Source organism: Momordica charantia (genome assembly GCF_013281855.1).
Source record: "Momordica charantia cultivar OHB3-1 chromosome 1 unlocalized genomic scaffold, Mcharantia_2.0 BLBB01000001.1, whole genome shotgun sequence".
Classification (NCBI taxonomy): Eukaryota; Viridiplantae; Streptophyta; class Magnoliopsida; order Cucurbitales; family Cucurbitaceae; genus Momordica; species Momordica charantia.
Window position 1 is genome coordinate 727,793 of NW_028275157.1, and position 144,179 is coordinate 871,971.

Below are 144,179 nucleotides of genomic sequence, written 5' to 3' on the forward strand. Positions count from 1 at the left end.
TTATGAAGTTTTATGAGAAAGTTTATTAATTCAGTTTCATAATGTTCGTAAATATTGAGAATTTCAATTGTTTATTAAAGAAGGTTTACGAAATTATTCTGCCTCTCACTGAGTTTCCTAACTCAGTGTTTATCATTGTTTTCTCCACCAGGCTGTACCTGAATTTAAAAGAGATAGCCGACCAGTTTCTGCCTCTCAGCGTCTCAGAACTTGCATATCATTTTGTACGTACATTTAGAATGACTTATAATAGATTAGTTGCACCTTTTGTAATTGTTCAGCATGTTTAGAAGTCGTGGAAGAATAGCTATTTCTGAATTAAATTATGTTATACTTTGTGTTGTATATATTAGAGAATAATCTTAATTAGTTTTAGAAATTTAGAAAGAAGTTTGACTACGGACTATGTAGTTAGTTGGGGTATGTGGTTGGCGCGACTTGTTCTAGAACTAGTATGTCTTTTGAGGCGGGTCGTGTCAGTTTGATATCAAAGCGAAACCTCTCCCAGTACGACGTCGTTCGTGGATGAACCAAGGCAGAAACTAGTGGGCATGTGACGCCCGTGTAGGGAGGAATGGTACATGAATGAACCGATACCACATCCGAAATCATAGAAGAATGGTCAAAAAAGGCTTAAAATAATTGATAGTCACTACCTATACTAATAAGGTGCACCTTTCTTTTCGGTAACTCAATTGTAAGAACTCCAAAGTTAAGCGTGCTTGATGAGGGAATAACTTGTGTTGGTCGTCTCGTTCCGAGGTCGGTCATTTCCTCTTATAGTCAAAGCCCGATATTTCTGGGTTCGTCCCAGTGGCCTTCATTTTTCCTCTTCTGGGGTCACACTCTCGAGACTTCGAGCTTTGGGAGTCTGCCCGGGTTTTAGGTTTCCAACCTATCGGCAGCTTGGACACGCCGGTCAAGTCTTCAGATCTTTTGGCTCTCGGTTGCTTGATGTTTGGGAACCATCCATCATGGCTAGCGGTTGAGCGATCTGACAGACTTCGCGATGATAGCTGTAATTCCCACCAACGACGCCAACTGTTGACTCGAAAATCTACCAAGGCACGGGACGACCTGGGAGATTGGTCAGCACTAGAATTTGTCTTCTGGGGGTACCTGCAAAACGGGTAGGTCACTCCGACGCCCAAGTCAGTTTGAATCCGAGTTTAACATATCAGCTTCAGATAGATTTTGTACCTTGACTCGTTGAGTGGTGGAGTATTTGTAAGGCCATTGGGGTAGATAGCTGTCCCATCTGGGTATTTCCATGCTCGTGTCTGGCTTCTCTAAGCGACCTCGGGTCCACACGTTCGACCGGTCCTTACTCCGTCTTTAGCAAACGAGTCCCGACGTCTGGCTTATTTTCTAAGTATATGATGCCGACCTATTAGGTCGGCCTTCTCGAAATTATCAGAATAGGTCGGCCATGCATAGTAAGACCCCAAATTATTTCGTCAAACAGTCATACCTCTCGATCAATCACATCCATATTTTCATGTAACCACGACATTTCCACGAAACAAATCAACCTTTACAATCGTGCCCATAGTTATTTTGAACTTAGTTCAATTGTTAAAACTTCTATTAACAAATGAAAAGTCGTGAGTTCACGCCCAAAACCAAAACCGTGTACATGACAGTTCAAAAAGGGGAAACTCAAACAAGAGGTGCCTGAAGTTCACTGTGAAGATCCACGAAAACTTCACTCAGCCGTTCTTGGATCAATCCAGAAATCTGAGATTCTTTCATCCCACGCTGCCTGAGCTCTTCTGGAAACCAGCGATTAGGGTTTTTGTATCTTCAATTTTGATACATCTTCTTCTTCTTCTTCATGGTCGTATTAGCAGATTTATGACTCCCAAAGAATCAGTCTCACGAACCACTGCCGAACCCAGGTACCCAGTGGCTGAATTAACTCCTCCCCTTTTTTGTTTCTGCATTGCGATTATGATCGACCCCTGTTGATCCTGCAAACCAAATTAAAAGCTGCATCTGAATAATTAATTTTATAGAATTCATCACTTGGGGTTGCAATTGCACTCTAGGGCTGTCTAATCGCTCGATTTCAATCTCAATTTTGTTCTGCGGAAGCTCGTGGCTTAACAATGGGTGATTACCACTTCGTTTACAAGGACGTTGAAGGAGCCTCCACTCAGTGGGATGACATTCAGGCAAAGCTTGGAAACCTGCCTCCGAAGCCTGCTCCGTTCAAGCCCGCACCCTTCACCCCCGCCCAAGACGAGGCCTCCCTCCCCAAAGACAAGTCCTGGATCGACCAAAAGTCCCAGGAGGAGCTCGAACATCTCGAGGACGATCTCGATCTCGATGATGACAACTTTCTCCAAGAGTACAGGTTGCTTTTCTCTTCCTTCATTACTCTGTATGTTGGCTTGTTGCTCAATTTCATTGAGGGAAAGTAATTAAGTTAGTAAAATTTATTTTACTTGATGCCTAATTGGGTAGTTTGGTGGCTACAAGGAGATCGGATGACATTGACTACTTTGTTAATTGAAGGAGATCTTAATTTTTCTTTTCTATTTGTCAATTCTGCAAAATTTTATTTTCAATTAGCTTTTCACCATCTTGTTTAATACCTAATTTTTGTTCTTTATCCAATTTCTTACTGTAAGCTATATCCTTTGAACATCTGTAACAAAGAAAAAATCTACAACAAAATCTCTAAATTTGGTGCAACCTCATTCTCTGGATAGGAAAAGAAGGTTGGCGGAGATGAGAGAAGCAGTTAAAATCTCCAAATTTGGGTCAATAAATCCAATATCCGGCTCGGATTTTGTGCGAGAGGTTTCACAGGCTCCATCGGATGTTTGGGTTATAGTCATTCTTTACAAAGAAGGGTACCATCATCAAACACTCTGAACGCTTTTATTATTGTTCTTGCTTACTTTCTTGTGTTAATAATATTTTCTATGTTCATGTTATGCTATGATTTTGTCATAGAATTCAAGAATGCGATGTGCTGATGAATTGTTTGCAAGAACTGGCGACCAGATATCCAGCAACAAAATTTGTTAAAATAATATCCACAGATTGCATTCCCAACTACCCAGATTGTAATCTTCCTACTCTGTTGGTGTACAACAATGGTGCAGTGAAAGCAAATTACGTGGGACTGCGAAGTTTCGGAAGAAGATGCACGCCAGAAGGTATGTATAACTAAGCACGCCTCGTTTGCTTTATTTGTGCAAAAAAAGAAATTCTCTGCAACTTTTTTTGGAGTTGGTGAGTAAATAACATTGCAGTGATGTACAACAGATCTTTCACTGAGATGTGGTAGTACAAATTACAACACTTCTCATAATGGTTGCATTTGAAACCTGTGTTATATTGTTAAGTTATAAGAATTTATCGATTCAATCTATCTGAGTAATTCATCAATTCTAGTACGCTTTCTTGGTTGCTTTTGTGATTTGTAAAACACGTGTTATAAAGGAAGCTTTATGAATCATGATGGGATTGTCTAGGGATCAATAAGGGCTAATGTAAATAGTAAAGGGTTTAGAGGGAATGGGTTCAAACCATAATGGCCACCTACATAAGATCTAATATCCTATGAATTTCCTTGTCAACCAAATGTAGTAGGGTCAGGCGGTTGACCCGTAGTTAGTCGAAGTGCGTGCAACTAGCCCGGATACACGGATATCAAAAAAAAGAAAAAAAAAAACTTTACGAAGCTTGGTTGTAGAGAAATCAAAGGTTTTCTAACTCAACAATAATGACTTCTCTTCTGGTTGGAACTGAATGTCTCCAACTTCTAGCCTCTAAAATTACACCTTCAAATTGACGCATTATGTTCCCATGGTATATAAATATTTAACCGAGCGACGTTTTTATTAGAGATCTCTACCTGCAAGTGTTAGGCAGCCTTGACCGGTATGTGTTAACAGGGAAGCCTGAATGCTGTTCCAACAGGGAAGCCCGAAGGCTGTTCCGACGCTGTCAGGGGAGAGTCCAACCATCTCTCCTTTAATCAAACACCCCACTAATGTTTTTATTGCATAGTGTTCTATTTGATACTTTTAATAGAATATTTAGAGATGAAAAAATTTCTGAAACTACTCATCCAAGATGTTAAGCTTCTGGGATCTCGATATGCTGAAAATGATGATGTAAAATAATGTAAATATTGTTTAATCAACAAGTAAATCTATGTTTATGGTTTTCAGGCGTTGCATTAGTTCTTTGTCAAGCAGATCCGGTGCTTAACGATGGTAAGTCTGGAAATGATGGATCCCGAAAATCTGTGCTCGAAGGAGTATGCAGAAAGCTAATTGAGAAAGTGGTGACGGAGCATGAAGATGAGAACGACGATGGGGATTCTGAGTGATTAGATTTTCAAACCCTTGCTTTCTTCCTTGCTTTTCCTCTGCTTTAGTTGGAGCTTGAAAATCTTTGGTTGCCATAGTTTGCGGTTTTATCCATCAAATGTTTCATTATCTAGTGATGCTTATTTATGTTTGATCAAAAAAGGAAAAAAAAAAAAAAAGAAAGATGCTTATGTGATGTGTGATGCTAATGCTGACATTCTCAGAGTCTTGAATTTATTTGAACTTCAATTATTTTTGTATCTAAGAAGGCTCGAAGGAAATTTTAATCTCCATTTCTTCTAAAACTTCTCCAGAAAAGGGGAAAAAATCCACCCTAAATATATTGTTTCCCATTTTCAAAATGGTTTTTTTAGATATTAATACTATTTTATTTTTATTTTTGGGATAAATGAGTCAATGACTAGTCTGAGTTTGGAACCTTCGCAAATGGTGGAATATATAAATCATATACGTGATTAATCGGGCTTGTTACTAGCTTTTAATCTAAATTTATTCATTAAAAATTAAAATATAACAATAAGGTTAAATAAGTAATTTATTCTGAAATTCTGTAAAATTCAGCAAAATTGGATCATTTTGGAAAAAACGTGAGAGTGTCGGGAGGATTAAGCCTAAGATCTCGAAATTGGAGTGACGAAGTGACTAAATTATGTTTAAGAGACGACATAAGAGATTTTTATTTTAAGCAACATGACTGCATGTCGTCTCTTCGTCTCTTGAAGAGATACATATAATGTGACTTATGGCGACCACTACAATGTGACGGAACAGTCTTTGCGCTTCCCTCTTCGTCTCTGGTAAAGGGTATAGTGTATGCCCTAGTTTATTGTATTTCTATTTGATTGTACAACCAACTGTTGCTTTTTGCTTTTGTACACCCCACTAGAATTTAGTTCAAGTGGGAGTTTGTTGAGTTTTATATCCTAAACTTGTGGTTTGTAAACATAAAACAATATTCATTCAATAAAGTTATAATTGATGTTTCTCTTAGAATTGTATTAACCCAAATTCAATACCAAGGTGAATGGAGAAAGTATTTTTAGTAAGTGGGAGATAACAACACATCCTACGGTCTCCTCCATTGGTTTGCAACGTGAGGTTTCATACACGACTTATGTGTTGTCTTGGAGCGACCACCCCTACGGAAGATCTGTTGTATGGAATCAAAATCAACGCGAACTCAAGAAACGGATAAGGTCTCTTAGGTTTTGCATCAATATTTGTCATTCCCTGCGACAGGCTTATTGGAGCGGGTCTTTGGGGTCTAAAAATGGCAGGTCTCACTTACGAGAAATTGTTAAGTTAGTTAATAACTTCTTGACCAAACAAACGGTGACTAACTATTATAGGAATAAGAGCTATTCTGGTGTAATATTTAGTTGAGAATGTCTCAATTTAGTGAAGGAGTAGCTGCAAATCACTGAAGCATTGTCGCAAAAATAATCTTCATTAATAGGGTGCATTATTAATTTTTGCTAAAATTGATTGGATTTTAATGGGTAGTGCAAGTATCTAATATAGACTTGTTTCTATTTCAGCATGTCTACTTCTATTATTGCCATGCTTGCCGTCGAAAAACTTAACGGCGAAAATTACACACAATGGAAAACGAACCTTAACACGATACTCGTGGTAGATGATCTTAGGTTCGTCTTAACTGAGGAGTGTCCTCAGGCTCCCATGCCTAATGCAGTCCGAGCCAGTCGGGATGCCTATGACAGATGGATCAAGGCCAATGACAAGGCCAACGTCTACATCTTGGCAAGCATATCTGATGTGCTGGCCAAGAAGCATGAGAGGATAGTCACCGCAAGGGAGATCATGGACTCATTGCAGGACATGTTTGGACAACCGTCCATTCAAGCCCGGTACGATACCCTAAAGTTCATTTACAATTCTCGTATGAAAGGGGGAACATCAGTGCGAGAACATGTTCTCAATTTGATGGTCCACTTTAATTTGGCTTAAGTGAACGGTGCTGTCATAGATGGAGGGAGCCAGGTCAGCTTTATCTTGGAATCTCTTCCGAAGAGTTTCCTACAATTTTGTAGCAATGCTGTGATGAACAAGATGGAGTACAACCTTACCACACTTTTAAATGAGCTACATATTTTTCAATCCCTTATGAAAAATAAGGGACAAGAAGGGGAGACAAACGTTATCACCTCAAAACAATTCCATCGAGGTTCGACCTCAGGAAACCAAATTTGTACTTTCTTCTTCTGGAAGTAAGACTTTTAAAAATAAGAAGAATAGTGGTAAGGGGGTGAAAGCTAATCCTACTGCTGCTGCTGCTACCAAAAAGGGCAAGACCAAAGTTGTAGACAAAGGAAAATGTTTCCACTACAACGTGGATGGGCATTGTAAAAGAAACTGCCCGAAATACTTGGCCGAAAAGAAGAAAGCCAAAGAAGGTAAATATGATTTACTTGTTCTTGAAACTTGGTTAGTGGAGAATGATGGTTCTGCCTAGATACTGGATTCAGGGGCCACTAACCATGTTTGTTATTCTTTTCAGGGAATTAGTTCTTGGAGGCAGCTTGATGCTGGGGATATGACTCTCAAAGTCGGAATGGGAGATGTCGTCTCAGCAGTCGCAGTGGGAAACCTAAAGTTGTTTTTAGACAAGAATACATATATATTATTAGATAATGTGTATGTAGTCCCCAAAATAAAAGAGGAACGTAATTTCAATTTCTTGTCGACTCGAACAATGTTATGCTATTTTCTTTTCATTAAATGAAATGTTCATTTCACGAAATGGTGTTAACATTTCAGCAAAACTCGAAAACAACTTATATGTGTTAATACCAACCATAACTACAACAATTTTAGATACATAGTTGTTTAAAAATGCTAAAACTCAACACAAAAGGCAAAGAACTTCTCCAAAAGAAAATAACTATCTTTGGCACTTAAGATTAGGTCACATAAATCTCAATAGGATTGAGAGATTGATTAAGAGTGGACTTCTAAACGAGCTAGAAGATGACTCCTTACCTTTATGTGAATCTTGTCTTGAAGGCAATATGACTAAAAGACCTTTTTACTGGAAAAGGTTACAGAGTCAAAGAACCTTTAGAGCTCGTACATTCAGACCTTTGTGGTCTGATGAATGTTTAAGCCATGGGAGAGAATGAGTATTTCATCTCTTTCATAGATGATTATTCAAGGTATGGATATCTCTACCTAATGCAACATAAGTCTGAAGCATTTGAAAATTTTAAAGAGTACAAGACTGAAGTTGATGATCAATTAGGTAAGACGATAAAGACACTTCGATCTGATCGGGGTGGAGAGTATATGGACTTAAGATTCCAAGACTATATGATAGAACATGGAATTACATCCCAACTCTCAGCACTTGGTACGCCTCAACATAATGGTGTATTAGAAAGGAGAAATAGAACCCTGTTAGACATGATTCGACCTATAATGAGCTATGCTAAATTGCTTGCCTCGTTTTGGGGTTATGCAATAGAGACTGTAGTATACATTTTGAACACAGTTTCATCAAAAAGTGTTTCTGAAACACTTTTTGAACTATGGAGAGGACGTAAATCTAGTTTACGTCACTTTAGAATTTGAGGATGACTAGCACATGTATTAGTGACAAACCCGAAGAAACTGGAATCTCATTCAAAAGTGTGCCTATTCGTAGGTTACCCCAAGGAAACGAGAGGTGGACTCTTCTTCGATCCACAAGAAAACAAAATGTTTATATTGACAAACGCTACATTCTTGGAAGAAGACCACATTAGAGATCATAAACCACGAAGTAAGGTTGTGTTAAATGAGATTTTCGATGAAGCTACAAATACATCAACAAGAGTTGTTGATTGCGCTAGTACATCACGTTAGTCACATCCATCTCAAGAGTTGAGAGTGCCTCCACGTAGTGGGAGGGTTGTGTCACAACCGGATCGTTACGTGGGTTTAACAGAAACCCAGGTCATACCTGATGATGGCGTTGAGGATCCATTGACATACAAGAAGGCAATGGAAGATGTTAATAAGGACAAATGGGTCAAAGCTATAAACCTTGAAATGGAGTCTATGTACTTCAATTTTGTCTGGGACCTTGTAGATCAACCTGATGGGGTCAAACCTATAGGTTGTAAGTGGATCTACATGAGAAAACGAGACGTCGAAGGAAAGGTACAGACCTTTAAGGCTAGACTCGTGGCAAAGGGTTACACCCAAAGGGAAGGGTGGACTACGAGGAAACCTTCTCCCCGGTTGCTATGCTAAAGTCTATAAGAATACTCTTGTCCATTGCTAGGGGTGAGCATCGATCGGTCGGGGTCGGTTTTTGGCCGACCTCGACGCCGGAAACCGATGTAGTCGGTCTCCGCTGGTCGAATTTTTTTAAAAATCTTTCTGTACAAACCGACCACTTAACAGACTGATCGATCGGTCGATTTGGTTGGTTTGGTCGGTTTCCAATAGATATTAAACTCGAAAGAGGAGCAGTTCTGAATAAGCGTTGGTGTGATTGAAATGTAGAGATCATAGAGGCAAGAAAGAGAAGAAATGGGAGAGGGGAAGATGATGGAGGAAGGAGGAAAAGAGAATGATGAAAGAAAGAAAGAAATGTGGAGACTGGAGAGAGAAACAGAAAGGAGAAGAAGATGAACGGAGGGAGAGAGAAATAGAAATTGGGGTAAAAAGAAAGAGCTATTAAATGGCCACGTAGGTGGGGAAAGAGATGGATAAAAATGAAGTAATAATAATTAATGACAAATAAATAAAAGAAAAATAATAAAAATAAATAAAAAGAAAATAGTAACAATAAATTATTATTGTTATTATTAATAAAAACAATTCACGTGAATCACGTGGCAACTTATTACCCATTCCTTATTACCCCCATAACTCACGTGGTAACTTATTATTATTATTATTTTTACACTTCCCCATAACTCACATCACAACTTATTACCCATTCATTTTTTTTTCACCTCAGAATCCTCCTTTATCCCTCTCTTTTTTCCCTTTTTTTTTTTCACTTCATTTCTCTCGTATTTCTTCTTTTACTCTTACCACCTTTCTTTTATTCATCCAATCTTCTCTCAGTTGCCATTTCTTCTCAAAGAAATGCTCTCTCTCTCGTGGAATATTGGTATAAAATTTTAAATTTTTTTTATTATTTATAAGTCGGTCGGTCGGTCGGTTCCTTTGACATCAGAAGAGTCGACCGACCGACTAGTCGATTTTTCACGGAAGAAACTCGATCGACCGACGTCGGTTCGGTCGATTTTTGTCGGTCGGATCAATTTTTCGGTCTCGTTTGATCACCTCTATTCGTTGCGACATTTTATGACTATGAAATTTGGCAAATGGATATCAAGATTGCTTTTCTGAGTGGCAATCTAGAAGAGAGTATTTATATATCTCAACTAGAAGGGTTCATTAAGCAAGATCAAGAGCAAAAGGTTTGTAAGCTTAAACGATCCATTTATGGATTAAAACAAGCATCTCGATCTTGGAATATAAGATTTGATACTGCAATCAAGTCTTATGGTTTTGACCAGAATGTTGATGAGCTTTGTGTATACAAGAAGATCATCAACAACATTGTAGCTTTCATGGTGTTGTATGTGGATGATATCATACTCATTGAGAATATGTAGGTTTCCTAACTGACATTAAGAAGTGGCTAGCAACTGAATTCCAAATGAAAGATTTAGGACACGCTCAATTTGTTATGGGGATTCAAATCATAAGGAATAGAAAGAACAAAACGCTAGCCCTGTCTCAAGCAACTTATATCGACAAAATGCTTGTCACATATTCGATGTAGAATTCCAAGAAAGGTTTACTACCGTTCAGACATGGAATCCCTCCATCTAAGGAACAATGTCCTAGGACACCTCAAGAAGTTGAGGATATGAGACGCATTCACTATGCTTCAGTAGTGGACAGCCTGATGTATGCCATGTTGTGTACTAGGCCTGACATTTGCTATGCAGTAGGGATTGTCAGTAGGTATCAATGCAATCCAGAATATGATCACTGGGCTGTCGTCAAGGAAATCCTCAAGTATCTTAGGAGAACGAGGAACTATATGATTGTGTATGGCGCTAAGGCTTTGATCCTTATAGGATACACTGACTCTGATTTCCAAAGTGATAAGGATTCTAGGAAATCCAGTTCGGGATCAGTGTTCACTCTTAATGGAGGAGTTGTAGTATTGCGGAGCATCAAACAAGGATGCATCACAGACTCCACAATGGAGGCCGGATATGTTGTCGCTTGTGAAGCAGCAAAAGAGGCGGTGTGGTTTAGAAAGGTCTCAACTGATTTGGAAGTTGTTCCAAACATGACTTTGCTCATCACACTTTATTGTGATAACAGTGGTGCTGTGGCAAATTCTAAAGAATCCGAAGTCACAAAAGAAGCAAGCACATCGAAAGGAAGTATCACTTGATACGAGAAATAGTGCAACGAGGGGATGTGATCGTCACGAAGATCGCTTCGGAGCATAACATTGCTGATCCATTTACAAAGGCTCTTACGGCTAAAGTCTTCGAGGGCCATCTAGATAGTCTAGGCCTACGAGATATGTACAATATAGTCTAGGGCAAGTGGAAGACTTGTACAGGGTATAGTGTATGCCCTAGTTTATTGTATTTCTACTTTATTGTACAACCCATTGTTATTTTTAGCTTTTGTAAACCCCACTAGAGTTTAGTTCAAGTGGGGGTTTGTTGGGTTTTATGCCCTAAACTCGTGGTTTATAAACATAAAACAATTATTCATTCAATAAAGTTGTAATTGATGTTTCTCTTAGAATTGTATTAACTAAAATCCAATAAACTAACATCCGAGATTATGTCATGTACTGGAACATTATCTAACAGATATACAGTATATATTTAATATACAACATATATATTTGATATATAGTGTATATATACAGTATATATTCGATATACAGGTGGATAATGTTATAGTAGTAACCTAATGGGTCTATAGTACAAATGACTTGATCCAGATCGTTTGTGTGGAAACATGCGAGTGGGGGTATCCTATACAATGAGTTTGTATGAGACCGGATCGCGAAATAATTAATCTTTAGCTGTAACACTGTTAGCTAATAGATTAATATTTAAATAGGATAACCACGTAACTTGATCTTCTTGGATGTGTTGCCCTAAACTCGTAATTTGTATTTATGTAAAAACAAATGTATATTCTATTACGTATTCTGTCCTAAAACTCGTAGTTTGTAAACAGTGAACATTAATGTGAGGTTATTCAGACAAGTGTTGTTAAATGAAAGTGAATTTATTTTGTTTTTAATAAATCCAATAAACTACAAACCTTGGCTATTATAATGAGTACTTGGACTTTATGTGGAGACATAAACTGGATCAAGTTCAAGTAAATAGCCTAAACAGTCTATAGTACATGGATCAAGTTGGGTACCTTTTCCTGGAGACACTATTGAATACGACCCGCTTTATGATTGTTACAAATGTTGTAAGGTGTCATAAACGAAGTGATCCTAATTTGTTCGTGTAGAAACATGTGAGCGGGGGTGTTCTACACAATGAGATTGTGTAAGACTAATCCTGAAATAATCACTGTTACATATTCACACCGTTTACGGATAACACTGATTAATTTCGTTTATCGATGACCTAAATAACTTGATCTAAATCCTGAGCCATCTATGAACTCGTATTTATTCAGGATTCTCCCTTGATTTGCATAGGTGAGAGTAAGTTCATCAGCGCTGCTCAATATGCCTCCCATTTCAGGGATAAGACTAGGTAGATAGTTGGGGACATAGAACTAACAAGACGAAATTCGTTCCTACCCGATTTAGGGATAGTAGAGAGGTTGTTCCCTTAAGGGCTGATCCCAGGTCTTGAACAAGGGGCCCCATCCTCTCACTGGCCCAAGAAGAATTGGATTTAGTGATTTGATCCTAAATCAATTGTTCATTAGAGGGATAGTGGTACTTAAGGAGAAAAGATGTAACTCAGGGGTAAAACAGTTTTTTTTTACCTAGCTGAGGTTACGAACGGCCTGTGAAGGATCAACTTACCGATGACAGTTATATCGAATGGACACAAATATATCTACAGTGAGGGGAGTGCATCTACAGGCTATAATGGACAGTGCTGTTAGTTAATGAATGTTGATTAACTGAGTTAAAGAGTTTGACCGATTAGTCTCGAATCGTTGGAGCCCATGATCTGTAGGTCCAACGGGTCTCCATGCTAGCTCATAAAGGATAAAATCGATGAACTAGGTGAAGCAAGAATTTGAAGTGTTCAAATTCGGTTTTTAAGGGAATATTGTATATTATATGAGAAATAATATATAATCTAATTGACATTTAATATTTATGGAGAGTATGACTTATTTAAATTAGTTTTAAATAAGTTCAAAGCATGAAAAAGAGTTGTAATTTGATTAATGTGATTAATCAAGCTTAGGTGTCAAAGACCAATAAATATGAGATATTGATTTGGCTTGGTTTTTGTTTTAATAGAAAATTGATATTTCAATTTTTGTTTTTATAAAAATTAGTTTTATCAAAGTTTTATTTAAAAAATCAAGAGTTGGATTTTTCCACTAACTAGTGGTTTTTGAAGTGTTTCTTCATGTGGAGACATGCGAGTGGGGGTATCCTATACAATGAGTTTGTATAAGACCGGACCACGAAATAGCCAATCTTTAGATGTAACACCGTTAACTAATAGATTGTTGTTTCTTAGGATGACCAGGTAACTCATTCTCAATCCTGAGTGAGTTATGGACTCCTGCCCGTGAGGGCTCGTCCTTTGATCTATATGGGTGAGAGTGACCCAAGTTGCTAATTCAACATTCCTACCATTTTGGGGATGAGACCAAATGAGGAGCTGGGAACATAACTTCACAAGATGGAATTCACTTATCTCCGACTTTAGGGGAGTAGATGAGTGTTCCTTAAATGCTGACTCCGGGACTTGAACAAGGGGCCCCACCCTCTCATTGGCCCGAGAGGGACTTTCGGTTAATGGTCGGACCATAATTGAGTTGTTCATTAGAGGAGCAGTGGTATTTAAGGAGTAAGATGTAACTCAGGGGTAAAACGGTAATTTGACCCAACTTGAGTTATGAGCACTCGTGAAGGATTGACTTGTCATTAATGATCGTATATCCATGGACAGGAAAACATTCTGCAGTGAGAATAGTGCAACTGCGGGTCTTTAGTGGAATGACTTGTAGTTAACGAATCTTGATTAACTCGGTCAATGAGTTTGACCGATTAACTTGCATCGTTGGAGCTTCTGATCTCTAAGTCCATTAGGTCCCCTTGCTAGCTCATAACGGGTAAAACGAGGATCAAATTTTTGGAAGAATTTGAACTGTTCAAATTTCATAAGGAATTATATGTATATTGAGACATTATAATATATAGTTAATTTTAAATTAAAACTATATATTATGAGAGAAATTATATGAATGTGATTCAAATAAAATTAATATGAATATGATTCATATTAAAACTATAGGTTAAAAATAATGTGCATAAGATGTACATTACAACTATAGGTTATGCGAGAGAAATGTTTTAGAATATGATTCTAATTTTATAATAAATAATTAAGTGTTAATTATTTATTTGATTTATATATATATATTCATTAATTGGATTAATAATTAATTATATTTATTAATTAATATGATTAATTAATAAATTATATATATATATTAATTATTACTAATTAATAATATTAATATATAAATTAATAATTAACTCCCCTGCAAAATTGCAGGGGAGTAGACAGTTAAGTGACGTGGGGTACTGTTTTTGTTTTCTTCGTTTTGCAGTTCTGCAAAAATATAGAAGAACAAAACAAAAACACAGAACTCCCAAAAAGAATCTCTCTCAAGCTCTCTCTCAATACTCTCTCACATTCCAAACGAGGTGCTCCCACAAGCACGGTCTCGAGACCCAAGAGGATAGCGAGGAAGACTCGGTGGTGGTGTACGAGGGGAATTCGTTGAAGAAAAGTTCTTCAAATGTATGGTTTTCCCCTTTGTTTTTCTTCTTTGAACTTAGATTTTGTTTTCCCAAAAATCATCAACGAAGATCCGCTTCCGCTCCGGGATTCACATCCCTTTAGATCTCAATCCTGAGTGAGTTATGGACTCCTTCCTATTAGGGCTCGTCCTTTGATTTGTATGGGTGAGAGTGGTCCGAGTCGCCGACTCAATATTGCTACCATTTTGGGGACGAGACCGAGTGGGGAGCTGGGAACATAACTACACAAGATGGAATTCACACATTCCTGACTTTAGGGTAAGTAGATGAGTGTTCTCTTAAGTGCTGACTCCGAGACTTGAACAGGGGATCCCACCCTCTTACTGGCCCATAGGGAAAGTGGTGAGTGGGGAAGTTGTGACTCCCTCACCACTCTTTCTCCCTTATAAAAAGGGAGGTTCTCCCCTTTCATTGATTCTCTCTCGATCGCCGGTTGAACGAGTTTTGGAAACTCTAGCTCTCTCAATCCCACTCTCTCACTGGCCCGATAGGAAAGTGGTGAGTGGGGAAGTTGTGACTTCCCCACCACTCTTCCTCCCTTATAGAAAGGGAGGTTATCCCCTTTCATTGATTCTCTCTCGATCGCCGGTTGAACGAGTTTTGGAAACTCTAGCTTGAAAATCGCTCTCTCAATCTCTCAATTTCCGTTTCAATTATAAGACGATTCCCACAAATCGAGTTTTTATCTTCCAGAGGATAGCAAGGAAGACTTTGTGGTGGCGTTGGTGTCTACATTGAAGAGGTGTGTTCAAAGGTATGTATCACTAACTTCCTTTTACTCATGCTTATATTTTTTCTTTGTTGTAATTCTAAAACAATTACGAAGCACACACGTTCGCGCGCTTCCGCTGCGGGATCCGATTCCTTCAGACATGGTATTCCTTTGGCAAGTTGTTTAAGGAACTTGACCTGTCGAATAATGACAGACATACTGAACAAAGATCTTTGATATAATCTCCGATAATACATTCCATCTTGTCTGTTTCCTTTTTAGTAGGTGCTCCAGGAAGAGGGAACTCAATGACCTCTTCTGGTGGATGAGTTGAATGGATGGTTACTCCTATTGAGCATATTTCTCCCCTGAATATATTTTGCTGAAGATGAGATTTGAGGTCCGCAATTCAATCAACAGTAGAATACTCTTTCATGTATTTACCCCATCTAAAAAATGGTAAGTCAATTTGTAAGCGTAGCATACAAATCACCCATCTATCTTTGAGGGTTTGTTGAGTATTTTAATCTAGAGTAAATATGTCTTCTTTGGCCTTCTTGTTTTCGGGGAATTTATTTCCTTTCTAAGGTGCTCCCAGTTTATCTTGAAATCTTGAGTTCTGACATTGATTTGGAATTCCCTGTTTGTTCGGGTTTTCATATATGTTTGATTTGGGGATAGAGATCCTTCGGACCCCTCGTAATGAATATCTAAGATTGATTTGTCAAATCTACTTATTTGCATCTTAAAGAGGCAGATCGAACAATACTTTGGTTAGTTGATTTTATAAGCCTTGTTGATACAATGGGCTGCTATGTATGAATCTTTGACTTTTGACCGTGGTTGTTCTTCTTCGAAGTAACATCAACCGATCCATTAAGATATTCTTCGATTCTAGCCTCATCTGGTTGTCTTTCGAAGGGTTTAGAAACTCCTTCTAGGTTCCAAATTGGATTTTTGGTGACTTGATTCCATTCTAGTAGCTTAAGAATAGTAACCGAAGATCTCTCAAGGTTAACTTCCACCAGCATAGTTTGTCCTAGAGGAGATACTTCGAGAGCTCCTGGAGATATGTTTATATCAAGTAATTTGTAATATCTGAATATAATGGAGTATGACATGACTCCATCTTCAAGACGTAATCCATTAGAGTAAATATCTAAAGTAAGAGTCGAGGATATGAGGGTCTTCAAGTTCAACACAATATCCTTGTCTACACTCAAATAATACTGGTCCTTTTTCAAGGTTTGATTTCATTATTTCCAATAGGGAAGGAGAGAAATCTAAGTGCTCGTGTCTCTCAAGGCAATGTAGACTGGATTGTCTAGGCCTTTACGAAACAAGGGCTTGATAGCCACTTGAATGCAACCAATATAAAGTTACCTAAATCTCTTTCGGTATTCTATAATTGAATTTTTGTGTTAAGAGATTTAGGGTCGTGAATTCTTACCTAATGAGGAGATTTCTTTTGCCAATCTCAATGACATCTAATTGAAGTTTAAAGCGTTAATGTGATAGATCCTATTTTTGGGAATATGAGGGACGAACCATCTAGAGAGAGCTTCCTCAATTTTGACGGTCTCTCTATTGGTAACTTATGATTTACACTATCACCTTTGTCTTCGTGTTCATGAATTATTTTTTAACTTGATGTAGAGGTAGAGCGAGAAGAAGAAACCAAAGCTTTAGATGAGGAAGAAGGAAGCTTAGAGACGGTATTTATAGGAGAAGAAAGAGGAGAGAATGAGATAACCGGAATGATGACGAACCTAAAACCTGACTACACAAGTATAATGAATTTCTATTATTCTATTAAGATTCTTATCTACTATTTTTATTTATAATCTTCAAAAAAATTAGCTGCAAAATCTACAAACGAGTGACCAGGCCTTCGAACAAACAATCATACTTGCCAAAATTTCCACCAGGACACTGTTATTCAGAATACTTTCTTACAAATCTCTTCAAACATTAAGTATAATATGAGTATGTAAAACTCAAACAGAATAATAAAGACATATTATACCTGAGATTCAAAGTTAGAAGCCATCATTAAACGGTTATGTGTTCCCCCAATAAAGAAGAAATTGCCATTGAAAGCTTTGATACTGTTATACATAGAAATCAGTCGACTACAGATCAGAAGGGATTGAGGAAGCAACTGACAGAGAACCGAACTAGACCGAACAGGGCTCGGTCCCGACCCCTGGAGATCGTTTGCCTTTAATCGACATTTCCTTTTGGGCCTTATCACCACGAGCTAGGGCTCCACTATAGAAGGTTCTGGAACCATTCCCCAATTTATAAAGTAAGCGATGCAGTCTAACCCTAGGGGGCAGGTAACACACTGGAAATTCACCATTTCTCAACTCCCCTTTGCTAACTTAGGCATCGGAGCCCGTGTGACTAAGGTCACACCGGTTTAGGTTGATTCGGTTTTGCAGGTTCCAATTCCCTGATCAACAAGTTAGGTGTGAGCGAGAGGGTGAACTGGAAGGTCGAAATCCTCACATCAATATTTGGCGCCGTCTGTGGGGACAAAAGAAAAACAAGCCAAACAACATGACACCTGAGAGGAGTCCGTGGGGTTCTGACGATGATTGCCACGCGAGGAGGAGGTTAAACTTGGATGACCTCCTGATAAGAGGACCTGAGGGCGAAACAGGATTGAGTCGACAAAACCCCGAGCACCAAGAAGGACTGCTCGAGGTGCCAACGACAATAGCCTCGGAACAGCTCCAAAGTCAGTTTGCGGCCTTAGAGAGAAAGGTGGAGGCGATGCTTCAACGCATGACCCAATTACTTCAACAACTAGAGCCACAAGAGGCCAGCGAGGAACCCCTCATCCAAGACCCCCGAAAGGGAAAAGGTCCGGTAGAGAGTGAGATTGAGGAGTCAACGAACAGTGTAGGGAGAAAATTGAGGCTAGGAGGCAATAGCAAACGACGAACTCGGATTTTCGACTCCCAAGGCCATTAAAAAGACAAAAAGAGACAAAGGTCTCCGGTACCAGATGGGAGTAAAAGCAACAATGATAGACAGAATGCAGGGCCCGTAGACTCGACAAAGACAAGCCGGTGGATCGACCTGAGTTGTTTGAGAAACAACAAAGTCAAAAGGAAAAAGGGTTCGATCTAGAAGAACTACTGGATCAGGCCGATTCACCATTTACAGAAGAAATCATGGGGGGGAAGGTCCCTCTAAAATTCAAGCTACCAACTGTTAAGTAGTTTGATGGGTCAACTGACCCAGTAGATCACCTGGATGCCTACCGAGAATGGATGGACATCTATGGAGTATCAGAGGAGATTAGATGCTGGGTATTCTCGACGACTTTGAGTGGGTCGGCCAGGGTATGGTTTCGACAGCTGAAACGAGGGTCGATCTCGAGTTTCAAAAACCTAGCCAGGGAGTTTGTGACCCAGTTCGTGGGAGGACAGAGTCGAAGTCTGAAGGGATGAGAATCCCGGAGCAGAGCAGACCTTCGTTGCTGATTTCGAGATACAATCGAAATTGAAAGAAGAAAATACAGGGGAAAAATCAAACCTTTGAAGAACGTTTCTTCAGTGAGTTCCCCTCAAACACCACCACCGGATCTTCCTCGCTATCCTCTTGGGTCTCAGGATCGTGCTTGTGGTAGCACCTTGATAGAAGAGAGGGAGAGATTGAGAGAATTTTGAGAGAGAATTGATGAGTTTCTTCTTGGTTGTGTTCTGTAACCTCCTCATCTCTTCTCCAACACACTTGAAGAAGAAGAAGAGGGATGACGTGGGGTAACTCCCCACGTCACAAAACCTCCCACTCCCTTGCAATTTTGCAGGGGAGTTAATATTAATATATATATATAATATAATAATTAAAATATATATAATAATTAATATATATATAAATAATTAATTAATAAATATTAGTTAATTATTAATCCAATTAATAATTAATATATATATATCAAATAAATAATTAACCCTTAATTATTTATCACATGAATAGAATCATATTCTATAGCATTTCTCTCGTATAACCTATAGTTCTAATGTACATCTTTAGCACATTATTTTTAACCTATAGTTTTAATATGAATCTTATTCATATTAATTTTATTTGAATCTCATTCAAATAATTTCTCTCATAATATATAGTTTTAATTTATTATTAACTATATATTATAATGTATCAATATACATATAATCCCTTAAGAAATTTGAACAATTCAAATTCTTCCAAAAATTTGATTCTCGTTTTACCCGTTATGAGCTAGCAAGGGGACCTAATAGACCTACAGATCAGAAGTTCCAACGATGAGAGATTAATCGGTCAAACTCATTGACTGAGTTAATCAAGATTCGTTAACTACGGGTCATTCCACTAAAGACCCGCAGTTGCACTCTTCTCACTTCAGAACGTTTTCGTGTCCACGGATATACAACTATTAATGACGAGTCAATCCTTCACGAGTGCTCGTAACTCAAGTTGGATCAAATTACCGTTTTACCCCTGAGTTACATCTTACTCCTTAAACACCACTGCTCCTCTAATGAACAACTCGGTTATGGTCCAACCAATAACCGGAAGTCCCTCTTGGCCAATGAGAGGGTGGGGCCCCTCGTTGAAGTCTTGGTAGAGAGAGAATCAGGCAGAAAGAGGAAGACGAGCGTGCGGGAGACTCGAACGCCCCTCAGACGACATGAGGTTTGTCATGCATTTGTAGTAGAACCATAGGCAAGAATTGAGTACTCCGAGGATGAGGTGACTCATCTCCTTCACCCAGACAACGATGCACTGGTCATCACTCTAAAAATAACTAATGCGAAGGTGCACCGGATCTTGGTAGATGGAGGCAACTCAGCAGATATCATCTCCCTCATGGCCTACAAAGCCATTGGTCTAGGAGACAAAGGTCTTAAGAGTAGCCCGGCACCGCTTGTAGGGTTTCGAGGAGAGCGAGTCATTCCTGAAGGAAGGATAGAATTGCTAGTGATATTCGGGAGTAGGCCAAAGAGCATCACTAAAAGGGTAGATTTCTTGGTCGTCGAGTACGCATCCTCCTATAATGCGATATTAGGTAGGCCGACAATGCACATGCTCAGGACGATGCCATCTACATATCACCAGTCTATGAAATTCTCAACAACCAGTGGAATTGGTGAAATCAAAGGAAAGTAGCGAGTATCTCGCGAGTGCTACTACACTTCGATGAGGGGCAACGACAAGGCTTTTACTGTGGGGAGCCATTGATTTCTTTTCCTTTCTTTACTCTTTCTCTTCAACTATCAAGTATGATGGATATGAGATTGTTCTCTCTTCTTTGGTTTTCTGGAAATTTTAGATTATTGATTTCGTATGTTCAATAAAGTATCCGTTATTTGGGTTCCCTGTCAACTCTATCTTCATAAAAGTACCCTGTCTTATCTACAAACATACTCTCAAAGAGCAAAAATCGACAATATGCTACCTTGAGAGTAGGGGGCATCACAACTATAAGATAAGAGCGACATGTCATAATCAGAAGACTCGAGGAGGTAGACAGCCTAAGCCGAGCCCTGCTCGAATCAAACCCCTACTCGGCACCGACCAAGGCTCGGGTCATTCGACTCTGCATCGAAAGACTACTTAAAGATATAACCAGACTACAGGCACGAATCTGCATCGCCAAAATTGGAAAGAACGATTGAACAATCTCAACACGGTCAAACCAAAAGCAGGTCAATTGACCTAGCACGGTTAAAACGTAAAGATGGAGTAAAGTCAAAAGCCAAACGGCGATAGGTGTAAAACCATTGGCCATAGCCAAAAGGTTAGAAATCTATGTAAGTAAAGGTAGCAAAATCAACTCCATCAAGGTTAGAGTCGTAAGCCAATATTTGTTGGTAACAAAGGCTTAATTGGTAATTCTAAAACGAAAAGTCGAACGCCATAAAATTTGTAAAAGCACTAAACACAGGCAAAGCAACTCACTACCCTCTCAGGCAACCCTACTATTCATCATCATCTTCGTCCATGTCGACAGGAGCATCACGTTCAGCTTTAAAACGCTCCGGAAGGAAGGAGTAATCAATCTCGGGGTGTGTATTAGAAACTTGGCGAAGGGACCAGGAAACGCCGCACTCCATGACAGAATTTTGCAAGTCGACGTACTCTTGAGTTTTCTTGAATTCCCCAGCCAAAAATTCAGAATCAGTGAGCCGAGCGTTGGCTTCATCGAGCCTCCTCTGTAGGTTGGCCAGCTCGTCTCGAGATTTTCTCTTCTCTGTTTCCAACTCACGTTGAGTGTTCTCCAGAAGGCTGTTGGCTTGGTCAAAGGAAGATAGAGCTTGATTCAACTCTTCCCGAGAAGCATAGTGGTGGCGGAGGTGGTTAAGTTCATCGGCAACCCGACCTGAAAACACCACTAGACGATTGAAAACCTGCCAAGGTCAAAGACTGACATTAGGGGAGACACTATGACAAGTATCTCAAGCTACGAAGTACTTACTGCATGGAGGTCTCTGAGGCATGTGCCAATACTGTGCTGAGGGTTGGATAAGCCAAAATCTGACCCGCCTGATGATTCACCGAGCCCTTGCTAAAGGCTAAATGCCCTATCCAGGTAGGCCGCCCCATCGACATCAGCACTATACGGGCCAGAGAATGGAAAGATTGAAGCTTGAGAAGAGCTCTCTGGATGACCACGAGAGGCGGACGGGACAGACGTCCATTGGAGTCGAGCAGAATTCCTCGGGGCTGTAGGGGGCATGGAGGATCGAGCTTGCTGAGAAAAGGGTTCCTCCTCGATCAAATCAGTCACTTCGATATCTGAAGCACGACTAGAGTCGGGGTCAGTATTCACTCTTAACGTCGGGGTTAGAAAGTTCTTGACAGATTTGGATGTCGTTCCAAATATATTTGATATACCCCTGATATATGAATGGATGATGTCCCGTGAATAATCTAAAGGGTCTATAGTATATGGATAAGGTTGGGTACCTTATCCTGGCAACACTATGGATACGGCCCGCTCTGTAAATGTTATAGACGACTCGATCCAGGTCGTTCGTGTGGAGACATGCGAGTGGGGGTATCCTATACAATGAGTTTGTATAAGACCGGACCGCGAAATAGGCAATCTTTAGATGTAACACCGTTAACTAATAGATTGCCATTTCTTAGGATGACCAGACAACTCATTCTCAATCCTGACTGAGTTATGGACTCCTGCCCGTGAGGGCTCGTCCTTTGATCTGTATGGATGAGAGTGACCCAAGTAGCCGACTCAACATTCCTACCATTTTGGGGACGAGACCGAGTGGGGAGCTGGGAACATAACTTCACAAGATGGAATTCACTCCTCCCCGACTTTAGGGGAGTAGATGAGTGTTCCCTTAAATGCTGACTCCGAGACTTGAACAAGGGGCCCCACCCTCTCATTAGCCGAGAGGGACTTCCGGTTATTGGTTGGACCATAATCGGGTTGTTCATTAGAGGAGCAGTGATGTTTAAGGAGTAAGATGTAACTCAGGGGTAAAACGGTAATTTGACCCAACTTGAGTTACGAACACTCGTGAAGGATTGACTCGTCATTAATGGTCATATATCCATGGACACGAAAACATTCTGCAGTGAGAAGAGTGCAACTGCGGGTCTTTAGTGGAATGACCCGTAGTTAACGAATCTAGATTAACTCGGTCAATGAGTTTGACCGATTAATCTCTCATCGTTGGAGCTTCGGATATGTAGGTCCATTAGGTCCCCTTGCTAGCTCATAACGGGTAAAACGAGGATCAAATTTTTTGGAAGAATTTGAATTGTTCAAATTACTTAAGGGATTATATGTATATTGATACATTATAATATATAGTTAATTGTAAATTAAAACTATATATTATGAGAGATATTATTTGAATGAGATTCAAATAAAATTAATATGAATGAGATTCATATTAAAACTATAGGTTAAAAATAATGTGCATAAGATGTACATTAAAACTATAGGTTATACGAGAGAAATGTTTTAGAATATGATTCTAATTTTATAATAAATAATTAAGTGTTAATTATTTATTTATATATATATTTATTAATTATTAATTGGATTAATAATTATTTATATTAATTAATTTGATTAATTAATTTTATATATATTAATTATTATATATATATATTATAATAATTATTATATATATATATTATAATAATTATTATATATTATAATAATTATTATATATTATATAAATATATAAATATATATATATATATTATTAATATTATTAATATTAATAATATTAAACTCCCCTGCAAAATTGTAGGGGAGTGGGAGGTTAGTGTGACGTGGGGAGTTACCCCACGTCACTGCTTTTGTTTTGTTTTTGCAGTTCTGCAAAACACAGAACAGAAGAAGAAGAACCACGCCCAACCATTTTTCTCTCAATCAAGAAGATCTCTCTCAAGCTCTCCCTCTCGTTCCAAAAGATTGCTCCCACCAGCACGATCCCGAGACCCAAGAGGATAGCGAGGAAGACACATTGGTGGTGTTCGAGGGAAACTCGTTGAAGAAACGTTCTTCAAGGTTCGTATTTCCCCTGTATTTTCCCTCTTTCAATTTTGATTTTGTATCCCTAAAATCAGCAACGAAAGTCCGCTTCTGCTCCGGGATTCACATCCCTTCAGCGACAGCCACATTGGCCGCCTTGGATCTTGTGAAGGAGGGAAAAGCCAACATGTGACTTTCTCGTGTCCCATGAGGATGTGACAATTCGACTGTCCTCTTGGGTCCCACAATGGCAGAACGACACAATTGACCAACGATCTTGGACCGAGAGAACCGAGGCGTGCTCGGCACGGCCACTGAGGAACTCGTGACCTCCTTGATCACGGGTCTGACTTTGGAAGGCGAATCACGACAAAAATGTTGCATAGTCCCAAGGGGATGGAAACAGATTTGGAAGCATCACCTTGGGAGTAGGGGCAATTGTTATACACATAAATCAGTCGACTACAGATTAGAAGGGATTGAGGAAGCAACTGACGGATTACCGAACCAGACCGATCCCGACCCCTGCTCGGCGCCGAGCCAGGCTCGACCCACGGCCAAGCCCGGAGATCGTTTGCCTTTAATCGACATTTCCTTTTGGGCCTTGTCACCACGAGCTTGGGCTCCACTGTAGAAGGTTCTGGAATCATTCCCGCATCTATAAAGTAAGCGATGCAGTCTAACCCTATGAGGCAGGTAACACACTGTAAATTCACCATTTCTCAACTCCCCTTGCTAACTTTGGCATCGGAGCCCGTGTGACTAAGGTCACACAGGTTTAGGTTGATTTGGTCTTGCAGGTTCCAGTTTCCTGATCAACGAGTTAGGTGTGAGCGAGAGGGTGAACCGGAAGGTCGAAATCCTCACATCAACAGATACCATTAAAGGTCGAGGCTCTTATACATATAGGGGTTCAGTGACTCCCCAATAAGTCTTTAGCCAAGATCACAATAATTGAATACAAGAAAGCAGATGATGATAAGATTATGGTCGACAGGACAAGATCCTTAAAAAACTTCCTTATCTCTTTGGAATCTAATTTTTTTGAAAAGTAAAGACGTGACAGACAAAATAGGATAGGATCCCTATCATTAGCAAATCTTATTTATAAATTCATAAAACATGTAGAAATATAGAATTATTACAAACGAACAGACTACTTTACAAAGGCAAATAAGTAGAGATCTCTATTATCTTCAAGCATTTTCTGTTTTGTCATCCGAAAAACAGCTCGATGACGTCACCCAATCTCTTCTAGTAATTCTCACACTCGCCTTTCAAAATAATTTCTTTTGAATACACATTTAGATTAGAGATCAAGAACTATACGGACTTACAAACGGCTGTCCATCACCTAAGATTTCTGCCATAAATTTCACTGTCGAAGCATCCTTTAGTGTATTTAAAACTTTTCTTGACCGATTGCTTACGCAACAGAAGTGACTATTATGTGAAACTTCACTGCGAAATCTGGGCGTTGGTCAATTCGCTCTGTTAGAAACTATCTCCATCATGCCTCATCCAAGATTCCCTTAGGAATCAGCAATCAATGCAGAATATAACTAAATTTAAAAATATTTTACAAATACTTTTTTTTTTCTTTACTGTAAGACAGTCCCTTGAAAGGGTTGCGTATGCTCTTTTCTTTGCATATCCTGGAGCTGAATATTATAATTGAACCAAGTCTTGATATTTTCTTCTGGGTGCGTTTGGTTCGTAATAAAAAACAGAAATTAGAAAACAAAGGATTCAATGAAAATCAGAGTTGTATTCTTGTTTGTTTTAAGTGTTTTCAGATATGTGTTTGATAGCAAATTTGGTAATTGAATCCCAGTCAATGCGTGTTTAATAGTATATTTATAAACTAGAGGTAGTTCAATCTAAAGTTATATAAATTAATTTATTAATATTTTTTTATAAATTTTGTATAATTATTATTTTACAACATTATATAATTTTGAATACATCATATTTTACATGTTTTAATTTAACGAACATAAAATGAGTTTATAATATGAAGTAATATATTTATCAAAGTTTATATCATTTTTAATGTAATTCTGCATTTTAAAAATTTCAAATTTTGAAAATAAGAAAAGTTTTTTTTTTAATACACTGTTTTGGCTGTTCTTAAAATTTGTCTAAGATTTTGAAAATAAATTACAGAACAAGAATTTAAGAGGAAAACTAGAACAGAATGGTTATGGAGCAAAACCTGAAAACTTTGAGAATAGAAAGGAAAATCATGGATATTAAAGTCTTGTTGTACGACAAATGGCAAATGAGAATTAAAAAATATGTAAATATGTTAATCTCAGTATAAGTATAACTCAATAGATAAGATATCTAAATTTGAAGGTTCAATTTATCACCGGTGTTGAATTGGGTTGGTTACAAAATAAATATTTATTTATATATTTTCTAATATTGAATCAAGATCCGAATGTTTAATTTATTTATATGTTAAAAAAGTACACTATGAACACATAATAAATTGTTTTTACAAGCCGAAACAAATAATCCATAAAAAATTATGAAAAGAAATAAAATTAAAATAAATTTAACTATATATAATTTTTATGGTGGATAAACGAATTTTTAAAATTAATAATAAATTCGGATTGGTTCGATTCAACCCAAAGTTATTATACATAAACCCTCAAACCAATCCAACCTATAAAATTTTCATTTACTTGAACCCGACCCAATCCAAAAGTTTGGGTGGATTGGTTTTTCAGAGTCATGAAATTTTTTTTTAACACCCTTACCCACCTCTGTAATTATTGAGCTAAAAAATAGAATTAATTGGTTAAAATTATTGAACACAATGACATGTGACAAATAACAAAATATGGAAAACAATTTTTCATTTTATAGCAAAACTTTAATACAGTAATAAACTGCCATTGAGCATCATACGATCTTCACAAAAACTAGTCGTATTCAACAATTAAAATATTAATGCGAATGTCGATATTAATATTGGGATTTCAATTTTACAGATATAAGAATAAAAGATCAATACCATCAAATATTTCTAAACAAATTATTTTAATTAAAAATGAAGTTAGTTTCATTTCCTCACTATGTTACAGATTTTGTTATTGGTAATTATATTCGGCAACTAAGGAATAGTAACGTTCTCGTTCCCTATTTCTCATTTTTTGAAAAACAGACATATTTGGTAACCAATCCCATTTCTCATTTTTAAATTTTGAGAAACGTTTCTCAAAAAATGGACCAATTTTTGGAAACTATGAAAAGTAGTTACGTTTTTTTTTTGTTTCTTTTTCTTTGTTTTGTGCTCGACGTTATCTCAGGTTAAATAAGATATTTGTCACTTCTTTCTATAAAGTCACTAATGTCTTGGTGGTGTAGTTAGCTTAAATTGAATAGAAGGTTGGAGGTTTGAATCTCATCGCATGCAAAATACTATTTTGTTTCAAAATTTTATTTTGATTTAGAACTATTGTATTTTCTTAAACAAAAAAAATTGGGTTATTGCATTGGGTGGCAAATAAGTTTTAGGTATTTAACAATATAGCACCCACCTATCAAAATTTCAAATATAGCAATTTTTATAGGATTCTGATTTTGAATTTTTTAGTATTCCCAAATTGCCCTCATCATATTTATCACGCTTTTTCGTTCTCTCTCGCTCAGATCATCGTCTTCTTCGTTCGTCTCTTCTTCGTGCTTCTTCATTCTCTCTCGGATCATCTTCTTCTTCGCGCATTTTCGTTCTCTCTCGGATCATCGTCTTCTTCGTTCGTCTCTTCTTCGCATGTCTTCGTTCGTTCATCAGGTATCAATTTTAGCTTCTTCATTCGTATTCATTCGTTCATCAGGTATCGATTTTAGCTTCTTACTTCGTCTTCGTTCGTTCATCAGGTTTCCATTTTAGCTCTTTCGATTTTATTTCTTCTTTTTCTTCGATTTTGTTCGTGAAGAACTTTCAACCTTTGAGGAACTTCTGTCCGTTTTAATAAGGCAGATTTCTAAAAGAAGAATTTGGACTTCTTCAGGGACTATTATAATTATTTTTAGTTTTTGTTCTTCTTCTTCTTCGATTTTGTTCGTTTCTGAGGTCTTGATTTTAGTTTTTCTTCTTCTTCTTTCGAATTTAAGCTTGATTTTAGTTTTTGGTGTCTGATTTTGGGTGAAGGATCACCTTTAAGATCGTGGAGAACCTGCCTGAATTTTAGGTGAGTTATATCACCTAAATCAGTGAGGTATATCATACCGATATACTTCCATTGAATATGAAGTATATCAGTGAGGTATATCATAAATATTTTACGTATATCTATAACTGATATACTCAATATAGATATTAAATATAGGGTATGTCTGCGGCTTATTTTATGTTATTTGTTGATTGATATACTAATATCATCGATATTTTATATTTTGCAGTGTTTGTAGTTATGGGCAAGTTTGCAATAATTGTTTTTCACAGTGGTGAATGAGATGATAGTCATTGCTATATGAATTACAAAACTATTGGGATTTTGGTTGACGAAGATATGAATTTTCAAAATTTTAGGAATTTGATATTGAATGAAGTGAAGTTAGATCCATCAATTTGTTTTGTCTAATTTTCAGTTTTATTAAAGTTTGGTAGTAATGGAGTTCAAACTGTTGTTGAGATTAATGAAGATAAAGATGTTGCTTGATTTTTTACTTTGGTTAAGGATGACAGCACAAGATATCCTTTAGTTGCTCATGTAAATGCTATGTCTTTGGATGAGTCTAGTGTTATTAATTCTGGAAGTGAGAATTTAGGTCTGGTTGTTGCTTCTTCTGCTATAATTGAAAGAGATTTTCAAGTTTATAACGATGTTGATATTACTAGTATGTCTTCTGCATTTTATCTGAAGGAGAAGGATCTATTTGCAAATAAGGAAGTTTTGTCAAAAGCTTTTCACTTTATGGCTATAAAGAATAGCTTTCAGTTCAAGACTTTGAGATCAAATTTCAAATCAGTTGAGTTTGAATGTGTTCAGAATGGCTGCCAATGGTATGTTAGAGCATCTCATTATAGAGGTAGTGAACTATGGATGATTAGAAAGTATGTTAGTGATCATAATTGTCGTATGACGATAGTTCAACCTTCTCATAGACAAGCTTCATCATCTTTTATTGGTGAATATATAGTTGAGAAATTTAGATTTAGTTCTTCTGATCGTTCGACTCCGAAAGATATCATTCATCATATGCACACAAACTATGAAGTTGGTGTTAGTTATTATAAAGCTTGGAGGGCAAAAACAGCTGTTAATAAATTGTTGACAGGAAATGCTGATGATTCTTATGCATTGATTCCGAAGTTTTTTGTGAAGTTGAAAGAAATGAATCCAGGTTTGTTTTCTTTAATGATATGCCAATAATATATGCTTCTGATATATGTATAATATGTATGGGATGATATATCTTCTTGATTTTAATATGATGTAGGTGTTCTGATATACTGTTGATATACTACTGATATATATTTGATTATACTACTGATAATCATATCTGATTTTGATATCTTGACATGTTGCTGTCATATATTACTGATATATTTGACGTGTTGATGTGATATATTATTGATATATTTGATGTGTAATGATATTTTACGCTGATGCAATAGTTCTATTTATATTATTTTTGTAGGTACATACACTGCATATGAAATTGATAAGACTAGACATTTTAAGTATTGTTTCATGGCTCTAGGTGCATCTATTGAAGGTTGGAGGTATTGTAGACCTAATATATCTGTTGATGGGACATTTTTGATGAGCAAATATGGTGGTACATTATTGACTGCCTCAACGTGCAATGGTAACAATCAGATTTTCCCTCTTGTTTTTGGTATAGTAGATTCAGAAAATGATGCATCATGGAGATGGTTTTTTCAAAATTTAAAGAACAGTTTTGGAGATCGAGAAGGGTTAGTTATCATTTCTGATCGTCATTTAAGCATTGGAAAAAGTGTTCTAAAGGTTTTTCCATATGCTCAATATTGTGTTTGTAAGCGACATCTGTTGAAGAATTTGAAGTTGTCATACAAGGAATCCTTGATTGATAGACTTTTTGAAAACTGTGCCAAATCCTACACAACTAATGATTTTGAGTTAAATATGAGGTTGATGGAGTCAATATATCCTACTATACGAGAATATCTTAGTAATGTTGGATTTGAGAAATGGGCTCGTGCACACACTAAAGAAAGAAGATATCAAATGTTGACAACTAATATTTCTGAGAGCCTAAATGCAACTTTGAAAGAGTCCAGAGATTTACCTATTGCATCACTACTTGATTCAGTTAGACAATTACTTCAAAGGTGGTTTTATGATAGAAGTAAATCAGCATCTTCTCCGAATAGTTTTTTGAGTCCTTGGGCTGATACTGAGATACATAAACAATTTAATGAATCCAAAAGTTTGATGGTAAGTGTTTTTACTTTTTATTATTTAATAATTTTTATTTTTCTTTCACAACCTATTTTTATTATTACTTTTTTTTTCTTTTTTTTCAGGTTGATCCTATCAACAACGTTGAATTTCAAGTAATTCATAAAGCGGATAATTTTTTGGTAAATTTGGGTTCTAAAAGTTGCAGTTGTCGTGTTTGGGATTTGGAAGAAATTCCTTGTGCCCATGCACTTGCAGTTATTTGTAGAATTGATTTGAATCCTTATTCATATGTGTCTGAGTATTATCTGTCTAGTAGATTGTTATTTACTTATAATGGTTCAATTCGTCCTGTCGGTAACCATTTGGATTGGGGATCTGTAGCAATTGATGTTAATGTATTACCTCCTATCATTAAACGTCCAGCAGGAAGGCCTCGAAAACAAAGGATTCCTTGTGAGAAAGCACACAAAATGCGGACGTTGTCAACGTGTTGGACACAATCGTAGAACTTGTAAATTTGCACCTATTGAACAATGATGTATATCAAGGATGTATACCAAAACATTGCTTTTATGATTTGAATTTACAATGAAGTAGTTTCTTTGTTACAATACAATGTGTATACCCAATAGAGTTTGCTTATATGGTTTTGCTTCTGTAAGTTATAGTTGATGACATACTTTAGAGCATTACATTAGTCTGTATATCAGAATTATATCAGTTGTAAATCTATATATCAATAATATATCAGTAATATATCAAGTATAAATCATACATATATCAGTAGTACAAGGAGAAGTAATATCAATATGAACTCAAAAAGTTTAAAGGTTTAAACATCAAAATGAACTCAAAGGTATTCATATCAAAAGAACATTGCCCAAAAAAATGGCATATCATTTAAAACTTTTAAGATATTGTCTTGTAATCTAAACATGAGTAGATTGTCACATTCATAAACACAAAGTAGATTAACAATGTCACAATAAAAGTAGAAGTATGAGTTCCAAAAGTCTAGAAAAGTAGAAGTATGAGTTCCAAAAGTCTAGAAAAGTAGAAGCAAGGTCCAGAAGCACAAGTTCCAAGTTCTTCATCATTGAGTAATCTTCAAGTCAAAGCTTGGGCAATCATGATCAATCTTTGTTCTCAGTGATTGTCGCGTCTTAGGAGATGATATTTTTGCAGCTTTTCGTTTTTCCATAGACAACACCTTTGGAGTTGGTTTATGCTGTCTTTTGGGACGCACAACATCAACCTTTTCTTCAATGACTTTAGTTTTCATTTTTCTTGTTTGGACCATTGTTTTCATATGAAAAAAAAATTATTTGATATATTAGTAGTATTTAAGAAACATATTAGAGGTAATATATTTGAAATAATTTGTAGATATCATACTTATAGCAGAAGTAAATCAGTTCTATATCATATGTCTATCAAATATATATCACATATATATCAGGAATATATCTGTCAATCATTAGTATATCAAAAGTAAATCAATAGTATAGTAGAAGTCAATCAGTTATATATCAGCTATAGTATTAGATATCATAGTTATATCAAACGTAAATCAGTTATATATCATATGTATATCAAACATATATCACATACATATTAGGAGTATATCTGTCAATCATTAGTACATCAGAAGTAAATCAATAGTATATCAGAAGTCAATTAGTTACATATGATATATATATATATATCAAGAGTATATGTGCAAATTAGTAGTATATTAGAAGTAAATCTGTAGTATATCAGAAGCCAATAATCAATAGTATATCAGAAGTCAATCAGTTATATATCTGTTATATATCAGTTATATAACAGTAATCAATTGTATATCAGAAGTCCATAAGTTATATATCAGTATATATCAGCTGTATAACAGTAAATCACTATTTTACCTGCTCTTTGTCGTGGATTTTTTTTTATCGTTTCTCTGTAATTTTCTGTAAATAAAAATCATCGATGAGTTTCAATAAGTGAATAACACGAGTAAATGATTAATAAAACTAACTATTGTCTCACTATACTTACAATTTCATCTTCATTAGCTTTTTCCTCTTCTTTGTCTTCTGCTCCTTGTTCTTCTTCCTCACTTGATTCTTTTTCTTCATTCTCATCGTTTTGTTCATTCTTCTAAAAAGCATTCCAAAGATAAGAAAAGTAAATCAATGTAAGAAAAGTAAAGCAATTTAGATTTACCTCTTTTTCCTTTTCTTTCCCTTTCCCATCCTTATCTGCATCATCTTTCTCATGATTGATTGCATATTCCACAATTTTATCAATATCTACTTCTTCGTCAAGAAGCTCAAGACTTATCGATGGAGGTACGTTCTTCTGAAGTGATTCTTGGGATTATTTTTCAATGTTTGATTTTGGTGGAAATCTATCATTGATTACTTCTAATATAGAAGTCAACATCCCCAACATTTGTTTCTGGACACTTCTAATTTCTTGTATTTCCTCCTTCAAAGTCAAGCTTTTACTTGAACCATGTGTTTCTGTTCCTTCTTCCTCCTCAATATTTCTTCCTTCGGTCATATCATCCATATTGTTGGGATCATCATCTTGCACAATGTCTTCTTGCATCATCAAATTTGTGAAGATATCAATAGATAATTCATCTTTCGTAGGAAGAATTGTAATTATTGAGAACTGCATAATAAGTCAACAAATGTAGTAAATCAATAGAAACAAGAACAAAAAAAAAGAGAGAGAGAGAGAGATAAGTGAAGTAAGAAACTTACATCACTTGCAGAGAAAATATTTTCTTGTAGATGGTGTCAATCCGGCTGTGATAGAATATCCCATTTCAACATTCTTGGGATTTGATGTCCATCCTTTTTTGTTGCAATTCCAATCCTCGGATCAGAAAGTTTGGGAATTACTTCACACGCCCAAAAAATCAGTGCAAGTGGGAAGCCTTGCAAGGTATAATTTGATGATCTATCTTGTGAAGCTTTTTTGATGTATTCAATTGTTAGATCATATACCAACCTACCCCATGGATATTTCGAAAATAACTTTTCACTATCGACAATGTCAACATGCTTCCATTCTACCTTAGTGTGAAGTTGTTTGGCAAACAATAAGCATTCTAAGATGTACAAGTTAGCAATTTTCACCATTAAATTATCATTTTGAGACCCAATGTGAAAAGCTGGTACATCTCTTCTATCTATTGTCTCTCTAAGCTTAAAAAAGGTGTTCCTAAGCTCATGAGTATTTGTTTCTCCATCTATAATGATCTCGTCAAGAGTGGGGTATTCATCACAACAATTCAAACTTGTCATCAAACTGAACTCTTTAAATCCAAATCTTGTAAACTTTCCACCAAAGTTGAATACTAATGCATCTTTTGGACTTTTGTCAGATATTCTCTTAATTAGATGCACTAGTAATTGTAGTGGACATCTGCCAATCCTAAATGACAAGAAGTGTCCAAAGGGTCCTTTTTCAAATATTTCTTTCTGAGTTGGTGAAAGCATTTTTAAGATGTTGTCAATTGTTTCTAGTTTAGAGTACTGTTGTACTTTAACCCCAGAATACCACATTTCAATATCATGTTAAGGTAAAATATAATATATCAAATATGTTATAAGTATGTCATAAGTATTTCAATACTATATCAGACTCATATCAAACATATATTGCATAGAAACTCACATCAAGTCTGTCAGAATATCATATGAAAAGTAATAATTATCATATCAATAATATATTGAACATATATCAAACATATCATTATCATATCAATAATATATCAAACGTATATCATATATATATTGTATAGAAAATCACATAAGGAATATTATATCATAAATTCTTAAAATCAGTAGTATATCACATACCTCACTCTTTTCTTCTTTTTTCTTCCTTTGTTTCTTTGCCTTGGAAGATTCACCCTTCAATACTACTCGTTCTCTTTTTTGAACCATTTTACTTTCTTCCTTGTCCATATAGGTGTAACTTGCACTAAAACATATAAACAAATGAAAAAACAAAACCAAACTAAAAAAATATAAAGTTTAAACAAAAATTAAGGTAGTTACTACTATAGTCACTGTTATATGAACCATCATAACTGATATATTCAATATAGTCACTGCTATAGTAAATTGAAATCGAAATGGAAGCAAACATATATATCTCTACTTATCCCAAAAATCGAAATGTAAGCATTGTGTGTCAGGAGTTCAGCAAAAATCGAAATGGAAACATATACCTCTACTTAAAGAAATCAAACGGAAATCGAACGATATCAGAACAAACGAACGAACGGCAATCAGACGGAGATTGAAATTTGGTAAACATTGTCGCTCCTTGCTAGTTGGATGAGAATCGAACGAACGAAAATGGTAGTTGGGGATGACATTCTTGATGGAAATCAAACGGAAATCAGATGATATTTGGGCTGGAAATCCGAAGCTCGAAGGTTAGATGAGAATCGAACGAACGAAAATGATTTGGGGATAATTTCTTGACGGAAATCGAACGGAAATCGAATGGAAATCAGAGTGAAAATTGAAAAGTTAGGTTTTGTTTCGATGCTTTGAATGAAAAAGTTGTGGTGAAGGATTGACGTCAGACGAAAATGATGGAATTTGAAAAATGAAGTTTTCTTTTGGTTTGGGCTACCAGTTTTAGGCTTTTGCATGTTAATAATGGGCTTGCAGGGTAATTAGGACTTTTAACAATGTGGGCCTCCGTGAGTGGGTAAAAAATTGCGAATGTGAGTGCTATTTTATTAAGTTTATGTAATCTTTTTGCCATATTTGCAAGCAACCCAAAAAAATTCCTATTTTTTATATTAAAAGTATTTAAAAAATTTATTCTTTATAATATTATATATTTTTTTAACCTAAAGTGTTTTCAAAATTTATTTTGATTTAAAACTATTGTATTTTTCTTAAACAAAAAAATTCCTATTTTTTAAATTAAAAATATTTAAAAATTTTATTTTTTATTTAAACTAATAATTTATACTTCTATTCAGTTTATATGGTAAATTATATTTTTTAATAAACTATAAATTTGTTTTTTATTTTTGTATTATATTTTTGAACTTAACATATTTTGATAATTTATTCTTAATTAAAAGTTATTATATTTTATTAAATAAAAAAACTTCTATTTTTTAAATTAAAAATATTTTGAAACTTTATTCTTTATTTAAGCTAATAACGTTTATATCAAATAAATTTATATTTTAAATTATATTTTCTTTAATAAATATTATTCTTCAAGTCTATATTATATCTTTTTATATTATATTTTCTAAATTTTATTTAACTAAAAATAAAAACTAACTAAATTCTCGGTCAATAGATTGTAGTAGATTCGAATTCCACCCCTACAAGTTGTTGTTAAAAAAATAGAAACAAGAAACAAGAAATAATTATCAAACATATTTTTGTTTCTATTTTTTTTTCAAGAAACAAGAAATAAAAGTAATTACCAAACATATTCCTGTTTCTAATTTAAAAAAAAAAATAGAAACAAGAAACATTAAACAAGAAACGAGAAACAGGAAACGAGACCATTACCAAACGAGCTCTAAATTATACTTTTATGTTGAAGGGATACATATACAGAATATCAAAAATATTGATTGAATGTCAAACTCTTTGATTTATGAATAATCGACATCTCGAAAAATATTTTAACCCTTGATCTTATTAAGTCGTATTTGTTAGCAAGAGCGTCAAATGCAGTCTTGTGATTGCAAATTTATTTTTACAAATCATAAAATACATAAATGACTAACTCATATGCACTAAAAGACCCTTCTTTCAGTATTGTAAAATACCTCCATCTTCTTAAGAATCAATCGAAATTGTTGGAGTTCAGATAAATCCGATTTGCACCAAATGGAGAAGGCAAGAATCTACTCATCGACCAAAAGATCAGAGGTTCAAATTCCAACTAAAAAAACAATAAGTTCTTAAGCTGAAATTTTCTGTGATAATAGTATTGAATAATGTGGTTTCTAAGCTCTACTAATATCTAAAAACTATACAGCAAAACACAATTTAGTTGCAAAGAGTAGACAAACAAAATGAGCAAATTGAGATCAATTACTAATTCTTTTCAAGCTTCTTCCACAAGTAGAGTACTCTTCTGATGATTGGATCAGCTGAGAATCCTTCTGCATATGCACCAATAGCAGTCATGAGGCTCGTGAATTTCTCCCCATTGTCCTGCACCATTAAAAAAAATTCGGTCTGTTCCTCAAATATATTCCTAAAATCAATCAAATTTCAAACATTTTCAAGGCAAAAAGATATGTACACGTATTAAGAAATTCAGAGGAAATATTCAAGTTCCATTCAATAAAGAGAACATGGCTTATATCTTCTTTATGTGCACAAAAGTTGGAAATAGAACATAGGTTGACTAAGAGGGTTATTGCTAAGCATTTGGACTTTGATGATTCTATGTCTTTTTTTTTTCTTTGTTAATAAAAGTTCAAAGACTCTTCCATTTGTCTAGTTTATGTTTTGAAATGGTAGAATAACAATTTGAATCTCAAGAAGCATAAATAGTATTTGAAAGGGGAGAAAAAAAGAAAAAGAAAAAGAAAAACCAGGTATATAAAGCCTCCCCAAATAATAGAAAGATCAAAGAAAGAGAAATCCATGAACTTGGCTAAGACAAACCGCTCTCCCCTACATCAAAGCTATGCCCAAAATTTCTATGATTGGGATTAAACCATAACTCCAGAAAGAGAATCCTTGGGAACGAAACAAACCCAAATAAAAATTTTAAAGCTTCTTTGGAAAAAAATGAGCAATGAGAGAGCCACTTCATAGATATGACACAAAAGAAAGTGAAACAATTTCCTTCCCAGACCCGGGACAACCTTCGAAAATCTTCTCAATTTTCGTACTTAAAAAGGAGGAACAAGATATTTGACTATTAAGGATGAATAAACCACCACTCAATCCAAAAGCTTAAGCGTTTAAGAATGTAGGGGTTTGAACATGGGACCTCCACTCTGATACCATATTAAGGATGAATAAACCGCCACTCAACCCAAAAGCTTAAGCCGATGGATTGGGTAAATTTAATTCATTTATGAGTATCTCAACACGAACAAGATATTTGACCACTTGGACTTTTTTTTCTTTAAATTTCAATCTTACATATAAGTAGGGTCATCCCATCCTCTCTTTCTATGGGTTGGTGCTATATGTATAGGTTAACAACTAAAAACAATGTTGTAAAAAGAAAAGACATATGTAACAAGTGTTCTAGTAAAATTAAGATTTTTTTTTTAATAATTCGGACCCACACCTACGACCCTGACCCGAACTCGGGAGACATCAAAAGTTTTTCATATTATGCTCACCGGAAGGTTTAAACTTGAGATTTCTAAACCAGATCAAGAGACCCAAGTCCTTGTCAATCTTACTAGTAAAATTAAGATTCTTATAACACTAAAAGTCATGCTGATTCAACAAAAATATATCCTAATTAACAAACAACAAATTGGTGGGCCAAATTAAGTCCCACCCTAAAGTTTTAACTAATTTCGAATAATATGCATCACAAAATTGACAGTAGAAATCGAATAAATAGTGACATGTCCTAGTAATATAGCACAAACCTCTGGTTTCTTGAACAAAAGATCTCTGGTGGTAAATGGTACCATATAGAGCGGAAGATCGGATCGCAAGATTGCCTGCAGCATACATGACTTGGATGAAGCAACAAGTTGAAATAACTTGGTGGATGCCAATATTTACACTATGTCAAAGTGTAAAAAGGGTCAATGAAAAACCAACTAAGAATTGCATTCCCCTGCTTAACCACTCGACACCATACCAAGAGATAAAATGAATATACGTTTAGAGAAATAAGAGTTTATGGAACTTACTTCGAATTTGTATATAAAAAGAGTAAAAAAATTATAAAAACAGTTGAGGGCCATGACGAGCATCTCAATGAAGGCCCTTTTCTGGAGGCATGCTTTTCAAAATACTGATTAAGACCATAAAAAGTACTAGGAGAAAGAGATTATTATCCCACAATATCAACCAAATGAACTAAGCTAACAATATAATTTTATGCATTCACAATAATTTTCCAAGAACGCGAGTGCCCAAATAAAACTGAAAGAAAATTACCAAGTTCTTGCTCAAGATAGCTTGTCCAGCATTTGTTACCAACATCTACAAGAATAAGGAACGGATGTAAAGACACATGATTCATAGTAATAAAACAGCACAAGTATTTGTTGTACTTGCAAAAACTGATCAACCAGTTCTTAGAGTACTGTATATAAAACAATTTCACCTTGTATATTTGTACGTATATATATAGACTTGAATAATGAGAATACATAACACTGGATTCTCTCAAACTCTAATGTTTACATGATATTAGAGTCCTAGGTTCTCCAAAACCTCCTGAATCTTAGGGTTTTTTTGTGCCCATTAGGGTTTTGTGCTCATTAGGGTTCTTTTGTGCCCATTAGAGTTTTGTGCCCATTAGGGTTTGAAGTTTAGAACACTTTCTTGCAAGTGTTCATTAGTACCCAGCCCGCTACCGCCGCCACCGTAGCTCGCTGCGGTCGTCGCCTTCTACCATCGTCACAGTCACAAGCTTCCACCGTCGCCAACATCCCCGATGCTGCTTTGTTCGTAGGTCACTACGCTTTGTCCGCCACTGCAGTTTTCATCGTCGTCGCACTTGTCCACCGCCACCACCATCATTAACCGCCGCCGCTGTTCGCTGTTTCCCTAAGTTCGCCGACGCACCGATTCGTCGTTGGGATTTACTAATTCGTGGTATCGTTTTCCATTGAAGGTGTGGCTGCTAAGGTTTTTGGTTTCAGAAAACACCTGAAGCGGTTTCGGTTCAGTTCGTGTGACCCGGTTCAGTCGGTCTAGTTCATCTGTTTTGTTTAGTTCTGTTCGGTTGGTTTGGTCTGGTTTTGTCGTTTTGTTCAAATAAGTTCGTTTGTTTGTTATGGCTGAGAAGAAATTAATCGTAACATCTAAGATGATCCTAATGATATAAAAAATCACAGAACATGAGTTTAATGGATCAAACTATTCTTCATGGAAAATCAATGTTCGTCTTTTTTTGCGAAGTATTGATATGGACGATCACATAACTGAAGATCCTTCTAAGGATGAGAGCAAGAAAGCTTGGTTGCGGGATGATGCTTGACTGGTTCTACAGATCAAGAATTCGATCGAGGGTGACATTATTGGCATGATCAACGAGTGTGAGTCTGTTAAAGAGTTGCTTAAATACTTAGAATTCCTTTATCCTAGAAAAGGAAATGTTAGTTGAATATTTGAAATCTGCAAGCGCTTCTACCAACCTGAGTTTGGTGACCAATCGCTTACAGATTACTTCATGGAACACAAAAGGATTTATGTAGAGTTTAATGCATTACTCCCAGATAGTAGTGATGCAAAAGTTTGGCTTGCCCAACGCGAACAACTAGAAGGTTTCTTCTTGGTATTCCACCTAGATTTAATGTAGCCAAAACCAATTACTCTCTGGTTCGGAAATTCCAACTTTAGAGGAGGCATACACTCAAGTACTTCGCGTTGAGAAGTCACAACCCGTCCTATCATCTCAGTCTAACAGTGCTTTGGTTGGACGTAGTACAAATGTATACCGAGGTAATACCTACCAAGGGAATTTCACAACTTCGAATGCTCAATGATGGAATTCTAATGCTCCAAAATCAAATTCAGGAGATATCATTATATGCAATTATTGTCATAAGCCTAGTCATACAAAGCTAGAATGTAGAAAGCTGTTGAATAAAGATCAGAAAACACAGTCTGCACATGTTGCATCTACTCCTGATGATGCTAGCAAGTTAGTTATAATTCCTGCGAAAGAGTTTGCTAAGTTCCAACAATATCAAGAGTCATTAACTAATCTGATTACCGCCATCGCTGAGTCAAGTAACACCAGTAAATATCTTATTTCCTCCGCGTCAAAATGGGTCGTTGACTCTAGTGCGACAAATCATATGTCAGGTAACCTTAACTTATTTGCTATTTCTCCTTATCTACATCTTTGCCTGATGTTACCATAGCAGATGGCACCACTTCTCCTGTTCTTGGTTCTGACACAGTTCATCTTTCCAAATCTCTTTCATTGACCTCTGTCTTAAATTTACCACAATTTTCTCTTAATTTGATCTCTGTTAGTTAACTCACTCATGATCTCAATTGTTGTCTTATTCTTCCCTGGTTATTGCTTATTTCAGGATTTTACGACGAAGAAGACTATTGGTAATTGGCGTGAATCCAATGGTCTCTACACATTTGTTACAAAAATACCTACAGCTACTATTCACACTCGAGTACCATCTCCTTTCGAAGAACATTGTCGTTTGGGTCATCCATCTTTCCGTGTTAAAGAGTCTTTGTCCTCAATTTCATATTGTGAGTCATGTCAATTTGCTAAGTTTCATCGTCGCAGTTCGTATCCTAGAGTCAATAAACGAGCTACTACTCTTTTTGAATTAGTTCATTCTAATGTTTGGGGTCCTTGTCCTATTGAGTCCAAAGTTGAGTTTCGGTATTTTGTTACATTTGTCTATGATTTTTTCCGTGTAATTTGGTTATATTTAATGAAAGATCGTTCTGAGTTACTTTCTCATTTTTGTAACTTTCATGCTGAAGTTCGAACTCAATTTGGTGGCTCTCTTAAAGTTCTACGAAGTGATAATGCTAAAGAACATTTTTCTGGTGCTCTTGGCTCCTATTTGAGTGAATATGGTATTCTTCACCAATCCTCTTGTGTCGATAATCTGTCTCAAAATGGAGTTGCAGAAAGGAAAAATAGACATCTTCTCGAAACAGCAAGGTCTTTAATGTTTCAAATGCATGTTCCAAAATACATTTGGGTCAATGCTGTTTCGACGACTCGCTTCTTGATTAATCGCATGCCTTCATCAGTTCTTAAGGGTGAGATACCTTATCAACCTTTATTTCCTATTAAACCTAAAATATTTGGTTGTACTTGTTTTGTTTGAAATGTTCGCCCTCAACTCACCAAATTGGACCCCAAGCCATTGAAATGCATTTTCCTTGGTTATTCTCGTGTTCAAAAAGGGTATTGATATTGTTATCTTGATCTCAATAGATATATTGTCTCTCCTGACGTTACGTTCTTTGAAGATACTCATTTTTCATCATCCTTGAGTACCAATCAAGGGGAGCGTTCACAGGAAGATGATGATTTTCTTGTCTATTTCATTGTCTTTACTTCTACTGAAGTGCTTCATTGCAATACATATCCCTCTGTGCTTGATACTTCTCTCCCAACTATTACTCATGTTTTTCTCCCCGACAACCTCCTACAAACTCATACCCTATACCAGTAGCTTCTTCGTCCATGGATCCAGGAACGAGTGATGACCTTGCTCTTCGAAAAGGTAAGCGTAAGTGTACTTATCCTGTTTCTTCTTTTGTTTCATATAACCATTTGTCCTCGCCTACATGTTCGTTTCTTGCATCCCTTGGGTTTGTATCTGTTCCTAAAATTGTACATGAAGCTTTGTCTCATCTTGGTTGGTGGGCTGCTATGTTGGAAGAGATGACTGCCTTAGATAACAATGGTATATGAGATTTAGTGTCTCTTCCTGCAGGAAAGACACCTATCGGTTGGAAATGAGTGTTTGTTGTCAAAGTTTATCCTGATGGATCAATTGCCCATTTGAAAGCTCGTCTTGTTGCTAAAGGATATGCGCAGACTTATGGAATTGATTATTCTGATAAGTTTTCTCCGATTGCTAAATTGACTTCTGTCAGGTTATTCATTTCCTGGGCATCTATTCACCATTGGCCCTTACATTAGCTTGATATTAAAAATGCATTCCTCCATGGTGATTTTCAAGAAGAAGTGTACATGAAGCAACCACCAGGTTTTGTTGCTCAAGGAGAGATGGTATGTCGTCTTCAAAAATCCTTATGGGTTGAAACAAAGTCCACGAACATGGTTTGGAAAATTCAGTCAGGTGATTGAGGACTTTGAAATGAAGAAGAGTAAGTCGGACCATTCTGTCTTCTATAAACAATCTGAGTCTGGTGTTATCTTACTAGTTGTATATATTGATGATATTGTGATTACTGGTAATAATTCATTAGGCATCCTATCACTCAAAACTTTTCTTCATAATCAATTCCATACTAAGGATTTGGAAGTGCTGAAATACTTATTAGGAATTGAGGTGATAAGAAGCAAGAAGGGGATTTTCTTATCACAGAGAAAATATATACTTGACCTATTAACTAAAATAGGAAAGTTAGCTGCTAAGCCACATAGTACCCCATTCATACCTAATTTACAACTTACAAAGGAAAGGGAGTTGTTGAAAGATCCTGAGAAGTATAGGAGGTTAGTAGGGAGCTAAATTACCTTAGAGTTACGAAGCCAGACATAGCTTATCCAGTTAGTTTATGAGTTCTCCTACGACTGGTCATTGGGCTGCATTGGAACATATTTTATGTATTTGAAAGGTGCTCCTGGAGGTGGTTTGTTATATAAAGATCATGGTCATCTTAATATTGAATGTTTTTTAGATGCTGATTGGGCAGATTCTAAGGAAGATAGAAGATCAACCTTAGGATCTTGTGTATTTTTCGGAGATAATTTAGTTTCTTGGAAAAGTAAGAAACAAAATATGGTGTCGTGTTCGAGTGATGAATCAGAATATAGAGCTATGTCACAATCGGTATGTGAATTAGTATGGATATATCAACTTCTGAGTGAATTGGGATTTGGCATCACCACTCCAATGAAACTTTGGTGTGATAATCAAACAGCTCTCCATATTGCATCTAACCCAGTATTTCATGAACGAACTAAACACATTGAAGTTGATTGTCATTATGTACATGAGAAAATACAACAAGGATTAGTGGCTACAGGATATGTGAAGACTGGAGAGCAGTTAGGAGATATCTTTACTGAAGCATTTAATGGAGCACGAATAGATTGCCTCTCTAACAAGCTGGGCTTGATTAACATATGTCAACTTGAGGGGGAGTGCTAGAGCATATATATTAGTCTATTTTTATACTCTCTTGTATTAATATTATTAATTTGTCCTTTACCTTCTGCTCATAGGTTTAGGTCAACCTTGTATATTTGTCTGTATATAGACTTTAATAATGAGAATACATAACATTGGATTCTCTCAAACTCTAGTGTTTACACTAAATAAACAAAATTAATTACTTGCATCAGCTTACCTGATCCAATACACACAAAATAATATATAGCAAGTGTTTTCATAAATTCTTTAGTTCAGCTAGCTATTAATCTTTGATAGAAGTACCTTCCTAATACGTTCATCTTCCACTTGATCAACATGTTGCAACAAATTTTCTAACGTGCCTGACCAGTGAGAAAATTTGTAAATAACCATACGCAAACTCTTACAGCTCAAGAACCAGAGACAACAGAAAGAAGGATAAATATTGGAAATATAATCAAGGAACACAGAAGTATAGTAGCATGGCATGCATCATACGCAATTTATATTGCATACAGTTCTAATTTTTACCTTCTACTGGTCAAAGAACGGAAAAACTTTAGATTTTGATTGTACGTTTGCAGGAAGTGTTTGTATTTCTTGGCAAGGAAACATACTTTTTCATTTTACGATCAACGTTTTTTACTTCCAAAAATGAAAGAACCACAGACCCAACCTAAAAGTACAAAATCCACTCAAAAGCCTTTTCAGGAAGTGTTTTAAATCCTTTTTATTATTTAGTTAAAGGATTTCTCATCTATTTATATTTCTTTAAATTTTGTTTCATGTGAATATTTTTTATTCTTTCCAATCAAAAAAAAAAAGGAAAAAGGGAATATACGACATAAGATTACAAGTTTAAGCAACATTTTGGAAAAAGATGCCGAGTAGAAATCTCAATCAATTTGCCAAAACATTTTATTGTTCATCTTATATGTTCACGACTTTTTGAGATAGGCAAGTGTTGAAGATATATACTCATTTATAATCTTAATAGTTTAGGATTTGTATTTGGATGGTTAATTTATCTCCTCATTTATAGGATTTATTATTTCCTTCAATTGCACAGGCAGCCAAAGAAGACAGGTATCCTCCTTTACCATTATTTTCAATAATAATCAAATATCTTTGCTGTCATCAGTAAGTACACAACATAAGAAGGTAACCAAGCATATATATGATTGAATAAAAATGACACTGTAGTCAATTTACCAGGGAATTTATTAGTCTCTTAAACCTACTTACCAAATCTAGTGATAAGTTGCACAGCATTGACATTTCCAATTCCATCAACTCCTGCATTTAGAGTTATGCGCACGTCAAGCACTATCTAGTCAATAAAAGGAATTACGAACTAGAAAAGATAGAAATTCAATCTACTGCTATATTTTTAGTCCATGGTTACTTAAGCAATTTAGCCTGATCTAAACTAACACAAGGCATGCTTTCTCTTAGTAGTTGTCCCGCTCTGATACCATATTAAGGATGAATAAACTACCGCTCAACCGAAAAGCTTAAGCTGATGGGTTGGGTAAATTTAATTCATATATGGTAGGGGTATTCACATGTTGGGTTGGGTTGGGTTAGGGGGGAGTTTTGGACCAACCCGAAGAACCAATAGAACCGAATAATATAGCCAACCCAACCCAAAGCAAAGTTTTTGGGCTGGGTTGGGTTGGGTCATCGGGTTTCATCTTCTTGTGGGTGAGGCATGCTTTCTGTGCAAGAGATGGGAGGTTCGGCGATTACTGGCCACAGCAGCGATGAGCGACACCGGCAGCTATAGGCAACGGCGTGGTTCTCCAAACGACGAGGTGCTTCTTTGGGCGAGATGAGAGCTTTGGCGGTTACAATCAATGTCAGCAACGAGCAACATCGCGACTATGGGCAATGGCCTGGAACGAACTACGGTGACATGCGACAATAGGCGATGGACTGTGGCAACAGGCGACTAATGGCAAACGTCGAAGATTGAGAGATGAGATTGAGATGAGAGATTGAGAGTGGTCAAAGTTTGAGAGAAATTGACACATGAAATTGAAGGAGAGAGGTGAGAAAGATGAAACAGTGAGAGGGAATGACTGAGATTGAAAGAGAGAGAGGCGAAATTAATGGAGAGAGGTGAGAGTGATGAGATGGGAGAGGGAAATGAGGAGGCGGCCATGCCTTAACCTAGAAATATATATATATATAAAACTGGTTCAATTCGGGTTGACCGAAATTTATTTTTCTAAACCCGAGAACCGAACCGATTTGGTGGGTTAAAAAAACCTTTAACCCAACCCGAAACGAGAATTTACCTAACCAAACCAATGTTTGGGTTAGGTTGCTCGGGTTCTTCCGGTTACCGGGTTTTTTGAAACCCTTAATATATGGATATCTCAACCGCCGTAAAGCTATAAACACTCAAGATAGGATTCAGAAAAGACTTCCAATGCTAGACTTATCTCTAAATGGCTGTATTATGTGCTATAGAGAAGCTGAAACACAACATCATCTCATCAATGAAATATTTGTCTCATCCAAAAAAAAAAAAAAAAACTTTACTGAATGGAGTATAAGTTATCGATTCTCTATTAATGATATTACATGTTAATTATAATGATCTTTTGGCCCTAGTGTAATTTTTGGCATGTGGATTAGACCTGAAGCATGCTAGTTCAAAGCCAAGTCCAAAAGAGTTCAATGAAGAACACCAATTATAGCAGTTTAGGGTATGAAAATTCCAGGTTATCAAAGTTGTAATCAAGTTGTAATTGGTGCTCACCAAATTTACGAAGCTTTCAAATCCGAACTCAAACACTAGCCAAGAGTCAAATCTAAACTCAAATCTAGATCAGGATTCAAGAGTCAAAATTCAAACACTAGCCATAGAAGTTGAGTCATTAAGCGGTAAGTAAAACTACCAAGGTATACTAGAAAAAGCTAAGTTCTCCTGGTGACTATATGTGAAATACAAAATTTTACATGTACCAGCAAGGATTTATGGGTACCGGGAGGAAATTAACACAGGAGGGAAATATGTTTTTAGAAAGAGATTCATGAATCACCTGGAATATTATCAGATTTGTCACCGACTAAAGAGATCACATCAACAAACTGAGAAGGTTCTAGAGCTCCATATTTTTCGGCAAAATCCTCCAACCCAAAAGAAACCATCCTAGCAATAGACCATGAAGTTCAATAAATGTTGATGTTCCAAATAAGCATATATTAAATCAAAAAATTGAAGCTTTACGGGGAAGGAAAAAAAGGTAAAAGAAAAAAAAAATCCCAAAATATAACAGTTTTAGTAGGTTCCATTTGGTATATATCACTTGAACATCCTCTCTCTCTCTCTAAGCATCACCTCTCGAAGCCTCTTCTCTTTCTTTGTAACCATTCACTCCTCTCTAAGTATCCTATCTCTCAATATGCACATTTTTCGATCTACAATCTATATATGCATGTATCATTTTTATTAATAGGATTTGACCGAACACATTTTCTATTTTCTATGTTCTTAAAGCTCACTATCCTTTCCACTTTGCCAATTTCTTACTTCAATATTTAGTTTTCAAATTTTCCAACCAACACACTTTTAAGTTCAACAAAAATAATCTCTTTTGTATCCCTTGTACTAAAAACTTGTTTTTGGATTTCGAATCAAACTAGGCCTTACCAAATGTTCGATCAAAATAGAAATTAAAAGGCCTAGACAAAGTAGACCGAAAAGACTGTTGAAAGAAATATTTGATACTCCTCCACTGAAAACTAATAACTACCAAATGAAGAACCGCTCCTCTGGGAAGTCCCTGTTTCAAGTTGTTTATACTAAGTTAACTACTCTTACGGTTGATCTAACTAATATTCCTTCCTCAATTGATTTTAGTGGGTGTTAGAGTATTTATATTACTATAGTTTATATTATTGTAATAATCTGTACTAGTTTGTCCTTTATTGTCCTTTTACATTTTTAGGCCTTTCTTGTACATTTATCTATATATATTATTCAATAATAATAATAGAATGATTGGAATCTCTCAAACCATAGTCTCTTCATGGTTAGAGCCATGAATTAAAACGTAGCTGTATCGATGAAATCCTTGGGTGTTGAACAAAAAGTGGTGAGCCTCGAAAGGTGCAGTCATGGTGTAATTTGTGGGTGTGCTCTATCAAAGTATGGCGGAAGCCTTGGATAAGAGCAAAGCTCTCGTTCCATGTCCGAGAGTAGACAGAAGCGTGACTACTTGAAGGGATGCTCGGTGGTACTTTGTTCAAGAGGAGGATTGTTGGGTTTGTAAAGAGAATGCAAACAAAGTCCCACATTGGGTAAGGAAGGGAATGCTCATAGATATATAAGAGAGGACTATTATCTCCATTGGAATGAGGCCTTTTGAGTGAAACCAAAACCAAAGTCATGAGGGTTATGCCCAAAGCAGACAATATCATACAATTGTGGAGATACTCTGGGTATGAGGAGTACCGTTGTCCTTAACAAGAGGTCGGAAGGGAATGATCATGGGTATATAAGAGAGGACAATTATCTCCATTGGAATGAGGCCTTATCGGTGAAACCAAAAGCAAAACCGTGAGGGTTGTGCACAAAGCAGACAATATCATACCATTGTGGAGATACTCAAGGTACGAGGGGTACAGTTATCCTTAACAAGTGGTATCAGAGCTTTAGGTTCCCTCTAAAATTTTTTGAATCTTAGGGTTTTGTGCCCATTAGGGTTTGAAGTTTGGAACACTTTCTTGCAAGTGTTCATTGGTATCCTTACTCGATATACTACCGTCGCCTGCTCCTGTCGCAGCCGCTGTCATTGTCTGTTGCTGTTGCATTAAGATTTGGGTTTGTGTTGCAAGTGTTCATCGTCTACTCTTGTCGTGGTCTCTTCACCGTGCTTCATCGTCAACCACCACACGTCGCCGTCAGCCGTCGCGAGTCGCTATTAGCTGTCGTTGTATCTTTGTCGCAGGGTGGTGTCTTCGTTAGCCGTCGTGTGTTGTGAGGATTTTTCAATTCTGAAACAATTGCTTGGGTCATTTTGGCCTAGTTTAGCCAGTTCAATTAAGTTGGTTTGTTTGGTTCTGTTCGGTTGGTTTGATCTCGTTTTGTCTTTAGTTTGAATCAGTTCGTCTGTTTGCTATGGCTAAGAAGAAATCAATCTCTACATGCTCGATTCCTACGAAAGAGTTTGCTAAGTTCCAACAATATAAAAAGTCATTGACGGTATCGTTCTCTAATCTTCATCGCTGAGTCAGGTAACACCAGTAAATGTCTTCTTTCCTCTGCGTCAAAACGAGTCATTGACTCTGGTGCTACAAATCATATGTCAGGTAATCTAAATTTATTTGCTACCTTTTTACCATCTACGCCTTTTCTTGATGTTACTCTAGCGGATGACACCACTTTTTTTGTTCTTGGATCTAGCATAGTCCGTCTTTCCAAATCTCTTTTGTTGACCTCTGTTTTAAATTTACCACAGTTCTATTTTAATTTAATTTATGTTAGTAGATTTACTCGTGATCTCAATTGTTGTGTTTTATTCTTCTCTGGTTAAAATGTATTTCAGGATCTTACGACAAAGAGAACTATTGGTAGAGGGTGTGGATCTGGAGGTCTTTACATATTTGATACCCAACTCCCTACTGCCATCATATGCACTAGAATGCCATCTCCTTTAGAAGAACATTGTCGTTTGGGTCATCCATCTCTCTTAGTGTTGATGAATCTCCGTCCTTAATTTCGCAATTTGTCCTCTTTAGACCGCGAGTCTTGTCAATTTGCTAAATTTCACCATCTAAGTTCATATCCTAGAGTCAAGAAACGAGCTAGTACTCCTTTTGAGTTAGTTCATTCTGATGTTTGTCCTATTGACTCCATTTTGGGGTCCTTGTCTTATTGAATCCAAAAGTGAATTTCGGTCGTTTGTTACATTTGTCGATAATTTTTTCTCACGTAACTTGGTTATATTTAATGAAAAATCGTTCTGAGCTACTTTCTCATTTTTGTTAGCTCATTTTTGTAACTTTCATACTGAAATTCGAACTAAGTTTAGTGGTTCTCTTAAAGTATTCCGAAGTAATAATGTTAAAGAATACTTCTCCAGTGTCCTTGGCTCCTATTTAGAAGATCATGGTATTCTTCCTCAATCCTCTTGTATCGATACTCCATCTCAAAATGGACTTGCAGAACGGAAAAATAGACATCTCCTTGAAACAGCAAGAGCCTTAATGTAACAATTGATTTCTTCTCAGCCATAACAAATAAACAATGATTCAAACCAAAAGACAAAACCAGACCAAACCAACCGAACAGAACCAAACAAATCAGCTTAACTGAACCGGATAGACAAGACCAATTGAACCGAACCGACTGAAATCTAAAGCAAACCCTAAAATAATAACACCCAAATTTTTTACTTTTTATTTTTATTTTTTTTGCGATGAGGCAACCCAACAGTACCCATGATGGCGTCTTAGAAGGAAAGTTGTGGACAACAAACCCAACGATCAGATTTTCTCCTACTATTCCGACCACAGCAGATCACTTCTTCTTCGGCGACGACGGACCTCTTCTTCTCCGATGATAGTGGACGTCTTCTTCTCCGATGCACCGAGACTTTCGACCGATGGTGGAGACTTGACCAGATCTGAATTGACTGCAACGATGTGGGGCGGAGGCAAACGACAACTGACAGATCTAACCGAAAATTAAATCAGCGGCGGCAACAACGAGCGTCGGTGGTACTGCAGTGAGTTTGGTACCAATGGACACTTGCAAGAAAGCGTTCCAAATTTCAAACCCTAATGGGTACAAAATCCTAAAATTCAAAAAGTTTTAGAGAGAACCTACCCAAATACCATGTTAACTTTTAGGGGAGAATAACAAAATATGATTTCATTGAAAATTAATTGCTTGGTACAAACCTATTTATAATATAAAAATTCCTAAACATAATAGGAATAAGAATGTAATATAATAATATAAAATATACTAATAAATACTCTAACAGTAGGCAAGACAAAATTGGCTTATATTACTGGAGATAAAAAAGAATCAGTCGCAGAAGACCCTTCATTTACTACGTGGGACACTGAAAATTCCATGGTAATGACTTGGTTAGTGAATTCTAGGGATGACGAGACCAGTGTCAACTATATATGTTATTCCACTGCAAAGGAATCCATTATAGGATGGAATCTCTGATTTGGGGAATCGATCATTGGTACTTTAATTAACCCTAAAATTGAGTGAAATTCGACAAGGAATAGATACAGTTACGAAATATTTTAACTATTTAACAAGAATTTGGCAAGAATTTGACCTTTTTGATACTCATGAGTAGAAATGCTGAGCTGGCTCAAAACTTTATCTGAAAATTGTAGAAGAAGGTCGAATTTACAAATTTCTTGTTGGCCTGAATGTGGAATTTAACGAGGTTAGAGGAAAAATTATTGGTAAACAACCACTTCCAACGATTGGTGAGGTCTTTTCTAAAGTTCGACGTGAAGAAAGTCGTTGGAATGTTATGCTTGGTAATAAAAGTGCAAGCAACACTGTTGAAGACTTTGCATTAGGGACTGGAGCAATTGCTAATAAGGCGCTAAATTATTAAAGTAAGGGGAATGAGAAATCTCGCATATGGTGTGATTATTGTAATAAATCTTGACACACCCGTTAAACTTGCTGGAAGCTTCATGGAAAACTAGCTAATTGGAAGAGTCATAAAACAGGAGAGAGGAGTGGTGGCAGCCAGTTGTCTTCTTCCATGGCAAATAATGTTGACTCTTACCAGTTCAGTAAAAGCAAGTTGATCCACTCCTGAAGTTGCTAAAAACTAATTCATCATCTGGTAATCCTAGTGTTTCTTTGGCATAATCAAGTAATTATCCCCATGCCTTAGCATGCCTTAATTCATCTCCATGCATTATTGATTCCAGAGCTTCCGATCATATGACTAGTTCCTCTCAACTTTTTCAGTCTTACTCTCCTACTTATTGCAATGAAAAAATTCGAATAGCAAATATTAGTTTCTCTTCTATTGCAAGAAAATGAACTATTCAATTAACAGAAACTATTATCTTAAAATTTGTTTTACATGTTCCTAAATTAGCATGCAACCTTTTATCTATTAGTAAAATTTCTTGGAATTCTAACTGTCATGCCACCTTTTTTTGAAACTCATTGTGTCTTTCTAGAACATAACCTTTTTTTATCGAAAATTCTCTTAAAGGGAAAGAATCCAGTTCTGAAGGTAATTTTTGGATACCTCTAGATAACTTTAAACCAAACAGCAGCTGGTAGACATTCCTAGAGTTATCTGAATCAAAAACCCATGAGATGCTGAAAATATTGAGAAGAAATTTCCAGCAGGCAGCCGCAAAATGATAAAAAAAAAAAAAGCTATGGTTAAATATATTATTTTATTTAACCAAAAAAAAAAGAAAAAAAAAGAAAAGAGGACATGCAAATAGGCGTGTCAAAGACTCAAACACGTGTTCGGAGCGTGTCCAGACATGTCGGTGTCCAACACGAACACTCCACCTAAAATGGAGTGTTCGTGCTTCCTAGGCTCGAAGCTCGAGTTCGAGTTCTTCGTGCCATTTGTGCTTATCGTGGATGGGACATGTTACAATATGATGTAAAAAATGTTTTTTTGCATGGTGATTTTGAAGAGGAAATTTATATAGAAATTCCACCAATCTCCTAGGACATGATTTGGTAGATTTTCTCATGTTATGAGGAAGATAGGCTATAAACAAAGTCAAGGAGATTACACATTATTTATAAAAAAATTTGTTGCAGGGGGATTAACAGTGCTGATTGTTTATGTCGAAGATATTATTGTTACAAGCAATGATCATAATGAACCAGATAAACTGAGAAATTGCTTAATCAAAGAGTTTGAAGTAAAGAACTGGAAAAGCTTAAATATTTTCTTGGGATAGAAGTCGCCTATTCTAAATCGAGCATATTTTTATCACAACAGAAATATGTGATTTACTTACTTTCTAAAATAGGAAAGCTTGGTAGCACACCAATGGGAACTCTGATTGATTAAAACCATAGATTATGTGAAACTGAAGAGAGTCCTCCAATAAATAAAGAAACTTACCAGAAGCTAGTTGGAAAGTTAATATATCTTTCTCATACAAGACCAGATATTGCGTATGCTGTAGGAGTGGTAACTGGGGTAAGTCAATTTATGCATAGTCTAAAAGAAGTTCATCTTCAAGCAGTGTACGAATACTTCACTATTTGAAAAACTTCATTGGAAGAGGATTGTTGTTTAAGAAAGGCGAGAAAATCAATCTAGAAATTCATACAGATACAGATTAAGCAGGATCGATAGACAGTAGGAAATAAACTTCTGACTATTGCACTTTATTAGGTGGAAACCTAGTAACATAGAAAAGTAAAAAGGTAGAATGTAGTTGCAAGATTGAGTTTAGAAGTAGAATTTAGAGCAATGGCATTGGGCATTTGCGAATTACTCTGATAAATATTATTTTAAAAGATTTAAAAATTTCATGGGAGGGACCTACGAAACCTTACTGTAATAATAAGTCTGCGATCAGTATTGCACATAATCCAGTTCAACATGATAGAACAAAGTATATTGAGGTTTAAAGACACTTCATAAAAGAAAATTTAGACAACAGTCTCATATGTACTCAATTTATGCCAGCAAATAATCAAATAGCAGATCTCCTTACGAAAGAATTGAACAACAACAACTTTGATCACTTGGTTAACAAGCTGGGAATGGAGAATATTCATTCACCAACTTGAGAGGAGTGTTAAATTATATTCTTTTATTTTTCTATTGTATTTAGGATTTAATAGGGGCTTCCTTATTCTAATAGGTAAGCGTTTCTTATCCTAATAGGTAGGCTTTCGTTTTCTTTTCTTTTTGTAGCTGCTATTTATAGTCTTGTATCAATTGTTTGAGAGTAAGAAAGACTTATTTTTCCTTATCAATTAACAAATATGCCTCTGATTTTCACTATGAGCAGCACATAGGACACACATACAAGGCTGTTAACCCATATTAGCTAGCCTTTTCTTGGAGTACTTCTACGGAATTAACCTTCCCGTTGAGCAGCTGGTAGACATTTGTGGAGTTATCCGAATCAAAAACCCATGAGATGTTGAAAATATTAAGAAGAAATCTCCAGCAGGCAGCCACAAAAGGACAAAGAAAAAAAATATGCCTCTGATTTTCGCTATGAACAACACATAGGAAACACATAGAAGGCTGTAAAGCCATATTAGGTAGCCTTTTTTTGGAGTACTTCTACTGAATTAACCTTCCCGCTGAGCAGAATCCAAGCCAAGAAACTGACTTTTTTGAACTTCCTGAATTCCAAAGGAACGGACTATGTCTATAATCCCTTGGGAATTTAGAAGTGGCATCATTAATTTTGCACAAATAACTTACAAAGAATAACCCCAAGGAATGCAAGGTCCAACGCCTAACATCGTCATCCTTACTAGGAACAACTGTAGAAAGCCAATCCAAGAGAGCCAAAAATCGTTAGTTTCCTCGCCTTTCAAAGATCTCCTAACTTCCACATCTTTCAAAGATCTCCTCGTTTCCAGTGTCATGAAGATGAATTTCTATCCCGAGCTTCAGAAATAGTGATTAGAAGAGATGAGGAAAGGTTGGTTGAAAATGGAAGGAAATCTTACTTTTAACAAGGATGACCCTAACCACAAATGGTGCCAAAATAGAACTCTTTTGTCGTTCCCAACTATAAAATTAGTGAACTCTTCCACCAAAAACCACTGTTTCTTGATGCTGAACCACCATATTTCTTCACTGCCACATTGCAACCACAATCGTTAGTACCATAAATACTCTCCACTACCAAACGCCACAAAGCTAATGGCTCATTGCTAAATCGCCAATCCCATTTAGCTAAAAGTGCTCTGTTCTTCTTTAAGAGGTTACCAACTCCCAAACCACCTGCATCACAAGGAAGAGAAGAAAGATCCCACCGGACTAAATGTTTCAATGAGCCATTTAAGTAGTCTCCCCATAAGAAAATCCTCAGGATTTTTTCCAATGCTAATCATCACAGGCAGATGAAATAGAGATAGGTAGTATAGAGGAATACTAGCAAGAACAGAATTACACAAAGTCAGTCTACTGCCCTTTGAAATCTGATATCTCTTCCACCTATCAAGTTTCTTAAAGATTCTTTCTTGTACAGGGGACAAAAAATCAGCATTCTTAGGATTTCCTCCCAAGGGCAAACCTAGATACAAAATTGGCAACTTTTCGGCTTTGCAATTGAGATTCTTCGCAGTCTGTTCATCTCTTTGGTCTTCTATGTTGACACCACTCAATGAAGACTTCTCCCAATTTATCTTCATTTCAGAAAGCCACTAAAAGGCCTTAATAGTCTCAAACAGGATTTTTAACATCTCCTTTTTATCTTTGCAAAAAAGCAAAGTATCATCCGCAAACTGCATGAGAGAAACATGCACTGAGTCTCTTCCCATAGTGAACCCCTCAAAAACTTCCTTATCATGAATGTTCTCTATTAAGCTGCTCAGAACATCACTTATTAGTAAGAAAAGGAAAGGAGAGATAGGATCGCCTTGTCTCAAACCACTTGAAGCTTTGATTCTACCTCTTGGTCTTTCATTAACGAAGATTGAGAATTTTGTATTTGTTTAGATATTATTGCAAGGCAATTTGAATACCTCCAATATCCTTCAAAGGAAGCTTCTCAACTCCGCTCAATAGCTTTCTTTTTGCATTGTGTTCATCTCACAGTGAATCTCGAGCTCATTCGTTATTTCTCTTATGCATTGAACCGTTGGTGGTTGATCTTCTCTCTATTCAATGTTCTTTGGGTTTTTCAAAAGACCCCAAAAGTAATCTGTTGCAACTTTTGCATGGTCCTATTCTTTCCTCGAAGGCTCGCTTGATCTGGATTAATGCAGTCGAATTTGTAAGAATTATGGTTTGAAAAGAATCAAAAAACCTTTCAGGATTGGAGCAAGAATTGGGTGGGAATGCTTTGAATTGGGAAAATTTAAAGCCTCTCGTGGTGTTCTCTTTCATCTCATTCAAGGATTATTATTCAGGCTCCATTTGTGATTCTTGGAGTGCTTTTATTTTCTCTTTGTAGTTCTTTGCTCTTTTCCTTTTTTTTCCATTGATTTTTGTTATCTCAATTCTCTTTTTCCTCCTATCGGAGTTTGTATCTTTGAACTTGTATTGTTTATTTTCCTTAATTGATGAAAATTTCATATCTTGATCCAAAAAAAAAAAAAAATACTTGCCTAGGAAAATAATGATGGAAGAAAAACCTATAAGGAGAGAGGAGCGAGTGTTTTTAAAATTTTTCTTTAAATAAAGAATTGATTATTCAAAATGCTATAAGATTTCCCACCTATTAAATCACCACTCACCTATTAAATCACCACTCAACCCATTCAGCCCAGTAAGGAGAGTAATATAAATGACAGAAAAGTGTCACATAAAATACTAATTCTTTTATAAAGTTGGTGAGTTATTTTTAATTAAGAAGCAAGTAATCCATATGTTCTTACTCAAACCCGCGTGGAGCTATTCGTAAGAGACGTAATGAAGGAGAGAGAATCTGGAAGAAGTCTTTGTCTGGAGAGACAACACGAACCTGTTTGACACTCAATGGAAGAAAGTAGTGGATGATCAAATATATCACCAAAACATAGTACAATTTTGGCAAGCATGTAAAATAAATTTCAAAATGACCCAAATTTCAAAATGACCGATATGTCATTTTGAAATATCTAGTCAGTGTATCACCTTACACCCAGTGGCAACACTTCTCAAAGCCAATGTGCCAATTACATCATCAGCTTCCACTCCAGGTACCTATCATTGAGTCTAATAAAAGTCAACCATCAGAGAATAAAAGGCTAATTTGTCAAATAAACAATAAACATGAAAAATTCAAAAAGATGCTATGAGTAGCACAGTCAAGTGGTTGAACAAATTGTAGGAAAAATAAACAAATGACTTCATCTAGGAGCTGCTAGAAAAAAGCTAAATGTAAATCTTACATCCCTCAACGGAAAAACAAAGACACAGAACTCCATAAAATAAAAGTCTAGAGAAAATGGAAGCAATCTAATAAACCATAGAAAAATTAATGTACTAATTACCTCAATCACCTTAACGGACATAGACTTTATGGATGCCTTAAGGTATTGGAGCCCCTGAACTATGGTATCAGGTGTAGGTGGCCTGTTACTCTTGTATGCTGGGTAAATATTGTGACGAAAAGTTGATCCTATGCAGATACAGAAGATAGTGCAATTTAGCTTGATAATTACTTTGAATTAATAGGTTCTTCATACAAATAGATTTAAATAAAAATACAGATTCTTAAATATTAAAAAATATTTTGCCATTAATTTGTTGCTTCATGAACAAGAAACAGAACTTTCACTAAGAAAGATGAAATTCCTTGAAAGTCAACAAGGCTTTCTAGGTTGAGTTGAACATCGGTCTTCTTGGATTGCGTAGTTCCAGATGGTGTAGCGTTCAGAATCTCAACAACTTAATGAACAGAAATTAGTGGAGGTAACATTACAAAAAGGCATGACCTTTCAACAACCACATTGATTACTGATATCCAAACTTTCCTTTTCATAATGATGGGCTCACATGATCAAGCCCCAAAGGGAGGGTGACTTTATCTATTGCACAATCTTTTTGTCAATTAGGTATCTTAATGGTGGCTGTGAAGATGCACTTTTTTTTTTTTTTAACAAGAAACGAAACTTTTGAATTAATGAAAAGAAATACATGTTCAAAGATACAAACTTCGAGAGAAAAAAAAACAAAACAAAACAAAACTAAGGAGTTATAAAGAAACCTAAGAAGTTATAAAGACCTCCCAACAATGAGAAATTCGAAAATAATTCAGAAAAGGAACACCATTGAGAAGTTTTTAGTTTAGCCACCTCAAACCGACCATACCAAAATTTTAGATCCCTTGAAATGGGGCTCAACCCTTTATGATTTGCATACATGTGGTTCCTTCATTGTTTCTTTCTTTCATGTCTAACATTCTTAACTAAGAATAAAGTTGGTTGTCGGCTTGAGGAGGGATTCAAGTTCATAAGAAAAAACAAAAAAAGGCTCTTACATAGTACACTGGCACATATTGCTTCATAATTTTTCATAACTTATAGAGAATGTACAAGCTGATTCTTACAGAACCATCTTTGACATTTAAAAAAAATATAAGGAACAACCACGTCAGGAATGATAACATCTACCTAGTACAAACTAGAAATAAGCAACTAATTACACACCCAAAAAGAAAATCTTCCTAACGTAAAACTTTCCTAACAACATTCTGTCTACGACCAGAATCGATAGTAAATCAAAAAAATAAACAGAAGTCTAATAAAAGTGGTATTTTCAAGGACATAAATAGTGGAAAATTGGAGAATGTGGGTTACAAAGGCCGAAATCATTGCTTCACCATATAGATGTAGATGAGGGTTTGTAGGTGAAAGAAAAGTTAGGAGACAAGAGTTGATGCAATCTTGCACAAAGTTTTGAGAATAATTCAATCTATCTTTCATTAATGAGGATGAAACCTATTTACAGAGGTTTCTCACTTAAACTCTTAAACTCTAAAACAGTAACTACAGTTACTGTGCAATAAAATCAAAAGCTAAAAGCTAGCTACATAAATGCTGCAGCTAAGCTAAATACACAATAAAGGCTATATTAACAGCCAACTACCTACATCAATTTCCCCGACCCAAAAGATAACACTCGTCCTCAAGTTTAAAAGCCGTGGAGTTAGAAGGCTGTGAACAATCCTCAAAATAGAAACTCGCTTCTTCTTGTGGTTCAAAAATACTCCAACCGAAAAAGCCCTTTTTAACTCATCAAAACAACGATAAAGTGATCAAACTAAATCAAATCCCAATAAATTTTGACGTAGTAGCTCGTTGAGACAGAAACCTTCCAAATTATCAACATTCTTTTTCTCGGGATCCTTCTCAAAACTACCCACTATCTTCTTTTTCCGTGTGAGATGCTAAAAACTCAATGATCATGGCATGGCTCATTAACTCGATGGAGGAGGACGACATTAAAGAATCATTCCTCTTCTACTTAACAGCAAAGGGTCACTACTGCCTTTGCTGATTTTGATAACTCTACTCAATTGTTCGAATTACGCAATAAGACACGCTCCCTACGACAAGGTAAATCCGATGTCACCCAATACTATAGCTCATTACGTCGGTTGTGGGCTGACCTTAATCTATGTCTCAATTTCGAATGGAAGAACTTGAAGATGCTGAACCCTTCTGCAAACACATCAAGAAGGAATGAATAGGTCTTCGTCCGGAATTAGATGATGTGCGTGGCTACTTACTTGCCACAAAGCCAATCCCAACCATTGATGAAATCTTTGTAGAAGTCAGCTGCAAGTTAAGCCGCAAACGCATGATGATGGATGATACACCCGCAAAACCTACGTACCTCTCATCGGAATCATCAACTCTGGCGTCACGAGGCCCCCCACCACCTCCATCTCGATCTTCTCGTCGAAACAACCTATGGTGTGATCACTGTAAGCGCACAAACCATACAAAAGATTGGTGTTGGGAACTCCATGGTTGTCCCCAATGAAAGAATTTATCAAGAGATTATCAGCCTCCTCTGACCACAAATACTCCACCTTCTCGAACCAGCTCCTTCGGCTATCAAGTGGGCCTTAGTGTGTCAAACTCCCAAGAACTGACCACCTCTCTCCCTCCATTTTTGAAGGCACAACTTGAACCGCTCTACCGCCTCTTAACATTGCCGGTTGAGTCTACTCCTTCAAGTTTCATGGCACAATAAGGTATTTTGGTGTAGCTTCAACAAGTCAACGGCATTCTAATTAGTGGATCTTAGATTCGGGTGCAACTAATCATATGATCGCTTTTCATGATATCTTTACCATGTACTCACCGAACCCGATTCAGACACATGTCAAGCTTGCAGATGGGTCATTGGCCATTATTAAGGACTTTGGTTCTGTTGTTCTTAGCCGGAATACTACATTGCACTCAATACTCCATGTGCCTAAATTATGTTGCAATCTAGTTTCTGTTCAAAAGTTGACTCATGATTTAAAGTGTCAGGTCTTGTACACTGACTCGAAGTGTTTTTTTCAAGACTTGATAATGGGAACGACGATTGGTAGAGCTGATGGCTTTGAAGAGCTCTACTATTTCAAAGAACCAAATCTAATAAATAAACAAGTTTTCCAAAGTAAACTTCTAGAGAACAACAGATTCTGCTTTTACATTGCCGTTTAGGGCACCTGAGCTTTCAGTATCTTAAACATTTATATCCTTCTCTTTTCCACAAAGACGACCTTTTTACTTGCGAAGTATGTCAACTTGCAAAACACTCTCGTACGTCTTATCCTGCTGTTGAGTATATACCATCCACTCTATTCACAATGATTCATAGTGACTTATGGGGGTCGTCTCGCATCAAAACTATGTTTGCTAGATGTTGTTCTTTACCTTCACTGATGACCATACTAGAGTTTGTTCGGTCTATTTACTTAAAGAAAAATTAGAAACTGCATCAATCTTTCAACAGTTTCATTCCCTCATTCATAATCAATTCAGTACGAGAATCAAAATTCTTCGCACAAATACACAAATAAGGGGACAAAATATTTTAATCAAACATTGGCTACTTTTTTGTCTCAAAATGGAATCATTCACCAAAGTTCCTCTGTCATTATCCCCAACAAAATGGTATAGCTGAAAGGAAAAATAGACATCTTTTAGAAACTCCCATGTCCTCATGTTCACTCATTCTGTTCCTAACCATTTTTGAGGTGATTCTGTCCCTACTACTTGTTATCTCATTAATCGGATGCCCTCTCGTGCTCTGAAATTTAACACTCCATTAGAAATATTACTCACTATCTATCCTCAAATTCGATTTATCCTCACAATTCCCATCAAAACATTTGGATGTACTATGTTTACTCATGTTATGATTATGAACGTCACAAATTGGAGCCAAAAGCCAGAAAGTGTCTTCATTTGTTACTCTCCTACTCAAAAAGGCTATAAATGTTATTGATTTGAATATGTTGGAGAATGATATGAATCTCCAACATATTCAAATCAGATATTGTCCAGCCACCAATAAATTTTACACTACCATGGATCACATTTTTTTAGTCTTAAATCTTTTTTTATCCCTAAATTCCCCTCAGGGGAGACTGAGCCGTAGCAAGTAATCTTGATAGAAATTTCTGGGAGATTGACGATCTAAATACTAGAATTGAGTTCCCTTAATCAAAAATACCTGAGATTGACGATCTAAATACCGAGTTTCCTCAACCAAAAATACCTATCCCGATCGCCCCAATGACTCAAACAGAAGAATCAGTTCCTATTATTTCCTTTAATTGAAGATGATCAACCCAACCCAAATCGAAGTGACAAGCAACCTGAGACTCTAGTTTATTCTCGGCGACAAACGGTTCAAAGAGGAGTGGAGCCACCACAGCCTCAACAGCAAAGTCATGAATCGATCTCGTCTTTAGGTACTAAAGAATCTACTCTTGTGCCTCCAGATAATACTAATGATCTTGATCTCCCTATTACACTTAAGAAGGTTGTGAGCTCGTGTACTCAGCATCCAATTGCTCGATATGTTGGTTATAGTCATTTATCTCGCAGTTCAAACCTTGGCTCTCAATCTAGAAGCCAATGAGGTACCAAAATCCATCAAGAGGCTATGAGTGATCCATGCCAAGTGGAAAAATGCAGTAGATAATGAAATGAAGGCTTTGATGCTTAATGATAGGTGGACATTAGTTGATCGTCCTCAAGATAAATTAACGGTAGAATGTCGATGGATCTTTACTGTCAAATATAAGGTTTATGGGGTCATTGAAAGGTATAAAGCAAGATAGGTGGCCAAAGGATACTCTCAGACTTTTAGGGCAAACTATCAAAAGACATTTGCACCCGTTGCAAAACTAAACATAGTTCGTGTCCTCTTGTCCCTTGCTGCAAATCTGGATTGGAAACTACAACAACTGAATGTCAAGAATGCATTCCTCAATGGAGATTTGGAATAAGAGGTGTACATGGATCTCTATTGGATTTGGCATTGATAAGTATGATGGAAAGGTGTGTAAGCTGAAGAAATCTCTCTATGGTTTAAAACAATCCCCACGTGCGTGGTTCGAGCAATTTTCAAAGGTTGTTTGTAAACAAGGGTATACCCAAGCTCAAACCGATCACACAATGTTCTATAGGCACTCTCAAGGTAAGATCACCATCCTCATTGTTTATGTCGTATCCAGTGTTTTCAAGGTGCAAGACACACCTCAAGGCTACAAGTCCTTTGATCACCTTGAGGCGAGAGGCGATAAAAAGGCAATGCCCGACTGAAGCGAGGTGCACTAAATAAAATAATAAATAAATATTATCTATAGTAATTTTAGTAAAAAATAAAATACTATAGATGCAAATATTTGTACAACCATTTAATGTGCAAATAAAGTTTAACTTAAATAATTAAGAAAAATTAAAAACTTAAGTTCAAATATTTAAGAAAAATTAAAAATATAAATTCTAAAAAAAATTAGTAAACTGTGGTTAAATAGAAAGATATAAAAACATTTGTATTTAAATTAAACCATGCATCAAAGTAGGGAGTGCTTATTGCCATTGAGAAGTGTTGCCACCAGATGGCAATTTTATTGCAGGTGTGTATTTTCTAGCACTAGCACTTGTTTAGTGTGGCTTGGAAATATAAAAAAAAGAAAAGGAGAGCGGCTTGGAAATGTAAAAAAGAAAAGGAGAGCGGCTTGGAAATGTAAAAAAAGAAAAGGAGAGAAGAACTGAAGCGACATGATCTCAATTTGCACGTTTTTCAAATTTCTCTTTGATTCTTCTTCCATTATTCTTCAACTTCTTCCTTGATTCTTCTTTTTCTCCAACTCTTCTTCTTTGTCTTCTACTGTTCTATTATTTGGTTCTTTTCTTTCTTAAATTTTGATTCTTTTATTGTTTGGTTCTTTTCTCAATTAAAGAATTGATGTAGAAGAATTGAATAATTGAAGAAGAATTGAAGCAAACATAGGAAGAATCAACGAGAAAAATCGAAAAACTTATAATACAAGGACGAAAGTGGTGGACACAGCGAAGGAAAAAGCCTTTCGGGTGTGGGTATTTTTATTTTTGGCTACGGATATTCGGTTTTCAAGTTTGCTTTTCATGGGTTTTTAACATAAAAAGAAAGAGAGGGAAAAATAAAATAAAAAAAGCGGCGTGAAATGCCTCACTTCAACGAGGCGCTCGTCACCCCATAAAGCGAGGGCGCGCCCAAGCGTAGGGAGGCGCACCAACGCGAGCGCTCGATTGAAGGCGCTCACCTTCGCACCGTTTAAGGCGCTTCCAGGCGAAATCGCCTCGCCTCTCGCTTGAGGCGCTCGCCTGGGTGCGCCTCGAAAACATGGGTCATATCATCACAGGTGACCATCATGAAGAAATAGAGAAACTAAAATAGGCACTTGAAAAGAGTTCTAAATAAATGACCTGGGGGCACTTCAGTATTTTCTAGGGATGGAAGTCACAAGGATCATAACTAGTATATTTGTATGTCAAAAAATATATATATACTAGACCTCTTGAAAGAAACCGGAATGCTTGGATGTAAACCATCTAATACTCCAATAAATCCCAATCATAAGTTGGGAGAGAGCCTAGAAGGGATACCGGTTGATAAAGGGAGATATCAACGTCTTGTTGGAAGATTAATCTATTCATCCATACTAGGCCGGATATTGCATTTGCAGTTAGTGTGGTAAATCAATACATGCATGCTCCTACTGAATAACACATGGAATTATCATGTTCTTCGATATATTAAAAGAACTCCAGGACTTGGATTATTTTTTGGGAAAGGATGATGATAAAAAGATTAAGGTCTTTATAGATGCTGATTGGGCAGGTTCTATTCAAGATAAGAGATCTACGACACGATATTGTACTGGGGTAATCTTGTTACATTGAAGAGTAAGAAACAATCAGTTGTTGCAAGAAGTAATGTTGAGGCTGAATTCAAGGCATTATCTCATGGTGTTTGTGAGATAACGTGGCTGAAACTCCTTCTAGAACTTAAAATCAGGTTTGATAGTTCAATGGAAGTCTATTGTAACAAGGCTGCAATTGCTATTGCACCCAATCCAATGCATCATATGATCGTACTAAGCATGTTGAGAATGACGGACATTTTAACAAGGAGAAGATTGAAGAGAAAATTATAAATCTTATGTATGTTCCATCATCAGATCAAGCTGCAAATATCCTAACAAAACGACTATTGAGGTCTATGTTTGAAAGATTGTTGGTCAAGCTGAAACTGTTCAATCTGCGTGGTCCGGCTTGAGGGAGAGTGTTGAATTAGTTAGAAGTTTAGATGATGTGGTTTTAGTTAGAAGTTGTTTAGATTTTTTTAAAAAATTTAGCAAATAAATCTCCTTTTTTGTTAGGGGAGTTAGGAGGTTATTCCTAGATTTTGTTTCCTCTTGCAACCTATATATAGTGTCTTTATTCCTCATCTTTGATCAATCAATTTGGAAAATAAGAATTTATTTCTTCTCTCTCTGCTCGTGCATGTCTCTCGGGTATCTCTATCCTTAGTTTTTACAAAATCTCCTTCCATTATGTTCAATCTAGTTTGTAGTATTTCTTGGCTTAACAAAATGTTTGGTTTAGCTAATGCCTCACCATTTATAATAAGGTTATCGATATTAAAGAAACCTTCATCTCCTTTAATCATTGCACTCCTGAATCTTCTTCAGTATCATCAAAATAATCAACAAACCCACAAAAAAACTCTTCTTCTTTGCTGGAAAAGTTGGATTCTTGAAGCAACCCTTCCATTTTGCATTCTTTAGGTCTATCGTGGTGGAAAATATTCATAGTATTTCCTACGGACGGATTCCTTTGTTCTTGGTGTTGTCTTGTTGTTAATATAGGTCGCTATTTTCGTTCTTGATGAAGATTATTGTCGTTCCCTTTTGTATCATAAAATTGTGGTTGGTTAGATCTAACCAATAGTCTATTTTCGACCAAATCAAGGATCTCATCTTCCTCACTCGAAGAATCTAGATGTATTTCATCTCTCCTTTGAAACAAAGGATTTCGATTGAATTCTTGCTGATTAGCTCACAGTTCTTACAAAATTCTTGGTTCAAAAATAGGTTCTTGAAATCTTCTTGGTTGGTGTTGAAGGATTCTAATGCCCTATCCTTTTCGTTGTTCTTCTTGGCCAAATCTTGATTCATTTTTTTGCAAGTTTAAATCTTCGAGTTGCCAAGATATTTTACTCAAAAGTTGTTGTATCTCACCTACATTCCTTTGGATATCTTCTATAGCTCCTTCAACCGATAGCAAGTGTTTGGTTGTGGCTCGTGGTGAGGTGGTTTGATCCGTCTCTTTTCTGGCAAAAGAAGAATCTCCTACTGTATTGGTGGGAGCTTTCTTGCTTGCCATGACAAAAACAATCTTGGTGCTCTGATACCAAATTGATGCAATCTTGCACAAAGTATTGAGAATAAGTCAATCTATCTTTCATTAATGGGGATGAAACCTATTTATAGAGGTTTCTCACTTAAACTCTAAAACAGTAACTACTGTTACGGTGCAGTAAAAGCAAAAGCTAACTACATAAATGCTGTAGCTAAGCTAAATACACGGTAAAGGTTATATTACCAGCCAACTACCTACATCAAGAGTGCTGATGTTTTTCAAGAAATCTGGAATAATTATGGTTCCAATCTGTACAAAGAAAGCCTAAGAAGTCATATTTGTGGAGCTTTTGTTTTGTTTTTTGGTAGGTTTAAGGCTCGCGTGTTGGTGATTAGAAAAGATGTTTAGGCTTCAAATGTAGACCCTTTCTTGATATTCTTCCCGTTTGGGTTTTCTTCTTTTTTTTTCTTTTTTCTTTTTTTTTTATTATTTATTGTTTGCGGTTGCTTTTTCAATTCAATTCTAGGATGATGTTTTTTTTGGGTTTTGAGTTGAAGCTCATTGGTGGCTTTGACGATGTAGCTTTTTCATCTACTCCTGGCTCATGGAATCTCATATATGGAGGAAAATTCTTTTCTGTTGTTTAGTGATTTGTTAAACCTCTTCGTAGGGTGGCTCAGTTTTTGCTTTTTCAAGCTCCTTGGCAACGTATTCTTTGGCATCTGGGCCAGGAAGAACACATAAAGGTTTTTTATGATTTTTGTATTAGTTTTTATCCGTCATTTGGTTTTGGCTGAGAGTGTTTGTTGTATTTTTGGTTGTTGGTTGGACTGCATGTATTTTCTATTGGAAGTTACTCGTGACTTCTATCATCGTAATTTTTCATTTCATCAATGACAATTCTATGTTTCCTAGTCAAAAAAATATATATATTATAGATGATCGTGGAATTGGGTGGTGTGGTGACAAAACCAAAAATATATTTTGTAACTACTTAATAGTTCTCAGAAGAGCCAAAATTGAAAAGGGCAACTTTTTATTGAAGCTTTTAAAGAATGAACGAAAAACTTGATTATTCCCATTCAAAAGCCATAAAACATACCAACTACTTGCATGTAAGAAGAAAAATTTCATAATAGGATTACACGGTTAGTCATCAAAAATAAAACTTGTAACCAACTAATAATAATTTCCGTATGTCATAAAATGTTAATATCACTATACACTCTTAGTTCAAAAGAGAAAAAATAACGCTATCACCTTTATCATTCAAAGAAGAAGAGCATACCTTTTGCCATGAAATTTTCATTGGATGAAATACAAGTATGACCATTTGGATGTCCTGAAAGAAAAGGTTTATATTTACCAAAAGGATTAGTTTAGTGTTGCAATTTCGAAATTCCTCAATGATCTACCCACCAATTGGGAAAGGAATTGACCCTAGATGCCAAGAAACTACCATTTTGATAGACATATAACAATTCAAACTTTACTACTGGGAGTATAAAAACTAATGAGTATTCATCGGTATGTCATCAAAGTGCACCAAGTGTTTTCAAGTAGCAAGGTATACCTAAAGGCGACAAGCCTCGCCTTAAGCCAGAGACGATAAAAATGCAAGGCCTGATTGAAGTGAGGCGCACTTAATAAAACAATAAATAAAAATTATCTATGGTAATTTTATGTAAAAATTATCTGGTGGAAGTGATATGATCATATTTAGCAACAAGTTCTTGGAACCACATCACGACAAGAGAAGAGCACCACCGCACGCTCAATGACATTAAAAGCACGCTAACCTCGCATGGAGACGCCTTGTGGGCGCACGACAGTGCCTTTCGCGCGCACGCCTATGCTTTACCGCGTGCCCACCAGCCCCGTGCATCGCCTTGCCATTCGCGCGTGCTCTATGTCACAATCGCACTTCTTTCGAACAGGCCAAGCGATTGTGTGACACTTGTTTTAGCTCAAACAAGCAAGTTAGCCGAGAAAATCACAAGTCACAGACAATCCCGATCAATGGCCTAGCCTCTGCTCACGTTTTACGAGAAAATTGATTTAAAATGTGAGAGATTGATCGGGGAAAGAGTACTTGTTGAAAAATGTGACTTTCTTGAGGGCTCTATAGTCAATGTACAGACGCAACGTCCCATCTTTCTTCTCCTGGAACAACACAAGAGCCCAATAGGGTGCTTTGGCTGGGCGAATGAATTAAGCATTCAACAACTCATTAAATGCTTCCTAGGTTCAGCTAAGTCAAGTGGTGCCATACGATATGCATTATTCGCAGGAGGTTTGGCCCCTAGAATAAGCTCAATTTCAAGGTCCATTCTTTGGCGAGGTAGTGTCTTCGACGAACTATGTGGCATTATGTCAACATACTCTCATAGGAGTGCTTGAATTTCATGTGGGATATCTCCTGTATCAATAGCCTCTTCGACCATCAGAATGGCCATGAAGGTGGGTTCCTCTAGACTGAGGCCTTTCTTTAACTGCAAAGCAGATATCACACCTCCAGGTTGCTTGATGCTACCTATAACCACGGTGAGGTTGCTGCTTGTGACAATCATGTACTCGGGCAAGGGCATCGGTATGACTGTGTTCAATAAGGAATTCCATCCCCAAATGCGGTCCACTACCAAATCAACACTCCTTGTCCACGTCCCTAATTTCAAGGACACTTTCTTGGAAACCCCCACAATAGGTAAAACTTCGGAATTGACGGCCTTTATCTTGCCGATGTCTTTCTCAATAGTCAATTCTAGTCAGTGGAGTTCCTGCTCGGATATGAAGTCACGAGTTGCACCTGAGTCAACCATGGTCTTAGCAGGTTTGGAGTTGATCGTAGCATCTACAAACATAAGCCCTTTCTCAGGCATTCCTTTAGGTCCATTGACATTCTTTTTGGATAGCATAGAGAAATTTCAACACCTCCATTCTGGGTGTTCCTCCATCTTTTTCCTTCTCGCACTCAGTCTCGGTTTGTGGCTCGTTACATGACAAAACAGATGCTTTAAGGGTAATAAGGGCAGCTCGATGTGGACATTCAGCTACCTGGTGAGGGCCCTTGCATAGGAAACATGAAATTGGCCTCTCAACATTGGGGTTCGGTGGATACGGCCCTCGAGAGGGACCGGCATTTGAGCTCTGTGGTCTCTTGTCGACTCCCCCACTCTTTGGAGTATTGAACGTCTTTTTTTCTCTAGTGAGGTTTGGAGCGTTTTTCTTCAATTGAGATGACTCGCCGCTATAATCTAGCAGTCGTTCCGCAGCGGCCATAGCAATGGCGAGTTCCTGCACCTTCTGTTCGTATAACTTTGTTATGGCCTATGGTTTTAGTCCTTCAACAAAGATGAATACTTTGTCTTTCTCTGACATATCACGAATATCAAGCATCACAGTAGAGAACTGCTTCACATAATCCCGAATGGTTCCCCTTATAGCGATGAACTCGACATTTTCGAGGAAGAACTGAGCTCTCAGCTCTTTCTTGAGATCATCCCATGTATTTAACGTTTATAGACCATTCTGGATATCGTTGACCTTGGATCTCCACCACAGCTTTTCATCATCAATAAGATGCACAGTAGCCAAGGTCACTTTCATTTCTCCTGATGTTGTCCCGGTAGCCTTGAAGTATTGTTCAACATCAAACATGAAGTTCTCGAGATCCTTCACATCTCGATTGTCGTTGAAGGTTTGACCTCCGAGACTTTAAACTTGTTGAACCTCATGGTGCTTGGTTGAAAACCTGAATTCCCACGGCATGCATGGTCAGATTAACTCTTGTACTGATTTCTATCATTTCAGCTATGAGAGTTTCTATAGTCACTTTGAAGTCCTCAGTCATTTCATAAATAGTTGCATCATTGCTGACTGCAAATGGTTTAACTCATCCATGCGCACTTCCATTTGGGTGGTTGGGTTTGCGGAGCTATCTCCATGTTCGAAACTACTAGGACACGTAGCTTTACTTTCTAGGACCTCAACCCCTGCAGCTAGTTCTTGAATTGGGAGCCCACCTACTCGGGCGTTCACAGCATCTATTTCTCCAACCTTGTCAGAGAACTCATCAACTCGCGTCTCCAGCAGACGAATGGTATCGGGGACTTCCCTCAAATACAACAGTTGTTTTTCAATTTCAACTAGTCGATCGACATGCAACTTGCTCAATTGCTTTGTCGCCGACATGGTTCAGATCTTTATTGGGTCGAGGAGCTAACTAAGCTCTGATACCACTTGTCACAATCGCACTTCTTTCGAACGGGCCAAGCGATTGTGCGGTACTTACTTTAGCTCAAACAAGCAAGTCAGTCGAGAAAATCATAAGTCGCGGACAATCTCAGTCAATGGTGGCCACTGTCCACGTTTTACATGAAAATTTGTTTTAGAAAACATGAGAGAAAACAGTTGAAAACTTCTTTAAAACAAACATTGTAGACATTTGATGCAAGAAAACTTGATTGCAAGAAAGTATACAGATCGGGGGAGGTTTGATGACTACTTGGTCCCCCCATAGTACTTCTAAGGCATTTTTGGTGTGGCGGGAGTAGACATGCAAAGTGGCGAGGAGTCACTCAGTGGCCTACACGCTACGTGTGAACTCCGATTGGCTTGAAATTTGACGTGCTTACATAACTTACTCATACGCACCTAGTTCCACGTGTGGACCCCAAACATACCCCTACAGGCAACATGTGGACCCCTAGTTTAGAGTGTTTTCTCTTACTTTTCTTGCTTATATTATTTTCTTTGTTTGCTTAACATCAATTTGCATATTGTAGTTAGTCCTTATACCCGATAGCATTAGGCTTGAAGGATAGTCTTTATTCTTAGTTCTTTCTTTTAGTCACTAAGAGCATTAGGCTCAAGGTTTTTTATTTCATCGTCACACGTATCATTTGATATCTCACATAATTTTTGCCTTACTTATCATTTGGTATCATTCATATCATTTGTCACATCACATATCATTTGGTATTCTATCATTGGGTATCATTTGTATCTTGATTACCTTAGAGCTTGCTTGTTATACTCGAGTGTTGATTCGCCACGAGCAATCAAGCTTGCATTTCAAGATAAGAATATTCACACCACATCAAGTCTTACCCACAAAAAAAGAGAGAACCAAGAGGACATTAAGTGACGGAGCGAAGAGAAAAATATTTCTTGTTATTACTAATTTTGTTTTGTGTAGCAATGGAACCACGAAGGTGGTCTCATAAATTTCAAGAAGGAATGAATCCACGATGTGAGTATTATAGTAAGCACGTTCTTAATGTAGTTCATCAAAGGAAGAAAGATCACCATATTAGTGGCTACCTTGGAAGCTCAACCCCTAAACTTCCTAAGTTCCATGGAAGCACCAAGCCACCAGAGTATCTTCATTGGGAGGAGCAAGTTGAGAGCATCTTTGCAAAACACCACGGTTGGAGTGAAAGCATCGAGGTAAATCTTATTATCACTTGTTTTAAAGATTATGCTAAAACATAGTGGAATGCTTTATTTTTTAGTAGAAAAAGGAAACGAGATGATCGAATCACATCATGGAGAGAACTCGAGCCTATAATGAGAAGACAGTTTATTCCTAAGTTAAAAAACTTGAGCCAAAAGGACAGAAGTGTTGAAGCCTACTACGATGAGATGTGCTCGTTGCTTGAGGAGCTTAATGTTTATGAAGATGAGGACACCACCATGGATCGGTTCTACAATAGACTCAATGGAGATATTGCCAAGGTGATTGCGGAAAGAGAAGAAATTCATCCCTGTACTAGGTTGGAAGAAATGTTGAACCTCGCCAAAAGAATTGAGAGAAGAGATTAACGAGAATCCTCGAGATATGTTGACCTTAAACCTATTCCTCATGTACTTCCAAAATTTGGAAAGGTCATCGTACCTACTTTAGTCCAAATTGTAGAAAATAAAGAGCAGGAAATATTTTGTGGAACTATGTATGAAATACCTTCTACTAGTGATAGCAAAGTATTGCATAAACTTATATCTATTGTTGGGGAAGAAAGTAACGAGACTGAAAATAGAACACTTTGTGATGACATGCATGTTAATCCTATTTCATTAGATTGCAAACTATTACGTGATTGTATGCCTAATGTTGAAAAGAAAGATAATGTGATTGAAATTGAAACACCTTTTGAATCAATGCATGAAAATCCTATTCCAATTGATTACAAGTTGTTGCATGACACTTAGCCTATTGTCAAGGAAAAGTGTGGTGTGATAGAAAAAGACATGCTTTGTGGAACCATGCATGAAATTAATAACCAAGCATTGCATGATATTTTGTCACTTGATGAGCAGGATAGTTGTACATTCTATGCATAACATTCCTATTTTTGTGGATGTTTGTGAGCTAAGAAATACGAGAGAAAAGGAAGAAGAGTTTATTTTTTTTTAAATGAAACAATTTAATTGATATAATGAATAAGGGTGGAGATGATTACAAAAAGGGAGAGAACCCCAATAAGGGTAACAAAGAAGCTCTCCGATTGGATAACAAGTAGGCAAAGCTGTAAGACTGAAAGGGGTAAGCATTTACACCAAGTAATAACCAAAAGTACAATGGCTTCAAAAGTGGCATGAGGAGAGCGTTCCAGAGCTTGGAAGATTCGACGATTTCTTTCAAACCAAGTAGTCTAAAGCAGAGCCTCAATGAAGTGGATTCATAGGCAGCCTTTATCGTTCATAAATGGGTGGCCAAGAAGTCATTCCAAAGGGCCGTTGTAAGGGGACAAGTGAGGAAGACATGGCCGATGGATTCTCTGTGCTTCTTGCAAACAGGGCACCAATGAGGAGATAAAGGCCATATGTAGCATTCGCCTCTGTAGTTTGCCATGCGTGTTTAATGCATGTAGACTAGTTTCCCAAGGAAAATGTAATCTTCTTTGGACTGGAATCTTTCCAAATGGCTTTCTACAAATCTGATGGAGGTGATGGTGAGTTGATGCTTTAAAGGTCTTTCATGAATGAACTTGTGGTAAAGGATCCATGGGATTCCAACCACCACACAATGGTGTCCCTGATCGGTGTAGGCCGTTGAGAAGATAGACTATGTAAGAGAGTTGCCAGCCCTAAAATCTCTGCATCCTTGAGGTTTCTTCGAAAGCAAATATCCCAAGATTGGTTTCCAAAGACTAGAAATCCCGAACATGGCCAAATTTTTTAGAGTGGAGAGCAAAAGGAGGGGATAGGTGCGGCATAAAGGATCATTGTTAATCCAAGTACCATCCCAAAACAGAGGGAGGTTCCATCACCCAACCAGAAGGCTATTCTATCCATTATCAGGAAGGTATGCTTGGATATGTCTTTCCAAGGACTCCTGGCAGCAGAGAAGGAGCGGTTGTGCAGGGGGTTACAGAAGTCTAAATGGAGTCCTAGCATGAATCAAACGCGTCCATAGGGCCGAGTCCTCAGTAAGGAACCTCAAATTCCTTTTGACTAAGAGAGCTTTATTTTTTGCTTTGAAGCTAATGATTCCCGGACCACCAAATCCAATAGGTTTCTGTACAAGATCCCACCTAACAAGATTTTGCCCCTGTTTGTGCGTTGCCCCCTTCCATAATAACTTCCGAGCAATTTTGTCAAGCTCATTGGCAACCTTGGCTGATAAAGAGAAAAGAGAGAGGAAGTAGATGGGGAGATTGGATAGTGTGGCATTATCAAGGGTGAGTCTACCTGGTTATGTGTGTATGCTCCCAGAGGATAGCCTTTTTTTTATTTTCTCCAAGATTGGATCCTAGGAGGAGGAAGAAGAGCTGAGAAGGAAGAATGAAGACTAAGATCATCCCTAACCGGAGGCCTCGCTAGCCAAATCTCATGAGTGTGTTGCATATAGATCCATTCTTTCAAGCTAATATGTATTATCCTAGTACTTGTACTCTTCTAAGATTTTTACAGGAAATTCCAACTCTTCAAAATGTATTCCTCTATCCATAGTGTACATTGAATGTACAGAAATGGCTCGATCATGACCCCGACCACAATTAGAGCTGAAAACTAGGGAGAGCCGTTACAAGATAGAGCCAAAAGAACTCGTTCGACCCATTTCACATGATCTTGAGATCACCTTACAAGGTACATATAAAATAAACATTGATTTTGACAATACTAAATTGTTTCCTTATTGTATGGGTGATCATGGACAAGTAATACTATGGTCGAGAATCATGGAGGAGTTCTTATCCAAAAGGTCCTCAAAACAATGTTATGGCCAAGAACATCAATTGTTAGGTTAGAGAATCAAAATGCCAAGCACCATGTGGCAGACAACGAAACCCAAGCATAAAGTCAATAAACCAAATGATTGGGTTTAGAAGCATTTTTTGAAAAAAATGAAGATGTTTTAAAAGGAAATTCAGAGGAAGGCCAACGAGAGCGTCGTTACCAAAGGACTTCAAGAGAGCTCTTCAAGTTAAGTATATTGTACATCTTGAGTTTGAAGTTACTAACTTGCTTCCTTTATGTTTAGGTTCAAATCTTACTGTACATCTTGAGTTTGAAGTTACTAACTTGCTTCCTTTACGTGTAGGTTACAAAGTTGATTTGAGAACAAATCTTTTTCAAGAAGGAGATGATATGATCATATTTGGCAACAAGTTCGTCAAACCACATCACGACAAGAGGAGCGCACCACAGCACACTCAACGCCGTAAAAGAGCACACTAACCTCGCATGGAGATGCCCGTCCACGCACGGCAATGCCCTCTGCACACACCCACCAGCCTCGTGAAACCTCCTTGCGTGTTGACTTGCAATCTGCACGTACCCTGTGTCATGGGCATGCTTGTCCAGGGTGTATTACCCATGGTCGCATATCCAAACCATCCTCACGACGTACTCTATTTTCATGTTTTTAAGCTTTCTAGTGTATTTTGCTTGTACCGGGTTTTTAGGATTGTAGGAGGAATTTGGTTGAGCGGCTTTGGAACTAGGTGTGTATGAGAAAATTATGTAAGCACAATAGGTTTCAAGTCAATCAAAGTTCACACGTGGCATGTAGGCCACCGAGTAACTCCTTTGCATGTCTACTCCTGCCACACCAAAAATGCCTTAGAATGTATCATATCTTTCATAACAAAGCCAAGAATAATGACAGGCATAGTTGTATCTCGCATGCAATGAGAAAGGGGACCAAGTAGTTATCAAACCTCCCCCCGACCAAGTGTTATATACTTTTTTGCAATCAAGTTTTCTCGCCTCCAATCTATGATGCTTGTTTTAAGGATGTTTTCAACTATTTTCTCTTTCGCGTTTTATATAACCGTTGTCTCGTAAAATGTGAGCAAAGGCTGGACCATTGACCAAGATTGTCCGCGACTTACGATTTTTCTCAGCTAACTTGCTTATTTGAGCTAAAGCAAATGTCGCACAATCGCTTGGCCCGTTAAAAAGAAGTGCAATTGTGACAAGTGGTATCAGAACTAGGTTAGCTCCTCGATTCGATAAAAACCAAAACCCTATTGGCGGCAAAGCAATTGAGCAAGTCGCATGTCGACCGACTAGTTGAGATTGAAGAACAATTGTTGTATCTAAGGGAAGCCCCGATATCCTCCGTCTGCTGGAGACGCGATTCGATGAGTTCTCCAATAAGGTTGGCGAAATAGATGTTGTGAACGCCCGAGTAGATGGGCTACAGATACAAGAATTAGCTGCAAAGGTTGAGGCCCTAAAAGTAAAGCTACGCGTCCCGATAGCTTTGTACGTGAAGACAACTCCGCAAACCCAACCACCCAAATGGAAGTGCGTATGGGTGAGTTAAACCATTCGCAGTCAACAATGATGCAACTATTTAATTTATTTTTTTTTAATAAGAAACAACTTTTCATTGATAGATGAAAATATACAACTATTTAATGAAATGACTGAGGACGTCAAAGTGACTATAGAAACCCTCAGAGCTAAATGGCAAAAATCAATACAAAAGTTAATCTGACCATGCGAGCTATGGGAAATCAGACTCCCAACCAAGTGACCATGGGGTTCAACAAATTTAAGGTCCCAGAGCCCAAACCCTTCAACGAAAATCGAGATACGAAGGTTCTCTAGAACTTCATGTTTAATATTGAGCAATACTTCAAGGCTACTAGGACAACATCAGAAGAAACGAAAGTGACCGAAGCCACCATTTATCTTACTGACGATGCAAGGCTATCGTGGAAATCTAAGATCAACGATATCTAGAATGGTCTATTTACGATAAATACATGGGATGACCTCAACAAAGAGTTGAGGGCTCAGTTCTTCCTCGAAAATGTTGAGTTCGTCGCTAGAATGAAGTTACATGAACTTAGACATACTGGAACCATTTGGGATTATGTGAAATAGTTCACTGTTGTGATGCTTGATATTCGTGATATGTCAAAGAAAGACAAAGTATTCATCTTTGTCGAAGGACTAAAACCATGGGCCATAACAAAGTTATACGAACAGAAGGTGCAGGAACTCGCCACTGCCATGGCCGCTGCGGAATGCTAGATTATAGCAGCAAGCCATCTCAACCGAAGAAAAACGCTTCAAACCCCACTGGGGGTAACAAGATGTTCAAACCTTATACTCCAAAGAGTAGGGGAGTCGACGAGACCATAGGGCTCAAATGTCGGTCCATCTCAAGGGCAGTATCCACAAAACCCCAATGCTCAGCGGCCAATATCATGTTTCCTATACAAGGGCCCTCACCAGATAGCTGAATGCCCGCATCGAGCAACCCTTACTACCCTTTAAGTGTCTGTTCAGTCGTGTAGTGAGCCAGAAACCGAGACTGAGTGTGAGAAGGAAGAAAATGGGAAAACACCCAAAATGGGGGCGTTGAAATTTCTCTATGCTATCCAAATGAAGGTCAATGGACCTAAAGGAACGCCTGAGAAAGGGCTTATGTTCGTAGATGCTACGATCAACTCCAAACTTGTTGAGAGCACCATGGTTGACTCGGGTGCAACCCATAACTTCATAACTAAGCAAGAAGTCTGCCGACTAGAATTGGCCATTGATAAAGAAACTGGCAAGATGAAGGCTGTTGATTCTAAAGCTCTACCCATTGTGGGAGTTTCTAAAAGAGTATCCTTAAAATTAGGGATGTGGACAGGGCGTGTTGATTTGGTAGTGGTCCACATGGATGACTTTGACGTTGTAGTGAGAATGGAATTCCTTATCGAACACAAAGTAATATCGATGCCCTTGCCCAAGTGCATGATTATCACAAGTAACAACCCCACCATGGTTACAACTAGCATCAAGCAACCTAGAGGTGTGAGGATGATATCTGCCTTGCAGTTAGAGAACCCTTGTAACCCGAACCTTAACTCGGGTAGTTGCCGCCCTCCAGCCGTCGCGCCCTCCCGCCATCAACGTTGCCGATCATCATCGTTGCCGCTCGCCATCACCTTCGCCGTTGTTCTCTGATGTATTCTCTTCGAGTCGTTAGGGTTTCATCTTCGGGTCGTTCTCTTTGCAACGCATCCATTTCCTTTCCTTTCTTCATCTGCCTTCCACCATCTGCCTTCCTCCAACGAAGCCGTTAGCCGCCCATTCTTTCACGACAACGTCTCAGTCTGTTCTCCATCGCCGTTCGTTCTTTCCCATTGACGTCTTTGTCAGTTCTCAAACGCCACCTAGCGCTCAGTCACATGAATGACGAATTTGCTCTCCTAATGATTGTGCATGAAGTATTTCCCTCCATGAATGACGAATTTGCTCTCCTAAGAAATAGACTTCCTTCATTGAATTGCTCTCCCAATAAATAGACTTCCTTCATGACTTCCAGATGGCAGTCACTAAACATTTTATAAAATTCTCCAAGTCTATTACAAGTAAAATTTTGTTAAATGTTGAGTAAGTTTGATTTTTCTTTATTAAATATTAATTTGTTTTGTTAATATATCTTTCTTTTTAAAAATTAAGTATTATGTATTTATGTTGATGTTTAAAGGTAAACATTACTTTAAAAGTATTAAATATGGATAATATGTAATATAAATAAATATATTTTTTATAAGAAAAAAATTTTACATGTTTCTAATGTATCGTGTCCTAATTTTTTGAAAATTGACGTGTCGTTGTACTTGTGTCAAGCCTACCAAACCATTAGGTTTTCCATTTCCTTTTGGTTTTCAACTACCCATGAGTCCACCTCCACGAAAGCTTCTCCACCCACGCGAAATCTCCTCCAATTCAACCGTCCTATTCTACTACCCACGCAAAATCTTCTCCATGCTTCAGTTTCTCCCTTTCGGATGAGTCAAAAGAAGAAGGATCCAAAAGAAAGAGAAAAAAAAAGGCAGAATCGAAATAAGAACAGTTGAAAGCAAAGGATGAGTCGAAAGTAGAAGGTCAAAAGAAGAAAATGAATAATACAAGAAGAATAAGAATAAGCAAGAAAATTTAATTTAGAAGAATGAGAAGAAAAAGAGATAGAAAAGAAGAATAAAAATAAAAAGAAAAGTCAGAAGTGCATACAATATCTCTCCTCCATGACTAACAAGTGGCAAGTTTTATCTTCCAATAATTATGTCTTTCCAAGACTAACAGATGAGATTATTCAAGGGTGTTTTATAAACTTTGGTCATAATACCTTTTTCTTGCAATATTTCTTAATAAAAAATAAATAAATAAATAAGTCCTCTTTTTCTCTAAATATCTCTACTTTTTTAAAAGTATTTAAGTCAATTTTTTATTTAAATATTAAATAGTTACGTTAATATTTGATATATTTTAATATAAAAAAAATTAATGTGTCTCCTAACGTATCATGTCCTACTTTTTTGAAAATTGACGTGTCGCCATGTCCATGTTGTGTCGTATCCGTGTTGTGTGTCCATGTAGTACTTCTTTGTCGTATAAAGTACATGCAAGATTGCAAGTAGATAATTACAAAAATTGCAAATCTAAGAAACTTAATTGAATACAAGCACATACGTGTTCTTTTAGAAATCAGTAATATGACACGATTTTTGTATCTTGTATCTTACCATCATGGTCGAACACAACCTGCACAACATGGAGAATGTGTACATGAATATTGCTATAGCATCTATGGTTAAGACAACACTTTTGAAATGCACAAACTAAACACCAAACCACAGAAAAGGCCAGTTAGTTAGTTATGTTCAGTTATGAAACATGAGCATTAACCGATGGATGAAGGATTCTACACTACACACACTTGCAGTCCTAATTACCAATTGGCAACCAATTAAACTGACATCATCATAGAATTCTTAGCTAATCTAACCAATTTATAATAGGGATAAATATCCTTTTGGTCTCTAAGGTTAGAGATTAGTTTTCATTTGTTCCTTAGATTTCAAAATCTTATGTTTTTGCCCTTGAGGTTTCAATAAGACTCTATTTTGGTCCCTACTATTAATTATTTGTTAGCTCCCTTAACCAAAAATTGATACGGCTTTTTTACATACTTTCTTATGATAATTAACAATGTTTTACAGTTGTTTTTGTTTATGTGACAAAAAAAGTTACTTAAAAATATTCTCTCCATCCCCAACGGCCCCTCTCTTCCCCAATACACTGTGCGCCCGACACTCTCTCTTCCCCTGCCCTGCACCTGCCACCCCCACAGCTATTAACTCCCCAACAGTTACGCCCCTTTTATCTAACCCTTCTCAGACCCCTCATCCCCAAATCAAGAAATTTTCAGATTTGAAGCTATGGTGGTGGTGGCGGCGAGGGTAGGGCCAACTAAGGGACCCATGGTGGGGATTCTGGTGTGGGGTGGACAACCAATTGACACCGAGGGTGGGGGTGCTGGTGTAGAAGTGCTGGTGTGGGGGTGGGCATGGTTGGGGTGGGGGAGAGAGTATTTTTAAATGATTTTCTGGTGTGGGAGTGAGCGTGCTTGCTCTTTACATTTTCAGTACCTTGGTCTTCCTCTTGGTGGTAGCCCAAAATCAACATCATTTTGGCAGCCGATTATAGATAAAATTTCAAAGAAGCTGGAGAGATGGAAGCACTTCAGTCTTTCGAGTGGAGGTAGGTTGGCTCTATGCAACTCAGTACTTTCAAATATTTCGTCATATTACATGTCTATTTTCCTTATGCCTTCAAAGGTAGTCCATGAGATAGAAAAGAAACTATGCATTTTCTTCTAGGAAGAGCATGAAGGTGGCAATGTAAATCACTTGGTTCGTTGGCCTATCACTTCAAAATCCCTTTCGGATGGTGGACTAGAGATTGCTGGTCTGAAACAAATGAATATTGCCCTTCTAGCAAAATCGGGTTGGCGCTTTATGAAAGAGACAGATAGTCTCTAGCACAAAGTAATCTCAAGCATTTATGGCTTAGAGTCTCAAGGTTGGCACACGGTTGAAAGAAGAAACGCATCTTTGCATAGTACCTGGTGTAGCAACTCTAGAATTTGGGGGAAGATGAATCTTCATTTATCTTTTACCGTTGGCAATGGTACAAGAGTTCTTTTTGGCATGATCGTTGGTTAGATGTTCTTCCTCTCAAATTGCATTTTTAACTTATTTATAGGTGGTTTTACATCCTTCAGGTCTTGATGCTGATTTATGGGATCAGAATCTTCTTTCTTGGGTTTATCTCTTATAGGAAACACTTAAAAAATGAAGAAATTGCCGAACTTAGCAGCTTACTGGAATTCTTGGACCCTATCAAACTCTTTTCGGTTAAAGACAACCTTAGCTGGAATTTGGATTCGTCAGAGAACTTCTCAGTAAACTCACTTTTCAGCCATTTATTTAAGCCTTCCCCAATGCAGAAAAATATTTTTTCAGCCTTATGGAAGACTAATTGTCCTAAAAGAATCAACATTTTGATCTGGATGCTCTTAAACAGCAGCTTAAACACGGAAGATATCCTTCAACGGAACCTTTCTCACTTTCAACTTTTGCCTTGTATTTGTTTCCTCTGTTTTTGCAGATTCTGAAGACCACAATCACATTTTCTTTGGATGATCTTTCTCCGTGCATTGCTAGTTCCCTTTCTTTAAAAGATTTTGGATTCCTTGGGTCTTCACGAATGACTACCAAGCTAATGTTTTGACCTCTTGGTTGGGTCATCTTACCTCCAAAAGCTCATTTATTATGGTCCAAGTCATTATTTTAAAATTATGGTTGGAACGCAGCCATAGAATCTTTCAAAACAAGTTTTGCAGTTCCTCGGTCGGTTCAGTTTGACTTGGCTTCTCAAAAAGCATCATGGTGTTCCCTTTCTAATGTCTTTTTGGATTATAACTCTCTTGATATTTGTCTAAACTGAGAAGCTTTTATTTTTGTTTGTTGGAGTCTTTATATGGTTCGGTTTGGCCCTTGTATTCGGGCAGTTTTAGTTTTTTCAAGTTTTCTTCTTTGTTTCTTCTATGTTTTATTTCTGTTTTTCATTACATCAATGAAATTGTCTCTTGTTTCAAAAAAAATCAAATAAAATTATTTTGTCACACAAAAAAATGAAATACCGCCACATCAACTTAAGACAATATTAGAAAAAGTCACTATCATTTTTCCATAAACAAAAAATTAAAAGTTGAGACAAAATGAGGCATTATTAAAACCTCATAAGAAAAACATAAGATTTCAAAACTTATGCACCAAATGAAAGCAGAACTAAAACCTGAGGACCAAATGCTACTTAACCCTACATAATAAAGTAATCGTGTGTTCCTTGAGACACTCAAATAAACTTTTACATAAAAAATCAAGAAAATCAACAAATTTTTACAATAACATAATCAAAAAGGGCACCAAGGGAAAAAGAACTACCGCCACATGAGAAGGCATGAACTCAAGAACATCAACAATCTGCAAGAAAATAATAAATCACTGTGAACCAAACAGAAAAGTTTAAGTTTACCTGCTGAGAAATCACAATAAATAAATATATCATCTTCGTTACAAGAAATGTCCATCTTTCTTGTTTCAGAATTGGGTAATACTGCCCATCATTTTTTTGCTAAGAAACAAAAGACTTTCCCATGAGACATCGAGAAGTACAAGTGAAGGATGTACAGATACCAAGAAAATTAGAAAAAGGCTCTCCATTTGGTCATCAAAACAAAGAAGAAATATTTACAAAAATAATTTAGATTTAAATCCCCAAAAATCATAAAAGGAGAATGGAGAAAGGATAATTACAAAAGGATTCCTTCCTACATGGACTGGAATCTCAATACCAAGGCTAATTGAAATCCTCCCACGTACATATAGGACTTCTCTTTTCAACCCAATGGAACCAAGCAAAATGGGACGCATAAACCATAGGAGGTCCTAAAACTCCTTCCCAAACTCTCCCCTGAGTAAGCCAGAGGCAAAACATTAGAGAAACCATCTCAGAGAGGGAGAGATAGACAAGGAGAAAGAGCCTTCCATTCCATCACTTCCTTAATAACTAAAGTAGGCCTCCTTCCACGTAACGAGGGTACCGCCAACGAATCCATTGCATTTAAAGAAGCCCAGGTTATGTCCTTAGAGCTCCAAATCAATTTTACTAAGGAGCAGGAGACGCCCTCAAGGGGCAGCCCAGTTAGCAAGGCCTTGGGATCGTTTGGTCATACTGGCTTTTAGATCTCAAGTTCGAACCTTCTGGTGAGTTTAATACAGTTGATTTAGATGGAGTAAAATAGTTGTATTCCAATATATCAAAAGTAAGAAATACATAGCCTTTTTATATAGGAGAAAGGCTCAATACATAAAAGGATATAAAAATCAATACATAAAAGGAAATAAGAATAACAATTAATAAATTAATATTTACAGCTAATATTCACAAATAAACCAACACTCATCCTCAAGCTAATTTAAAGATATCTTTCATTGTCAACTTATCAATCATCCTGTTAAATTGTACTTTTGTAGTCCTTTTGTCAACACATCAGCAATCTACTCTATTGTTGGGAGGTAAGGGATACATATCAAATCGGTGTCCAGTTTTTCCTTTATGAAATATTTGTCAATTTCAATATGCTTAGTCCTATCATGTTGGACTAGATTGTGGACTATGGAGATGACAGCCTTGTAGTCGCAATAAACTTTTTATCCATATCCCTTCACAAATACCATGGGCTGAGGCCCTAAATTCTTGAATGAAAGGGATGCCTTGTGGAGAAGGACTGTTGCAAGTATATATGACGAGAGTTTGCACGATTGGTCATCCCTTCCTCCAAAAGGGAAAGCTTTTGAAAGCCCTTGGTCTGATATTGCAAAGTTTAGTGCCTCTTTCTTGAGTTTCATTTGGTTTAAAGAAGGAAATGGACAAAGGGTTAGATTTTGGAGGGATGCTTGGTTGACAGACTCCCCTCTTGACCGTTCCTACCCGAATCTTTTCAACCATTCGCACAAGAAAGATGCTATTGTGGCAGATTGTTGGGACGAAGCCCGATGTGACTAGAACCTAAACTTCAAAAGGGGTTTTAGAGAGTCCGAGTTTGACAGTATTCTCTCCTTGACAGAGTTGCTTTGTTCTTTTCGGGAGGAGAGAGGGGAGGACAGTGGACCTTAGACAGTAAGAAGTCTTTCACTACAAAGTCTCTATTTCTTAAATTCACATAATGCCCCCCCGAAATAAAGGTTTCTGGTGTAAACCAATTGAAAGAAAATTCTTAACTTGAAACACTCGACTTAAACATACAAAAGAGGCCCCTATTTATAGATATGAAGGCCACGGTAAAAGAAGAATAGGCTACTAACTAACCAACAACTTAAACTAACTAACTTAAGAAGAGTTAGTTACATCAATTTCCCTCCTAAAAAAACTCGGCCTCGAGTTTAAGCTGCCAAAGTAAAAGTATCCAGAGCTTCATAGGGATAAATATCAGCAACGTTGAAGATGGGACTGATATTGAAGTCTGGAGGGAGGTTCACTTTGTATGCATTGGGGCCGTATTTCTTCAAGATTTCAAACGGGCCAAATTTCTTTTTCTGCGACTTATGAGCAGAACCAGTGGGCAATCTGCCTTTTGTCAAATGTATCATCACCAAATCTCCTTCCTTATAGTCTTGTTCCCATCGTTTGCTGTCCGCTGCCTTTTTGTACTTTTCATTGGCTTCTTCAATGTGATTATATACTTCCTGGTGTAATTGTTATCCGTTCAGCCACTTTTTCTGCCTCCAAACTAAAATCAACAGAAGAAGGAACATTAGTTAAGTCAACAGTTAAACAAGGAAGTTTGGTATAAACGATCTCAAATGGTGCTTCCCCGTTGTTCTGTTTTTCATGTGGTTGAAAGCGAATTCGGCCTGGGCGAGTGTTAAATCCCATTGCTTCGGTATGTCCATGCAAAGGCAGCGAATTATGTTCCCAAGTGTGTGGTTAGTCACCTCTGTTTGCCCATCCGTTTGTGGATGGTTGGCAGTACTATATTTGAGGGATGTATCGAATTTGCACCACAAAGTTTTCCAAAAGTGGCTGAGGAACTTAACATCCCTATCAGAGAAAATAAACTTTGGAATGCCATGAAGGCGAACAACTTCCTTGAAAAAGAGATTAGCCACGTAAACAACATCTGAAGTCCTTTTACATGCAAGAAAATGTGTCATTTTACTAAAACGATCTACTACAACCAATACAGAATCAAACCCATATTGTGTCCTAGGTAGCCTGAGGATAAAGTCCATTGACAAATCCTCCCAAATGGTTTTGGGTGTAGGAAGAGGAATGTATAACCCAGTATTTTGTTTGGTACCCATATTTGTTTAAAACATTTGGAGACAAAACCGATAACGTCCTTTCTTAACTAAGGCCAAAAAAATCTGGTGGCTACGAGGTGAAGAGTCTTATCTCAGCCAAAATGTCCAACCAATCCTCTGGCATTGAGGTCCTTGATAACGACTTCTCGCAAAGAGGTATGGGGTATGCACAATTGATCTCCTTTAAACAAGTACCCATTTACTATATGTAAGTCCCCGGACTGACTAAGATCTAGACATTTACCCCAGATATCCTTAAAATCAGTATTTGTTGTGTATATTGTAGGGAGATCATCAAAGGCAATTCGATGTAATCTTATAGCTGTATTTCTTTAAGTTTGATAGTTATCAATCCTAATTGTTAGTTATAAGTTGTTACTTGGTTAAAAGCCTAACGGCTAGTTTCTATTCGAGGCCCATTCTTCTATAAATAGGAGTCATCCTTCATTTGTAGTTGATCACTACTCTATCCAATAAAATCTCTCAATTGCCTACACCAAGTTGGTATCAAAGCTCCAAGAATCTTGGGCTTTTCACAATGGCGGGGAAGAAATCTGCTCCTACAGTAGGAGATCCCTCTCTCGCCGGAAAAGAGACAGAAGATACTCTCGTCCTCTCTCCACGAACCTCAACCAATCGATTAATGATGGTTGAAGGAGATGTTGAAAATCTCCAAAGGAATGTGGTAGAGATTCGTCAGATTCTGTATTAAATTGTTGACAAGCTGGATTACCTTCATCTCCATCAAGACCAACCAAGAAGCAACAAAGGGAAGGAGGCGCGAGACAAAGGGATCAAGACCGATGATGATGATAAGCAAACAGCACCAAGATTGCGCCAAGAACCCCTCCCAATCCAAGATCCCATCCCAAATTTCCCTTTCCCATGGCCACACAAATCCTTCTACACCAATTCTGGCCACGATTTTCTGCAAGATAATCAAGGTATGATTCAAGAACTATTCCCTAACCTCGGACAATACCAAGAACCCCGTAGGTCTTATAATCCCACCTATAGGCAGCATGGCCCTAATCGAAATAGAGCACTGATAGTTGACTCATCAAGTGATGAAGACGACATCCCAGATTGGGCATTAGGCCGGCGAGGCAATCAGTATTACAACCAACACCAAAGGGAACCAACTGACTACAAGATGAAGGTTGATTTACCAACCTTTGATGGCAAACTCGATATCGAGGGTTTTCTTGAATGGATCAAGAATGTAGAGAGTTTCTTTGAATACATGAATACCCCTGACCACAAAAAGGCAAAACCGGTAGCCCTAAAATTAAAGGGGGGTGCCTCAGCTTGGTGGGAACAGCTTGAAACCAACCGCCACCGATTTGGAAAACATCCCATTCGGGTGTAGGAAAAAATGAAAAAGTTGATGCGAACTCGGTTTTTACTATCAATTATGAACAGGTATTTTATAATCAATACCAAACCTGCCATCAAGGGTCAAGATCCATTACTGAGTACACGAAAGAGTTTCATAGGTTGGGGGCGTGAACCAATATAGGTGAAAATGATCAATACCAGGTAGCAAGATTTATCGGCGGTCTCCGTGCTGATATCAAAGAACGGATTCAAATTCAACCTATTGGCTACCTCAACAAAGCCATTGCTACTGCTGTGACTATAGAAGAACAACTTACCAGCAAATACAAGAATCAATATCAGCGGCGGGCTACCAATGAAATAGCTAAAAAGGTAACTCCTACAACTGATAAACTTTTCAACCAAGGCACAGCTTCTACTTCTAAGGGTAAGGCGGCTGAGGAAACCAAATCAAGCTAGAACTACACTACTAAGAAAGCTGGGAATGCCTATACCCGACCTACATTGGGAAGGTGCTTCAGATGTGGTCAAACAGGGCATTTATCCAGTGAATGCCCACAAAGACGAGCTATTCATATCATGGATGAAGCCGAGGATGTTGAACAAGATATTAATCAGGGGGAGAGTGAAGAGAGGTTGTTTCTAGAACCTGATGAAGGAGAACAACTCTCATGTATTCTCGAAAGGATCTTACTCACACTAAAGACAGATTCTTTTCCTCAACGACACTCCCTTTTTCAGACCCGATGTACAATTAATGGAAAGGTATGTAATGTTATCATTGATAGTAGTAGCACAGAAAAGGTAGTTTCTAGCAAGTTAGTAACAGCCTTAAACCTCAAAACCTCTCCTCATACAACCCCGTACAAGACAAGTTGCATTAAAAAAGGGGGGAAAGCACCTGTTACCAGCATTTGCACCGTTCCTTTATCTATAGGTAATAACTATAAGGACAAAATTATTTGTGATGTCATTGACATGGATGCATGTCACATCCTCCTTGGTCGACCATGGCAATACGACATGCAAGCTACTCATAAAGGACTGGAGAACACATATGAATTCTCCTGGATGGGCAAAACAGTTGTTCTACTACCTGTTAGAGTATATATTAGTATATTTTATATTCTTGTATTAATATTAATTTGTCATTTACCTTCTCCTTATAGGATTAGGTCAACCTTGTATATTTGTCTATATATATAGACTTTAATAATGAGAATACATTACATTTGGATTCTCTCCAACCTTAGTCTCTACATGGTATCAGAGCTCTAGGTTTCTAGGTTTCTTGCCCGTTAGGATTTTGATACCCATTAGGGTTTTGCGCCCATTAGGTTGTGTGCCTTAGGGTTTTTGTTCATTGCTATCCAACACTCGCCCTCGCCGCCGCCGCCGCCGCCGTCGTCTTAAGGATGAACAAACCACCACTCAACCCAAAAGCTTAAGCTGATGGGTTGGGTAAATTTAATTCATTTATATGGATTCTAACACTCCCCCTCACTTGTGGGCTTGGAAAACAACATCAAGACCCAACAAGTGGAAATCATAATAAATGGGAGGAAACGACAATGCAGGGGTTCGAACATAGGACCTCTCTGATACCATCTTAAGGATGAACAAACCACCACTCAACCCAAAAGCTTAAGCTGATGGGTAGGGTAAATTTAATTCATTTATATGGATTCTAACACTACCCTTGACAGGCTCCCATGTATCTAAACCCAAAGACAAGGGTCAACTTTTTTACTTTTCAAACGGGAAACAACTCTCCTCCAACAAGGATGGTCCAATCCTTGGTTTGGTGATTAAACAATTTGACCCTAGCAATTCCCGTCCCTTACGACACTCCCAACAACTCTTCCACCTATCTGAGACATTCAACACCAAATTGATCTCCTACCTGGAACCACACTTCCCAACTTAGCCTGCTATAGAATGTGTCCGGCTGAATACTTACATGACCAAATCCAAGAACTATTAGAAAAAGGACATATCCAGCCAAGCTTAAGTCCTTGTGTGGTTCCAGCTTTACTTACTCCTAAAAAAGACGGTACCTCGAGAATGTGTGTGGATATTCGGGCCATTAACAAGATTACAGTCAAGTACAGATTCCCCATCCCCCGTATTAATGATCTATTTGATCAATTGGGAGGAGCTTCAATCTACTCCAAGATAGATCTCAGAAGTGGCTACCATCAGATAAGAATCCGGCCAGGAGACGAATGGATAACAGCATTCATGATGCCTTTTGGCTTATCTAACGCACCTAGCACCTTCATGCAATTAATGCACCAGGTTTTGCTTCCATTCCTTAATAAATTTGTTGTAGTTTATTTTGATGACATTTTAATGTATAGTCGTTCAAAAGAAGACCATATGCATCATCTTCACTTAGTATTTTTAGGCAACAATACTGTAAAAATGGACCCTAAGAAAACACAAGCTGTCTCCGATTGGGCTATACCCACTAGCGTCCAAGACATACAATGCTTTCTAGGGCTAGCATCAATTTACAGAAAATTCATTCACAACTTCAGCACATTAGTGGCCCCTTTAACTGATTGTCTAAAGAAAGGAAAGTTTTCTTGGGGAACTACTCAAACTAACAGCTTTTGAACTATCCAAACCAAACTCATCGAAAGCCTTGTCCTTGCACTCCTAGACTTTTCTTGGGGAACTACTCAAACTAACAGCTTTTGAACTATCCAAACCAAACTCATCGAAAGCCTTGTCCTTGCACTCCTAGACTTTTCTCAACCGTTTGAAGTTAGTGTAGATGCTTCAGGCATAGGCATAGGGGCAGTCCTATCCCAAAATAACCATCCCATAGAATACTTTAGTGAAAAATTAAGCCCTTCCCGAATGGTATGCCTTAGTCCGTGCCCTCAAGCAATGGGAACACTATCTCCTTAACAAGGAATTAATATTGTTTATTGACCATTTTTCTCTAAAGTTCCTTCATACACAGAAAAGCATAAGTCGTATGCATGCTAGACGGCTCTCTTTTCTCCAAAGATTCCAACTTTGTCATCAAGCATAAGTCGAGAGTCACAAACAAAGCCGTTGACGCCTTAAACAGAAAAGGCACGTTACTAACCATTCTACAAGGTGAAATAGTAGCCTTTGACAATTTACCCTGCCACATACGAATCCGACAACGATTCCAAAGATATTTGGCTTAATTGCACTAACCATGGAAACACAAAAGACTTCCATTTATTAGATGGATGCCTCTTTAAAGGGGATCAGTTGTGTATACCTCGCACATCCCATCGTGAAGCTCTCATTAAAGACTTACACGCGGGAGGTTTAACCGGCCATTTTGGCTGAGACAAAACCTACAACTTAGTAGCCTCCTGGTATTATTGGCCTTAGTTACGACGAGATGTTTTTAGCTATGTATCCTGATGCTTTATCTGCCAAACAAATAAAGGATATTCACAAAACACCGGCCTTTATTCCCCTTTACCAATTCCGGAATCAATATGGGGGATCTCTCCATGGACTTCATCCTTGGACTTCCCAAAACTCCTAGAGGATTCGAGTCAGTGTTTGTAGTGGTAGATAGATTTAGTAAGATGACCCATTTGCTGGCATGTAAAAAGAGTTCTGATGCCGTATATGTGGCTAACTTATTTTTCAGGGAGATCGTTCGCCTACATGAAATTCCTAAAACAATAGTTTCAAATCAAGATGTCAAGTTTCTTAGCTATTTTTTGGCGCGCACTGGCGAAAATTCAATACCTCTCTCAAATACAGTACAACTAAACATCCCCAAACCGACAAACAAACAGAAGTAACAAATCGAACCTTAGGCAACTTAATCCGGTGTCTCTCCAGTAATCGACCCAAGCAATGGGACCTTGCTCTTGCCCAAGCCGAATTCGCCTTCAATAATATGCGGAATAGAACAACAGGGAAGTCCCCATTTGAGGTAGTCTATACTAAATTACATCGCCTAACAGTTGACCTTACTAATATCCCTTCCTATGTTGATGTTAATGTAGAGGCAGAACAAATGGCAGAACGCATTGTTCAGTTACATCAAGAAGTTCGAGATCATATGGAAGTGGCTAATTCAAAATACAAAATTCAGGCCGATACTAAAAGAAGACAACATGACTTCAAAGAAGGAGGTCTAGTAATGGTTTATCTATGAAAGGGACGATTTCCCCTGGGGAAATTCAGCAAGCTCAACAAAAAGAAGATAGGTCCCTTTTCTATCCTACAGAAATGCGGACCGAATGCCTTTAAAATCAAGCTACCACTAGAATACAACATCAGCCCCATCTTCAACGAAGCTGACTTGACACATTACGAAGCACCGGACAGCTTTTCTTTAGCTACATAACTCGGGGTCGAGTTTAATTCTATGGGGGGAGAATTCTAATGTAGTCTAATAGCTGTATTTCTTTAAGTTGGATAGTTATCAATCCTAATTGTTAGTAATAAGCTCTTAGTTGGTTAAAAGCCTAACGGCTAGTTTCTGTGTGAGGCATTCTTCTATAAATAGGAGTAATCCTATTCATTTGTAGTTGATCACTACTCTATCCAATAAAATCTCTCAATTGCCTACACCACAATTATTTCCCCTTGAAGTAACGTTAATAATGTAACTTTTCTACTAAGGGCATCAGCTGCTTTGTTTAGTGTTCCAGTTTTGTGTTTTATAACAAAATCAAATTGTTGTAAAAATGAGAGTCATCTTGCATGCATTCGGCTAATGGACTTTTGAGTATGCAGGAATTTTAAAGAAAAGTGGTCTGTAAATAGGATAAATGTCTGACTTAGTAAATAATGCTCCCATTGCTTAAGAGCTCTAACAAGGGCATATAGTTCCTACTCGTATGTGCTCCAATTTTGGCGAGATTGGCAAAGTTTTTCGCTGAAATATTCTATTGGATGTTGGTTTTGGGTTAAAACAGCCCCGATTCCAATTCCGAAAGCATCTACTGCCACTTCAAAGGGTTGTGTGAAATCTGGTAAATGAAGTACTGGCCATTGAGTTAGTTTGGTTTTAAGGATGTTAAAGTTGTCCCTTTGAGTGGTATCCCACCTAAAATTTCCTTTCTTTAAGCAATCTGTGAGAGGTCCAGCCAATGTACTAAAATCTTTAATGAATTTTCTATAAAAGGATGCTAGGCCTAGGAAGCATTGTACACCTTTGATAGATTGAGATTGGGGCCATTCAGAAATAGCCCGAATCTTGGAAGGGTCCATCTTAAGGCCATCTGCACTAATAAGGAAGCCTAGGAAGGATATTTCCATAACTAGACTTCCTAGACTAACTGCAGATCTTACTAATCTCCCGTCTACAATGGATTTTAATCAAGAAGCAGAGCACATGGCAGAAAGAATCGTTGAGTTCTATAAAACACGAACACGGCAAAAAAGGAGGAGTGTCTGTGTCGGACACGTGTCGGACACGGATACGTCCGGACACGCTCCAGACACGTGTCCGACACGCAATTTAAAGTGTCCGAATATTAAATTTTTTATTTTAATTTCAGACACGTTTTGGACACGGGAGGGACACACCAAATAAAAAAATATTGTTTCCTTAGCCCAATTTTGGAAGTCCAAGAAGTTTGGCTGAAATCTCAAAAACTTAAACTACAAAAAAAAAACCCTAAAACGCTACCTAGTGACCCACCCTTCTGTTTGTGTGAGTTAAATTAAATAAGCTCTATTCTTACTTCCTTTTTTCCCTAATTTCATATGAATTAAACTGGAGTAGAATATGATTTACTAAATTAGGATGACAACTTCGACCCAATAATCAAATTCAAATCCTTCTCTAGGATTTTTTAATGGATTACATTTACTATTTTTATGCTTTTTAGTGGGGTACATCTTCAACCCAATAAATTTACTTGACATTTATGTTTTTTAGCGAAGTATATTTAGCATTTTTATGTTAAATTTACCTATATCCTAAAAAAAATAATAAATAAATAACTTATCCCCAGCGTGTCCGTGTCCTAGTTTTTTAGAAATTGACGTATCGCCGTGTCGTGTCCGTGTCCCGTGTCCGTGTCCGTGCTTCTTAGGTTGAGTTACATAAAGAGGTTACAGATAACGTCCTTCAAGCTACACCATCATATAAAGCAACAACAAATAGTCACTACCGTGAGAAGACCTTTGCTGACGGTGATCTTGGGATGGTACACCTCAATAAAGCACACTTTCCAAAGAGCACTTAAGGAAACGGTGCGGCCCGACCCGCTTGATGACCCAGTTGATTTCAGCGTACTGATCGATCCACTGTGCCGTTTTTTCCTCCTTGAGACGTTCGGGCTGAATCTTTAGAATTCTTATCCTCGATTAACTGAGCCATCCCCATTATTTCTTTGAGCCCATTGGACTTCATCACTCTTACCTCCTTCCTCAATTCTTCCTTCAGCCCATTGATGAAAATACTCTCAAGGATTGAAGGCAGGAATTCCGTCGACAGCATCGGCAACCTCCTCAAATCTTCGTCGATAATCCCTGACCGTCATCTCCTGTCATACGGCCAGGAAACGATCACACAAGGTGCCTTCCATGATAGGTCAAAAGCGTTGGTGCAATAATGCTTGAAATTCTTCCAAGATTTGTATCGACCTCTGTTTCTCCTCCCATTGATGCCAGGCCAAAGCTTCACCGTCAAGACACAAAATCGCTGCTTCTAATTTGTCCTTGTCCGATAAGCGGTTAATCACAAAATACCAAGCTACCCGATGAAGCAATCCATCTAGGTTTTCCCCTTCAAAAATCAGTACCTCTAACTTCCGTAATCGAAGATCGAAAAGGGAGCCAGTGCGTTCGTCAAGTGATTGGATCCTTCACTGGAATTTTCGATGCTCATCGGTGTTTTCTCCCCTATTCCTTCATCTATCATAGGCCCTTTCCCTTTGTCATCTTGGTTCTTCTCACCGATCCCCATTTTTTGCGACACAGCCATCATCCATAACCTTATTTCCTCCTTGAACATTGCCAACTCCTTCCATGATTCACAATTATCCTCTACCGCCAACACCACTCTATTTTCCATCCTAGTAAGCATTCCCCATAATTTCTTGCTTTGATACCAAAATGATAGAATTTGCTTCTATTATTTATGTATTAGAGGGAAATTACAGGGCTGAGGGAGATTCGAGAGCTCCCTAGTCTCTCCTATCAACTCCTTACAATCAGGAAAATTCTACCAAAAATATCCCCCCTACTAACAACAATATATATAACTAACTCCTTACTTTCCCAAAATGCCCCGTAACAAACTCGGGCCCACAAAACAGAATTCCCTCTCCACCCCTGTTCATCTCTCCTAGCCTTCCTTCTACTATACCTCTTTGTAATCGGAGGTCTACCACAATCCTTCGAGGAAGATTTTCAGGTTACTCTTGTCCCATTTGATAGCATTCTCTGACTTTTAAGAAAAAATGAGTAGCGTTCTCTGAGCTTTAAGTTGTTCGAGAAAGTCGAAAGGTTCTCTATGTCTTTTGAAATTTTTAAAGCTTTGCAATTTTAGTTTTGTTGGTTGTTGGTAGGTGAGGATTTCAAAGATTCTTTACAGCTTGTGGGTTGGCATATGGTGGCTTATTATTGGAGGATATTTTGAAGATAGCATTGAGGCTTCATTTTTGGTGATTACTGCTTGATAGACTTTATGAAAATGACCTTTTCTCGCTCCGATTTTAGTATTTCGACTGGTTGAGGTTTCTAAGTTCTAGTTTAGAATGTTTTTATCTTCTCTGAGCTTGTATTGCTCTTGTTGTGCTAATTCTGTGTTATTTTCAGTGATTTAAAAAGCTCGAGGCCCACAAAAGCTCAATAGACCTCTGGAGCTTAAGAGCGAGGCGCAAAAAAAAGCACGGGTTTTTTTTCGCGAGGCACCCTATATATAAAAACAAATAAAAATATATATATACACATATAAAACATATAAAAGCCAAATAAGATTAGAAAACATCATAAGTCTTAGCATAAAGAATCAATGGTCCACAAAAACATGAAAGAGATATATAAGAAGTTGGAAAGAGATGGAGAGAGAGAGACACAGTGAGGGAAAGAAATATAAGAAGGGAGACGTTTGAGTTGTTTTCGTGTATGGGAAGTAATAGAAATTAGAAGATTAGAGGGCGTGAGAGGTGGGAGGGAAAAGAATCAGTAAACATTAAACAATTAGGCTACTTATTGTTAAGATTTTTTCCAAAAAAAAAAAGGAATAAAATCTTTCGAATTCTATTATAGCCGCACGTTGCCACGTTCAATTTTTTTAAAAAAACAGAAGACCCTAAACGCAAGGGTTTCTGTGTTTAAGGTCTTTTGTTTTAATTTGTTTTTTTTTTATTAAAAAAGCTTGCGCTTCATGGGCTTCACCACTTCAGCTGAGGCGCGCAATTGCACGCCTCATGAAGAACGCCTCGCCTTTTCAAGGCGAGGCGCAGATGTTGCGCCTTTGTGCCTAGGCGGGCTTTTTTAATCACTAGTTATTTTTCTCTTCTTCTCTCTCTTCTTTTTTCGTCCCTGCGGGATTTGTATCTTGAACATTTTTCCTTTTCATATATCAACGAAAATTTGTTTCTTGTCCAAAAAAATAATCCTAATTACCCCCAAGGATCAAATAAGGGGGAGTATATGTGTCAAACACGGATACGTTCTGACACGTGTCCGACACGCAATTTGAAGTGTCTGATTCTATTTTCTTTTAGTTTCAGACACGTTTTGGACACGGGTGGGACACACTAGATAAAAAAAAATGTTGTTTCCTTAGCCCAATTTTGGAAGCCCAATGTGAAGCCTAGCTGAAATTAAAAAACAAAACCTACAAAAACTAAAACTTAAATAATTAAACAAAAAAAAAACCCTAAAAGAAGGCTACTCAGTGACCACGCATGAAGAAGGCTACCCACAACCCACGAACGAAAACGCTCTGCATTCACCCACCACCGTCGCTCACCTTTGCCACTACTGTCATCACCTGCCTTCCCCACACAGTCGCTCGCCTTTGCCTCCGCCGAGACAATATTGTTTGTTTCCGGCCAGACTCCTCAGACTCTGTCCATATGACCCACCCCTCTGTTCGTGTGAGTTACATCACATAAAATAAGTTCTATACTTTTTTTTCCTTAATTTCGTATGAATTAAACTAAAGTATAATAGGTTTTACTAAATTAGGATGACATCGCCAACCCAATAATCAAATTCAAATCCTTCTCTAGGATTTTTTTAGAGGAGTACATTTAACATTTTATGCTTTTTAGTGGAGTACATCTTCAACCCAATAAAGTAAGTTGACATTTATGCTTTTTAGTAAGTACATTTAGTATTTTAATGTTACATTTACATATATCCTAAAAAAATAACGTATCCATCTGTGTCCTAGTTTTTTAGAAATTGACGTATTGTCGTGTCCTATCATGTTCGTGTCTGTGCTTCTTAGGGGCTGAGTTTCTTGAAATAATAGGCCAAATAAGGCTTTAAGCATAAGAAGATGTTAAACAATGGACCCTTCGTGGCAATGGGATTTACACAACAAAATCTCTAAGTGCCCAAATTATGCATTTATGCCAAATTGATGTATTTTATGTAAACGAGATTTAGAGAATCCTCATTGCCTATTTTCAAATGCTCCTTCATTGCTTCCATTAGGTCAAAAATTATCAACCTATTTGTTTAAGTTGGTGCTTTCCTAACAAGGGAGTGAGACCCTCCTTCAAACTATTATCGGTACATCTTTCAAGGATCGGCAAGAATTCTTTGGTCTAACACAGTTATGGCTTCTCTATGCAAAACATGACATGAGCAGATCCAGCAGGTCTTCGTAGAGAAGAGCTCTTGTCCATAAGAATTTTAAGACTCAATGAGACTCTTCTTTGCATGCATTTAGTGCTCTCTAAACTTTTATTGTAATTATGATCTTGTCCATTTTATAGCCAATTGGAATAAGTTTATGTAACCATGGGCCTTCTGAGGTATCTCATCTCCCCTTTTCTTATGCTCTCTCCTCTTTTAATATATTTCTCAGTTTCCTATAAAAAAGAATGATATTCGAAAAAGTACAGATTACATCCTGGATAATGTCTTTTTTGGGCTATCATGGTGTAAAATGCATACCTAGCTACAGCGTTTGCAATTTTTTCACCAATATTATCTGTTTAAAGCGTTTTCAATCTCTCCTGTAAGCCTCATCTTGGTGTGTCCTATTTGTTTAGCTAATACTATTCAAATAATGTATGTAGGGGTTGAGGGGTCTTCGAATTCTCTGGTTTGTATTCTTCCAGTGGCTCTTTGCAAATTTTTAAAGGGAGATTGATTATTGTTGTAACTTTTCAATTATCACTTTCATTTCAGAAGATATATATCTACACTACAAATCTAATTGCAATTGATTCTTTTTATTATTAATAAGAAACCAAAAGGAGTGAAAATTGATAATCCAATCCTTTTTTGCAATATTTTAACCGAAATTACTTCATAGCAGACAACAACATAGACGAGGAGGACACAAATGATAGCATTAGGGGTTTTGAGGTACAATCAGCAGAATGATATCTTATTTTTGAACAAAAGAGAAAACAAATAAAAAAAGAAAAAAAAAATCGGGTAAAATAAGATTTTAAAACAAGAACCTAATAAGAATGTTACTTACAAGGGATAAGGCAGTAAATATTGTCAGAACCCAATCTCCATTGCCATCCGCATGTGATAAATAGCCATGATGCAACTTTGCTGCTCTCATCAAAAGAAACAACATCACTACACTACTACTCAAAAAACAAAACAAAACAAAATCAAGTGTATTATAGTGGAATCGATAAGTAAATATTACAACTTTAATTGATTTCAGAGAGCTATTCGAGACCAAAAAAATAAAACATACCAGAGAAAATAAAATCCTGAAAGATCTTATTGATCAAGTTTTAAGGTGAAGCTCTTACATTCCATTGATAAGTTAAAATATTGTATTAAAATTTGAGTATCAAAGATAATGGAAATGTTTCCATTCTTGTTGAGAACCGCACCTAAAAGAAAAAGATGTGAAATAGCAACAAATTTTTTAATGTTGTAGATTTTCAGTGGAAACATCTGTGGCTACAAACAACCTTCCGCAATTGTTTGAGTAATAGCAGAAAATGACATAAATCTCAAGTAAGTTTAAAAATTTATGAAAATATCAGACTACCATGGTTTCCAACCCTCATAGTAGAGAGCAACGTATAAACACTTCCCACATACAAATCCAAAGAAGTTAATTTCTGCTTCTAAATTGTTATGAATTATACGTCTACATATCTTTACCAACAGGTTTCTATCGGCTACTTTCCAGTTATGCATTGTACTCTTGCCAAATAAGTCCATTTCCCGTTAAATACGAATTGAAAAAAATAAGTTAACGTAACAAACTAAGTTAAACTAAAACATTCTGACTTGACAAGTCTAACATACCCAAAAGCTTGTAATATGCTCTATAAATGATTGATGTGCCATCAATGAGCATGACTCTAGCATCTGAAGGACTATCAATTCCAATTTCTTCTTTGTGCAAGAGCGAATTTGGCAATGAATCTTGAAATTGCAGCATTTGCTGGCTTTTAGAAGATGCAGAACTACTACCATGATAAGTTGCATTGCTATCTACAGGATTGGCAGCATTTACACCTCCGGATGAACTACAGTAACCCTAAGGAACAGAGAGAAAATTCTTTGGTAAAACTGCATGCGTAAAACAGAAGAAAAAATTGTATATTACTTCGAATTTAACCAAATGCTAAAATTAGATGCTCTGATGACAACTAAAACCTTAATCACTTAAACCCTCGCAATAAAAACAATGCCCACCTCGCATGTCGAGAAGGCAGCAAAAATCCCATTGCACATTCCACACCCACACCCACACCCACAATGTTATTTGCAAGAAATTAGAAAGTGTTAAAGGAGTTACCAAATAACTCGCTAAGTAAAGATCCTAGAATCAATTAAGAATAAGAACTAGGGAACGGCAGAAACTACGTTACCTTGGGGGATTGCAGAAGGGAGAAAGAAGGAAAAGAATGGTGAAGGAGAGACTGTATCTTCAAAGAAGAAGAAGAGGAACGAAGAGGAGAAGCATATCTGGAGGTGAAAATGTATCCCAAGAAATTTCTGCAAATGTGAGACGCAGTTGCAGTCGCAGTCGCACTATGCAGATGGTGGCAGGCCATGAGAACCACCAAAGTGCATCATCTGTGGTTTAACTTTTCAACAATTGGGTTACACATTTTCACCCACCCCTTCGGTACCAGTGCCATACACGCTATTTCTTCTAACTAAAAAAAATATAAAAATATGGTAGTTTTTTTTTTTATTATTATTAAATTCAATAAAACAAAGGGAATTCAAATCTCTATTTTATTCCACATATTTTTTAATCAATTAGTATTTTTTTTTATGGAATCAATTAGTAATGTTTAGGTTAGTTTAAAAGAATATATTGTTGGTTTGCGTCAAGGGATCCTCTATCTCCGTATCTTTTTGTTATGGTCATGGCGGTGTTGTCTCGAATGTTGAATAGGTTGCCGCCGAGTTTCCGGTTTCATGAGAAGTGTGATGGGGTTGCTCTGACGCATTTATGTTTTGCAGATGACCTGATGATCTTCTCTCGTGCGGATTTTGGTGTGGGCATGCTTGTCCAGGGTGTGTTACCCATGGCCGCATGTCCAAACCATCCTCACCACTCGCTTTCCTTTCATGTCTTTAAAGTTTTCTAGTGTAATTTTCTTGTATCGGGTTTTTGGGGTTGTAGGTGGAATTTGGCCGAGCGGCTTTGGAACTAGGTGTGTATTAGTAGGATATGTAAGCACGCCAAATTTCAAGCCAATCGGAGTTCACACGGGCCCTGTAGGCCACCGAGTGACTCCTCGCCACTTAGGATGTCTACACCTGCCACACCAAAAATGCCTTATAATGTACCTTAGGGGGGACCAAGTAGTCATCAAACCTCCCCCGACCAAGTGTTGTATACTTTCTTGCAATCAAAGCTTTCTTGCATCCAATGTCTACAATGCTTGTTTTAAAGATGTTTTCAACTGTTTTTCTCTCTCACGTTTTCTAAAACCAATTTTCTCCTAAAACGTGAGCGGAGGCTAGACCCACGACCAAGATTGTCCGCAACTTACAGTTTTCCTGGCTGACTTGCTCGTTTGAGCTAGAGCAAGTGCCGCACAATCGCTCGAGCTGCTTCGAAAAGGTGCGATTGTGACACCATACACGCTATTTCTTCTAACTAAAAAAAATATAAAAATATGGTAGTTTTTTTTTATTATTATTAAATTCAATAAAACAAAGGGAATTCAAATCTCTATTTTATTCCACATATTTTTTAATCAATTAGTATTTTTTTTTTTATGGAATCAATTAGTAATGTTTAGGTTAGTTTAAAAGAATATATTGTTGGTTTGCGTCAAGGGATCCTCTATCTCCGTATATTTTTGTTATGGTCATGGTGGTGTTGTCTCGAATGTTGAATAGGTCGTCGCCGAGTTTCCGGTTTCATGAGAAGTGTGATGGGGTTGCTCTGACGCATTTATGTTTTGCAGATGACCTGATGATCTTCTCTCGTGCGGATTTTGGTTCTTTATCCTTTGTTAATAATGTTTTGGCCTCTTTTGGAGAGTTGGCAGGACTTGTGGCGAATACTCGGAAGAGCTCGTTTTTTGGAACGGGTATTCCTGATGTTGAGGTGGAGCAGTTGGCGGCTTTCTCTGATTTTTCGGTCACTTCGTTTCCTGTACGTTATCTCGGGGTTCCGCTCTTTTCATGTCGGCTCTCTCATCATGATTGTCAGCCTTTGCTTGAGCAGATTGTGTCTCGTGTTTGGAGTTGGTCGGCTAGGATGTTTTCTTTCGCTAGCCGGTTGCAGCTTATTCAGTCGATTTTGCAGAGTTTTCAGGTTTATTGGGCTAGTATGTTTTTTCTTCCAACTCGGCTGTCCATGATGTTAAGCAGATTCTACGTTCTTTCTTGTGGAAGAGCCGTGAGAGCAGGAAGGTGGTTGAGTGTGCGTCACTTGGGTTCTTGGAATTCGGCCACTATAATGAAGCTGCTTTGGTTGCTCTTTATGTGGGCTGGCTCTATATGGGCTGGCTCTATGTGGGTGGCTTGTATGGAGGCCTATATTCTTCAACAGGATTGTATTTGGACCGTTTGTGCTTCGCCTTGCTTCTCTTGGTGTTGGCAGGATATTCTTTCTGTCCGAGATGCTTTTTGACCTTTGGTTCGATTTGCGATTGGAGATGGTCAGCGTTGTTTTGTTTGGCATGACGCTTGGCTTCTGGATGTCCGATTTATCCAAGGATTGGTGATCGGATTATCTATGATGCTGCAAGCTTGTCCTAAGCAAAGGTTGCTTATTTTCTTTTTTTTGATGGTTCGTGGTGCTAGCCTCGGTGGTCGGTCGATCTTCTTAAGTTGGTCTCTAAGATTTCATCTATGTCGTTTTGGTTAGGAGAGAAGATGTGCTCGTTTGGATTCCGAAGTCGTCGGGTCTTTTCTCGGTGTCGAGCGCATGGGATGTGTTGCGGCCGACTCAACCTCTTGTTCCTTGGTTTTCCTCGCTTTGGTTCAGTGGGAACATTTCGAAGCATTCTTTCATTGCTTGGTTGGCGGTGCGTGATCGGCTTGCTACGTGGGATCACTTATGTCGTTGAGATTCTTCTACTCCTATTTCCCTTGTGTTTTGTGTTGGCTTTGAGTCCCGGTATCATATGTTTCTTGAGTGCCCTTTTAGTTGGGAGGTATGGTCTAGAATGATTGCCTAGGCTAGTTCTTCTCATAGGGTTTCATATTGGTCTATTGATCTTGCTTGGATCTGTCACATTAATGCTGGACAGTCTGTTCGTCGTCGTGTGTGGTGTTTGGCATGGACTTCAACTGTTTCCTTTAATTGGAGGGAGCGTAATGCTAGAGTTCATGGGGGTGGGGTGGGCCGGTCGCCTTCTGCCCTATTGTGCACTTTGAAAGCTGAGGTCTTTGTTTGTTTAATATATTTATCTTTACAATATATATATATATATATATATATTGTTGGTTTTTTCAACGAATGGTAATTAACTTATCACCATGCAGATTCAGGAGCTCTCGTAAAGATCCCTTTGAATTCTCTCTCCCAAAATCACAGTTTAATACAATGTGGCACACCCCAACTTCCCATGATGTGAAATTTGTGTGCAAGCAAAACAACCTAGAAAATCATTTAAATCAACAGAAAGAAATTTTTTATTGTTATAATTAATTCATGACGATGTTTGTGATTGCAATTATACTTTGACTTGTGGAGGGAAAAAAGTATTTTGTAACTTTTATGGATGTTGCTCTATACTATCATGTCTATTTACTTTAACACTAAAGATGAAGTGTTTAGAAAATTTAAAATTTATAAAGCTGAGATAGAAAATCAATTAGAAAAGAAAATAAAAGTTTTAAGTGAGTACTGTTCAGAAGAAAGGAATGAATTTTATAAATTGCACGGCTAAATTCATCAGGTTACCCCTCCTTATGCACCCCAATCTAATAGTGTGGCATAGAGGAAAAGTAGAATCTTATTAGATATGGTTAATGTCATTGAGTTCTTCTGCAAACTAATTTTTGGAGTGAAGCTTTATATTCTGCTTGTTCGGAGTAGAATTCTTTATAAAAATTCTAACAAAACTTTTGTACGAGGTATGAAAAAATAAAGTCCCTAACTTAAATTTTCTAGTATGGGACTGCTTGGCTAAAGTGAATATCCCTATTAATAAGAAACAAAAACTAGGCCCTAACACCATTTATTGTGCTTTTGTTGAGTACTCTTTAAATAGCACTACCTATAACTTTCTTATTCTAAATTAAGATATTTCTGAGTTTACAAAAAATACAGTTATAGAATCTCGTGACGTCACTTTCTTTAAAAACATTTTTCCCATAAAGATTAATTTAAACAAGCAACTTAATGAAAGTTTAGGGTCTAAAAAGGTGACTCCTAATTTGGAACTGTTAGAACAAAGGAAAAGAGTTTGTAAGAGTTTTGGTGATGATTTTTATACTTATTTGGTTGAAAGTGATCCTAACACATATTTAGAAGAAATAAAGTTTATAAATAAACATTCTTTCGAAAAAGCTATTAATAGTGAAATTGAGTCAATTTTGTCTAATAATACATGGGTCTTAATTTAACTTCTACGTGGTTGTAAAGTAATTGGTGGTAAGTGGATTTTCAAGAAGAAACTCAAAATTGATAGTTCCATAGATAAATTTAAAGTTAGATTAGTTGCAAACAGGTATGGTCAAAAGGAATGTGTAAATTCTTACTCTCCCGTAGCTAGAATGGCTACCATTAAAGCCTTGATAGCCATTGCCTCTATTTTAAAATTAGAAATTCATCAAATGGACGTTAAAGCAGCCTTTCTAAATGGGGAATTAGAAGATGAAATTTATATGGAACAATATGAGGGGTTTATAAAACCAAGTCAAGAAGTTTGTAAGCTGGTTCAATCTCTTTATAGACTAAAACGAGCCCTTAAACAATTACATGAGAAATTTGATAGTGTGATTATCTCTTATGGTTTTCTCATTCATGATTCTGATAAATGTCTTTACATTAAAAAGTTAGAAATTACGTGTTATTCTTTGTTTGTATATTGATGATATTCTTATATTGGGCATCACTGCAGACGTTATCAATGAAAAAAAAAATTTATGTCAAATAATTTTGGACATGAAACACTTAGGTTTTGCTAAAATCATATTGGGTGTTGAATTGATTAAAAGAGATAATAGTGAATTTATATGGACTCAATCACATTATGGGAAACATTTATTAAAGGAATTTGATTATTTTGATTTGAGTCATGTTTCTACCCTTTTTTATTCAAATTTGAAGCTTAAGAAGAATATAGGAAAACATATATCACAACATGAATATCCTCAAATAATTGGTTCACTGATGTATCTTGCTAATTGCACTAGACCTGATATTGCATACGTTGTTAATAGATTGAGTATATAAACTTGTAATCCAAGTGAATATCACTGGTGCGCTATTGAAAGGTTGTGCAGATACCTTAAAGGTACTTCTGATTTGAATCTTTGTTATAATAGATTTTCGTTATTAGTAGAAGGATTCAATAATGTCAATTAGATCTCTGAATTAGATGAAACTAAAGCAACTAGTGGCTATATCTTTACTTTGAGTGGTAGTGCAATAGCATGGAATCTACTAAACAGACATTAAATTTCTAGATCCACCATGGAAGCTGAATTATTGCGTAGAATGGTTAAGAAGTCTAATTGTTGATATTTCTTTATTTCTAAATGGTAATCTCGTCCTGCATTTACATTGTGATAGTCAAGCTACTATAGCTAAGGCTAATAATAAAATTATAATGGCAAAAGTAGACACATCAGAATTAGCATAACTCTATCATGCAATTATCATCTCATCCCGTGATTTCTCTAAACTTTGTAAGATCTGAAGAGAACCTAGCGAATCTATTTACAAAAGGCTTGGCGCACAAGCTAGTTATTGAAGCATCGAGGGGAATGAGACTAAGACCATTAAGATAGTCACCACAATTGACTCCCAACCTTAAAGTTTGGAGATACCATGAAAGAGATACAACGGGTTGCAACGAAGTTGAAATGTTACTATGAGAGCACTTTATAATAATTGAGGAATACTCCGAGTCCCATTCCTATGATGTTAGTGCTCATAATTGTGATGATAAGAAAGAGTTAAACTCTGAATGAAACCAAGACATGTATTATGCAGGGTGTTGATCACAAACATCCCTTGGAGGTTTCACATATGTAAGTGTTCTGGTGAGGTGGCCACAATAGGTGTTTGGGCTACTCCCTTAAAACACTCATGAAAATAGGATATGTGCACATGGCCGTCTAAAGCACAAAACTGACTAGAATCCCAAACTAGCTTGTACTATGTGTGGGTTCAGTGGAAATTTGACTCAAAAATCTAGTTCAAGACTTAATTCACTATGGTTCTTTCAAATATACATTTACTTAAACTACGTGAAGGTTCTGTTGGGTTTGGTGCCCTTAGCTCGTGTATTTGTAATTTATGAACAAACTATTTATTCAATAAAGAGTTATCTTATTATTTCTTTGCATTATTGTATTCAAATAAACGAAGATCCAAGGTTATTTAATGTAACTAGAATAGTATATATTTAATATCAAATATATACATTATATACAACGTATATATTTGATATAAAGTATATATTTGATATATAAGGTACATATTTGATATACAATATATATTCGATATACAAGTGAATAATGTTCCTGTAATAACCTAAATGATTTATAATACACAGATAAGGTTGGATACCTTATCCTGGTAACACTAGGGATACCTCCCGCTTTGTAACAGTTATAAACGACTCTATCCATGTCATTCATGTAGTGACATGCTAGCGGATGTACCTATACAATGAGTTTGTATAAGACCGGACCGCGAAATCATTAATCAATAGTTGTAACATCGTTAACTATTTAGATTAATATTTCATAGGATGATCATGTAACTCGATCTTAATCCTGAGTGAGTTACGAATTCCTGTCTACGAGGGTTTGTCCTTTGATTTGTATGAGTGAGAGTGGCCTGAGTTACCGACTCAATATTCCTACCATTTTGGGACGGAACCGAGTAGGGAGCTAGGAACATAACTACATGAGATGAGATTCACTCTTTCCCGACTTTAGAGAAGTAGATGAGTGTTCCCTTAAGGACTAACTTCGGAATTTGAACAAGGGGCCCCACCCTCTCATTGGCTCGAGACGCAATTCCAGTTATTGGTCGGACCATAACTTGATTGTTCATTTGACGATCAGTGGTACTTAAGATACAAGAAGTAACCCAGGGGTAAAATGGTAATTTGATCCAATTGAAGTTATGAGCACTTGTGAAGGATCAATTTACCGTCAATGGTCAATTTCTATAGACATGAAATATTCTGCTGTGAGAAGAGTGCAGCTACAAATTTTTAATGGAATGATTTGCGGTTAACGAATGTTTGTTAATTTGGTTAATGAGTTTGATCAATTAAACTCGTATCGTTGGAGCTTCTAATCTATAGGTCCATTAGGTCTCCTTACTAGTTCACAATGGGTAAAACGAGGATCAAGATTTTGAGAAAATTTGAAATGTTCAAATTATATATCAGGGAATGTATGTAATGTATATTATGATACATTATATATATAGTTTATTTTTTCATAAAGATTTAATAATTAAACTATATGTTATGAGAGAAATATTTGAATGGAATTCAAATAATTAATATGAATTGGATTCATATTAAAACTATAGGTTATAAAAGAGAGATGCATTTGAATATGATTGAAATATATAGTTTTAATTAAATATGTGATATTTAATTAAAAAGTTAAATAATTAATTGTTATTTATTTATTTAATATTTGGATTTAAATTAATTAATTGTTAATTGATTTAATTAATTTATGTATTATTAATTAGATAAAAAGAAAAAGATATCCTGATGGTTTTGGGATTTCCAATATCCAAAACGATAATATATCCTAATGGTCTTAGGATTTTCCCTCTCTCTGAACCCTAAAGGAATGCTAAAAAAATCTTTCAACTCTCTTACTCTCTCAATCCCTTACAATTGGATCCCACAATCCACACTAGTAGAAAGTCGGTCTTCAATGACAGTTAAATTCTATCATTAGCATCATTCATGACAATTATGTAATTGTCATCTATTAAGGCATCAAGAAAGAGGAGAAGATGACAAATTTGAAAATTGTCATCAATGCATTTTCAACTACAGTTATACTTTGTCATGAATAGATTTTCCATCACAATTAATAAATGTCACGGAAAGTCATTTAATTACAATTTATAAGTGTCACTAAAACAATCAAATATTTTTGTCATTCTGTCAATAAATACCTAAAGATGACATTTTATAAATTGTCATGAACTAGTTTTTAACGACAGTTAAAGATTGACATGAATTTTTTTTAACGATTATTTATAACTGTCATGAAAACTTTTGTAGTGATGGTTTTAATAGTCAATATTGTCAGTTTTAACAATCACGAAAAATTGTATAATGACAACTTAAAAATGTCATGCAACATTAAATAATGACATTCGATAAATGTCACGTAAAGTTTTACAACGACAATTTAGAACTATCATGATGTACTTGATAATGTCAACATTTAATTGTCAAGAAACTGTTTTAATTTTTTTTTGTCATGAAACCTATTTTGTTGACATTTATAAATGTAACTTTTCACATAAACTTGTTTTGAAATGTTTCTAAAAATCGCTTTCCATAGTTGTACCTGTACCTGTCAATTGTAACGTATTTTACATACAAGAACATATATCCATTAGTACACCAACCCACCTACAAATATAAAGTGTATACATATAGTAAATTATATATACATGAACGAAGGTTTTTCATGTCCATCAACCCCGTACATAAACAAACTATACCAAGTAACAACTAACACAACAAAAAATGGCCCAACAATCATCTTTTAGATATTCCAAATAGCTACCCGTCATGGTTCTCCAGGCTCTTCTTGGAAGACCTAAGCAATGGACAAAAACCTCAAATATTTCACAACAGTATATGCAAAAGGTCAAACTACAACAAATGTAGCTAACATATTACTATTATATGTTGTTAGAGTTCATACCGTGTAAACGTGAAAGGTCAAACTACAAAATGTAGCTAACATATTACAGAAACGCTCGACCCTGCTTCCTTCAACCTTCGCTCCCACATGCTGAACAACATATTCAAAACAAACAATTAAGAAAATACAAATCTAACTTCGGCAAACATGCACAAAAGTTGAGAACCTAAACTTTCAAATCTCTTACACTGAGTTTACTTCCTCTTTCTACTCATTGTAAAGGTTAGCATAGTAGAAAAGAAAATTATATTTCAGACCTTTGGAATCAACACACTTTCATAGCCTTTATGTAGTGCCAGAGAGCTAACAATCACAATACGCACCTAAGATATTTTTCTTTCCTTCAAATCACTCATACAAAACTCTTCTTTCACAAAAACAAAGGCGCAAAAAGGCAATATCAAACGGTTTTTGAAATTCTCAAAATACTAAAGACTTTACCAAAATAAAACTTATTTAAGAACAACACAGATGTTGAACACTAACAAACAAAAACAATCTACTTATCTAAATCGTAATTGGCTATCTTTGCTGCAGGATAGTCACACAATTATCCAACTAAACTTTCAACTACACAATTATCCAACGAGACATTATACTATATGCATGACACATATAAACACTAAGTCTTAATTGGCTACTTGCACAATCTTACATAAGCAAGTCAAGCCTAAAATCAATGCACGATATTCACAAAAGAGACCACATAAGTAGCCAGAACGGGAGAGAAAGACAACCAGAAACAAGATATGAACACACCAATCTAAACAACATAGCTTTAACAAACACAAACAGAAATGAAAATTGGCTATCTTTGCTGCAGGATAGTCAGAAAATTATCCAACTAGACTTTCAACTATATGCATGACACAAATATGAACAATAAGTCTTAATTGGCTATCTTTGCTGCTGGATAGCCACACAATTATCCAACTAAACTTTAAACCACACAATTATCCAACGATACATTATACTATATGCATGACACATATAAACACTAAGTTTTAATTGGCTACTTGCACAATCTTACATAAGTAAGTCAAGCCTAAAATCAATGCACGATATTTACAAAAGAGACCACATAAGTAGCCAGAACGGGAGAGAAAGACAACCAAGAACAAGATATGAACACACCAATCTAAACAAAATAGCTTTAACAAACACAAACGACAACTATATATATACATTCTCCATTCCTTCAGAAGACATGAAAACATAATGTCTAACTAATTTTATGGGGTGGTAAATGACACAACGAATAATTCTACTATGACCAACATGTTTCTCAAGATCATACGATATGTTTCAACTAAAGAATATAGTCAATAACATGAGGCGTTAACAGTGACCGATAACCATACCTCAATATACCGTTACAGTATATGTGGTTCATGTCGAGGGTATTGCCCAAAAGTATTTGATGGAACCCTTCACTGAACAAAAATTTTCAATCTCCAACATGCGGCGCCCAACAAAACGACAATGAGTTACATAAACGAGGAAGCTAAAAATCAAGATAGCACATATACTACGAAAAGTATATGTGCGAGAGTATGAACTCTGCCAACTCCCTTCTAATCACATCAAAGTACTCCTGTGTGTAACACTGCGGTGCCCTTTCATTTATACATATTTATATCAAAGTCAAAGCAATGCAATGTGAGAATATATATTATTATTCAAACATTCACATTAGGCTATATACGTACGCATTCTAGGATTGTTGTGTTACAAGCGAAGACTATATCACGCATTAACCGCATGACATAGTATCCACATTCTACTGCATTCGGTTGTTTTGGGCACTGTGAATATAACATATAAATAATACACCGCAATTAATAAGTTACATATAAACCCAGACAAATAATTGAACTCGAAAAATGCTTTACCAGTACACGCTTCAGAGCAAATGGTTTTTTCTGTATATTTCTTACAGCCCTACACCAAGTGACTCATATAAGATATTTCATCATTATATATGCTAAGAAATATTCAATACTACATGAGGAGGCATGCAGTACACTTACATGGTGATGACACTAAGAATATCATCTGTTAGGCGATTTCTCATCGAGTCAAGAAAAAATGTCATATTCTTTGCGGGAGACATCACTATCAACGTCCAATGATCTCTACAAATCCAAGTTAATAATTACTTATTTGCACGTACGAAATATTTATCTATGGCGAGTACGAAAACTTACCCGGAATGATATGGAAACATCAGCAGTTGGTTCAACTCCAATTCTTAGAGTTTTTTAGTTAATTCTTGCACATGGTTTTCTTTAGACAGATTATTTATGGAGGTGGCCCCAGCATCTAGAAACTTGTACGGGTTTGATTCATTTTCATTGCCCAACGATCTATGTAAGAACTTACACAAAGGCGTCGAAAGTTCAGTATTTAATAAAGTAATATATTGATCAACATAACGTACTCTACAACCAATAGAAAATCAACTTGAAAGCAATTAGCTTACGTCGTGTAGGCATCAATGCACGAAGTAGTTGTCGGTTCCATATGAAACAACTTCTGTACATCCTCCACCATGATAAACAACTTATGTTCATGACCGAACACATCCTTCGATATAATCATTTGAATTGCCCTTCCAATGTAGTTTATCTCACGAGTTAAACATGTTAGACTAACGGGTGCAGGTTGTGTTGGAGATTTTCCACTTGCCAAACTGAACAGCTCCCTAGAATGTTTAATTTCCTTCAATTCAAGATAATATGGTTGTTAACGATGAACTAATGAATTCTTACAATCAACTACGAGATGTTATCTTCTCAATATCGGATATGACTAGACTTTGTGGCCATAATATATATGAACCTATTTCTTGCGAGAGAATATCATTTCCTCCTTGTGTCGGAATTAGAAGTCGAGAGTCGTAATCAACCACCACGTCTATGGACACTTTCACGTTTCCATCATTCCTCCCAGATTCAAATATAGTGCCCGCAGCGACAACATTATCGATGGACCCAAGTGCCAGACGACAATGAGTTCCCTCCTGTATCGAAAACAATATTTATAAGCAGTTGACGAGTTATATTTCTTGTTTCCTTAAATTGAAAAGCTAGTGAACACTTACCTTGAACTCCAAAGTTTCTTCCTTGTCCAATATCTTCAAGTGAACACATACAATAACATCAGTTAAGTATCGGTAACTACGTGCATTACATTTCTTATAAGAAAACTTGGTTAACATAAACACTTACCTCATCTATATTCTCCTTTTTTTAAAACATTTTCATCTCGTTCATGCTTCGATAAAGTACCACGCTTTGGTTGCGAAGATTTTTTTGAAGCGTTTTTAGATGGTGTGGTACGCTTTAACTGAGGAGATTTCTTTGGATCATTTTTTGATGGTGTGGTACGCTTCGACCGAGGAGATTTCTTTGGAGCATGTTTAGATGGTGTGGTACACTTCAGTTTAGGAGATTTTTTTGGAGTCTTCTTAGCTGGCATGCCATGTTTTGATTTTGGAGAACTTTTTTCATGCTTCTTCAGTTTCGCTTGAAGTTCTTTCACAAGAGCTGCCATTCGATCATACTCTTCGATGTCCACCTTTTTCTCTCCTACTAGGGGCGCTGAGTATTTGGTTGGATTATGGAAGTACTGGGTTTTTGTTATGCCTCGACCTACTGCTCTAACAAGTCCGGGCCGATCCCAACTGCCCAGTGCGATGGATAACAAATCCTCATCTTTGTTCACATTCTCTTCTTGCAAGTCTTGCGTTATCATGAGATTATCCTATAATTGTAACAGCAAATATAAGATCAAACAATTATTATTCGTGCTTAAAGATTAATATAACACTTACTATGCGCTCTAGGACTTTCTGTGTCGTTTGAGACTTCTTCCATAAGATGCAACGATCTGATGGTCTCTCATGTGATGCATCAATTTTCTATACACATAGTTAAATTTAGTTAATAAGTATTGCTTAAATTGTTATAATAAATATATAACGTACCAATTCCTCAGCAAGGTTTGCATAACCCTTCCGCGTCATGCAATGGTTATACATGTGCTTTTTACGCTTTTCTCTGTTCGTCTCACTTTGTCTCTGCATAAAGGCGTCAATGTATCGGTGTACTACATTTTTTGGTATAGAACATAGATAAATGATGTGCAAAGTATCCAGATTCTTATCCGTAACTCAAAGTCTTCAATCAATCTAGATTTCACGAACATCTCCCAATGTTCATGCAAAATATGCGAGTAGTCTTCCGGAGCAGCTTTTAATTTATCCTTGTCGTTTATGAATGGCTTAATGAACTTGTTCGTGAGCCTGTACTTAAAGTTTCTAAAAGCAATCCCAGCCACTTGAATTAGATTTTTTTTGGTTTTATGATCAACTACAAATCCACCCTATATGGCCAATACAAATCGTTTAACATCAGTGTTCATTTGTAAACCAAATATAACTACTTAAAAAATTATAAAGATACCTGTATCAAGTCATAGATTTTCTCTTTCGTCTCGGATGGAACCGATTTCCATGTTTCGTATATTATGGGAATATGGTGTCGCACACTTATTCCAAGTCTTCAATTTCGTAGCATTATGTCCAATCGGTTGCCCTTTCACGTTATACTTAATAACCCACCGGTGACCTTCGCTGCTAATTTGTGTAATCTCGTGCAACCCCGTAGGTCCACGCTTCTTCCTCATCTTGCTGGTTTCGCCTACATCTGTCATTTTGTCGTTCTGGTACAAATTCTTTTTAGTTATGTAGAAATTGCACTACCTAAATAATTCAATGTAAAGATAACCAATAATAGTAATTGAACATTAAATAAGACAATAAAATAAAAACTCAGTAATATTACTAATATTACATTAACAAACAGCAAAAGAAAACATAATACGTGAACTCAATATAGTCTAATGTGAACAAAACGATGCATGATAAGAAAATAATTTAAAACAAGGCCTTCTAGTATATCCGCTTGAACCGATTGCCGACGGAAAACAAAAAGGACAACAGTGCACACGTGTTAGAATTTGATTATCACAACAACAAATAAAAAATTTTAAAATATTGTATACACGTACTCAATACATAATTAAATATCAACCCAGGTGCCTTCACAATCTTTTCTTGTATATAGTGGGTCATTTTCATCAACTTCAGTTGATGGTGTGTCCTTTGAGATTGAACTATAGTGCAACGAAGAATCATCAAGATCATCCTCGGAATAAGTGTAACTGAAGTCTTTCAGTGGGGGTGTCACTACGATTGACCATTGTACATCACTTGGATCTTGTACATAGAAAACTTGTCTAGCTTGTGATGCTAGTATGAATGAATCTGACGTGTGTCTAATACGATTCAGATCAATTAGTGTAAATTCAAGTTCGTCTGTTCTAATACCGTTGTGGTTTTCAACCCAATCACATTTAAATAGTGGAATTTAAATGTGTTGTAGCTAATCTCTCATATCTCTTGAATAACCCCATATAATGACATGTCTCCAACTATTGGATTCTTATCTTTTGCACTGGACACTTGAATTGTCGTGGCAACTAAGCTTACCCCACTATTTTGGAAACTTCTAATGTTGTCACGTTGTTTTGTGCTATAAGAACATCTATTTATCCTATAGCCATCATACATCCTAACCTCTGGGTTCGGCCCATGAGCCATCTAGCGCCAGGTTTCCGACATGCATTTACCGTCCGTAATTTCGCTCATCACCTATGGAAAGGAAAAAAAAAGGAGACATCTGATTATACTGCTTGCATATCAAGTGTACAAGATATCTGAATTATGGACATTGTTCACCTTATCACGTATCCAGTTGCCGAAGCTTCTGGTGTGTTCATTCTGAAGCCACTTCATATTATTTGACCTATTTGGATTTTCCTCTTTCAAGTGTTTCATGTGTTGTCTGCAACAAATATTCAGTGTTATGAAAATCTTCAACTGAAATATACTTATGAGATTGAAATATTAATACCTTTGATATGGTTCCACTTCTTCAATTTTCTCCAGTACATAAATATGAGATTGCTTTAGATGTTCAACACTCGGATTTACGTATGATCCAGCTGATGAAGGCCTATCACGGAGACTCTCTTCTACATTGTTTTGCGAGCCAAGTCCAACTGCATCTAGTCCAGAAAGAAACTCAGTACAAAATTCAACAGCTTCCTCCACTATATATGACTGTTCAATACTTCCTTCAGGACAGGTTCTATTCTACACATGTCCCTTCAATACTTTCATATATCGTACAAATCGATACATCCACCTTAAATAGACAAGCCCGTAAAAGTTTAACTTCTCTTACAAGGTGAATAGTAAGATGCACCATTACATAAAAAATGAAGGTGGGAAGTACTTCTCCAATAGACATAATGTAACCACTATATCATCTTGCAATTTATCCAATTCTTCAACATTCACAGTTTTAGAACATATTCCGTTGAAGAATAAACACAACCTGATAATGGTATATCACAGATGCATGGGTAGAACGCGATTGGAAGTAGTTGTTGCATCAAAACATGACAATCATGAGATTTCAGCTGGTTGAGTTTCAAATCTTCTAGAGAGACAAGACTTCGAATGTTGGAGGAGTACCCTTCAGGAACTTTGACATCATACAAAGTCTTACATAAAGTTCTTTTCTCCTCTCTTGATAATGTGTGAAAGACAGTAGGTGTATAAGTTCTTTTCCCTCTCGTTACTGGTGCAAGTTCAGTGCGAATATTTAACTCAACCAGGTCAAGCCTAGCATTTATTCCGTCTTTACCTTTTCCTAGAATGTCCAATAATATTCCCATGATATTTATACACACATTCTTCTCGATATGCATTACATCCAGACAATGTCTGACATGCAACTTATTCCAATATGAGAGTTCAAAGAATGCAGATTTTCTCTTCCAATACCTATTGGCAGTTTGCGAACTCAACTTATTGTCGTCTTTCTTGCCCCTTGGGAAGTTCATGTCAGTAAGTATTCTAAAAATAGCATCTCCCGACAAAGGTTGCGGAGCATTTGCACACTCTTGCCTACCATTGAATGCCTTTTTTTTGTTATCTGTATGGATTATATCTTGGTAAAAATCTTCTATGTCCCATATACACATTTTTTTTCCCATGAACCAACCGTATTGAAGAAGTGTTAGTGCCACATATCGGGCAAGCTTTATAACCCTTCACAGTGCATCCACATAAGTTTCCATACGCTAGAAAGTCGTTAATAGTCCACAACAAGACAGCTTTTAGAATAAACGATTCTTGTTTGTGCGCATCATAACACTGAACTCCATCTTCCCACAAAAGTTTCAAGTCCTCAATCAACGGAGCTAGATATATATTTATATCATACCCCGGTTGTTTCGGTCCTGAAATTAACATGGTCAACATCAAGCACTTCCTCTTCGTGCACAACCATGGTGGAAGGTTATATATTGTAGTTATCACTGGCCAACAACTATATTTATTATTCCTATCCCCATATGGGTTAACACCATCCGTTGATAAGCCCAAACGTAAATTTCTTGATTTCAAACCAAAATCCGGCCAAAGGTGATCTATTAACCTCCAAGAGGGAGAGTCAGCTGGATGTCGCAAAACCCCATCTACTTTCCTACCGGTACTGTGCCATGTCAAATTCTTAGCATGATCGAAGCTCCTAAATAGTCTAAGGAATCTTGGAATTATCAGAAAGTACCACAACTGCTTTGCAGGAACTTCTTCTTTCTCCTTAGCTGTATCCTTATTTAATTTTCACCTAGACAAACTACAAAACGGGCATCGATTCATGTGTGCGTATTCCTTTCTATATAAGCAACAATCATTAGGACATGTATCAATTTTCTCATAATTCAAACCCAGAGAACACAATGTTTTTTCGCCTCGTACATGGATTTCGGCATTTCATTCAACTCTGGTAGGAGGTCACTAATTACAGATAGTAATTCTGAAAAACTGGAATTAGTCCATGAATATCATACTTTCAGGTTGTATAATCTTACTAAAGCTGACAATTTCGTGAACTTTTTACATCCAGAGTATAATGGTTTCTTAGCATTATCAAACATATTTTCAAACGATTTCGGTACATGTGAAATTCCATCATAAACAATCTGAACCATGTCAATCACATCGAACAAATCATTATCATCTTCGTGATTCTTATTGAACTCACCATTCAACCTATCCTCATATGTTCTAGATGCATGTTCTTCACCATGCCAGAACCATACCCTATAGCTCTGATCAATACCGTGTTCGTACAACTGATTTCTACTGGTTGCAGCATCCTTATATATACGGTTTCCACATTTCAAGCAGCGACAACGTATAACCTTAGAACCATTTGTGTGATGGAACCCAAATTCAATGAATGACTCGACTCCTAACTCATAATCCTCAGACAATCTATTTTTTTTCATCTATGACTTATCCATTGTCTTGATATTAGACAACTTATTAAATGATGAGGTAAACAATTTGCTGACGATAATATGGAAAAGAAAGAAACCACAAGTCGAGACTAATTTTAAGGTTTATTCAAAGTACATCAAATATGGACAGTATGATTAGACTTGTTGTCAAACTTCAAGAGTATGAGATCATCCCATGAAATACATCGTAGGGAGGACCATCCCAATAAAGAAACTACCATGACGTATAATGGTCATTAAAAGGAGAAGTTTCCTAGAAACAAACAAACTGGCAAAGATATGGAGCTAGCAAGTATCTAAATATAGTATCTAACTTGGTTAGTCTAACAATTAGACAACTCTCATAAGGTATAATTTAACTAAACTAACATGGAAAAAATAGAAACCTTCCTATTCTTATTCCTATTCCTATTTCATATTCCCCAAAATATAACAAATACACGCACTTGTTTTTTTTCTTCCCCACTCATTTTCCTTGTGTATATAGCAAAGGGATTGAAGAAAAAATATTATAATTGTTGTGTATATAAGAAAGTTATTACTAGTGATGTCTTTGTTCTACTCCTCTATGTCGATGACATCTTGATAGCTTCTAAAGATAAAAGCGAGATTCAGAAGATAAAATATGAACTTAGAAGTGAATTTGAGATGAAGGACTTGGGCCAAGGCAAGAAAATTCTTGGTATGGAGCTTCATAGAGGTTGTCCAAGGAACTCATATTGTTTATATCACAAGCTGAATACTTGAACAAGGTGATAAAACGTTTCCATTTGGAGTCTGCTAAGACAGTTAAAACTACATTAGCCCAACATTTTAAGTTGTCAACATGTCAGTTTCCTTCTACATCATATGAAATTGAAGAGCCATTTGTCAGTTCCATATGATAGTTTAGTAGGAAGCCTTATGTATGGGACGATTTATAAACTCTAACATTTCTTAATGAAACAATACTAGACAACAGATGCTTTAGAGTTATAAAACTAGCAGCCAATATTTTTACAAAAAATTGTTAAGGTGAAAGTTTGCCTATGTTTAAAAACCATAACTTCCATGAACTAAGATGGCATAACAATTAGATCTATGCATTCAGTCCACCTAAAAGAGATAAAAAATGAAATGGGAAAATAATCAATCACATTAACTCATACCAATAATTATTCAATTGAGAAGAATGAAAGCACTTATATGTCTTGTTGTCAAAATTTCAATATTAGGTAGACCTTTACTTCTAAATCCTTGCCATCGGCTGCACCAAGCCTATATGATGAAATAATAACATGATGAGAAATTAATTACAAAACCTTCTTGTTGAAACCATGAACTCAACTAGCCCGAAGCACATCATTAATCTCAGAACGACCAATATTTAGCTCATAACAGTCCAACATATTTCCATAACCAGAACATGTAAATTTTTCAAAACGAAACACAACCTCTCCTACGACGAACATATACCAACAGGTTTTTCAAAAAAGTTCAGCATGCTTTTCAAACACAACCAAGCAAACGACAACATAACAACTATCTTTAAAAGCCACAACCACCAACATAACAACAATCTTGCAAAGCCACAACCACCAACATAAACTCAGAATGCTTCAGCTCTACAACCTCATCACAAATATTCAATAAGTTCTTAGGAACACAACCAAGCAAGCAACTTAGTAAACACCATTGAGAAACACGTCCATCAATTCCAGAAAACAGTATTCAATCCCACGTGTTCAGAACTAAACAAGAACCAACATGTGTATCCAACAGTTCATTAACAATATAGCAAGTGTAGTATAAAGTTTAACTAACTTTAAGAACTACTAACCAAAGGGTCCTAACACGTCACTAACACCTTAATATTCAATACCTACTAAATCTCACAAAACCAATTTGGGCAATATGTGAGTGAATTTAAAAACCCTATTCAATTATTATTAGAGGGCATACCAATTTTGAACAATAAATATTTTTGCAAGTAAAAGAGAGAAGGAAGAACCAAGCCAAGCTGTCAAAGAGACCATTAAAGAACAAGTTAAAAGAAACAATGTAACGCCCAGAGTCTCTCAGGTTAGTTAGTCTCGAATCAGGAGATTTTTATTTTAAAATTAAACTTTAATTAAATTTATATTTATCGGGCTCTAAACTCTAATTAGATTTATAATTATCGGGCTCCGTGTGGTGGGTCTAGTTTTAAGATGGGATGGATTTCTTTTCTCTTGAGCTTGGTCATGTTGGGCCTTTATTGGGTTAATTTGGTTTTAAAACAATGGAAAAGAGGAAAAAGAAAACAAAAGGACTTCTTCTTCTTCTTCTCTTTCTCCCTTGTTGCCCTAGCCGTCAACCACCCCTCTTCTTCTTCTTGTTCACCGACGACCACACCTCACGGCGGCAACGGAAGCGGCAGCGACCACCTCCGTAACAGCAGCAGCGACGGACGGCGACCCATCCAGCGGCGGCGCAACTTCGACCCGACGTCCCGGCGATCCACAGCAGCGGCGGCGCGATTTCCTCCGGCGACGTGTTCTCCGGCGAACGACCCAGATCTGCCAGCACCGTTCCTGCAGCGTTCCTCGCGGCGGTGCACCACGAACAGATCAGATCCGCGACGAACCTCGACGACCTGCTGCTACGAAAACCAGCGGCAGGTTTAGTGCGTTCCAGCAGTGTTTTAGGACGTTTGGCGGTGACCCACATCCGTTCGAAGCTCGATTTAGACTACCCACACCTTGGCGAGCTAGATCTAGGTGACCCACACCTATACGAAGTCGGTTTTGGTGGTAATGAGTCATTTGAACCCTTTTAGAATTGATTTCGAAGGCCGAATAGTGTACGTAACTTGCTGTATTTTTCTGTTTTAGTGCTTAGGTGGGATATCGATGCAAAAATTAAGGGTGCGGTTGTGTGTAAGTAGACAAGGGGCGTGTGCGTGCGTTAATGTGTGTCAGATGGCCTCTATTGTGCTGTTTTTGTGATGTTCGATATTATTTTTGATACGCTGATGTGTTAGGTAGCTCTCAGTTGTGGTAATCTGTATACTTGGAGTGTTGTTGAATATTTGTCGATGATAATGACGTAAATTCTGCTTTGTTAAACTGCTGAGAATTGCTGTGGGAATGTTTGTTGTCTGAATATGCATGAATTGTTCGGCGTGGTTCGTGTGTTTATTATATCTAGAAATGCTTATTGAATATTGACGTTGGATATTAAGTGTTTTGGGTGAACTGTATTGGGCTCTAATTATTTAAAAATTTGTTGGTTATGCTTTGTTGTGACAAAACTCAATGTGGAGCTGTTGTTAAGAAATGTTATATTGTGAAAACATGGTTGGTTTATCATTTCGTCATTAGAATGTTGTTTATGTTGTGGAAGCATGCTGAATTGTGTTTGTGAGCTGAAAGACGCGTGGGTCATGGCTTAAGAAAGTATATAGTAAGATTCTGGTGAGAGTTGGATTCTTGGAGAAAGTGAATGGGTGAGTGTCAGGGCCTCAGGTATAAATGGTCGGGGGCTGATACGTCACTAATTGAGTATTGAGGCCTTGGGTAAAAACGGTCGAGGGTCGATGCGAGGAGTCTTTTGGAAGGAAAGCTATTGGGGCCTTGGGTAAAAATGGTCAAGGGCCGATAGATGGTGAAGTCATCGGGGCCTTGGGTAAAAATGGTCGAGGGCCGATGCGGTAGTGTCGGGGCTCTGGGTAAAAATGGTCAAGGGCCGACTCTACTCGAAGGAGTTATCTGTGAGGGACTAGGATAGCAGTGATAAGCGTAGAGGTACTTGAGATGTTAGGGAGGCTCGAGGTTGGTAGTTAATTTGTTCATAGTTGTGGTTGTCGCCGAATCTTATAGAATGTGTCTATGTTTGTTTGCACAATGTGATGCAGAGCATGACTAAGAATGTTTCATGATTTTGTTGAGCATGATGTGTGTGTGTTGCTGGTGAGGGCTACTTACGGAGTATATTTTATATACTCACCTCCCCTCTACAATTATTGTTTCCGGTGAAGGATTCGTTGGCGACCATGGTGATGAGACGGAGGAGACATGATGAGCGAGGACCATAGGCTGCGTAGTTACTTTTGCTTAGCTTAAGTTTTGGATGGTTAAGACCCTATGTATTGGTCGATAAACTATTTGTTCTTATTTGAATAATGGGGAGGTTCCCACTTATTATTTATTTTATTTCAGGATAGGTGTTTATTTTATGTTTTCTTCCATTCATTGAGTTTTGCTTAGTTGGAATAATAGATTTGCCTCGTGAGGTTGTCCACGGATGATGTTGATTGATATTCTATAGAATTGATTCATTGTTAAATTGATGAGAGGTGAAGCTTGATTTTATATATAATTATTGCACAGGGAGTTGACATCTCGAGGTTGGGGTTAAGTTTAAACAGTTAGGTAATTAACGTGACCTAGAAGTGTGTGGGAAGTTCTGGGGCGTTACAATTGGTATCAGAGCGGAGTTGTTCCTGTAGACTGTCCTAGAATCTAGGTCGATAGGGTATGGTCCTTGTTAGTCTCCTCGTCATCACCAGGTATGTTTCCTAGTTCTGTTTGTTCGATCATGAATGTCTTACATTGCTTATGGTTGAGATATCATTGTTGTCTGATATTAGATAGGTCGGCGTGTTTCCCTGGTTCATTATATAGACTTATTTGAACTTTGCAATTGTGTTGTGCCCGGTTAGTGCAATAATGACCTTGGTGCTCTGTTCTTTTAGAGCATGGCTTTTCGGCGGAACACGAGAGCTCACAACTATGAGGATCCGAATCCTAGGGGTGAGGGAGCAGCGGATCCAAATGTTCCCCCGGTAGTTCCTGGAGGGGTAGCACCCCCGGGCCCTCAGGCAGCTCCTCAGGGAGTTCCCGAGGTGAATCCCCAGGTGGCGTTGCTAGCTGAGGCATTGCAAGTACTGCTGGATAATGCGAATGGAGCCGGTGGAGCTCAAGTACAGCAGCCTCGCCGGGCACAAATTCCGGAAGAGGAGGTTCAGTTTATTAGGGATTTCAAACGCTTTGGGCCACCCGTTTTCAACGGGGTAAGTGAAAGGCCTACTGCGGCCGAGGAATGGGTCAGGGAGTTGGAAGCCCTTTATGTGTATTTGGGATGCTCCAACGATTTCAAGGTCCGGGGAGCAGTGTTTATGCTTCGGGGAGAAGCAGTAAATTGGTGAGAGTCGGTGGCGGCAGCGAAGGATCATGCCAACGTACCCGTCACGTGGGCAAGATTTAAGGACCTACTTTATGAGTACTATTTCCCCGTGACTGTCAGGAATGAAAAACGGTTAGAGTTTCTCCGTCTCACTCAGGGTAGGCTAACTGTGGCCCAATACGAGATGAAGTTCACTGAGCCGTCCCGTTTTGGAATGCAATATATTCCTACTGAGCAATTAAAGATTGACAAGTTCATTGACGGTTTGCGTAGGGAGATCAAGGGGCTACTTGTTCTCAAGGAACCAACTACATATGCAGCGGCAGTCAGATGTGCGTTGGTTATGGACAAATGTCTCGAGCAGCCTCAATCTCAGCAGGTGATAGGTTCCAGCTCGGGGGTCAAGAGGAAATTTGCATCGTTCTCCTCCAGTCAACGCTCAAGAGGACACCAGCATCATGTGCAAAGGCAGACTGCTCCTCCGGTGTGCCCCTCTTGTAAGAAGAGCCATGTTGGGCCATGTTGGTTGGGAAAAAGAATATGTTTCAAGTGCCAGAAGGAAGGACATTTCGCAAGGGAGTGTCCGATGACCGGCTCGAATACCCAAGCATTAGGCCAGAAGACCCCTGCGACGGCGGCAGCTCAAGGTGGAACCCATAGGGCGCGCGTCTTCGCTCTCACCAGGGGGGATGTTGAGCATGCCGAGGCGGTGGTCATAGGTACCTTTTCTTTGCGAGTTTTGAGTTGTGTGTTTATGCTTGTGCTTTATTGCATGCGTATTACTTTTGCAGGGACTGTTTTAGTGCTTAGTATGCCTGCTTACGCATTATTTGACTCTGGATCTAGTCATTCTTTCATTGCTTCTACCTTTGTTCGAGTCTTGCAATATATAATATCCATCCAAACCATTAAATTGTATAATACAGGTTGTATTGCAATGCCAGTTTGTGGCGTTATTGCTATAAAATCATAAGTTCATAATTAATTATCTTAAAAACTCTCAATGTTGGTATGAGAATATCTCCAGTTAGTATTTTGCCCTTTTTCCTTGTGCCACTTTCTCAAGTGATTACTTATTTTGGCTTTCTAACAAAGGACTAGCGAGATTTTGTTATAAATTACATAATTCATATATCTGACTGAAGTTTTTATTATAAAATACATAAAAAAACAGTGAACAAAAAAATATATTATTAAAAAAAACATACTCTGATTTCATAGTATTACTGAGAGTATAATGGAGAATGTACTCAGTGTAATTTGAAAGCCTACTTTGGAGAATCATCTGAGAAGAATCAAGATGTTCTTGAATATTCGAATATTGATAAGTGAGTCTTAAGAAGTATTAAGTTAAGGGATAATTGTTGTAGTTCTTACTGTGTAAATTCCCTGAAATCCCTAAAATTAATAAGCAGGGACAACGTATCACAAATCGACGTCGTTTTCGTATGGGTCAAAGCTGAAGGAAGAAAACGCACCTAAAGTCGAGCTGTTCCGAAGTTGCCGCGGGTCGATTCAGTCACCAAAGGAATAGCGATGAGAGCGCGTGTGTTCGAGGTTTGTGGGTTATCGTTGGATAGCTGCGTCGTCGATAAAATCAACGGGACTCGTCGTGAAATCACACAGAAGCCACCATGGGTTGTCGACTATTTGAAGCGAGGAGGAGTCGCAGCTGCGAAGAGAAGAAAACCGGGGGGGGGGGGAGGTGCGGCTGGTGACAAAGAGAGGGGAAGAGAGATGATGGTCTAGGTTTTGTTTTGTTTTCTTTCCTTTTTTTGTTTTGTTTTTTTTCTCTAAGACCCAAATTAAAAAGAGGCCTGTGGGTAAAACTAAAACTCTAATTTTCTTTAAAACTTACGATTTACAGAAGAAAAACCCAAGCGAAATCACCAATGCAATTATAATTAAAATTCGTAACAAACTCACGTCGATCCAGAATAAAATAAAAAACAAAATGAAATGGAAGGAAATAGTTTAGAATAAATTTGAAATAAATTAAAATTCCTTATGTTAAACCAAATCTCACTCCAAAAAGGATTTGGGAAAAATAATTAACTTTCAAAACCCAACCATAAATGCAAAAGGGAAAATTAAATTCCCTAAACGTTGGATTAAGATTTAGTAAAAAAAAAATCTCTTTAAAAAAAAATAAAACTTAATTCGTCTCAATCTAACGAGATTGGACTTTAAGTTCTGATTTACCCAAAAATAGATCTCTGAAATTTGATGATCCAGTAATTTAATTATCAGCTTAAGGGAAAATTCAAATGCACAATTTAAATCTTAAAATAAAAATAACTCGAAAACTTGGGATGTTACGTACTGATATAATATTTCTCAATATCCTCTCCCCCAACATTAGAAGCCTCATCTTTCTCAAAAGAGTTGGGAATTGTAATATCTAAAAAATATATATATTACTGACGTTATTTTAGAGTGGTCGGGAATATTAATATTTCCTGACGATTTCGAAAATAGGTGGTGTAAAGTCCAGTATTCAACTTTTTTTTAAAAGCGTCAAAAATATATCCCTTTCCTGATTATTTTAGTTAATAGTCGGCAGAGTCTCGACTATTATTCTTTAATCGGGAAAAAGATGTTTGCCCAACGTCGAGAATAAAAGCGTTTGAAAAAACTTATAAGCTTACCCCACTATATGGCCAATACAAATCGTTTAACATCAGTGTTCACTTGAATTGCGACCGAACAATCCCGAAATAATTAATATCATTAACAAAACTGCAGTTTTTCCGATAGAAATGAAACGCGCTCAAAATCATTTGTTTTTGTATGTTGTACCTTCTCAAGATGGTCTAGGTAATTGTCATGGAATACTTGAAATTTTTTATTTTCATTGACAATTATAAAATGTCATAAAAGCATGAAAATTTTCGTAAATTTTCGTTTTTTCTCGCCAAAATCGCGCCTCCACCATTTCGTGACAGTTTTCCACTGTCATTGAAATTTCGATTTTCGCGACAGTTTTTAACTGTCATAAAACTTACAAAATCCGAAAAATAGCCTTTTTTCCCGAAAAACGCGCCCCCATCATTTATGACAGTTTTTTTTTCATCCAATCTTGTTTACTGTTCACAACTGTCATAGAAGACCAACTTTTTACTAGTGTCAGATTCTCGATCGAGAGACTTAGCGAGGAAGATCAAGTGGTGTTGTCTCGTTGAGATTACACGAAGAAGAGTCTTCAAAGGTGAAATCCAACATTCTTCCCTGTTTTATATTTTTTCTGTGTTTTAAATTTCAAAAGAAACTTAAGAACGTGTTCTACTGTTTCCGCTTCGAGATTTGCATCCCCTTCAGGTTCATACCCAAAAGGTACCTACACATATTACATAGTAAGAATGCTCATTATTTTCTTCATAATGGAAAACCAACTTGTTTTAAACTTTTAGAAAATCTTAATTATGCAGGAGATTGTTGGAAAATTTTAAAATTAAACTATTTAGTTATTCTTTAATTAGTAAATTAGTTTTGGTCTTCCATCACTCCCTCATTCCAAAGGAGTGGTTTGACAAGTTTAGCCGAGTTTTAAAATTAGAAAAACTCAATTTTAGTCCCTTAAAATACTATATAAGAGGAGTTTGTGGAGAGGGGAAGAATAGACAAGCTACACATCTTCTCTACCTAAAAACCTTTCTTTTTATCTTTTATGAACGTAAAAGTTGAGTGAGATTCGTGAGAGGGCTTAGGTGCACACAAGGTCTATTAGAAGGTATTCTATCTTGGGAGTGAAGTGTCGAATAACTCAGTACAAGTAGGGGTACGTCTTCTCTAAGGACAACGTTCCTCTATGTGTTTCAACCCATACATAGGCTTTCTAAAACACTCTATTTTCTTATTAATATTATCTCTTCATTGATTTCCTGTTGTGGTTGTGTATTAAATATAATTTATGTTTTACTGTGTTTGGCTTTATTGTTTCTAACAGAATGAAGGAGAGAGACTAAGACTGAGATCGAGAATGAAGGAGAGAGTCGGAACCGTTAGAAGAGAGAAGAGGAGGGAAAGTTGGAAGAAATCATTCAAAATTTTTATTTTGGGAAGAAATAAAATAAAAGAAAGAGGGAGGGAATGTTGGGGAAAATCCATAAAAATTAGAAACTTTTCATTCTTTTCTCTATGTTTCATATGCAAATTGTTTGAGATTTTGCTTTAAATGTTTTACGAAAATAAAAGGAAGAATCTAAAAAGAGAGAAAAAGAAGGAGAGAAGTAGAAGATTGGGAAGAGAGAGGAGGGAGAGAGAGGACGAAGAATTTGAAGAGATAGAAAGAGAAGAAGATGAAGAATGAGAAGCAAGATAAGAAGATGGACATGAGTTAAATAACAAGTGGCAATGTGTAATGTCATAAAAAAGTGACATAAGCCAAATGTTAGAAAAAATATGGCTTGTTTGGTAGGGAATCTTATTTTTTTGTTCGGTAGATTTGATTTTGAAATTTGTTTTCGGATTCTTTGATCCAAATAGTGAAAATTCTAAAAACAACACTTTTATGTTTTCAGTGTTTTCAGATTTTGAATTTGAAACTTTAAAATGCATAAATATGATATGATAAGCGCCAATGTTGCTCGGGTTTATAAAGCTAGAGGTCATTCTATAATCCCAAACGTTCTCAAAAGTGACTAACTTACCGAATGATTCCAACCAAGAGTAAGGTTAGAAGATGAATCACTCTTAGATCATACTTAGTATCTATGATGGTCACTCCTAGATCCTAAGACGACTACTCCATAATTAGCTTGATCAAGACTAATCCAATGAATCGATTTAACATCAAACCTAAAACAAGATTTGAAAGAGACAACACCTAATGTGTTAAGAAACAAAAGTTCTTGATTTCAATATGAATGAATGGTCAAAACAAGGTGATTACAAGCATTTAAAAAGGCTAAGGGTCGTTCAACAAAGAAATACCAAAAGTCCTTCAAAATCCTACTTAATGCAAATTGAAGAAAATAAAGCATGCAAATTAAAACTTGATTGCACATCAATCTAGACGACTAAATACGGAGCAAAAAATGTAGAATGACTTTAAATTGTCTTGGAAATCACATGTAGGAGGCGTTTTACATTTGGATGAGGTTTGACAAGCTTTGACTTCACAAACTCCCAAGAGGTGCAATTTGCGAAAGGCACATGTTCACGAATCTGCATTTTTTTTGTCCTCCATATCATCTCTCAAAATAGACAATTTTTCCATGCCAACTTTGCTCCATTCTCTTCTTGACTTGTTGAAGTAACATTATAAATAAAATTGGGCTCAAAACTCTTTGTTAGTTCTTGTGCATTAACAAGCTTTTGAAGATGCAGTGTGAAAGCCTTTTGAATATTCTTTGCCTTTCTTCAAGTAATTGCTCTTTTTGTACATGTATTAGTCTCAAATGGATTCGCATCATCCATCTTTTTTTTTAAAAGGATTTGTCCTCAAATTATGGTCATTGTTTCCTACATCAAAACGAATCAAGTTAGTCCAATGACAAGCCTTAATAACTTGTTCCTTATGATTTTCTTCCATGGATATGTCACTTCTTTCTTCTTGAAAATTTCTATGGTCCTTTCTTGTTTGTCTTCTTGAGTTAACACAACTTTTTAACTTCCTTGAAGTGCAATCTTGAAGTCTTGATGCAATATCATCATTCATAGTCTTCTTATGCTTGGACTTTGACAAAATTTTCGTTCCTTCCAAAAGTGCCTCCAAACCCAATCACTTGGTTTGTTTACATTTTGATTGGATTTATTTTTTCTCCACTTGGTACTTTGCATTTGCATTCTCAAACATAACATTATGTGTTCTCGCCCATGGAATTCTTTATGCGACTTCTTGGACAAGTAGTTTTCCACAATGTCTTTCACCTAAGGTTTCTTTTGTCCATGATTACCTACAAAATAAGGAAGCAAGTTAGTATCTTCAAAATCAAGATCTATTTTATACTTACCTTGAAGACAATCTCAAGATCATGAGAAGATGGTAGGATAACTCTTGTTGGCTCCACCATAACTTCCATTGTTACTTGTATTCGACCACCCTTAGATTTGAAGAGTTGGAATTTCCTGCAAATAACTTTGAAAAGTAGAAGCACTAGGATAATATATGTTAGCTTGGTAGTAAGGGTCCTTATGTAACAATGCTATAAGATTTGGCTTATATGGACAAATGGATTCGATCTTGCTCTTTTCCTCTTCTTTCTCCTTTGAATTCCTTTCTCTTAACTCTTCTCTTTCTCTCTTTCTTTCGACTCACTTTCATCAACATCAGAATCTTTGCTATCTTGTTCAATAAATTCATCAACATGTGCTTTAGATTCTTCCTCAAATTTTACATCATATTTCTCACAAGCATCATTTGAATCAAGTACACCATTTCTTATCACCATGACTTATTTATTGACACATTCTTTGCTCATGTGTCCAAACACTTTGCACTTCCAACATTGAACAGAATTAACCTTCTCCTTTACCTCCTTTGAAGCTTCATTATTTGAACTCTCGGGCACAACTCTTTTGGTAGCACCAAACTTCTCTTTTGGTTGCATGGATTCATTCCTTTTGGAATGTTCCTTTTCTTTCCTCAATTGATCTTCAATTTTGATAGCATGGTGATACATATCTTCCAAGCAAGGTGGTGGATTTCTTCCAAATTTCTAAAAGAGAGTTATTGTGATATTATGTTAGGGTTAAATAAATGAGAGTACCAAAATGAGGAATTAAGTGAGAAATAGTAAAGTCAAATATGAATTCCTTGCTTTGTTAATTATGAATAAGTCTGAGCTCATCTCTACTGTTTTCGTGTGGTTTTTTCCGAATCTAGAAGTAGTGGGAGTAGAGTTGTAGAAGTAGGGGGAATTGCTGGGGCTTTAAGATGCTAGAGCTCCCGATGTTGGAACATCGCTTGCTGTAGAAATTCTTGGGCGATGTAGTAACAAGTTTTACGAGGGAATTTTATTGATGTCCGTACCACACACGTTTTATTGGGGGTTTCTCTAATTTTTTGGGTAGCTATAAAAGCAACAATATGGAGGTTATCTTATCATCAATCCCTAAGGGGAATAGATCCCAAGGAAGGAATTGTTTTCGAAGAAGTCGAAAAGACAGAGGAAACTGTCACCATTTCAGAAAGAAGCTGATGAAAGGAAGCTGGAGCCACTGGTTTTCTCATTAAGCTGGAGGTTTCCAAAGACTTTCTCGTAGTTTTTTGCCAAATAGCTTGTTTATCTCTTTTACCCATAGTATTTTGTTCATTTCCCTTGAGCTAAACCCCATTTTTGGGGGGTCCTTTGCTGTAATTCGTGAAAAGAGACCTTTCAGCATGTTTTTGTTGCTGTTAAATATAGTTGATTGAATATTTCCATCTTACTAATCTTGTTGATCACCATTATCAATTTTCTTGCATCTCGTATAACTCGGAAAAGTGTATAGGAAGCTTGTTTGGCTCTATTTGTTAGAATTGTGGATGCTTAGGAATAAGATTCACCTAACCATGCTTATAAATTGTTCTTAATGCTTGAGTATTTAGCAATGGAAGTTGTAAATAGTCATTTATGGGTGTCTCGGAAGGGAATCAAGTCGGTTTGAGCATCAGTGGCCACTTTATGCTACAACGTCTTTGGTGAGCGAGTAAAACGTAGAGATTCCTCTGTTTTTATCTCATTATATGTTCCCCCTTTCTTTAAACTTTGTTTTTCATTGAATCCCATATTTTCAGATTTTTATTTCCAGATCACCAACCAAACGACTCTTAGTTTCCAAAAGAGTGGTAAAAATCAAGGGGCAACAAGAGGAATGACTATAAAAAATAATGTGTTTTGAAAAATAGCCAAAAGTATGTAATATTGTGATAGTCGCTAACGGTCAATTATGATTCAATTTTCAATTTTATTTAGGACAAAGATGCCCCTAAACCCAAATGACCAAAAGTATCGTGTAATTCTACATTTTGTTTGGGATAGATATACCGTTAAACAAAAATAGCTTGATTTTAGGAAATCTCTAACCAACTCATACTACCTAAAAACATGGATAAGAGTTTTATGAGATCACTAATCTATACCGAATCAATCTTTAAAAAAATAACTTGAAGATCTTTTTAATTATATTCTTTAAAATCCTAAATTCATTAAAAAAAATACAAAGCCTAAAAGATGGACTATAAACTTAGGGCGTTCAAGCCGCATGGTGGAGTTGTTAAATCTAGGGAGTAAATTTGGGGGTTAATTAGTCTAAAGTTATTTAATATGTGTTCAAGTTGCAGAGTTTCTTAGCCAGGAGTTCGGAAGTCTTTGTTGTGTTCAATCGACAGAGTTATTAAGTTTTGTTGAGAAAATTACTTACCAATAATATTTTCCCATTCCACAGTTATTCAGTGAAAACTAAGCCAACCACAATAATCGGAGAAAAATAGGGAAAGCACAAAAATGACACAAGATTTATACTAGTTCACCCAACCACGGGCTACGTCCAGTCTTCTGTTCAAATACGGGTTCTACTATGATTTTGGGATAAAAAATGGGCAATACAATAATCTCTCAAATCTAAAGGCCTAAACAAAAGCCACCTAGCTTCTAGGAACTACAACAATACGATCCTAGAAAACACGAATGGAAAACGTCATCGAATACCCACAAGAACAGTTGTCGACGATGCATTACAACCCCAGGATCTTGCCTCTGAACTGCTACTAACACTGCCTCTGATTTTGTGCAACAATACAAAAGTAGTGCCAACCAAATGTGCATCAACACATCCAATTTTCGCCCGCCCCTCAATTTTATGCCAAAAACCACATTTCGGCCTCTGCTTCCTCTCTTGGAAAAAACCAACACTGCCACCACCAATGTTTTACCAAATAATAAAACCTCTGTAGTATTACTTAAAGAAAAACTATTGCTTGTTGAAGAAATAACCCTTAAAAAAACAAGGGTTCTATTGTTTCTTTGGCCAAAAAACTAATATCTTTAATTTTATGGGTTTTGGCTTCACAATTTTATCCAACAAGAAGTTGTATAAGGTTGATTTATGTGGGTTGTAAACACTGTGTTTGATCCAGCTTCTTTATTTATTTATTTTTATTATTTAATTGTGGTTAGAAAAAAAAAAGAAATAATAACAAATAAATAAATCAAATATTTGTGGTTTTTTTAATTTAAAAAAAGTATAAAAAAGTTAAAAAAAAGGTCTTTCCTTTTCTTTGAATTAATCTTTGAGTTAAAATTAGGTTTATTCAAAGATTTCAAAAACCAATTTTTTAATTTTATTTTTATATTTCTAAACTTAGTAAAATTAGTTTTATAAATTAACTGCAAGTTTGATTTTTTAGCACCCTTTGATAACCATTTCGTTTTAAGTTTTTTGTTTTTGGTTTTTAGTTTTTAAAAAACAGGGTTGTTTGGTAACCAATTTAATTCTCTGTTTTTGGTTTTTTAAAAATCATTTTGAAATCCTAGGTAAATTTCAAAAAAAAAAAAAAAGTTTTCAAAAACTGATTTCTGTTTTTCAAAATCTAATTTTTTATTCTAATACTCAATTTTTTTTTTCTTTCTCATGTTTATCTCTAACAAATTCTTTCTTGTTCTAAAATTTTTTTTCTTTCTAATTTTCTCTCTAAAAAATTTATTTTTCTTCCTTTAAAATTTTCATATTTTGAATATTTATTATTATTTGTCTCTCTCTCTAAATTTTCATCTTTATGTATTTTATTTCTTATTTTTTCTAACAGATCAATTTCATTTCTTTCTCTAAAAATTTAATATTTTTCCGATTTTTTTTTTATAAAATTTCATCTTTTGTAACTTTTCTTTCTCTTCTAATCTATTTTTCCTCTGAAAATTATATCTTGTTTTCTCGTTCAATTTTATTTCACTATAACATTTATTTATCTTTATATTTATTTATCTTTATATTTATTTATTTTCTCTAAAAATTATATATCCTGTTTTTATCTCTAAATTTTTTTCACTATAATTTTTCTCTTTCTTTCTAATTTCTTCTTTTTTTTTTTCTTTCCATATCTTTTTCTCTCTACTTTACTTTTTTTCTCTAAAATTTTTCTCTTTTTATCTTTAACGGTTCTTTAACTCATTTTTTTCTAAATCTTTTTATTTATCCCTATAAAATCTAACTTCCAAAAGTTTGTTTACATCTCTCTAAACTTGTATTTTCATATCTTTACATTAGGGATTACAAAAATTTCCTCAAGGTTGGGCGCAAAAAATAGGAAATGCATGTCCCGACCCCAACCCCGTCCCCGATTCCATTTTTTAAAGAATTAATATATATTTATTACACTTTTTTTATTTTTTAAATTCTAAAAATAATTAAAAACAATTATAAAATCGATAACTTTTCTTGAGAACATCTCTCGGACCGAAGAACGAGGTGGAGACGAGGATTAAAATTTTTCATGAGCATGAGAATGGGGGAAGCATCCTCACTCGCACCCACATCATTGTCATCTATATTCTACATAGAATTTTCTCACTATAATATGTATTTTCAATTTTCTAACATTTTAAGAAAAGAAAACTAAAAATGGTTACCAAATATGTTTTGTTTCTGTTTTTTAAAAACAAAAAATAAAAAATGGTTATCAAACATATATGGTTCCAAAAACCAAAAACTAAAAACAGAAAAAACCAAAAACAAAAAACAGAAATGGTTATCAAACAGGCCCTTAGTTTTTGAATTTATCCAAGTCCTAGTTTCTAGAAAGTTGTTAGGGTTATTTTTTGTTATAGTCAAGTCAATTAGGTTGTTATTCTTATGGCTAGTGGAGTAGTTGCCTTTTATGTGAAATTAGTTGAGTCTATTTTTAGACTTAGAGTGTGTATAAATATGTAGCATCATTGAATGAAATATACACTTCCTCACTTTCTCAGTTCTCTCTCAATAATAAGAACTACAGGGGTATCAGAGCCTTAAATTCTTAAGGGATCTATGAGTGAGAATTAGTGAAATATTCCCAAGAGAAACTGAGTGATACACTGTGAGCGTTGTGTCCAATGGAGTTAGGATCAAACAATTTTTCTTCATTGGCTCCATCTGTGTTTGATGGTGAAAACTACCAAGCATGGGCAATCAGAATATAAGCTTACATGGATGGCTGTGATTATTGGGAAGTAATTGAGCAAGATTATGAAATTGCTCCACTTTATGATAATCTAACAATGCATCAGATCAAGACTCACAAGGAGAAGGTCACCAGGAAGGCAAAGGCTCGAGCTTGCCTATATGCAGCTGTGTTTCCCACGATATCCAACAAAATTATGACCTTGAAGTCAGCAAAGGAGATCTGGGACTTCCTCAAAAGTGAGTATGAAGGCGATGAGAGGATTAAAGACATGAAGGTGCTGAACTTGATGAGGGAATTCAAGAGAATGCAGATGAAGAATTCTGAGGCCATCAAAGAGTACTTAGAAAAGTTGATCGGGATTGTTAACAAGGCAAGAGCATTAGGAACTGATCTATCTAACAATAGTTTGGTTCAGAAGATTATGATTTCAGTACCTGAGAGATATGAAGCAACCATTGCTTCCTTAGAGAATACTAAAGACCTCTCCAAACTCAAAGGGATAGAAGTTGTAAGTGCTTTGCAAGCACGGGAGCAGAAGAGGTTGATAAGGCAAGAAGGAAGCATTGAAGGGGCACTGAAAGCTAGAATGCAGCAGGGAGAAGATGGAAGAGAGAATAAGTGGAAGAGAAGAAGGTGAGTGGCAGCATAGCTCAGGATCTGCTGCAAAGGATGTTGGTAGTGCATGTAAGCACTGCGGGAAGTACAATCATCCACATTTTAGATGCTAGAGAAGTCCAGACATGAAGTGTAGAAGGTGTCATTTATTGGGACACATTGAGCGGATTTGTAAAGGTGCAAAGACTCAACAACACAGAGGAGCACATGCTGCAGTACAGCAAGAAGAAGATAAACTCTTTGTGGCTACCTGTTTGGTATAAGCCAGTCAATGGGATGGTTGGTTGGTTGATAGTGGGTGTACCCATCATATGACAAGTGACAAAGAGTTGTTCAAGGACCTTAACAAGGCATTCAAGTCAATAGTGAAGATAGGAAATGGTGAGTATCTAGAAGTGAAGGGGAAGGGCACAGTGTCAATAGAGAGCTGTGCTAGAACCGAGTTGATTAGTGAAGTGTTGTTTGTTCCTGAGATTGATCAAAACTTGTTAAGTGCTGGTCAACTGATAGATAAGGGATTTTAAAATGTTGTTTGAAGACGAGAAGTGCCTCATTTCTGATTCCAGTGGGAATGAGTTCTTCAAAATAAAGATGCAGCACAAGAGCTTTTCGTTAGATCCATTCGAGAATGAGTAGTTAGCTTTCAAGTGTCAAGTTAATGACACTGAGTTATGGCACAAGAGGTTGTGATATAAAAATGAGTGATCACAGAGTGCACGGGGAAAGCCTACAAGAGGAGGAAGCTCAAATCAGCTCAAATGAAGCTTATGCTCAAAGTTAACCCAATCATGAGCCAATCATTATGCCACAAGGTCCAATCACAAGAGCTAGAGCTAAAAGACTACAAGAAGGGTTGAATGGTTACTTCCAAGCTAAGGTGTTCACACTTGGTGAAGAGTTGCATCCCTTCAAGCTTGAAAAGGCATCTTGTCATCCAAGAAACTTCATGAATCTAAAAATCCAGATTCATCCACATATTTAATTTATTATGTATTTTTCAAGGGTTGTGTCTTTTCATCCAAGGGTTGTGTCTTTTCAATTACTATAAATAGGGATGTACATTTGCTTTTCAAACACAAGATTGATGAATGAAAATTTCAGATTGAATTTAATCTCTCTCAAGCTTTAAGCTTTCTTTGTATTCTTGTGTTTAGAATGCATGTTTAGAACTTTCAATCTAGTTTGATCAATTAGGTTGTGGAGAGTTCGAAATCTTGAATATAGGAACAAGTTCTCATTTATTCTTGATCTTTGATCATCTTTTCCAAGCACAAATCTGTTTAGCTTTCTTGGGGTTGATTCATCATCTTGTTATTGAGGTTATTTTTATTATTGTTGTGGGGGTCCACCTTGTATAAGGGAGTTCTCATGCATAATTGAGTTAGTTCCTTTATCATTTAGTATCAGAGATTTGGCTCTAAACAGATTATATCTTGTAGGCTTTCCTTGTGCACTCCGTGATCACTCATTTCTATATCATTCTCCCCTTCTATGCGCGGCTAACAAGGTAACTTGGTCATCCTCTGGTTGATCAGACCCACCTTCCTCATATTCATTCTCTAGATATAAAAGATGGTCATCCATAACACGTGATGGTGGTGGTGGTATCCTCTCCTATGCTTGGTTTTGAATCTCCAACCTATGCATTCATTTCGATATATCTTCCATGGTACGAATCATTCGCTCCATAGCTCTTTGTTGGGCCTTTCTCATCCTACCATCCAATATGTTACCTTCATTTTCTTCATTTGCCATGTTGCAAAAACAAACACAAAGTAAAAATGGACCTTACAAGCAATTTCTCACGTGTTTACTCTCTTGGAATATGAAAGGTCACTCGTGTTTGCACTCAAGAAAAAAAAGAATGTAAAAATACCCCTAAGATTTCTAATTTCTCAAACTTCAGCAAGTCTTGTAGTATTCTTATGAGAATCAAGAAAGAACACTTCAAAATAGCCCAGAATGTGAAAAGTTACAAAAATCCAGAATTTAGAAAACAAGAATTGAAAGAGGCAATGGAATGAATTTTAAGCAAAATGGTTCAAGAATGATATGATGGAAATTAATAGGACCGATTTGATGAAAAGATACAGATATAAGAGATAAAACGTTGGAACTATCTTCACATGTAATGCAAAAGAAACAATGCTTCACTACTTGCTATATCGGCACTTTTTTTTTGTTTTTTTAGTACATAAAACAAGAGACAATCAGCTTCAAATATGAAATGCCAATAAAATATGATAAGTCTCTTTGTTTTCTTTTCTTTTCCTCTTTTTTTTAGCGAATTTTTTTTCCAGCAAGCACGATAAAAAAAATGAAGCAAATATGAGAAGAAGCAAAATGAAATTAGATGTAATGATTGAATGAAGAAAGAAAGAAAGACAAAGAACAAAGGCAAGCGAGTGCGAACACCTTATCTTGGAAGTGACCATTCAACCCTTCTTGTAGTCTTTTAACTCTAGCTCTTGTGATTGGACCTTAGGGCATAATGATTGGCTTATGATTGGGTTGACTTTGAGCATAAGCTTCATTTGAGCTGATTTGAGCTTCCTCCTCTTGTAGGCTTTCCCCATGCACTCCTTGATCACTCATTTCTACATCAGGTTGGAGCATTTTTCGTCAGAAGGGGTTGCAGTATCTGCAAAAAAATGAGATGACAATAGGAGTACCAGTTCTGGAGGAGCTGAAAACAAACTGCAAAGCTTGTTTGATAGGGAAGCAAACAAGATTGTCATTTAAGAAGTCAGTTTGGAAAGCAACCGAGAAGCTACAGCTCATCCATATTGATTTGTGTAGATCTTAACCAACTTTCTCACTGAATGGTAACATGTATTTCATTATCTTTATTGATGATTATACTCGAATGTGTTGGATATATTTCATGAAGCAGAAATCTGAAGCAGCTGGAGTGTTTCTAAAGTTTAAAAGATGGGTTAAGAATCAAAGTGGCTGTATGATTCAGGTGGTGAGGACCAACAATGGGACTGAATATACATCACAAAGGTTTAATTCCTTATGTGAAGAAGCTGGGATAGAATATTAGCTCACTTCTCCACATCAAAATGGAGTTAGTGAAAGGAAGAACAAGTGTATTATGGAGATGACAAGATGCTTATTACATGAGAAGACTTTGCCGAAGGAGTTTTGGGCTGAAGCAGCGAACACAACAGACTTTCTATTGAATAGACTACCTACAAGGGACTTGGAGAAGAAGGCACCCTATGAAGCTTGGTTTGATTCTAAACCAAAACTGACAAATTTGAAGGTGTTCGGTTGTTTGTGTTTTTTTCATGTTCCATTGGTGAAGAGAGACAAGTTGACTGAGAAGGTGGAACCACAAATCTTTATAGGCTATAACATGGTGTCCAAAGCCTATAAGATCTATCAACCTCACACAAAGAAGATGGTGATTAGTAAAGACGTTTAATTTTATGAGGATGGGGAGTGAGACTGGACAGAAGAAGCAGAGGTGAAGCAACAAGAAGTCTCTCTGGATCTTGATGAACAAGTTGATGATGCACCAGTTAAAGGGATTAGACTACTGATTGAGGTGTATGAAAGAAGCAGCGTAGCTGTGTTGGAGCCTGCAGGGTTTGAAGAAGCTAAAAGAGATCAAAAGTGGATGAAGGCAATGAAGGAGGAGCTAAAAATGATAGAGAAGAACAAGACATGTGAGCTAGTGGAGAAGCCTACTAATAGAAAGGTGATTGGAGTCAAATGGGTTTTCAAGACTAAATTAAATCCAGATGGCTCTGTGAACAAACTGAAGGCCATGTTAGTGGTGAAAGGGCATGCATAAGTCTAGGGAGTTGATTTCTCTGAGACTTTTGCACCGGTTGCAAGAATGGACACAATCAGGATGCTACTGGATGTATCAGCTCAACATGGATGGAAGATGTATCAACTAGATGTGAAGTAAGCATTCCTAAATGAAGTGTCAGAAGAAGAGATCTATGTTGAGCAACTAGACGGATTCATCACACAAGGGCAAGAGCAGAAGTTTTATTTATTGAAGAAGGCTCTCTATGGGTTGAAGCAAGCTCCTAGGGCATTGTACATCAAGATGGATGATCACTTGCTGAGCTTGGGTTTTGTGAAGAGTCTGAAGGAATCCACACTCAATGTGAAGAAATCAGATACTGCTGTTGTGATTGTATCTGTACCAACCCGACTTTTTGGGACTTAAACTTCTAAGGGACGTTACTACATGCATGCTTGGAATATTTTAAAAGCCTTTTAAAAATAAATGATAATAAATAAAACAAAATACAATCTCATAACATAACTATATAAAATAAAATTAAAAAAAAACGTTATTTGGGATCCCATAAATAGTTTACATAAAACATAATATTAAGATAAATGACTCATAATGCAAATAAAAAAAAACATGAAACATAAATACTTTAGTTGGGCTCACTTGCTGAACGGTTATCAATCAATGCAGCTACTCGAAGTGCTGTAGCATAATTGGGCAGGGAGAGAGCTACCACGAAAGCTTGAATCTCATCATTCAGGCCCATGATTAATCGTTCAGTCTTCTTGGCCTCTGTGTCTACTAGCTCATGAGCAAAACGAGACAATTTTGTGAATTTCCTCTCAAACTCCTCCATTGATCTGTTACCTTGCTTCAAGTTTAGAAACTTCGCTTGTTTCTTGAATCGGGTGATCGCTGGGTAATACTGTAGGAAGAAGCCTCCTTAAACTGCAACCATGTGATCGGGCCTCCACTAACATCGATGGACCTCTCTGCAGACTCCCCCATAAAAGGGCATCATCTTTCAGCATGAAAACAGCACACTGCACTTTTTGTTCCTCTAGACACCTCATATAACGAAAGATAGTCTTATCGAGGATAACCAAGCCTCTACCAACGTTGGATCTATAGATAGTCCGTCAAACGAGCAAGGGTCGTACTTCTTAAAATCTCGCAGATATTTAGTTTCTAGTGACATGCTCCCTCGATCCTGAGTCAATTGTGCCATTTGATTAGAGACAGCAGTTTAAACAAGTGTCTGTAGAGTCTCCATCATCGAAGACGCTATAGTAGGCTGTGCCTGTCCAGAAGTTTGACCCACTGGTGGATTCCCCATTTGACCAGGAGGTTGAACCAGTGGTGGAATTTCCGTCCGACTAGTAGGTTGAAACAGTGGTGGAATTCCTGTCCGACCAGTAGGTTGAACCACTGGTGGATTCTCCGTTTGACCTGAAGTTTGGTTATTCACCGTCGGCTCTATTGTCTCAGGGTCAACATCCCTATCTAGCCCACTCCGTCTCACAGACCTTCTTCTACATGGAGGCATATTCTAATAACTAGAACAGTGTTCAACTTAGTTTAACATCACACTATCAAACATCAAACATACTGCATGTTCATAACAATACAACATACTATTGTATACTATTTATGCGTATACATTTTCTTTATAAATAAAACAAAACTTGCTAAAACAGAAGACATACCTGGCGGTGACGAGATATCTGTGTGGTTGGTCATGGTGACATACTAATGCTTACGATGTAAGCAAGTCTACAAGACCATTAACTTTAACTCTGATACCAACTGTAACGACTCGACTTTTTGACACTTAAACTTCTAAGAGACGTTACTACATGCATGCTTGCAATATTTTAAAAGCCTTTTAAAAATAAATGATAATAAATAAAACAAACTACAATCTCATTGTTGGGTGTATTGCCCTAAACTCGTAGTTTGTATTTATGTAAAAACAAATTTATATTCAATAAAGTTTTATTCAGTCAATTTGTTGTTGAATTTATAGCAATGCATTGTCTAAATCCAATAAACTAAACATCCAAGGTTATTGTCATGTAACCGGGACAATATATTTACCGGGTATATATTTGATATACCATCGTTATACAAGTGGATAATGTCTCGGGAATAACCTAAAGGGTCTATAGTATATGGATAAGACTAGGTACCTTATCCTGACAACACTATGGATACAGTTCACTTTGTAAATGTTACAAACGACTAGATCCAGGTCATTCGTGTGGAGATATGCGAGTGAGGGTATCTTATACAATGAGTTTATATAAGACTGGACCACGCAATAGCCAATATTTAGATTTAATGTCGTTGACTAACAGATTGCTATTTCATAGCATGATCAAGCAACTCATTCTCAATCATGAGTGAGTTATGGACTTCTGCCTGTTATGGCTCATCATTTAATATGTATGGGTGAGAGTGGCCCGAGTCGTCGACTCAATATTCCTATCCTTTTGGGGACGAGACCTAGTGGGAAGCTGGAAACATAATTTCACGAGATGGAATTCACTCCTCCCCGACTTTCAGAGAGTAGATGAGTGTTCTCTTAAATGCTGACTCTGGGATTTGAACAAGGGGCCCCACCCTCTCGCTGGCCCGAGAAGGACTTTCAGTTATTAGTTGGACCATAACCGGGTTGTTCATTAGAGGAGTAGTGGTATTTAAGGAGTAAGATGTAACTTAGGAGTAAAACGGTAATTTGACCCAGCTTGAGTTACGAGCACTCTGAAGGATTGACTTGCCATTAATGATCGTATATTCGTGAACACGAAAACATTCTACAGTGAGAAGAGTGCAGCTACGGTTCTTTAGTGGAGTGACTTGTAACTAACGAATTTTGATTAACTTGGTTAATGAGTTTGACCGATTAATCTCGTATTGTTGGAGCTTCTGATCTGTAGGTCCATTAGGAGGTCCCCTTCCTAACTCAAAACGGGTAAAACGAGGATCAAGTTTTTGGAAAATTTTGAAATTTCAAATTTCTGAAGGGATTATATATATATATTGATACATTATAATGTATAGTTAATTCTAAATTAAAACTATATATTATGAGAGAAATTTTTTGAATGAGATTCAAATAAAATTAATATGAATAAGATTCATATTAAAACTATGGTTAAAAATAAGTGCATAATGTACATTATAACTATAGATTATACGAGAGAAATGTTTTAGAATATGATTCTAATTTTGTAATAAATAATTAAATGTTAATTATTTATTTATTTGATTAATTAATTAATTAATTGTTAATTAGACTAACAATTAATAAATATTAATTAATTAATAAGATTAATTAATAATTCATATATTAATTATATTATATATGAATTATTAATTATTAATTATTAATATTAATATAATTAATATTAATTATCATTAATATTAACACTCTCTTGCTTAATTGCAGGGGAGTGAGAGGTTGGTTGTGACGTGGGGAGTTACCCCACGTCATCCATTGTTTTATCTATAGAATGGTTCTATAAAAACGAGGGACATGAACTTCCCCCTGTTTTGATTCTCTCAAGCTCTCTCTCTCAATTCCCTTGGCTTCCAAGATCGTTGCTCCCACAAGCACATTCTCGTGTCCAGAGAATAGTAAGGAAGATCGTTTGGTGGTGTCAATTGGGTTTGTTGAAGAACTGTTCATCACAGGTAATACCCAATTTTTTTGTATTTTCCTTTTCCATTTGTGTGTTTTGTTCTTCAAAATTCAAGAACTAGATCTCCATTTACGCTGCGGGATTAACGTCTTTTCAATTGGTATTAGAGCGATGGTTACGTTTTGAATTTTTCAAGATCAAAATCACTGTTTTTGGTGGGTAATTCTATATTTTCAAAATATGGGTACGGGTTGGATGTTTTCAGATTTTGGCATATAGATAGCATCGTTCTTCTTGATTTGATCATGTAAGGGCCCGATGTTTTGGGCATTATGTTTTTGTATCGAGACTGTAATTTCAGGTCGTTCGAAAGTTGTTCGTGACGTCGGATTGGGAAAAAATTTTGCAGAAACAACGAAGAAGACGAAGCAGTTCGCACAGGAAGCGTCATGGCGCTATGCAACAGCGCCATGGCGCAGCCCTTTGGCGCCGCAGCGTTGTCCCAGGTGTTTTCCGACGTGGTTCTGATGTCCCGGTTCGCGGTTCAAGTGCTGTTTCGGGCATTTTCTTCTGTTTTTATTATTATTTATTTATTTATTTTGCTTTCTTAGGATGCCAAAATTCGGTCCAACTTTGCTATTTAATTTTTTATGCATTTTGAATGTATATTTTAATTTAATGTATATTTCATAATGTATGCCATATAGTTTTAAAATCTCACCATAGGATACATGCATAATATGTATATTTGATATATATCATGTATGTATTATCATGCATCATATAGTTATAAATGTTATATGTATGAATGCTTGTTTTATTTTCGTGATTAATTAATATAAATGTTGTATTAATTAGATGAAAATAAAGTTGCATTAAGCATGACATTACTTTAGTTAATATAATTGTTATATTAATTTATGTCGTCAAGGCATGTTTATAGGTTTAATTTCTTAAGTTTTAAAAGTTATAAAATTTGGTAAATCGAAATTAAAATATATAATAAAGAGTTGCATGCAAACCTAGGGTCTAAGTTAATTGATTTTAAAGGGGTTTAAAATTAATTAGACCTTAGATTATATCTTCTAATTAATTGTTAGGGTGCTTAATTATTTTTGCTAAAATTTGATTGGGTTTAAAGGATAATGCGTGAAACTAATATAGGTTTGTTTTTACCTTCAGCATGTCTTCTTCTATAATTGCACTCTTAGCTGCAGAAAAACTTAACAACGAGAATTACAAACAATGGAAATCGAATCTAAACACTATACTTGTGATAGATGATCTTAGGTTCGTCTTACAAGAGGATTGTCCTCAAGCTCCTACGCTTGACGCCACTGTGGCGGAGTGCAACGTCTATGACCGCTGGATCAAGGCTAATGACAAGAGCAAGGTCTACATTTTGGCGAGCATATCTGATGTGTTGCCCTAAACTCGTAGTTTGTATTTATGTATAAACAAATTTATATTCAATAAAGTTTTATTCAGTCAATTTGTTGTTGAATTCATAGCAATGCATTGTCTAAATCTAATAAACTAAACATCCAAGGTTATTGTCATGTAACCGGGACAATATATTTACCAGGTATATATTTGATATACCCTCGATATACAAGTATATAATGTCTCGGGAATAACCTAAAGGCTATATAGTATATGTATAAGGTTGGGTACCTTATCATGACAACACTATGAATACAGTCTACTTTGTAAATGTTACAGACGACCAGAACCAGGTTGTTCGTGTGGAGACATACGAGTGGGGGTATCTTATACAATGAGTTTATATAAGACTGGACCACAAAATAGCTAATCTTTAGATGTAACGCCGTTAACTAATAGATTGCTATTTCATAAAATAATCTGGCAACTCATTCTCAATCTTGAGTGAGTTATAGACGTCTACCCGTTAGGGCTCATCCTTTGATCTGTATGGGTGAGAGTGGCCCGAGTCGTTGACTCAATATTCTTACCATTTTGGGGACGAGACCCAATAGGGAGCTGGGAACATAACTTCACGAGATGGAATTCACTCCTCCCCGACTTTCTGGGAGTCGATGAGTGTTCTCTTAAATGCTGATGTTAGGGTTGACTTTTTACTACAGAAACATGTGTCGGTAGCCCTGTTTGACCACGTTTTTTACCCATTTGACATTATTATTTGCCAAAAGGACCACATATTCTTAAAATAGAACATGCATAGATTATTTCTGCATAAAAGTCAAACTATGGTACTTTAGGAAAAATATGAGATAATTGTGGTCAAAGTTGGAAGAAAATAACAGACTTCTGTTTTTGCAGAATTGCGCCCGGCGCATTTTTGGAGGGCAATTTGTCAAAACACACGTTTTGATTAATGAAGAGCAAGGAGGACATTTCCCACATGTTCAAAACCGTGAGTCCAATTCCAAGTGAGGTGGTTAGGTGAATCTCAACCCTTTTCCACCTAAAATGGAGGGGAGTTTCAACCAACCTATGGTCCTATAAAAGGAAGTCATCCATCCCTCATCAAATCAACCCTTCCAAGGTTCATTTCATCTTCTTTTAGATGCTCTCTAGTTGTAGAACACGTTTTTAGGGTTTATGTTCATGTTCTAGTTGTTCATTTCTTCGTTTTTCACGCTTTTACCTTTCGTATTGCTTTTAATTCGAATTCTTACTTCCGTTCTTTGTTCATTCTGTTATTTTAAAGTTCTTTAGCGAGTTTCAACTCCCCTCACGCTCGAGAGAGAAGAGGGTCAAGCTAGAACTCCTTGTACGGCTTATTTATTCATTTAAATTCAATGAAAAATACTTTCTTTATATTTTCGTGCATTTACTTTCATTTAATTATGTTCTAAATTAGTTATCAATCTCCTTGTGGAATGCCTTAGTAAAATGATTTGATTTTCAACACGCTCGGGATTTTGGCCAGATTACGCATGGCACTTTTTTGAGTTGGTTTCTAAAAACTTTTCTTTACGTCTTTTTTCCATTTGGCCAGTGGGAACTTGATTTATACACCAAAGCTCAACCTTGGGAAATGTGAGTTAGGTAAAATAATAGGAAACCAATATGAGATGTGACTTAGGAATAAGCGCATAAAACATGGTCCTAGGCATAGGCCCTCTGACCCATAATGTAAATGAGTTGGTAGATATTCTCTAGGATTGTAACCACACATAGAAATATGATTGTAGGTTATCCTAGCCTTTGCAGCAACCAAAAGCGGTAGTGAAAGAGTAGAACTCAAATCCCAAGAAAAGTCAGGAATTGCGCCTGGTGCATTTTCCCAACATAGTGTGTTTTCCATGTTTTGCATCAAAACCAAGGTAGGAGACAAGGAGGTTGAGTTTTATTAAATTGCTTGTTAGTTAAAACCCTAAACAATAACATTTCATCACATTTTTCTTCTTAAATCACAATTGCATATTTAAACCTTTCACTTCTTAAAAATTGTTTTGAAAAGCGACAAGTCCCTAAGGATTCGACCTTGGATTACTTCTGAGTATTACTTGTGACCGTGTGCGCTTGCACGAGTCTCTAATCTTTTTAAAGGTAGAGAAAATCCCAACAACTAACTCCAGGACTTGAATAATGAGCCCCACCCTCTCACTGGCCCGAGAGTGACTTTCAGTTATTGGTTGGACCATAACCGGGAGGAGCAGTGGTATTTAAGGGGTAAAATGTAACTCTGGGGTAAAACGGTAATTTGACCCAGCTTGAGTAACGAGGACTTGTGAAGGATTAACTTGCCATTAATGGTGGTATATCTATAGACACGAAAATATTCTGCAGTGAGAAGAGTGCAGCTACGGGTCTTTAGTGGAGTGACCCGTAACTAACGAATATTGATTAACTCGGTTAATGAGTTTTACCAATTAATCTCGTATCGTTGGAGCTTCTGATCTGTAGGTCCTCAATTTCAGTTAGTCTATGCATTACAGTAGAGTGGTTGCCACAACCTTATATATATATAAACAGTTTCACATTCAAGATCATGCATGAGGTCCATAACTAAACATTTTGTAATGCTGCACAACAATTTCACATAACATTCAATTCACAAATAGCAATCATCACATAGCCATTCAAAACATCATATAAAAATTTCAACCTAGCCCTAAGGCATTCCAAAAGCAGAGCCACCTACCCCAATAGCGATCCAAAATAATTATTGGCTCAATCTACGAAATTTACTGGCCCAGCCTAAATCAATTTCCCAAAAATTAACTAAAATAAAAAAAAAACAATAAGATTCAATTGATAAAATTTAACACCTGGTATAAGGATTACCAAACCAAACTTTATTCGTGACTTACCGGACTGACGTTGGATACGTGTGCGAGGGAGGGAGGAGAAAATAAAACAGTTTTGTCAGATGGAAAATTGAGAGAGAGGAAAGGGAACGATATAACCTATGGTTTTTTATATTCTTTTTAGCTAATTCTAAGCCAAACCCATCTTTTATTTGTTTTTTTTAAATTTCTTTTATCTTTCTTTTATCTTTATTTTATCTTTCTTTCCTTCTATTTTATTTTCTTAATATGTTTTATATAATCCAATCTTACCTAATAAATATTATCTTTTCAACAAATAACAAAAAGGCTAAATTAGAAAAAATCTCTACGGTAACGAAATTTTTTAAAAAATAATTCTCTAGTTTATGGTCTTAAACTACTAAAATATCATATATAAAAACAAAATACGAGGTGTTACAGTATTTCTCTATGTAGATGACTTGCTGGTGACAGGAAGTGATAATGTTCAGATAGAAGTGTTCAAGTAAGAAATGATGAAAGTGCTTGAGATGACTGATCTAGGTCTGATGCATTACTTCTTTAGTATGGAGATTCAGTAAGGGTAGAATGAAGTGTTTCTCTGTCAGAAGAAGTACATGAGAGAGATATTGAAGAGGTTCAATATGAAGGAGTGTAAGAGTGTGAACACTTCGATGATTCAGAAGGAGAAGTTGCAAAAGGATGATGGAGAGGAACCTGCAGACGAGAATGTATACAGAAGTCTAGTTGGATGTCTCATGTATCTCACATCCACTAGGTCTAACATCATGTACACTGTAAATGTCTTATCTATATTTCTTCACTGTGCAAGCAAGAATCGTATGGTTGTTGGAAAGAGGGTTTTGAGATATCTTAAAGGCACACTGTCCTTTAAGATCAAATTCAGTAAAGTTGAAAATTTTGAGTTGTAGGGTTACTCGGATAGTGATTGGGTTGGGTCATTAGATGATATGAAAAGTACCTCTACCTATTGTTTCACTTTGGCTCAAGGTGTTTCTCATGGTGTTAAAAAAAACAAGATATAGTGGCTTAGTCAACTAGAGAAGCGGAGTTCATTACAGCAACAGCAGCAGTCAACCAAGCTGTTTGGTTGAAGAAGTTGATGCGTGACTTGCATCTAAAGCAAGAAGAGAGTGTGAAGAAATTGTGGATAATCAAGCTACTCTAGCTATTTCATTGAATCCGGTTTTTCCTGGAAGAACCAAGCACTTTAAGATCAAGTATTATGTTCTTAGAGAGATGCAGAAGGAATGAGAAATTTAGTTGGTGCATTGCAGCTCAGAGGAACAAATAGCAAATATCTTCACTAAGTCCCTTAGTTTGGGTTGTTTTCAAGCTCTTAGGAGCAAGTTGGGTGTTTATAGTATCTGAGTTAGGAGGAGAATGTAAGTTACCTCAAATTACAAGTGTGATTTTTTAGTTTTTGAATTTGTCTAGTCCAAGTCCTAGTTTCTAGGAAGTTGTTAGGGTTATTTTTGGTTATAGTCAAGTCAATTAGGTTGTTATTCTTATGATTAGCTGAGTAGTTGCCTTTTATGTGGAATTAGTTGAGTATATTTTTAGACTTAGAGTGTGTATAAATATGTAGCACATCATTGAATGAAATATACACTTCTCCACTTTCTCATTTCTCTCTCAATAATAATAACTACCAGTTTATTTTTAAGTTTTCTTTTACTTTTACTATTTGTAAATTTAGTAGATTTAATTTATTTTTAAGCCAATATAAAGGTGAATTCACCAACATTTGGGGACGGGAGCAACAAGGAGACAAACGTGGAAGGTATGAAGAAGTTTGAGTAATTTTCTTCTTCTTTTAGTTTTGAGTAAAAAACTTGTTACCATCACTATTCTCTTTCCTCACAATCACCGCAATAGTAGCCTCCATCTCAGCCACTCCTTTCACCATAATATTAGTTTCCTCTAATAGCGACGGATCCATTG

The 144,179-nt window shown here is 36.7% G+C and overlaps 5 protein-coding genes, 1 non-coding gene and 2 pseudogenes across 15 annotated transcripts; 5 read left to right on the forward strand and 3 right to left on the reverse strand.

The window, feature by feature from the left end:
• Nucleotides 1–1,613: 1,613 nt before the first annotated feature.
• LOC111017825 (uncharacterized) lies at nt 1,614–4,619 on the forward strand. Of its 3 annotated transcripts, none has more exons than XM_022293706.2 (5): nt 1,614–1,898; nt 2,016–2,356; nt 2,715–2,858; nt 2,962–3,167; nt 4,188–4,619. In XM_022293706.2, exons 2-5 carry the CDS (start codon nt 2,109–2,111, stop codon nt 4,346–4,348), a joined length of 759 nt encoding a protein of 252 aa, XP_022149398.1. In that variant the 5' UTR covers nt 1,614–1,898; nt 2,016–2,108; the 3' UTR covers nt 4,349–4,619. The 3 variants fall into 3 exon arrangements, with proteins under 3 accessions (XP_022149398.1, XP_022149399.1, XP_022149400.1); XM_022293707.2 differs by having other exon boundaries at nt 2,049–2,356; XM_022293708.2 differs by having other exon boundaries at nt 2,095–2,356.
• Nucleotides 3,916–3,999, reverse strand: LOC148213046 (U6atac minor spliceosomal RNA). The gene has a single exon (XR_015793105.1). It is a non-coding gene; the product is annotated as a U6atac minor spliceosomal RNA (small nuclear RNA).
• Nucleotides 4,620–28,039: 23,420 nt separating the features above from the next.
• On the forward strand, nt 28,040–30,556 carry LOC111023450 (uncharacterized; annotated as a pseudogene).
• A 351-nt stretch (nt 30,557–30,907) lies between these two features.
• On the reverse strand, nt 30,908–34,796 carry LOC111023544 (uncharacterized). Its single transcript, XM_088124992.1, has 4 exons — nt 32,773–34,796; nt 32,228–32,680; nt 32,060–32,161; nt 30,908–31,971 (listed from the first exon to the last, which is right to left on the reverse strand). Exon 1 carries the CDS (start codon nt 33,577–33,579, stop codon nt 32,809–32,811), a length of 771 nt encoding a protein of 256 aa, XP_087981118.1. The 5' UTR covers nt 33,580–34,796; the 3' UTR covers nt 30,908–31,971; nt 32,060–32,161; nt 32,228–32,680; nt 32,773–32,808.
• A 1,089-nt stretch (nt 34,797–35,885) lies between these two features.
• Nucleotides 35,886–96,835, reverse strand: LOC111017796 (5'-3' exonuclease family protein). Of its 8 annotated transcripts, none has more exons than XM_022293664.2 (15): nt 96,572–96,834; nt 96,003–96,237; nt 95,206–95,285; nt 80,310–80,348; nt 77,544–77,562; nt 65,852–65,905; nt 56,194–56,321; nt 55,835–55,903; nt 55,597–55,682; nt 51,299–51,372; nt 44,286–44,336; nt 43,344–43,402; nt 38,155–38,199; nt 37,635–37,709; nt 35,886–36,225 (listed from the first exon to the last, which is right to left on the reverse strand). In XM_022293664.2, the coding sequence occupies exons 1-15, from the start codon at nt 96,755–96,757 to the stop codon at nt 36,106–36,108; spliced, it is 1,320 nt and encodes a 439-aa protein (XP_022149356.1). In that variant the 5' UTR covers nt 96,758–96,834; the 3' UTR covers nt 35,886–36,105. The 8 variants fall into 8 exon arrangements, with proteins under 8 accessions (XP_022149356.1, XP_022149355.1, XP_022149360.1 ...); XM_022293663.2 differs by lacking the exon at nt 51,299–51,372 and adding an exon at nt 46,091–46,200 and having other exon boundaries at nt 96,572–96,831; XM_022293668.2 differs by lacking the exons at nt 51,299–51,372; nt 96,572–96,834 and adding exons at nt 46,091–46,200; nt 96,396–96,550.
• LOC148213047 (uncharacterized) lies at nt 50,038–50,854 on the forward strand (annotated as a pseudogene).
• Nucleotides 96,836–97,078: 243 nt separating the features above from the next.
• Nucleotides 97,079–99,241, forward strand: LOC111017811 (uncharacterized). Its single transcript, XM_088119926.1, has 5 exons — nt 97,079–97,229; nt 98,132–98,484; nt 98,565–98,695; nt 98,773–98,892; nt 99,040–99,241. Exons 1-5 carry the CDS (start codon nt 97,079–97,081, stop codon nt 99,239–99,241), a joined length of 957 nt encoding a protein of 318 aa, XP_087976052.1.
• Nucleotides 99,242–129,958: 30,717 nt separating this feature from the next.
• Nucleotides 129,959–131,075, forward strand: LOC148213048 (uncharacterized). Its single transcript, XM_088119933.1, has 2 exons — nt 129,959–130,569; nt 130,847–131,075. The coding sequence occupies exons 1-2, from the start codon at nt 129,959–129,961 to the stop codon at nt 131,073–131,075; spliced, it is 840 nt and encodes a 279-aa protein (XP_087976059.1).
• Nucleotides 131,076–144,179: the final 13,104 nt, after the last annotated feature.

What these genes read in the sequence shown, in the direction of transcription:
- LOC111017811 (XM_088119926.1), top strand. Translation starts at nt 97,079, where the DNA reads ATGGCGGTGTTGTCTCGAATGTTGAATAGGTTGCCGCCGAGTTTCCGG. An exon ending in CGATTTTGCAGAGTTTTCAG is followed by an intron (nt 98,485 to 98,564) that starts GTTTATTGGGCT and finishes TTCTTGTGGAAG; the next exon opens with AGCCGTGAGAGCAGGAAGGT. An exon ending in TGGCTCTATGTGGGTGGCTT is followed by an intron (nt 98,696 to 98,772) that starts GTATGGAGGCCT and finishes TGGTGTTGGCAG; the next exon opens with GATATTCTTTCTGTCCGAGA.
- LOC111023544 (XM_088124992.1), bottom strand. Translation starts at nt 33,579, where the DNA reads ATGTGGTATTCTGGGGTTAAAGTACAACAGTACTCTAAACTAGAAACA.
- LOC111017796 (XM_022293663.2), bottom strand. Translation starts at nt 96,757, where the DNA reads ATGGCCTGCCACCATCTGCATAGTGCGACTGCGACTGCAACTGCGTCT. An exon ending in GTGTTGCCACTGGGTGTAAG is followed by an intron (nt 55,683 to 55,834) that starts GTGATACACTGA and finishes AGTGTCAAACAG; the next exon opens with GTTCGTGTTGTCTCTCCAGA. An exon ending in TTTTGTTCAAGAAACCAGAG is followed by an intron (nt 36,226 to 37,634) that starts GTTTGTGCTATA and finishes TTAATGGTGCAG; the next exon opens with GACAATGGGGAGAAATTCAC.
- LOC148213048 (XM_088119933.1), top strand. Translation starts at nt 129,959, where the DNA reads ATGGATGGCTGTGATTATTGGGAAGTAATTGAGCAAGATTATGAAATT. An exon ending in AATAAGTGGAAGAGAAGAAG is followed by an intron (nt 130,570 to 130,846) that starts GTGAGTGGCAGC and finishes GTTGGTTGATAG; the next exon opens with TGGGTGTACCCATCATATGA.
- LOC111017825 (XM_022293706.2), top strand. Translation starts at nt 2,109, where the DNA reads ATGGGTGATTACCACTTCGTTTACAAGGACGTTGAAGGAGCCTCCACT. An exon ending in GTCATTCTTTACAAAGAAGG is followed by an intron (nt 2,859 to 2,961) that starts GTACCATCATCA and finishes ATTTTGTCATAG; the next exon opens with AATTCAAGAATGCGATGTGC. An exon ending in AAGAAGATGCACGCCAGAAG is followed by an intron (nt 3,168 to 4,187) that starts GTATGTATAACT and finishes TATGGTTTTCAG; the next exon opens with GCGTTGCATTAGTTCTTTGT.